The sequence below is a fragment of the Rousettus aegyptiacus genome, unplaced genomic scaffold (genome assembly GCF_014176215.1).
Source record: "Rousettus aegyptiacus isolate mRouAeg1 unplaced genomic scaffold, mRouAeg1.p scaffold_m13_p_1, whole genome shotgun sequence".
Classification (NCBI taxonomy): domain Eukaryota; kingdom Metazoa; phylum Chordata; class Mammalia; order Chiroptera; family Pteropodidae; genus Rousettus; species Rousettus aegyptiacus.
In genome coordinates this window covers 84,542,521-84,686,699 of record NW_023416284.1, presented here as the reverse complement: position 1 = coordinate 84,686,699, position 144,179 = coordinate 84,542,521, and the positions used below count along the sequence as shown (strand labels likewise).

General features: G+C 36.0%; 1 protein-coding gene and 1 pseudogene across 2 annotated transcripts; both read right to left on the bottom strand.

Moving 5' to 3' along the window:
- Nucleotides 1-34,248: 34,248 nt before the first annotated feature.
- On the bottom strand, nucleotides 34,249-34,367 carry LOC118605407 (annotated as a pseudogene).
- Nucleotides 34,368-47,936: 13,569 nt separating this feature from the next.
- On the bottom strand, nucleotides 47,937-125,603 carry MYLK4 (myosin light chain kinase family member 4). Of its 2 annotated transcripts, XM_016156491.2 has the most exons (12): nucleotides 125,393-125,603; nucleotides 85,018-85,021; nucleotides 66,349-66,420; nucleotides 62,731-62,836; nucleotides 59,982-60,075; nucleotides 59,794-59,903; nucleotides 58,725-58,866; nucleotides 55,869-55,939; nucleotides 54,967-55,095; nucleotides 54,170-54,322; nucleotides 51,426-51,513; nucleotides 47,937-48,007 (listed from the first exon to the last, which is right to left on the bottom strand). In XM_016156491.2, the coding sequence occupies exons 1-12, from the start codon at nucleotides 125,567-125,569 to the stop codon at nucleotides 47,963-47,965; spliced, it is 1,191 nt and encodes a 396-aa protein (XP_016011977.1). In that variant the 5' UTR covers nucleotides 125,570-125,603; the 3' UTR covers nucleotides 47,937-47,962. The 2 variants fall into 2 exon arrangements, with proteins under 2 accessions (XP_016011977.1, XP_016011987.1); XM_016156501.2 differs by lacking the exon at nucleotides 85,018-85,021 and having other exon boundaries at nucleotides 47,963-48,007; nucleotides 51,435-51,513; nucleotides 66,349-66,427; nucleotides 125,393-125,566.
- Nucleotides 125,604-144,179: the final 18,576 nt, after the last annotated feature.

Below are 144,179 nucleotides of genomic sequence, written 5' to 3'. Positions count from 1 at the left end.
GAAATATTCCATTGTATATATGTACCACAGCTTCTTTAGCCAGTCATCTATTGTAGGACACTTCAGTTGCTTCCATGTCCTGGCCACTGTGAATAATGCTGCTATGAACATCAGTGTGCAAATATCTTGTCAGACATGGGTTTTCAAGCCTTTGGGGTAAATATCCAGTAGAGAGATTGTTGGATCATATGGTAGATCAATTTTTAGTTTTTTAAGGAACCTCCACACTGCATTCCATAGTGACTATACCAATTTTCAGTTCCACTAGCAGTATATGAGGGTTCCTTTTTCTCCACAAACTCTCCAACACTTATTACTTGTCCTGTTGATAACAGTTACTCTAACATCAGATAGTATTCATTGTGGTTTTGATTTGAATTTCCCTAATAGACAGTGATGTAGAGCAGCTTTTCGTATGTTTATTGGCCATTTGTAATTCTTCTTAGAAGAATTGGATCATTTGTTTTTTTGTTATTATTGAGTCATATGAGTTCTTTGTATATTTTGGATATTAGGCCCTTGTCGGAGGTGTTGCTTGCAAATATACTTTCCCATTCATATGGTTGCCTCTTTACTTTGTTGACAGTTTCTTTTTCTGAGCAGAAGCTTTTTAGTTTGACATAATCCCATTCATTTATTTTGGCTCTTACTTTCCTTGCCTTTGAGGTCAATTTCATAAAATCGTCTTTAGGTCTAAGGTCCTTGAGTTTCGTTCTTATATTTTCATCTATGCATTTTATTGTTTCAGATCTTATATTCAGGATCTTAATCCATTTTGAGTTAATTTTGGTGTGTGGTGATAGACAGCAGTCTAGTTTCATTCTTTTGTAGGTGGTTCTCCAGTTTTCCCAGCACCATTTATTGAAGAGGCTTTCATTTCTCCACTGTATGTTTTTGGCTCTTTTGTCAGAAATTATTTGCCCATATAAATATGGAATCTCGATTCTGTTCCACTGGTCCAAGTATCTGTTCTTCTGCCAATACCATGCCATTTTGATTATTGTCACTTTATAGTATAATCTGAAGTTTGGCAGAGTGATACCTCCAGCCTCGTTCTTTTTTCTCAGGATGGCTTTGGTGATTCGGGGGATCTTTTGTGCTTCCATACAAATCTGATGATTTTTTGTGCTATTTCTTTAAGAATGCCGATGGGATTTTGATAGAGATTGCATTAAATCTGTATAATGCTTTAGGTAATGTGGTCATTTGAAATATGTTGATTCTTCCAATCCAAAAACATGGAATATCTTTCTGTTTCTTTGTATCTTCTTCGATTTCTGTTAATAGGGTCTTATAGTTTTCACTATATATGTCCTTCACATGTTCCCTTAGATTTATTCCTAGTTATTTTATTCTTTTTGTTGTAATTGCAAAAAGAATTATTTTTTCACTTCTTTTTCTGACAATTCATTAATAGAGTAAAGGAATGCTATAGGTTTTTGAACATTGATTTTGTATCCAGAAACTTTACTGTATTTGCTTATTGTTTCTAGTAGTGTTCTTGTGGAGTCTTTAGGGTTTTCTATATAGAGAATCATGTCATCCGCAAATAGAGATAGTTTGACTTCATTTTCTTTTTGATTGCCTATTATCATTTCTATTGCCTGATTGCACTTGCTATTCAGTGTTATATTGAATGACAGTGGCAAGAGTGGACAGCCTTGTCTTGTTTGTGATCTTCGAGAAAAGGTTTTTAGTTTTTCATCATTCAGTGTAATGTCGGTTGAGGTTTTGTCATATATGGCCTTTATTATGTTCAGGTATTTTTCTTCTATATCAATTTTGTTAAATGTATTGGTCATAAATGGATGCTGTATATTATTAAAGGTTTTTTCTGTATCTATTGATATGATCATGTGATTCTTATTCTTTATTTTGCTGTGTGCTGTATCATATTAACTGATTTGCATATGTTGAACCATCCCTGTGCCGGTGGAATGAAGCCAAATTGATCATGACGTATAATAGTTTTAATATGTTGTTGTATTCATTCGCTAGTATCTTAGTTAGGATGTTTCTATCTGTGTTCATGAGAGATATTGGTCTGTAATTTTCTTTTTTGTGTTGTTCTTTACCAGGTTTTGGTATCAGGATAATATTGGCCTCATAAAATAAGTTAGGAAAAATTGCCTACTCTTTGATTTTCTGAAAGATTTTGAGGAGAATAGGTATTAAATCTTCTCTGAATGTTTGATCGAATTCACTGGTGAAGCCATCTGGTCTTGGATTTCTACTTTTGGTAGGTTTTTTATGACTGTTTCAATTTCCATACTGCTGATTGGTCTATTTAGATTTTTCAGTTCTTGATTCAGTTTAGGAAAGTTGCATATTTCTAAGTACTTGTGCATTTCTTTTAGGTTATTAAATTTGGTGTTACATGCTTTTTTATAGTATTCTTGTATGATCCTTTGTATTTCTGTGGTGTCTGTTGTAATTTCTCCTCTTTCATTCCTGATTTTTCTTATTTGTGTCCTTTCTCTTTTTTTCTTTAGTGAGTGTAGCCAGAGTTTTTGTCAATTTTGTTAAATTTCTCAATAAATCAGCTCTTTGTTGCATTTTTTTTCTATTTTTTTTTTTTTTTTGCTTTTAATTTCATTTATTTCAGCTCTCATTTTGATTATGTCTTCCCTTCTGCTGATTTTAGGCTTAATTTGTTCTTTCTTTTCTAGTTTTTTAAGATGAAATGTTAGGCTGTTTATTTGAGCTCAGTCTTATAATGATAATAACTTTCTTCTTATTACCACTTTTACTGTGACCCAAAAGTTTTGATATGTTGTCCTATCATTATCATTCGTTTCTATGTATCTCTTGATTTCTCTTCTTATTTTTTCTCTGACCTAGTCATCTTCAATAGCATGTTGTTTAATCTCTATATATTTGTGGTTCTTTCTACTTTCTTTTTATAGTTGATCTCCTGCTTCAAAGCATTATGATCAGAGAATATTGTTGGTATGACTTCAATCCTCTTATATTTGTTAAGGCTATCTTTGTGTACTAGTATGTAGTCAATCCTTGAGAATGTTACATGTGCACTAGAGTAGTATGTATAAACTGCAGTTTTGGGATGAAAGGTTCGGTAAATGTCAATTATGCCCAGTTGGTCTAACGCATCATTTAAGGATGTTATTTATTGATTTTCTGTTTTGATGATCTGCCCATATTCTATAGTGGGGTATTTTGGTCCCCCACTGTGTTTTGGTCTCTTTTACCCTTTAGTTCCATTAGTACTTGCTTTATATATTTTGGGGCTCCCTGATTGGAAGCATAGATATTAATAAGTGTTATGTCTTCTTGGTGCATAATTCCCTTTATCAGTATCTTTTTTTACCTTTTTTATTTTGAAATCTATTTAGTCCAATATTAATACCACTACTCCTGCTTTTCTGAGTACCATTTGCTTGAAATATCTTTTTCCACCCTTTCACTTTTAGTCTACGATTATCTTTGAAACTGAGATGTGTCTCCTGGAGGTAGCATATGGTCAGGTTTTGTTTTTTGATCCAATCTGCAACTTTGTGCCTTTTTATTGGTGAGTTCAGTCCATTTACATTTAGGATAATTATTGAAATATGTAGTTTTCCTATAGCCAGTTTATCTTTTGCTTTCTGGTTGCTTGGTGTTTTCATTGCTTCCTTGTCCTTGTGTTTCTGTGTGCATGTTTTTGTGTGTGTGTTTTCTGTGGATTTTCCCTCTGGTCTTTCTTGTTTTATCTTATATATTTCAGTTTTGAATCTTTTGAATGTGGTTAACATTATGAATTCCCCTTTGCAAATTTGGATCTTCGAATCCTCCTTTTTTCCTGTCATTGTTGTCTCAATTTGTCCCCATGCATGCTGAATGTTCATTACTATCTTGCTATAGCAAATCTCTTTTTATTGTTTAAGCTTATAATGCCCTGTTTTTAGTAAGGGTTGTACTCCTCTGCCTCTATCTGCCTGCTAGTTGCCTTACTCATAGTTATATTTTTTTTTTGTCATTTTGTCTTAGGCGATCTGACCCCTTTCTTTATTTCCTGTAATACAGGCCTCGTAGTGGAGAATTCCCTCAATTTTTCTATGTCTAGAAAGGTCTTCATTTCTTTTTCATATCTTTGTTAGATACATTATTCTTGGCTGGTAGTTATATTCATTTAATAGTTTGAATATTTGATTCCACTTTTTTTTTTTTTTTTTTTTTTGGCTTATAAGGTTTGTGCTGAGAAGTCTGATGATAATCTAATGGATTTTCCTTTATAGGTTACTATCTTTTCTTCCCTGGCTGCCCTGAGAATTCTGTCTTTGTCATTGATTTTTGATAATTTTAATACAATGTCTCTTGGTGAAGGCGTTTATGGGTTGAGATAATTGATTGTTCTGTTAACTCCTTGAATTTCAGGCTCCAGCTCATTCCTTAGATTTGGGAAATTTTCACCAACTATTTGTCTGAAAATGCTTTCTAATCCCTATTCCTTTTCCTCCCCTTTGAGAATGCCTATTATTATTATGTTTCCTCTCCTGATGGTATCAGCTAGTTCTTGTATTTCTCTTTCATTGTTTTTCATTCTTTGGTTTCTTTCTTCTTCCTTCTGATTTATTTCTAGATTTCTGTTGATATTATTGATTCTTTTCTTTATTTGGTCAACTCTATTTCCCAAGCTTGCTATTTCATTTTTCATCTCTTTTAGTGTGTTCTTCATCTCCAGAAGTTCTATTCAGTTCTTTTAAAGGGTTTCAATCTCATTGCTAAACAACTCATTCTGCTGATCTAGTTGCTTTTTCAATTCCTGGAACGATTGATATAAATTATTTTGGATCTCACTGAGTTTTTTCAGAAGTACCATCCTTAATTCTTTGTCACTTAAGTTACATATTTCTGTCTTTAAGTTTATTTTCTGGAGATTTTTCTCTTTCTTTCTGAGCTGCCTTGTCACTTTGATTGTTCATGGTGTTTAATGGACTATTTACCTACCTGGGCATTAATGGAAGTGTATTTTGCTATTTTTTCCAGAAAGATTTATTATATAAAGGTCTCTCTTTAGCCTGTTGCAAAGTAGGCATTCTTCTTTTGGTTTCCAGTAGGTGGTGTCTAAGCCTCTTGGATCCCTGCTTTATATAATCTTAATAATGTCTTTTTTCTTATAAATATATTCAATCTCATTCGCTACCCTCAGTCTCAGTCCCTGTCCCTTTTAGCGACAGTTTCAATAGCATATGCTCAGATTCTCTTGGAGTTTCGCAATGTTCAGTCTTGGAGGATAGGAGTGCTCTGTGTTGGGGGATGGGGGCTGCGACTTAGCCTCACATTTTGCAACTGCAGGCTGGTAATGATCAGCTGTTGCTTCTCTGCCATCTTCTCTTCTCTGCTTTCTGCCTTGATTCCTGGGCACTGCTGTTCAGTGGAGCATACAGCTCTTTCAGGCAGGGCTGTTCAAGGAACCAGCTACGCCTTCTCCTCTCCCCCTCTTCTTGCAGGGAGCTCCAGCTGCCAGAGGCAGCTTCTTTGTTTCTCCCAGTCTACCGTCCAACTCTGGTGATTCTGACCTCTGGTAGCTCTTATTTGCAGATCCTTCATTGAGACTTGCTTGTGTGCAGATTAGGTGTTTTTTGCTGAGTTTTAGATGTTTGGCTTATTGTTGTTTCAAGGGGAGAAATTGGGGACATCTCTCACTCTTCCATGTTTCTGATGTCATTCTTGAAACTTATTGGATTTGGTTAACCAATTTTGCCATAATAATAATAATAATAATAATAATAATAAAACGTGTAGTAGGCAAATTTCTAAGATGGCTTAAGATGTCCATTGCCTGGTGTAGAGACACTTTCTCCCAGTCATTCAATTGAAGACTATCGAGGTATTGCTGTGAAGGGGATTTATAGATGTAATTAAGTTCCCAAATCAGTGACTTTAAAATAGTGAGATCCAGTAGACCTGAGTTAATAATATGAACTCTTTAATCTACATGCTCTTCTTTCTCTTCGTAGTATTTCTATTAGAAAGTTACGCCCCTATGATCTGTATCACACAACAAAAATCACAAATGTCACTAAGATATACTATATGTTTTGAGATGAGGAAATTGATGTCAAATGGTATTTTCAACTAGCTAGTAAGGATTTTGCCTCTATAGGAGGATTCAATGTACATTGCTGACTTGTAGATGACAGGCCACATAACAAGGAACACAGATGACCTCTAAGAGCTGAGAGCAGCCTCCAGCTGATAACTAACAGAGAACCTAAGGCCTCAGTCCTACAACTACAAAACAAAACAAAACAAAACAAAAAAAACCTAAATTCTGTCAACTGTGAGCATGAGCTTGAAAACAGATTTTTTTTTTCTTTATGGAATTTCCAGACTAGAACACAGATGGGCCAACATCTTGGCTTAAGCCTTTACCTAAGCGGAGAATGTATCTGGGTCATGCTGGAATTCTGGTTTAAGGAAACTGAACATAAAAAATGTATGTTACTTTAAACCATTCAATTTTTGTTAATTAGTTATTCTGTAATAGAAAAACATAAAACCACTTTTATATCTTTCTACATTTATCTTTCTCATTCTATTTCACCTACTCTCATTCTCTCTGATGCACAGAGTTAAAAGGTAAATTAGACAAGTGAGGAATTTTATCTGTCTAGGTCTACAAAAAGAGGACCCTTTATATGTTTAAAAATTGAAATAATATTTCTACAACAAGAATTTGGCAGTCAAGTGTTTGTATCTAAAGAAAAAGTAAGACAGCTTGTCTATTGCATAAAATGTAGCTAGGTCCTTCAGAGAGATATGGTCAGCTACCACCATGACACCTGGCAGCTCTCAGGTTCTCAAAGCCAAGACAAGGGCAAGATGAGCAAGGCACTCACGTCAGCTGCAAAATTTAAGAAGTGCCAAAAAACTCAATTATTAAAATAAATGACATTTTTATTTGTGATGAAACACACAGCATAAAATTTACCATACAACCATCACCACCATCCATCTCCAGAACATTTTCCATCTTGCAATAAACAATAACTTATTGGATATACAACATTTTATCAATATATTTTTATTAGATTTTATTTAATAAAAACACTTTATTATATTTAATAGACTCTAAAAAGATCAGTTTTAAGTTCACAGGAAAATTAAGAGGTGGGTACAGAGATTTTTCATATGCCCCATGCCCCCACACACGCACAGCCTCTACCATTATTAACACCCCACCGGTGGTACAATTAGTATACTCGATGAACCTGTATTGATACATTATCACCCAAAGGCCATAGTTTACATTGCAGTCTACTATTGGTGTTGTACAATTTGTGTGTCTGGACAAATGTATAATGGCATGTATCTGTCATTATAGTATCATACAGAGTATTTTCACTGTCCTAAAAATTCTCTGTGCTCCACCTTTTCATCTCTTCCTCCCCTCTAACCTCTGGCAATCCATTCATCTTTTTACTGTCTCCACCATTTTGCTTTTTCTAGGGTGCCGAAATCATACAGTATATATTCTTTACAGACTGGCTTTTTTCACTTAGTAATACGCATTAAGTTTCCTAATGCAATGTTTTTTGAAAATCAAAATTAATGCAAAAAAAAAAACTGAATAAACAAAATATCAGAATTTAAAGACCAGATTAGTGTTAGTGGCCATACCATCTATCTTCACACTTTAACTCATTCTGCAATCTGATCACGTAACAGATTGTGTCCTCTAATAAAACTGAAACATTTTCCTTTGACCATTTCCTGCCAGAATTTTTGCTTACGTTGAGGAGATCATCTAAGAGAATTAGTAAGTCAGCCATGGCCGACTGGAAATAGAGTCTGGCAGCTGCGCAGACCCTGCCCATGTCTGGGCTTTCCTGTCTGTCCTTCCCCCTCCCATGTAGGACATTTCTGGGAAGTTCATAGGTGGTGGGTGGTGTCGATTACAGCTGAGACATTAGTTCAGATTATGCAAATAAGTAAGAGGAATGGAGAATCAGCATGGGGCATATGTCCTTGGCTTCCAACACAAGCTCCCATCACTGTTTCCAGGGCTTTTACTGGCATGACTTCAAAATAACTTTTTTCTGAATTTCAGGGGAAAAAAATGCTTTCAGTGATGAGAGAATTACTCTATGATTCGGGAAAGGCAAAATCTGGTCCTTTCCGAAGCTTGTTCTTCTTGCCAACTCTCTCCACCTCCAGAGGGCGCTGTGAGATTGAGATGGAGTGGCTGCAGGCAGGCAAGACGCTCGCCATCCTGTCCTTTAATAGGGAACTCTGGCATGAGCCTCTCTCCTACCTGGGGAGGCAGCCATGAGCCTAGCGACACTGAGCAGTGTGTGATTCACTGGGACAACACATCCCCAGGAGTCAGAGAGCTCATCGCAGTGAATGGAAAGAAAAGCTGAAATTCCTTCTGAGCTTGGTCCAGGCAGGATGTCAGAATGTACCTTTTCTAATATTCCTCTGATGGAAGATGGTTTCTAAGTTTCTCAGATGCCAAGAAGTGACTTGGCCACTGTTGATTTCTGAGAGTGTGGGATCTGTGGGTGAAGCAGAAAATGTTCCAAGTCTGATAGCAATTGTTGTAGAGATGGAGGAGAAACTTAGGGGTTAGAGTTGGGCAGGACCAGGGAAAGATACCAGCCTTAAAGCTAACTGAAGGCTCTTCCGGATATAGTTTCCTTCTCAGGGCTGCCTGGCTCCTTGCAAAGCATTTAGATGCCATCCAATGCTCTTTCCTCCTCAAGAGATAGGAAAGCGACCCATTCTGCTCCTAGGAGAGAAGGGAGTGTTCTGGGATAGATCAGAGAAAACTCATGAGCTCACAGGAAAGACGCTCTTCCTGCTTTCTTATGTTTATTCTCCTTCGTCTATTATGAATATGCCAGTTTTAAAGGGAATATAGAGACTTTTCATGGTTAATCTCCTGGAAATTGCTCTCAGCTTCTAGAGCAGTGGCTACTTTAATTTCAAGGATCTTAAAAGTAATGGCTGAAAACCTTGCTTCTCTTTACAACTTTTATGAACCTTAACACTGAGAGAACAAAATCCACATCCTCCTCTAGGGCCGTAAGTTACTTTAGGAAGTTCCTCAGAGGTAACTTCTCTGTAGCAAAGGAAGAAAGACTGCTAAGGCCAAATCCCTGTCCTCGGGCACTTTCACTTGGGCGCCACACACTGACCACCACACCTGCCATGGAGAGAATTCATTTTAGGATATCACTGATGAGAAACTAAGCTCTCCGAGAATGTTAGGCATTTTCAAAGTATAACAGCCCCTGCCTTCCTCATTCTGCCCCACTGACCCTGGAGAGCTAGATTTCAAAGAATTGAAGGTGGTGTGTGGAGTGTGGGAGTTGAAGGGACAAGAATGCTTTGTGAATGAAATCAGGGCAGACTGTGCATTTGTCCCCAATTGTTTAAGACTTCCTTTTAAGAAATGGAATGTTTTGTCATGCATTTTACTAGCCTGTGCGAGACGAAGTTAAAAGTGAATGCTGGGACATTTATTGTTATTTTCTCAATTATGGTTATTCTGAGATTCTCAGGACAAATCCAACTGTCTCTTCCTTGGAAGAGAGAGAAGGCGTCAGGTACCTATGATGGCCAATACAGCAACCCCACTCCCTCATGAAATACCAAGTGACTCCATGTGACCCTGTCTCACAGGTGTAGCAGGCATCCCGCTCCGTTCGCCATGCTTCCTCTCCTCTGTGCTCTCAGCCAGGAGTGGTAAGAAAGGAGACTCTATTTCCCCTTTGATGCACATGTAACGTGAGATTTAGAAAGGTTAGGAAATGTCCCTCAGTAGTCAGACTTCAGCCCACATTCCCTGATGGCAGATTTCCATATCAGGGAATGGTGCAGCGAGAATGGACCACATGCCATCTTGTGGGACCTTGAGGGGGTTTGTTGAATGAAGGACCTGAGATCCTCTGGTCTCTGTCTAATGTCTGGCAGAGGCAGAGCCTTCTTTCTTGTTCTCCTGATCTTGCCAAATGGCTTAGGGCTAGGGTGAAGGTCCAAAGGGGCTGCAAAGTTAGACCTCTCTGACAAGGTAAATTTTTTCAGGGTGAAAACTCACTCTGGGACTGCCCAGAAGGCAGCTGTGGTGGTCGTTCCTCTTAGAAATCTTACCCATGATGAAGTATGTAATGCACAGAATATGGCACCATGTGCCTTTTTGTTTAAAACAAAAAGAGCAAAAACAAATTTCTGTTCTAAACTGTCTATTTCATTCACATTGGGCTTTTCTGAAAAAGTCTCCAAAAGAGCATTCTCCTCACCACCTAAATTATTTATGTTCTTGATTGTGAATTGCAAAGAAAAGAAGCAAATAAGAGAAGGAAAGAGGAAACATTTCAGACTGTACAGGTGTGTTTTTAGTTCATCCTTTTTAACAGGGAAATTCCTACAAAAACAAACAAAACAACGTGCAAGTAAAAATGCAGCCTCAACTGTTGTATATTTATTCTACATTTGTCACAATTTGTCTTACTGTTTGATATGTCTTTGCTACATCCTGAGCCTTAATTGTGATTTTCTTTTGTCTGTTAGATTTTCTATCCTTTTGAAGTTAAGAAATAATAGTTGTTTCTTTCAAGCATCTTTGGTTGAGACTTTTCTTTATAAGAGTCAGAGCAGGAAGAGGTCATTTAGCTTATCTTGCTCACTTCCTAAAATCCAAACAAGTTCTCAGAAGACCACACATCACACCCTATTGATTCAGCAAGTGTCCGTGCATTTGGACAGGAGATTTTAGAACTATTTCAACTTTATAAAAACTGTTAAAACTGGTTTGAAAAGATTCTAAAGATTTTGAGAAATAACAGGAAATTCGAGACTAAAATCGGTACAGTTATTTCCTTGCTAAGTAAATGATTCAGAAGAATCCTTTCTTTCCTCAGAGAATTTCATCCCAGTTGGCCACCCAAAGCCTCCAAGTAGACTGATAGCTCATAATTTCAAACTCTTGTCCTGATTCTGTTTACTCAGTGAGTGGAGAAGGTCTACCTAGTCTTGTAGCTTCCTAGTCCTGAGTGAGAAACTAACTCTGAGATTTGCATGTGATGGAAATGAGTTTTGAATGAATATACTTGCCTCCATCAAATAATATCTATTTAAGACTCACTAACAGAACATTAGTGTCCTCACTATATAGAAAACACACACACACACACACACACACACACACGCACGCACAAGAATTCCAGTGCAATCTTCCCAACTCATTTCCACTGTCCCCGGCCCCCCGCCCCCCCCCCCAAAAAAAAAAGGTTTGGAGCGCTCTGCTTTAAAAAAACAGTTACAGGGCTGACCAGAGATCAGTACAAATCAACTAAGTTTCTAAACACAGCACTATCTCTTGGTCAATAATCTATTCCCCTCTTTACAGTATTCCTTCCATTTTAATGTGGAAAAATGAAAATGTCAAGTAAAATATATAGCTAAGGACCAGGCAGCAGGAAATAGGTGCTATCCAACCTTCTCTCTTGACATGCAGGAACTCCTTAGAATGTACCTGGTGTGGTCTTGGGAACATGATAGTGTGGGTTCGTGTGAGGGAGCTCTTAATGCCACTGCCATTAAGGCTACAATTCCCTCTAAATGGTCCTGTCTCTGAATAAAAGCAGTTACTCCCAGGGGCCTGCAAGGGTTGCTCATGTTCAGAGCTTGCCACAAGGAATCTGTTCATTGTTATCAATGCAGACAGTAAATGTACTCATCCATCATCTCTGGCTGTTCATGTGGAAGCCCTAAGCCAACACTCATCAGAGAAGACAGGCTGGGCTCAGGCCAGAGAATGAGCCCAGTCTTAAAATGTGGGCTTTTTTTTTTTTTTTAAGTTTCATTATCACACCACAAGATTTGAACTCATATTTCATTGTCAAGGTTAAAAATAAAAGCCAGTCCCTGAAAGTCACGACATTTGATTCTTTCTATTAGAACATGATGCTTACTATTTTTCGAACTAATTCTGGTGACATCATATATATCAAACTTCCTTGATAAAGGAGAGACTATTCATGAGTGAATCATCAAGGTAGCTTTTGCTTATTCTTTTACGCAGCACATTTTTAGTTTTAATCTTAATCATTTTTGTTATGATTTATTTCCAGAAATATATTACAAACTTCCCAGTTCTCTTAATAACCACTTTTTCGTGTGTGGTAAAATATACATAACATAAAATTTACCATTCTTATCATTATTAAGTTTACGGTTCATCTTAAAATGCACAGTATAAATGGCATTAGATACCTTCATATTGTATTGTTGTGCAACCATCACCACGACCCATAAAAACCAATTGTTTTGAATGTAAATGAAGGCTTTAATGGCTCAGTGTTGTCATTGTAAACATCCAGCAACATGTTGTGTTCCTGGGACAAATGAAGTGTTTGTGGCTGTTTATTCCATATATTAGATGGCCTTGAGTTACTAAGGTCTTGAGATCTTGAGATAGAGGTTTTTTGTTTGGTCGGTTGGTTGGTTTTATTGCTCTTGTTTTTGTTGTTGTTCTTTGTCTTCTCTCATCAGAGTATAAGCAATTGTTTTCCTCTGCCTTCAGTATATTTGCCCATGACATCCACTCTTTCCTAATCTGCTATGGGGAAAGCCAACAATTGAACTTGTAAAAATGTGCTAAATTACAAGTCCAGGCACTGAAGATTTCCCATGAGTAAGGGTTAAAAAATATCTTCTGAATGGACCTCATGATGTGCATATTTTCTGTGCTTTGTAAGACATTTTTGCTTCTTTTTGGTTCTTGACTTTTTCTTGGATTGTAGTGATTGGCATGTATCTGACCTGTAAATAAGGGAAGACTCTTATTCTTGTGACTATTGATTGCCTGAAGCTCTCCTTAACATCAAAAGGCAAAATGCAATAATAACATCTGGTAGCCTAGTCCCCATTGTGAAAGCAAAAGAAAAAGTTCAATTAAAGAGATAGAAAAATTTAAGCCAAACTCTCTTTTTAGGTTAGTATCATTTCCTGCCATAGAAATAAAAGACAGATTCTTTCTATATTTGCTCTCAATTTGTCTTGAGTGAAATTATTCCTCCTAAACACAGCAGGAAGAGAAATAAACCTTGGCGAAACCTAAAACTGTAGAGCAACCAGAAAGAAAGCAATGAATAGGTAAATCAGGTGGGGAGGTGGTGTTTTCTAACACCTCTCCATTTTCTGCTTCAGTACTTGGGTGGATGAATAAGTATTTTCTGCAACCGGTACTTTATTTTTGGTGTTTTAAGTCAGTGTTTCTCAAGTGGGAATGCTTTTGCCCCCATGGGACATTAGGAAATTTTTATTTTCACAACTGAGGAGAGGATGCTCATGGCATATAGTGAGTAGAGGACAGGGAGAGTGCTAAATACCTTCCAACGCACAGGCCAGCTTCCCTGCATCTAATTATTCAGCTTCAAAGTCAATAGTGTTGAGGTTGAGAAAGCCTGAAGTAAGCAGTCCAGAGGATAATGGAAGGAAGAGAAGGATGCCAAAGAGGGGGCAGAGAAGAAAGTAGTGACCATAAGTAGGTCACATAAATGCTACATGTTTTATGAAATGTTTGTGGGAAAGATTTCCTGAAAATGAATTTTCGAAGCTAGAGGATTATTGCTTATTTGTGTTTGATCCTACAAAATATAGATGACCCTGTTAAGGAGTTGAGGCTGCAAGGGCGAGCTGACCTGAGCACTCAGAGAATTGTAATTGTATCCATTTTTAAGAGGAGAGGGTAGAAGTTACCTCAGGTCTGGAAAAAGGACCAGATTCAACTTAATCAATGTGATTTTTAGAAGAAACCCAATTAGTCAATAATAATTAAAGAAATGTTCAAGCTCCACATAATCAAGGAAATGCAAGTTAAGAAATTGGAGTGCTCCCTTTTACCCTTCAAATAAACACATTTTAAAAGTATGACAATATCAACTGTTGCTCTTTGTACTTCTATACTGTTTTAAATATTTCACAAAAAGTAAATGTATTTTTTGTGTACCAAAACAATCATAATTTTTATTTAAAGAATCAAATTCATTTCACAAATATAAAATGCCAGGCATGACCCATTACATTTATATTGTGGTCCATTAATGTTCATAACGCTTGGTCTGAAAAACACTCCCTAGAGGAAGCTGCACAAGGAAACTTGCATGAGAATGTGATTTTAAAAGTTGTGTTATGTGATGGTTAATATTCTATGTCAGCTTGGCTAGGCCACGGTAACCAGATATTTGGTCAAACACTATACTGGATGTTCTATGAAGGTATTTTGTGGATGGGATTAGCATTTAATCAGTAGTCTTTGAATAAAACAGATGACTCTCCATAACATGGGTGGGCCTCATCTAATCAGTTGAAGGCTTTAAGAAAAAGACTGACCTCCTCCGAGGAACAGGAAATCCTGCCATCCTTTGAACTTGAACTGCAGTTCTTCTCTGGGTCTCCAGCCTACTGGCCTACACTTCATATTTTGGACTTGCCAGCCTCTATAATTATGTGAGTCAATTCCTTATAATAACTTTAGATAGGCCATAGATGATAGATGATAGATAGGTGATAGATAGATAGATAGATAGATAGATAGATAGATAGATAGATAGACAGACATTACTCTCTATCTCTACCTATATCTATGTAGATATAGGTAGAAATAGAGAGAATTACTTTACACACACACACACACACACACACACACACACCTTATTATTGGTTCTGTTTCTCTGGAGAACCCTGACTAACACTAACAAGTTTGTATGAAAAAAAAATTAAAGACAATTTTAATTACCAACATTACTGGAGCCAATAAATAAAATTACATATTCATATAATGAAATGCAAATATTTAGTAAAATGTATAATTAAGTTTATGTCTTTCCACTTAAATAGCTCTTGAAAACAAAATGTGGAATATACAAAATAGTCCTAAACAATGTATCAACAGATGCCACTTACATAAATTTAAAAAATATAACAGACTACTATGCTTTTATTTTGAAAATATGTATAGTAAAAATATAAAAACATGGACTGAAGGATACATATCAAATTAATCAGAGTTGTGGTCCCTGAGAAAGGGGTGAAGGAATGCAGGGAATGCAAAGAAGAAATGGGACCAAGAAGGGACACAAAGAAGGCTTTCGTTTTATCAGTAATATTTGTTATTGGAGGCATATATGACAAGATGTTAACATTTGTTCCTTCTAGATGGTGGTTGCAGTGGGTTGAATTGTGTCCCTCTCCCAAATATATCCACAGGGAACCCAAGAATGTGACATTATTTGGAAAGAGAGTCTTTGCAGTTGTAATTGAGCTAAGGATCTCAAGATCCTGGATTGGAGTAGTCCCTAAAGTTAATGACAAGTTTTTACCATCATAGACTATAATTCTACTTCTAAAATTCTGAAACAATTATCCAAAAATATCTTGATCTATTTGAGAGAGAATGAAGACATCATGCAAAAGCATGAAGATAACCTCTGGTTTGCACAGTGGCACCCAACTAGTTCTTTTCCTTCTTGAGGTGGTACAAGACCTCTAATTTTGCAATTAGAATATGGTCTTAAAAACTTCCCACTTGCCCTCTGGAACCTCTCTTACTCGCCTTGACAGTCCTGGAAGCCATGTGCTCTAGATGGCGGAACTACAGGATAGAAGTGGCCTGGATCCCTGTTCGCCTTTGAGAAAAGAGCTTCCTTGACAGCTGGCTAACCTGGACTTTGATAAGCAAGAACTTTTACTGAGTTAATGAGACCATGAGGTTTCTTTGTTTCCACAGCATGACCCTTTTTCCTGACTAACACAAGCCCCAGAAGTAGCTGTCTCATTATTTAATCATTTGACCTCATTGAACATCAGCATTTACAGAGCATGCCATCAAAATTCTTCATTAATTATTATGGCTCAGTCAGTTCTTCTTAGGATTATTTTGATGCATAGTAAACATGCATCGAAATCAATTTACAGTCTGTTCCATTGGGATTTCACAAATACCATTTCATAGCCAATAGTTTACCTCTCTCATCTGACTCAGAAAAATATATTGAAATTAGAACACTTTTTGCAGGACAATAAAAACAAAGCAGCTTTCACAGATTGTGCTATATGCCAAATATGGTTAAGCCATATTTGAGTTCTGACCAGCACAGGTTTATTTTCACACACTTTAGGAAGTAGGTTATGTGCTGATACAAGATGTGCATGTGTGCATGTGTGCATGTGTTTGTTTATTATGAATTAAGCCTCACTCAGTCTTAAGTCTTCCTGGACAAAAGTGGGCATTTTTCTATAGATTTCTCTCACACAAAACATCTCACATGTGATGGACTTGTGACATAAGGATTCGGCAAAGTGTTGTGATGCAGAGGACATCACAGGTTTGAGAGACCTAGGTTCAAATCCTCACACTTACCAGCAGTGTATGTTTGAGCAACTTAGGGAACTTCTCAATTTTCTCGCAGAGAAAATGGGCTAATAGGCTCGCCTTGTGGTATTTTTCATCAGTATTGAAAGTCCTTAACAGAGAGCCTGGTTAGTCTTGAGTCCAGGTTGCGTGGTAGCTCTTGCTATATTCGACATACCATAGGAAAATTCCCAAAGGTCTATTACCTCACAGAATCGAGGAAGAATGAAATGGATGTGGGTGCCATCTCCACGACCACATCCTTGGAATCTTGCCCCCTAGCGGCAGAAAGTGCAATGTTCCCCAGCTTGGCCGCTGATCAAGTAGACTTCCTGAAGGCAGAGAAATTAGAACCAAGCCTTAATGAAGTGGAGAAGCAAACACCAGGGGACAGGCTGAGGAAACTGCAGCCAGGAAGACACTTTCCTTCGCAGAGACCAGACACCCGCCCAGTTAAGCAAATCCGAAGACCAAAATACCAGCTGCTTTGGCTCAATTGAATGTGTTGTGACCACTCTTCAAGTAGAAAACACTTGGGTATTGAGAAGCTTGTTTTGAAATTCATGCAGAAGAAAGATGTCTTAAAGGCTATTTGTTAAAGTGTTCTTGGTTATCCTTGCATAGTGGTTTTTGAGGTAATTTTTCAAAATTATGTATTTTAAATTTATTTTACAAAGCAGTAAAGCCATTTTTGATAAGAAAAATAAAGGGAAAATGGTGAGAAGAGTGAAATAGACTGGCTTCTGAGTCAGAGATCTGACTTCAAATCCCAGCTTCACCACTAACAGCTGTGACCTTAAGTAAGTCACATTATTACTGAGAGCCTGTTTCCACATCATGGAATGGGGACAAGGGTATTTACCTCTTAGGATTATTTGAGGCTTAAACTGAATAACTTATGATATGCAGAACATCTAGAATAGTCTTGGGAAGAAGTAACAATTTTGAAAAAACAAAAGTTAACACTCTAAAACAACTCGTTGGGGAAAGCCATTTTACAAGGAAGGTGTTGACTTTACTGGAGACCGACCATCCCCTTGATCACAGTTTACCCCCAGGAACATCAGAGATGGGGAATATTCTACCTCACTTCTGATGCCTCCAAGATACTGGCAGGGGGAGGAATTGGGTGTGGGGAGAGGACTGTGAAAGACACAGCTCTGGAAACCAGATGATGTCTGTATCTGCCCATTCAGATTTTCACTCACAGGCAAACTGAGATTCAGCCCCCAGAGAAGGTATTTGAAGCCCCAACAACTCTGCAGACCCTGTCCATGCGACCCCACCCCTACACATCTCACCCAGCAAGGCTCCTAGCCAGAGGTGGCAGTAACTCAAACCCATCTCCATTTTAACTTGGCACCCAGAGCTTTTGGCTGGATCACACAAATGTGTGACAAAAATCAGCTATAGTGGCCTTCTCTGCCAAGGTTCATTGTTGACTACCGAGACTAGCAAAAGCCAAAGACAGGAATGTGGGCTCACCTCTACAGTGGGCATCATCTCATTGCTCTTTATTTCCTATTCTTCTTCCACTTTCAATTTGTTGCCAACCATCTTTCCAAAGGTTGGCAGGTTAGCTATAGGCAAATCCCCTCGTCCAGCTTTTCTGTCGTTTCTATCTTTAGTTTAGATTTCTTGTGAGGGCTCATGAATAACTTCATCATCAAATCCTTCCAGATCTTCCTCCCATCCTTCCTCTGCTAGCAAAGAATCTGACCTGGCTGCCTTGGGGATGAGGGGGATTCTGGACCTCCATCTTCCCATCTCCCTCCTCCAGGGGCCACAATCTTTCTCTCCCTGTTTTAATCCTATTTTTGGTGTAAGAAATGCCCAAAACTGTAGATAGTTTTTATGAGTTTATTTGAACCAAACTGACAGCACATGCCAGAGAGCAAGATCTCAAATGCCCTGCAGAATAACAGTTTTGCAGTTTCTCTTATGCATTTGAAATCAAGGAGAGAACATAAGGAAGATTACATGAAGCTAAGAGAAAGCAAGGCAGAGTTTGGATTACAGGATAGTTAAGATTATTTAGTTTCTTGGTCTTAGAAAGAGAAATCTGAAAAGAGGCATTTCAAAGGTGTGTTAACCTAGATGCACAGAAACAATGGACAGACCTTGCTTAAGGCAAAAATAAAGCTTTTACTAAAGAAATTATATTGATGGGGCATGACTACCTACCATGACCTACCCAGTTGGGAATTTATGATCCAATCACCCTGTGATGTTATTTTCCACAGAACCTCTTTTTTTGTCCACACTATGCGCACTATTTTACCACTACATGAACATGCTATTGTTCTATTGTGACATCAACGATTCTTGGGGACTTTTCCCAGAGCTTGAAATTTTATATCAGATAGGAATTTTCTATCTAAAGCAGAATGACTATTCAGTTTTTTTAAATAATAGTAAAAATAACAATAAACTAAAAAAGAAGGTACTCTAAAGATATTTAGCCTATGGCAAACATGTTGAAAGAACAATTTTTCTTATTCATAATCTGCCCCCTTTCCTTAACCAAATGTGCATGCTGTCATGGTTTCAATGAAAATTGTGGCCTTCCTCCAAGGCTTGTTGCAACAGGCTCCTGAATGTGTGCTTCAACAAGTTCTCCTCCCTGTCCCTTTGGATGTGACTCCTTAAATCTCCTTCTACTCCAGCAGACAGAAGGAATCTCAAGGCTTTTAAAGATAAACCAGAGGAGACCCTTTTGGCCCAGTTTCTTTACAGCAGGCCTGGGCCACTACCCACTCCACTCTGCAACAGCCAGAAGTACATACGGGCCACCAAGCTTTGAATTCCTCTTCTCCTCTCAGTTCAAGCTCACAAGAACACTTGTGGGAGAAAAGCGAATGTCCTTTTGAGGCTCTTTGTGGACATGCACACTCACATCTCTGGACACATAGTCATCTCATTTTTCTTCAGAGGCCAGCTAAGTACAGCAAGGGGATGTGGCATCTTAGAGCCTTGGGACTTCATTCCAGCTCTTGTATACATTGCATGCACCATGTAACCTTGAACATCAGACCTTCAGTTTCTTCATCTGTAAAAAGGCAAAGACGATGTCTACTTTGCTAGGTTGTTGGGAAAATTGCTTAACATAAAATAGGTACTGCGGCAGCATGTTTGATGAACCAGGAGACCTAGAATAAACTTAGCATGTGCATAGGCTGTGCTGGAAATAGGCATATGCTCCAGTTTGTGCTTCTGAACTTGCCAATTCTCATAGCTTCCCTTGGACTCCAAAAGCTGTGTCATTTTTATCGAGCTTCTTTATTTTTATTATTATGCCATCAGCATACTCCCCTCAGAATTGCCCCCATTAATGGCTTAACCCCCTTTCAAGGTCCAGTACATCGTATTTATAATTTCTTTCAGCTGTCATTAAAAAGGCTCCATCTGTAACCTCCACCCTGTTCTGTAGTGCTGTCTCAGGACTCAGTGGTTCCCAGGCTCCCCAGGTCCTGCTCAGGGCTTCAACTTGCATCAGTTCCCCAAACAATGAGAGTACATCCTGCTCCCTGCCAACTGAGCTGGGCCCTTCCTGAGCCAGTCACAGTGCTGGACTGAGAATAAGGACTGATTTGAGCCAAGCAGGTCTTAGCTGGGAATATTTAGCTTGCTAACGTCCAAAGTTGGTCTTCCCTCTGTCTTTTATGGGAATAAATTCATGCCTGCGCCCCACTGGATAAAGTTATTTTCCCTGCTTGCTAAAGACATGTGTAGTCCTGTTGCTGACCCCTGCTGACCCTAGTGGGTGCCTTCCCCACCAGGGCCCCTCTGTCAGCAGATTTCTTTCCAGATGTCCACCTGCGTTGTTCCATCAGACCACCTTACTGATTTGCAGGGTTTGTTCTCCTTGCTCGTTAATGCTTCTGCAAGCTTTCTCTGAAACATCTGGGGGTGGGGAATCTATGGAGAAATGGCGCTTTATAAATCAAAAAATAATAATGGAGTGTACTCTAAGCACTGGAGGGTGGAAATCGTTCGTCATCCCTACAGGGCGCGGGAGCAGCAGGACGCTGTTAGTAAATGACAATACTGCCATCTGGTGGCCAACCTCGGCTAGAACCCAGATAGTGCTGGCATTCTGGAGCAGGCAGCTTTGGGTTTCTATACAACTCATACATGTTTTCCCAATCCCATAGAAACCATAATCAAGCAATGGAAAGGATTCCCCAGGATGCATTAAGTTCGCGAAGAAGTATAGTAGAAAAATCCCATCTTTTAGCGTTTGAATTTTTTTCTTTTTTTTGTCCCCACACAGTAAGCCAAATTTCTGATTAGTTTAGAGCTCACCAAAGAAGCCTAGACTTTTTAGGGCATTTTATAACGTTGCTTTTTATAAATAGAATATTTAAGCCATTGCTATCTTTGTTACTGAGGGTTACTGTTGACCAAAAATATTTGTGAAATTCTCTGAAAGGAATGAACATTTGTGCTTCTTTCGCATTAAGTAAAAATGCCAGTTTTTATGATTAATTATTCAGACTATGAACTTTATATATAAATTCTGAATTTAAATTCTCTGTAAGCCAGGAACCTGGCTTCTGCACTCATCCACAAACCCCATGAGAACAACGTGCTTAAAGTTGAAAATATAATCCAAACTTACTGATGTCTGTTTTTAACAGGGCATTTCATTAAAGTTTCAACCACTCATTGTAAACTCCAGTCTAGACTAAGGAAAAAGTTGTAGCCTACTTGGAAATTGGGGTGGAGTGTTGTAGTCCAAAAAGGCATATTCCTTTTGGTATTTTCCACTCCCTGGCTGTGTAATCTATTTATTTATTCTTAACTGGAAGAATCCTAGTGTTCCACCTTTTACCCCATTATTGCCTGGAAGATTAATAAGATGGATTTTTATAAAGCACTTTGGACTTCTTTCAAGGGAACAGCTTTATGAAAGGTATCTTTAATAAAGTAGAAAAATAAGCACATTTTTACATATGATATTCCAAAGCAGGAAGTACTCTGAACATTATGGATCAAATATACCCCAAATTATATTGATCCGAGCTTAAGGAAACATAAAAGTGACTTTGCACATTTATTTTCTGATGATTAAGTGCCTGATGAATATAAATAGTGGCCTGAAGAGAGTGATGTTTTCTAATGGAGTTAAAAGTATCACAGAAAAAGTACAATTGACCCTTGAACAACATAGGTTTGAACTGAGTGGGTTCACTTATATGTGGATTCTTTTCGATTAATATTTTAAATGTATTTTCCCTACCTTATGATTTTAATAATATTTTTCCTCTAGCTTACTTTATTATAAGAATAGAGTATATAATGCATATAACATATAAAATATGTATTAATGGACCATTTATGTTATCAGTAAGGCTTCCAGTCAACAGTAGGCTGTTAGTAGGTAAGATTTTGTGGAGTCAAAAGTAGTGCACGAATTTTCAACTGATGGGGGGGGTCAGAACCCCTAACCTCTATATTGTTCAAGGGTCAACAGTAAAACCCAGCTATAAAACCCAGTGCAAAAAGAAATATGCAAGGGCCCAAACTGTGTTATGCAAACTGGATGCTATTCTAATCTTGGATCCTGGCGAATGATGATGAGAGGATTCACTATATGAAGAGAAAGACCAGTTGTCAAAATCGGAGGTTGGAGTAACCCATAAAGTGTATGCACTTAATAACAAAGGTCCCCCAAATGAGGAGGGAAATTATCTCCTCCACGTCCAAAGCTCATTTTTCATTGGTTTTAGAGCTGCCTTCTTTTTTTTTTTAATTGTGCTAAAATACACACCAACATAAAATTTAACATCTTAACCATTTTTAAGTGTTTGGTTCGGTGGTATTAAGTGCGTTCACATTGTTGCGCTAAACTCTTTCACCTTGCAAAACTGAAACTTTATCTCATTAAACACTAACTCCTTATTCTCCCTTCCCCTAGTGCCTGGTAATCACCATTCTACTTTCTATCTCTATGGTAATTTGACTACTCTAGGTACCTCAGATAAGTGGAGTTTACGGTATTTGTCCTTTTGTGATTAGTTTATCTCAGTGAGAATAATGTCCTCAGGATTCATCTATGTGTCAAAATCTTCTTTTTTAAGACTGAATAATATTCTATTGTATGTATACACCACATTTTGTTTATCCATTTGTGTATTGATGGACATTTGAGTCGCTTCTGCCTCTTGGCTATTGTGAATAATTCTGCCATATATGCATGGATGTACAAATACATCCTTGAGTCCTTGCTTTCGATTCTTTGGGGTATATACCCAGAAATTGAAATGGTGGATCATATAGTAATTCCATGTTTAATTTTTTGAGGACCGCCATACTATTTTCCATAACCACTGTACCACTTTATATTCCCACCAACAGTGCAAAGTTCCAATTTTTCCTTGTCAATGCTTATTTTCTGTTTCATAAATAGTTTTTTGTAGAAAGGTGATTTTTTTTCCCAAAAAAATCTCAGAAAAGAAAGTAACTTAGTGGATGTAGTTAGTCAAGGTCTACTCAGTACAGACTTGTGGCGGGGCCCACCTTCTCCAGGGTATCTCCATTTCTCTTGCTTACCTTCCTTCCCACTTCCTCAGCCCCTCTACCACCACTTAAAAGTACATTGTGAGTTGGGAACCTTGGATGCCATGTGATCCAGTGTCTGGGTGGCATCTGGAGGGAAGCAGCTGCCAGCCTGGACCTCACAGATACCTTTTATAACTCCGATACCTTAAATTCATCAGCATCCTGGTCCAGGGTCCAGTGGCTGCCTGGTTCAGTAGGGTTGTGTGCTGACGTGCATCCACAGAGTGGTTTTCAAGGGAGCTGAGAGAAAGGGAGGGACCCCAAATTATAAGGAAACAAAACCCTGATAGACAAAAATGACCAAGTGGGAAGCTGCTGTGGCCCTGACCAGGTCTGGGAATGAATTGGAATGGAAAGTTATCTAAATATAGTCTGTGTATAGCCTATATCTGACTTTCTCAGGCACTATTTATATAAAAGTTGGTGAGTATAGCACAATTGTTCTACACTGGTCATTTTTTAACTCTGGCTTTTTATTTGCACTTGGAATGATTTTACCGTAGGTAACAGAGAATTATAACTTCAGACTCTTGCTGTGGTTTGAAGATATGCACAGTTTTCTATGAAATTTATCTGCCTGTTTGGTGTTTGCATACTTAAAACAAGATAAAAATAATCTGAAAAGATCACACTTTTTTTCACATCTCAACACTCATCTTGCTGAAAAGCATATAGTAACTCTTCAGTTGTGCAAAGAGTTTCAAACATAAACCTCAAAGTGCAGTAAATGGGAATACTGGGAGGCCGAAGATCCCGTAGTCATGGGAACTGTCTTCTTAGGAACAGTGTGGAATTCCAGCTGTGGTTAGAGCTTCCCATCTGAAAACCAGAAGAGCGGGCCAAGGAAAAAACAAACGAATGAAAGAAAAAACACCTGAGTAATAAACTGAGTAATGTTACTCAGGGAAAAAAAAACAACAACAACAAAAAAACAAAAATCAAGTTGCCATCTTTCTCATACATAGAGTCATTTCCTCAGATTCTATGATCCTGAGATTTCTGTTTTTATTCCCATTGCTTCTCCCACTGAGTGGTCCTCAACTTTGCTATATATGAGAATCACCTGGAGAGATTTCTGAGAACACAATGCCCAGGCTGCACCCCAGATGATCAAGTCGGAGTTGCTTGGGGTGGACCCCAGCAGCAGATATGTTGGTGCAGGAGGAAACCACAGCAATAAGACATTCATAAGAAATAATGTATCAAAAATTCTTTGATTCAATGCAATGAGCAGTTGACCTCTGAGAGAGCTGAGGTATTTTGGGCAGTTTGAAAGTAAAGCAAAGCACAAATACATAAACAAAGAAGCAAAACCAGATCTGAGCATAGTCTTGTGAACCCCCTTTTTACCAAAATAATTTTCTCCTCCTCCTCATTAAATATGTTCTCAATGTACAAATTTAATTAATTTACCCCAGGGAGTAAATGACCACAGAGAACCAAAGTGATGCTTTTCCTTGGAGTACTTGAACTTGACCCCTCCTCCCTATGGCCCTCAACACATGCATGCCCACATACCCACATGCACACACAGCACACATGCACAGTTGCACACACATGCACTAATCATATGAATCTCCATCTCTCTTAAGTTTTAGATAAGTCATTTTTACCTTTTAAAAGCCTTTTTCACTTTCCCTAAGTATAGTTATTTTCCAGGGCCCAACTCCTACAGTTTTAAAATTACGTCTATGACTTCCTTTAATTTTGGAGAATGTCATTTTTAAAATACACAGAGAAATAGACAAATCCATAGAAATAACAAACATGGGAGGTCATAGAATCAAGCAAGCTAAACAATCTGGAACCATGCCTCTAATTCTTCTAATCACCTTTTTTTTAGGTGCTTTGGACATTATCCTACCTCTGTCTTCTGACTGTGTACACCAGTGGCTGGCCCAGGAAGCCTGAAAACTTCAGGTCTCTGCTTTAATTCTTAAGAGTAAAATTTATACACTTCATCCAACTCCATCCTTCCCAACACTAGTCCCTAATTTCTGCAGGGCTCACTAGGCTCCCTTTTTGAGTTTAAAGACTGACTCTACCAGGGAAGAAAGCATTTTGAACACCAATGAATAGGGAAGGGAGAATTGAGTGACATGGGGTCTTTCCACCTGCTCCCCAAGATGTGGGAGATAAATGGAAGGCTTCCTTCTTGCAAACCCCAAGTGAGCCAAATTGATGGAGGGGAACAATTCACAGAAAAATAACTTTCAGCACTTGCTAATTAAGCATGTCAAATGCCATTGATTAAATCTGGTAGAAATGGTTAGAGGTTCAACAGCTTAAAAGAACAAAATATTTGGCAGTGTTGAATAGCTGACTAGTTTTGACGTTAATGTCAAAATATGACAAAATATTAATGCCAAAATGTGCCACTAGCCTGTCACACCAATATATCTGCAAGCCCTTAAAGAACAATTTTTCCAACCACTTGGGAGCATGTGGCCTAGTGGAGAATACACTGACATAGGAAGCCTCGACCTCAATTGCTCCAGAAGTAATTTAGATCAGTCATTTAGCCACTATTGTCCTCAGATTCTCATCTGCAAATTAGTGGTAATGACATCTACCTTAGGGTTGAGGCATCCCCCAAGAATATTTTAGCATATTGCTGAAGAGCAATCATATCTGGACAATAAGCACACAAAAATGTGCTCAACATTATTATTCACCATAGAAATGCAAATGTAAATCACCCCGAGATAGCACTTTGCTTCCACTAGAACTGGAAAGTAACCAAGGTTGATTGCACTACATGTTAGTGAGACTGTGTGCAGCTGAGCTCTTATAAATTACTGGTTGTAAAACAAAATGGTAGAACTATGTGGCAGTATGGTACACATGTACTTACATATGGGCCAGCAATCCCATGCCCAGAAATTTATCCAAGAGAAATAAATCATATGTCCACGGAAAGACTCAAATGCCTATATTCATAGCAGCATTATTCAGATAACAAGAACTGGAACAACTCAAATGCCCTTCGGATGCTAAGGAAATAAACGAAATCTGGAATATCCATAGGATGAAAACCATTGAGCAATAGAAAGGAACAAATTTGTAACACAAGCAGTAACATGGATGGAGTTCATAAATGGCATACTGTTTCATTCTATTTATATGAATGTCCAAAAAAGACAAAACTATAATGACATAAAGGTAATCAATAGTGGCCAAGGATTGGGGATCAAGAGGAGGAATTAACTGCAGAGGAACACAAGGATGTTTTTAGGATGATGCCAATGTTCCAAGTCTTGATTTTGGTGATGGCTCCTGTGTAAAATCACCAAAGTTCATCACACTTTGCTCTACAGTATGTATAAAGTATACAGCGTGTGCACTTAAAATGCCTGAATTTCATTATATGTAAATAATGCTTAAATAAAGCTAGAAAAAATTTAAAGCTCCCGTGTAACTCTGTTTTAACACTGTCATTATGGCCTTATCCTTGATACAGACAGTATTTGCTGAGTCTCACTCATGTTCAGCATCGCCCATTTATGAGGCACTTGACTAAGTTGAAGGATTAACCTCAGCCCAGCTCCATCAACTCCATGCTTTCTAAAAGGGCTGACTGTTTCTTCTTTCGCTGGCCAGAGGAGCACAGCAATCTAAGAATCTTTTGTTCTCAGGAGGAGGATAAAACAATGCAGGAGCAAAGTCTCCTGCTCTTTGGGACAGAGGTTGGAAAACAGAGACTGGTGGCAGAGAGGCTTTCTGGTGTCTCTCGCTGATCTCAGGAAACCCTGACCACTACCTGGGAGACATCGTGCAGGCTAAGAAAAAGGAAAGGGTCTTGAGTAAGAAAGAGCCCTGGATGAGATCTTAAATCTAATGCAGGAACATGCAGCAGAGAAAACCGTTCATAGGAAGCAGCATTCATGCTGCCATTGTGTTCAAAATAAATATAAGGCCATTCATACATATAGCCAGGTGAGGTGTTTATACAAATAAATTGACCTTCCTTTTTCCCTTTGTTGAATGGTGGAGAATTACCTGAAGTAACCTAGCCAACTGGTCATTTTGTTTGCTTCTGGACCCAACCTCAAGAATGTTGGGGTGTTGTCTGTTTTTGTTTGAGCTATTCTGAAAGCAGAGCCTGAGACATAAATTTGGATGCAGGTAATTTATGGAAAGTAACCCCCCCAGGAAGTAGAGTGAGGGATGAAGAGAGGAAGAGCAAAAGGGAAGAAAAGTTTAGTAAGACTGTTATTGGGCTGGTTCTTGCCATGGGAAACTGAGCTCAGCTCCACTGAGATCTCCAGAGGAACTGGGAAGGATGCACCTTGCCGTCCTCAATCCAGCAGACAGGAAGCTGATATTTATTATTGACTCTCAACTCCAATGAGTTGAGGGTCCCCAAGGGCATTTGCTCCAGAGCCATGCATACCCAGGCAAAGTTGCTTTCTGTGGCTTAGGAAGAAGTCCTGCAGATGGAAAGCAAGGAGCAGCTGGGGCACACATTTACATGGGCTTGGAACTGCCCACTGTAGCTGCACTGAACTCAGGTGGATTGAGGGGTGTAGTGCTGGCTGCAGGTCAGTGTACAAAAGAGGGCAGCTGATAGTGACAATCCTCTGACCAATGAGAACACAAACCCATCATTCCTTGAGAGGCTAAAGGAACAGGGCAGACATTCCACTCTGTGAGATGCTAGTGGTGCCCCCTCAGTGCTGCTCAGAAGCAAGAAGATATATTGAAGAGCTTTCCAAGTTGTCATTGGCCTTCTGATCCTGTGACCTTGTAATGTTATGGGTCTCCCTAACTCTGGAAGAACTGGAGGTGCGAGATTGTTACCACATGGGGCTCATCCTAAGAATTAGACTAAGCTATTGCACAAGCAAACATGTGGAGTAGGTTTAATGGTTTCACTTTAATGGTATCCCCATTCCTCCAAGGCAAGCAGGGGCACACTTCCTGCCCTGTGTGTTGCACCTGCAACAAGGCCACAGATCTAAATGAAAGACAAGATGCTTTGGGGATAATGTGATACCCTAGCTTTATTCCTGGGGTAGGTGGACAGATTATGCATGTGTGTAATAAGAGCTCCAGGAGCGACCAAACACTTGCTAAATGGCCCAGGGAATTATTTGTGCTTTTTGAAGTTTTCCTTGGAGACAAGGGATGATCAGTAGACTTCTGCCATTTTTGAAATATCAGCTGAATATGCCTATCCCTTTCTATGGAGGTCACTCCACCATGGAGCTTTGAGGAAATGGCTCTAATTCTCCAAGAAGCTCACATCCTGGAACAAAACTCTTGTTCTCCCAAAGGAGAAGAACCAAACCCTCAAGCAGCTCATAGAGGGGAAATCAGAAGGCAAGAGGAGGGATTTCAGATGAGTTCTTAATAATGAAAATATTTTATTAACAATGGTGTTTCCCTGTATCACAAATTTCTAGGACCTGGCTAAATTCTTTGGGTAACTGTGAGGCCAGACTATCCCCAGAGTATATTTGACACTCAATCAATAGATAGATAGATAGATAGATAGATAGATAGATAGATAGATAGATAAATGGATGGATAGATAGATAGATAAATGGATGGATAGATAGATAGATAAATAGATAGATAAATAAATAAATAAAATTTTAAAAAACTGCACTAATTCAAACAGTTCCAGAATAGCTGAGAAGCAAACTTAACACTAGAAGTGAAAGTAAAAAGTAATGGAGTGCTTTCATTTTTAATTAACAGATCGATTTTAAAACAGATATGATGATAATAGCATCTAATAAGTTAAGCTCACAGACATGTTTGCAATGAATCTGGTAATAGGCTTTGACCTAGCCAAAGACAAAGACTGGGATATTGGATTATTTTAAACATGTTTCTTTGTCTTTCACTTAGGTTTGTGGTCTTTCAAGGAAGGCACTACAAGGCAGTGTGCAGGAAACCATGCATTGTGTGTGTGTGTGTGTGTGTGTGTGTGTGTGTGTGTGTGAGAGAGAGAGAGAGAGAGAGAGAGAGAGAGAGAGAGAGAGAGAGAGAGAGAGAGAATGAGAGAAATTATAGAGAATAGAAAATAATACCAGTGAACATAGGCATAATGAAAGTTTCTTTATAATGCCACAAGTACTGCCTAGATGTTGGCTACTTTTATGATCACAGCTACTATTGCTGCAATCATATGTGTCAAAGGAGCATCTCCTTAGTAACCTATAAGTCAAAGATGCATTTTTCACAATGGAGAGAATTTCAAAGTTTCTCAAAAGGGCTCTTTCACATTGTTGTTCCCCTTCCCATTGGTTTGGGTCCATCTTCACCAGGTCAGCACCCATATAGTCAAGATATGTCTGTGAACAGACATTGGAGGCATTGTAGTAGAGTGTTTCATCGAGGACCTAAGGGTAAACCTCAACTTAGCCACATTTTAACTGAATGACCTTCAACACATTATCTAGCTGTAGAAGACTCAGTTACTTAATATGGAAAATCGATGTTATAGCAGGACACACCACTTCAAACAGATTACTGTGGAGATTAAATTAGATAACAAGGGTAAATCTCTAAGCATACTGTCAGGTACAAAATATCTGCTCAATTAATGGTGATAGCTATATACGTTGTATGCCAGATGACTTTTCATGCACATAAGCACCAATGCTTAAATACCTCCTTGATTTGTTTCTGCCTTAGAGTCAGTCTGCTTCTTTGGGTAGAACACTGAAACTTTGTTTTAATATGGTACACGAGAGCATAAAATTCAGTAACACTAACTTTCCTTGCATTATACCCAAGGGAGCATAGAAAAGAAGGAGTTGATGCAGTTTTGCCTGCAAAAATATCCAAAGGAATTGATGTCATATGCAGCACTATCGGGAGACTGCTGGGTATTTTATTTTATGATGCAAGCTGGGTAACCTCCCACTTGTATCATAAACTTCCTTGAAGTTATAGTTAAAGCAGTATTTTGGGAAATTATTAGCACTAAATGCCTAGATTAGAAAAGAAGAAATATTTCAAACCAATGACCTAAGTTAGTTCCCTTCTTAAGAAATTTTTTTTAAAAAAGAGCAAACTCAAACCAAAAAGAAAAAAGGAAATAATAAAGATAAGAACAGAAATTAATAACACAGAAGATAGAATATTAATAGGAAAAAAACAATGAAACAAAAGCTATATTTTTGAGAAGATTAATAAAGTCGATAATCTTCAAGTTAGATTGATGAGGAAAAAAGAGACAAGATACAAGTCAGAAATGAGAGAGGTGACATCATCACAGATTCTACAGATAGTTAAAGGATCATAAAGAGTATTAGCAATAACTTTATGCCAATAAACTTAGACAAAATAGACAAATTCTGTGAAAGACATTAACTACCAACATTATCTCAAAAAGAAATACATACTCTATATCTATAACAAAATTTGAACTTTTAGTTAAAAATCTTTTCACAAAGAAAACTTTAGGCAAGATAGCTTGCCTGGTAAATTCCCACCATATGTTTAAAGAAGTAATATCAATTCTACACAAACTCTTGCACATAACTGAAAGGAGGAAATACTAGCCAGTTCATTCTAGAAAGCCAGCATTGCCCTGAAGCCAAAAAAACATTATAACACTACAGAATGATATCTCAAAACATAGATGTAAACATTTTAAATAAAGTTTTACTAAATTGATTCTAAGAATATACTAAAAGATGATAAATCACAACCAAGTTGGGTTTAGCCAGGAATGTATGGGTGGTTTCATTTTGAAAATCAATTAATACAATTTACATATTTATAATTAAAAAATTGAAAGTCATATTATCATATAAATGCATGAAAAAAGTACTTAATGAAATCCAATTATCATTTTTGATGAAAACTCTTAGAAAACTCAGACTAGAAGAAAACTTTTTAACTTTATAAAGGGCATCTGTGAAGAACTTACAGCTAACATTACATTTAATGTTGAAACATTGATTGCTAAGATCAGGAACAAGATTAAGTTTTCTGTTCTCACCACTTTTATGCAATATTATACTAGAGGTTCTGGCTGGTACAATAGATAAAAAGAGAAATAAAAGGCATCCAGATGGACAGGAAGAATTAAGTTGTCTTTATTTGCAGATGACATAATTATCTATGCAGAAATTCAGTGAAATACACAAAAATCTATGAGAATTGTTGATATCAGTAAATTCATTTGATATGGGATTAATATGCAAAATCGATTTTATAATAGCAATAAACAATCAAAAATTAATAATTTTTAAATATTATGATAGTGGAAAAATATGAAATACCTAGTGATAAAATCTGACAGAAAGAGTGAAAGGCTTGAACATAAAAAACTACAAAACACTGATGAGAGATGTTTAAAAAGATCTAATTAAATACATAAATATGCTATGTTCATATGTCAGAAGACACAGTCTTTTGGGGAGGTTAAATCTCTCCAAATTAATTACAGGTTCAAAGCAATTTTAATAAAACTCCAAGCAACTTTCTTTGCAGAAACTGACAAACTTACTCAAAAATTTGTATGGAAATGTCAAGAATACAAAATAGCCAAAACAATTTGAAAAAGAAAGAAAAGACATGTAATACCTAATTTTATGACACTATAAAACTTCAGTAATCAAAACAATGTTTGTCTTAGCATCAAAATAGACAAATAGATCAATGAAAGAAAATAGAGAGTCCAGACTACATATACACGTTCAACTGGTTTTAGACAAAGGCACAAAGTCAGTGTAATGCAGAAAGGGTTTTTTTTCTCCAACAAATAATGTTGAAACAATTGAATAGCCGTAGACCAACAAGTCTTTGATCCAGACCTTGTACCATATGCAAAACTTAACCAAAAGTATTATGAACCTAAATGTAAATAACAAGACTTCTGGAAAAAAAACATAGGATAAAATCTTTGTGACTTTGGGTCAAACAAAAATATCTTAGAAATGGCAATAAAAACATGATCCATTAAAAAACAAGTTGATGAATTGAACTTCAAAAGATTAAAAAACATAAACACACAAAAAGATATTCAAATTAAATAGTTATTAGAAAATTTGAATTAAAATGATGAGCTATCCCTACACATCTATTAGAATAGTAAAATTAAAGGGACTAACCATACCAAATGTTGAGATGTAGAGGAACTGGTGAAAATGCCAAATGTCACAACTAATGTGAAAAACAGTTTGGTAATTTCTTAAGAAGTTAAATATTTACTCACCATATGATCTAGCCATTCCACTCCGAGGTATTTCAAAACAAAAAATGAAAGCATATTTTCATACAAAGGTTTATAGATAAATGCTAATAGTAGCTTTGTTATAGTCAAAATTTAAACACAATGTAAATGACCAAAAACAGATCAATGCATAAAAAGGTGGTGTCCCCATAAAATGGATCAGTGCTCAGTGATATAAATAAATGAACTAATGATATACATGGATGAATCTATTGATCTAACATGAATGAATCTAAAAATAACTGTTGCATAAAAAAAAGCCAGACCAAAAAATGAGTACATACTATTTAATTCCATTTATATGAAATTCTGGAAAATGAAAATGAATTAGTGTTAGATCTGTTAGAAAACAAATCAGTATCTATAATGGAATGTGGGAGGGATCTAGAAGGGCAGAAAAGAGGCATAGGGAAATTTTGGAGAGTGATATCTAAGTTCATTATCTTGATTGTAGTGATGGTTTTAATGGGTATATACACATATTAAAACTTATTAAATCGTACACTTTAAGTTCGTGCCATTTATTTTATGTCAATTATATCTCAATAAAGTCACTAAAATTATGAGTATATTAACCATTTTCTATATGAATTGCCTTTACACACATTTTCAATGGAGAATATATATATATATAAACTCATTTTCAATTTTATCTTGTTTATATTTATTAAAGCATAATTTTATGTCTATTGAGTCTAATAATGAAAAATTAGAGCTTATATTTTAAATATTCTCTTTTTCTGTTTCATTTTATGAGTAAATAATTTTTCATTGTAATTCACAAAAGTATCAATTTGAAGTGGTTCGAAAATTAAAATCAAAAAACTTCAAAATCTAGATTTTCTCGCTATCGATTGAGAAAACCTGCTCTAATCTCATTCCTATTATTCAGGATTGGGTCACATGGTCATGCCCTAGCTAAAACAGAATCTGGGATGGAAAGAGAAACAACCAACTCCCATCACATCTGAGATCACAATGTCAAAATGATTGTGAGCCAGAGTGGTGGAGTAAGGATCTCTGAATATACACTGGCGGTGGGGCGGGGGCGGAGTGGGGAGCGGAGAGAAGAACACTGACAAAAATTGTAAAAATCAATATTTTCAGATCTCTGGAAATTAATCAAAGACTTGCAACAATCCAAGAAATAGTTCTTCAAGAATTGCTAAATATTATAAATACTTAGTCAGGTTTGCAGTATTTTAACTTGCTCTATTTTCATTTCCTCCTCTCCAGCTCGGTGGTAGTTTTGAAAACCATGAGCTTAGCAGTCAGGAGATTGGACACACTAGGTTTGAACTTCCACAAAAAGTTTTATTTTGAGAGCGTTGTCACTATTAGATCTATCTGTCAGCTTCCTGAGACATCCTCATTTTTAGGGCTTGTTGTTTGACCTGACTCATAACCCATTCAGCTGGGAAAGCCCTATCCCCAGGGCATTCGTCAAAAACAACCAACAGCAATTATTTACCATCTCAGCTGCCTGAAGCAATGTTACCAGTTAGGGCAAACAGGAGGCTGGCCAAAAACTTAAAAGAAAGATCTAGAGAATGAGATGTTCATAGGGTTTTGAAAACCACTGACATATTGCAGGGGATCTAGAAAACCATGCACATGTGCAGGGCTCTGACATAAGAAGTTAGGAAAGAACTGAGAAAACTCTAATCTCTCAAAGTCTCCAGTATGGCTGACCTTGAGGCTCTGTGCAAGCAGAAAGTGAAAGTGATGGCCAAGTCAAAACTGCCTTTCACTGAAGATGTACTTCAACACACAAAGAGCCCTTCAGCAAAAGGTGGGATACTTATTGTTTAAGGCATTTACAAAAATCACTGTCTAATCATTAAGAGACCGCTAAGGTAATGAACAGAGACTTAAGTGGTTACATGTAACAGAAATTATAGACTTTACAAAATCCAATAAAGTGACTAAACAGACATTATCATCATTTTAACAACAAAACAGCAACAACAATAAACCTTCAGGAGGGAGGAATCTGATTTCTATAGTAACTGTATTACATTATTTACTATTTATTATTTAGGTGAGGCAACCCTTGGTTGACCTCACAGATTGCAAGGAACTTGTCAGCTTACAATCTCTTATTTATTTACTTATTTATTTTTAATGCCTACATCGCCTGGTCTTCCTAAGTGACCTCCCATCCAAATACTAACCAGGCCCAACCCTGCTTAGCTTTCGAGATCAGACAGGATCGAGCTTGTTTAGGGTAGCATGGCCGCGGACTACATTACATTATTTGAAATGCACTATTTTCAACAAAAAATTATGAGACATTAAAAGAAAAAAGAAATATGGGTCATAAAAGGGAACCAGAGTAATCAACAGAAATTGTTCATGAAGAAGCCAAATTTGAGGACTTATTAGAAAGACTTTTAAATAGCTATTGTAAATTTATTCAAAGAACTAAAGGTAACTATGTGGAAACTATGTCCAAAGTATTAAAGGAACATATAGAAATAATGTCTCGTTAAATAGAGAATAGCAATGAAAATCTAAACATTATTTTAAAAAAATAGCAATTCCGAAGTTGAAAAGTAATTATAACAGAAGTAAAAATTTCACTAGAAGAGCTCAACAGCAGATTTCAATTTGTAAAAGAAAGAATTAGTAAACTTCATAATAGATTAATTGAGATTATATTGTCTGAGGAACAAAAGGAAAACAATAAAGAAAAATAAACAGCCTCAGAAACCTATGGGATACCATCAAGCATCTCATCATATGCTCAAGGAGAGCCCTGGAGGGGGATGAGAGACAGAGAGAGACAAAAGAAGTGTATGTGTGGGGAATATTTGAAGAAATAATGGCTAAAAACTTCCCACTTCCCAAATTTGATAGAAAACATCAAGATGCTCAACAGACTCCAAATAAAATAAACCTAAAGAGGTCTATACCTAGAAATATCATAATCGAACTACCAAAAGACAAAGACAAAGGATCTTAACAGCAGCAAAAGAAAATGACTCAACGTGTACAAGGGACCTTCAATAAGGTTGACTACTTCTTGTTAGGATTGGGTCACGTGGGAGCAGTGGAATGACATATTCAAAGTGTTGAAGGAAAGACTGTAAGCCAAGAATTCTGTATCTCGTGAACTATACTTTAAAAATAAAGGGAAAGTAATAAAATAAAATAATTTAAAGAAAAGAAAGCATTTTAAGATAAACAAAAATTAAGAGAAATAATAAAGGTAATTCATTTGTATGGCAATCATACCTCGGCAAAGTGGTTTTAATAATAATAATAATAATAATAACAACAACAACAACAACAGCAGCAGCAGCAGCAACAGCAGCAACAACAACAATCCTGCAGAGAGAAATAAAAGGGGACCAGACAGTAATTCAAGTCCATATGAATAAATAAAGAGCACTAGTACAGGTACATAGGTAAATATAATGTCTTCTATCTGATTTTAAAAACAAATGCATGAAGGAATAATTATAAAACTATGTTGATGGGCTGATAATATATAAAGATGCTATTTTATGATAATAAAAGCAAAAAGGAGGGGGTAGAAATAGAGTTATTTTGTAGCAAAGTTTTACATGTTATTGAAATTATTTGGTATTAATACCAATAATAAATGGTTTTGATTTAAGATGTTAATTGTAATTTCCAGGAATACCTCTAAGAAAATAACTCAAAAATACAGTAAAAGAAACAATGAGAGAATTAAAAAGGTACCCTGATAAACATTGTTTAATACAAAATAAAACAATAATAGAGGAATAGAATAACAAAAAATATGACATACAAAACATGGCCAAGCGACAGATGTAAATTTTACTTTACCAATAATTACATTAACTACAACTGGATTCATTATTCCAATTAAAAGGCAAGTATTGGTAGAATTAATTTAAAAAATTATCTAACTGTATGTTGTCTACATAACTTTGGATTCAAAGTCAGTTTGCATGAAAAAAGGTATACCACACAAACAGTAACCAAAAGAGAGCTGGAGTAGCTAGCTGTGCTAATATCAGATAATATAAACTTTAAGAAAATAATTGTTACTAACAACAAAGACACTTTTAAATGATAAAAGAATTAATTCATCAAGAAGACAAAAATTATAAACATCTATGTGCCTAATAACAGAGCTCCCAAATATAGGAAACAAAAACTTACAGAATTGAAGGATGAAACAGACATTCACAATAATAGTTTGAGAGTATAGTACCCCACTTTTGATAATGAATAGAATAGAAAGCAGAAGATCAATATGGACACAGAAGAACTGAAGAACACTATGAAGCAACTACACCTAACAAACATCTATAGAGCACTCAGCCCAAAAATAGCAGCATATAAATTCTTCTTAAATGCACCTGAAACATTCTCCAGGATAGACCATATGTTAGGCTATAAAATAAACCTCCATAAATTTATAAGGAGTAAAATTATAGAAAGTAAGTTCTCTGTAACAGTATCAAATTGGACATCAATAACACAAAGAAACTTGGGAAACTCACAAATACATAAAAATTCAGCAACACACTCCTAAATAACCAATGAGTCAAAGAAGAAATTACGAGGGAAATTAGAAAATACTTTGAGTTAAATTAAAGTGCAAACACAACACATCCACCATCATGGAAGTAATCTGAGTTACATCTATTTAATTGCACTATTATATCTCAAAACCACTTTAGAACTTTTCAAGAATAACTTTTAAGTTATCCATTGTAGTTTTAAAAACATCTTTAATGACAACTGTTCTTTAAATTTAAAAGTTTTATGTAATTTTTGAAAAGAGAAGTCATTTGGAGCCACATTAGTGAATAAGGTGGGTGGTGAGGCTAACTGATACCATTGTTGGCCTAAAGACAAGGCAGTAGTTAAAGAAATAATACTGATTTGCAAAACAGAACGGTGGGCACTTCCTGAAGAATTCCGAACGTGTGAAGTAAAGGAAATGTGATTGAAATAAATTCATAGCTGTAGAGAATGACTGTTTTGAGTATAACAGTTACTCAAATGTATAGGGTTTAGGCATATTTCTAAAGTATCCTCAATATCTCACTAATTACTTTATATATCTCATTGTTTCCAGGTGGTTTATATGCCTCTATTACAATAAGAGACATTGGAAATGGTGAGTAGGCAAGAACTGGCCTAGGGGCTTGGTCCGTTGGGTCAAGTTTATGTTAACAAAATGAATTTCTACTTGATCTTAATTCAATTTTTTTCATCATTTTAATAACAAACCATCTGTTCATAAGTCTAGGGATGTATGTGTATGTGCATACATAAGAAAGCTCAACCTAAAGCAAAAGGACTGCTGAGAGAGACAGGAGGAAAATGAAAACTATTGCTGTGATAGTGACCAAAACTGTGGAATCTGACTTAAGGGAAGTTAGCAAAAGATAGGCTTGGCAGAGTAGCAAAATTCATGTTTTACCTTGGAAAGCTGTGAACTATAGCATATGAGCAAAGCTGCTAAGTTAATTACAGAATGATAAGATTTGAGACAAATAGATTTTCAATAAAAATTTTTTAAAAAATTATTTTTAAAGCATTTATATAAATAGGTCATACATTTTCTTTTGAAACCTTAGGAAAACATGATTTTTTGAAATTTAAAGTTTGATTTTATTAAACATATGGGTAGGTTTTCAATTATTCAGAATATTAAAATTAATTTGAAAATAATTAAAATTCAGAAAAACCTCACGTGTGAGTCCAAGTTCTGGCTAATGTTAACATAGTATAAAATTGCTAAGAAAATTTACAGTGAACAGGTGTGTGAAGTAATTGAGAAGAAAAAAATTTCAGACATTAATTAGCAAGAATTATGAATATCCTTGTTGGATTGCTTTCTCTCAAGTTGACATATTTTAAGCATATGTATAGGGGAAATATTTTTTTAATTATAGACACACATGGAAAATAAAATCTTATGTATAATATTCTATACTTTTGCCATTAATCACTTGATGAGACATGAAAGAAAAACCAAAAAAAAAAAAAAAAAAGAGTCTAAACCAAAAAAATATATATGATTCTACATATTTTTGGAAGTTTATTCAATAAATTTTGTTAATAGTATTGAAATGTTCTCATTCCAAATCCAGCGAAATAAGGATTTTTGCATTCAAAGAGTATCTCTGTTGAAACTTGGAGAGAAAAAATAATAATTATGCCAAAAATAAGACCCCAAGATTTGTACTCAAGGAGCTTACAGAAGGAGGGAAGCAAGAACCCCCCCCCCAAAAAAAATCCATAAATTTAGAAAATAATGTGACAAGTATTATGAGAAATATATAGAGGATGTCACAAGGACATAAAGACTTTGCCTTCTATTGAGAAGAATAGTGGTATTTGGGTACTCATTAGGTAGACAATATTAACAGAAAAGATTTCAGATAGAAATAAGAGGATGTAAAAAGCTTCAGAATTATAAACAAGACTTTCTTACAGTGCTGTCAGAAAATGTAGAGCACTGTCATAATGAAAACCTAAAAGGAGGGAGAAGCTTTGGAAATAGCTGTGGGGAGAAGCTGGGGAACATATTAATGAGAGCCTGAAAGGCCTTGAAGAACGTTTCATAAAATCCTAATGACCTTTGAAGAGGATGTAAGAGCTTGAAAGAAAGTGAAGAAAACATTATTTGATGGTGGAGAAAAATGATCTTTGTTATACAGAGTTAGAAAGTTTAGTGATGCTGTCACCTGCAATATTGGGGAAAATAGAAAACTTACATGACAAACTTGTGGTCTAGCTAAGGAGATTTCCACAGACTTGAAAGTGCTTCCTAGAGAGGAGTAGAATGCCAAACACCTGGAATGTCACTGGGCTTGCACAACAGTTTGTAAAACTGTGGTTGTACCTGAACCTGGCTGAATTTCTTTATACAAAATACCACCAAATATTCAGGTTATGGGAAAGAAGACTATTGCTTCACTTACTTCTACCTATTGGAAAATGGTAATAACTCAGAAGCTCTTGATAGTTGTGATGAGTAAATTTTCTTAAGTCTGTCTGAGCATGAAGAATGAGGCTGACTAGGCAGTGAGGATTCTCTGCACTCCCACGTGACTGTGTGACTTTGCAAATAGCGTTACAGCAATGGGGATTCCAGGAAGTGCTACATTGCTGGTACCTAAAGGGCTGGCCTCTTGAGGGAAGACAAGAAGCAGCATCCTTGGCTTGGCAAGCTGTTATTGGGGTAGACTGGAGCAGCAGCAGTTGGTGTTCTGCCAGAAGAGGTCACTCTTTCCACCACGCTGGTCCCTAAACTTGTGCTAGAATATTTTGGAAGTCTCTAGAAATAGTTGGATGAGCTTTGACGGGGCTCAGAGGCCCTAAGCTCTGCAGTTTAGGCCACAAGCTAGCTAAATACAGATTAGTACTTTCTATGAGACCTATTTGTACCCAAAGCGGTGTCTGAGGAACATAGATTACAAACTCTTGGGGGAACCCTATGCGAGTTGTGGTAGAAATAAATTACTGGGGAGAAGCATCAAGAACCACTTATCTTCCTAATGGGTCTGGATCTGGGGTGGGCAGGGTCCCCTTTCAGAGCAGGGAGTGCTCAGGGGAAGGGATGAAGTGGGTTTCAGTCCCCTCCCTTTGTGGGGGTGGTGAGGGAGACCTCCCCACTGTACTCTCTCCCAGGAGAGGGTAAAGAGAAGGCCCAGGGAAGAAAAGAACTGATTCTTATCTCTGCGTTCCAGACTAACATTAAGAATCTGGGAAGGGAAGAGCTATCCATTGGGATCTACTTTGTGCCAACATTGGAAGGTAAAAGAAATCTGTTTCTCTGCTCATAACATTTCTGACACCAAATTTGTGGGGTTTTATTTCTTGTATTAAACAATTTTGACACTAAGTACTTAAAGTTAGCAGAGACTCCGGAAGTGAAAGGCTCAGTACCTCAAGACTGTTCCCACTTTGAACACTAATCACAAATGGTGGGTTCCCAGGTTATCCACACTTCTGTCTGACTTGACTACAGCCCCCATCTAAGCCTTGATAGTTTGCTGTAATGGCTCACAGAACTCAGGGAAAAACTTGGCTTACTATTACTAGTTTATTATAAAAGGTATAATAAAAAATACAAATGAACAGTCAGATTAAAAGGTACTTAGGGAGAGGTCCTGGAAGGGGCCCAAGCACAGGAACTTCCTGTCTCTATTGAACTGGGGTAAGCCATCCTCCCAGCACAAAGATGTGTTCCTGTTTACCAACCCTCTAATCACATGGTTGGTTCTTCAGGCAACCAGCCCTCTTCTTCCAAGAGTCATTTTAGTGGTATAAACTCAGGTATGGTTGAAAGTGGCTGATTATGGATAATAACAGATGTTCCTCTCGCCCCTCTCACTTAGGAAATTTCAAGGTTTTCAGGAACTTTGTGCCAAGAACCAGGGACAAAGACCAATATATAGTTCTTACTATATCACAGTCTCAGAAAGGATTGCCGAGACGTTTAAGTGGGAAAAGGCTTGAGTTTGAAAGAGAGACTGGATGGCTTCGCATGAGGACAAAAAAGCTCCACTTCTGCCTGCAACTGAGATAATAGAAAATTCAGTGGGATGTCCTAAGCCAGGTTGGGGTGCGAGATTTTTTTGAGGCTAAGAGAGTCAGTCACTGCTGAGCTAAAATGTGAGTATTAACATGGACCCAGATGTCATCCTCAGATACGTGGCAAGCCTTGCAGCTTGCCACAGACACAACAGTGTTTCCAGCCAAGATGCTGGCCCAAGAAAGCAATGTGGCAGTTGATGACTGGGCAACCACTTTATTCTGAAGTTTTTTAGTAGTAGATTTTCTGAAGCAAACACTTTAGGGTCTGAGGAATATTCACTAAGGTACATTAAAGGGACTGAACTGATGTTAATGGCCTAAATAATTTATCAAACACTGTTCTGGCACTATATACTTTTTATATATCTCAGTTAATATTTTTATATTAATAGAAAAAAATGTGTATCAACATTATAATTTCCATGTGTTCATTTGAAGGAATTCCCCTCCCCCCCACCATCGGACTAGCCAATATTCTGTGGATGGTTTTGTAGCTTATATAAGTGAAAAGTCACTCTTTTAAGGTATCTTGAGTTCTTAATGTCACAGTATTTAACATGTCAGAATTTTTCATAAAGGAGTTTCTACTGCATTTTCCAAGTCCACCTCTTTGAATAATTTAGCCCATTAACCAATGGATAAATAAGGTCCATCTTTGTTCTTCATTATAAATCATATATATGACTGTTAAATATCTTTATAGGGCAAAGAAAAACAGCTGAATAAAATATGTTCAGATATATATATATATATGCAATCACCACATTATGAATCCATTTTTATTTATTATTTACACAGATACACCTCATCAAAAGGACTCACTGAGTTGAGATGACTACAAAATACATATAAGTCCACATATGAGTACTCAGGTATCAGATGTTTCTGCTCTTTTGAATAAGTAATAGTTGAGTCATAAGCCTTCATGGAAGGTGAAACTGCTCATACATATTAAGACCACTTATGGAAAACATACCAAACTAAAATTAAGCTAGGAAAAATATATAGAACTTCCAGTATGAGAAACTATTGACTCACACTATGCAAGGAAATAGTCTTAATCTAGAAATTGAACATCTAATAAGTTTCCTTTAGGACAGAAAACAATTTGCCTTTCAAAAATATACTTTCCATCCAAAGAAAGCTTTTAGGGTAGCATCATGGTGCATGAGAAGATGGTCTTTGACTCTAACTTAAGAAAAATGAAAGTAAATAAAGATAATATTAAGAAGAGCAAAACCAAAGTCAGGAGCATCATGGCTAGGAAGAATTGAGACACAGTGGTGATGCTCTCTCTACTCGCGATGGAATTGCCAAGGAACAGAGAGCCAAACTGAGTCTTCCAACCACATCCACGGAGGTGCCCTGTGTCTCTGTCTCATCACAGTTTCACAAATGAATATTCTAAATGAAGTTCCCTCAACAGAGCAATAGTCCAAACTGAGCAAGATCTTGTACGCATACTGGCTCCCCTTGCCTAATACTGTGGTAGGGTAGTAGGGTGGAAGAGCCAGAAAAGGAATGAAGAGCAAGGCCCTCATTTCCATTATATCAAATGTATATTTTGATTCTAAAACAACAACAAAAAAATGTTTGCTATATTAATTTCCATAAAAATGGTGAAAATATATGTATTCACACATCTTTCAAAGCACATTCACATTGAAGTATGTCACAACAATGGCAGGATGCCTATTTACATTTTTTGAGGGAAGAAAGCAAAATAAAGTTGTCAAATAAAAAAACTGAAAACAAACCTATGGTACTCAAAAAATGAAAATTACCCAATTTCAGCCTAAAAATCTTTCCCCCAAGCTAGTTCAGGTGAGAATCCATTACAGAGGTTTTTGTGCTATAAATTGAGGCATGAGCCCTTTTCTCCATGATTTTTAAATAGCAATGGATTCTGGGTAAGTGTTGGTAAGTGTGGGCATGTTTTTTCTTAATACTTTGTGAGGTTTATTTCTCTCCAGACAGTGGGAAGTGCCACATCAGTGTTTAATTTTCTCCATTTACTAAAGAAATGGCAACTGCCTAATGCAAGGGAGCGAAGCCATATAATGTCTGTGAAGAGGGTGGAGGATAAATACAGGCCCTCAAATCCTAACGACTTCTTGGAAAAATCGATCTCAATAGCCCCAGTCTAGCTGACTCGGCTTCTCTGGGTGCATACTGGTTGACTCCTCTGCTGTGCAAATCCCTCTTTCCCATCAGACCAGAAAGCTAACAAGTTAGGGCTCTTGCTAGAGCAGCCACACATGGGCATGGAGGGAGGAGACAGGATGAGCAAGAGACTGAAATTCTCCCTTCTCACATAACTTCAGACTGTAATAATCAACTCTGCGATGTAAACTATTCTCAGCTCTCATATAAAAGGCACCCCACTGGCACGGGGCTGCCTCCCATCCAAATGTGGAAATTTAACTACAAATTCAAAGGAGATCCAGTTTCAAAGTAGAGTCTCCTTTTTAAATCTCTTGTTTAAAAAATCATACCCATTAACTGCGAGGTCATCAGTGGATCAATTTGTCAAAGAAATAATTTATCTGGCCTAAACTGTCTCTTCCATGTGCGGCAGGGCCTTGGGAAAGTTTATCTGCCAACATGAGTCAGAATAGGTGCTAGATGCAAACTACACATCATGCAAAATACCTAAGCTCTATCTGGTAGAAAACGCACACCACAGGACAAAACGTCTCTCGTGAGGGCTTTCAAATTAGACCCTTGTGTCTTATTTAGCATTTGAGTGAATGCCAGCTCTCTGTGATCTGAGTATTAATGCATGCACTGCCTTGTATTTTTCCAGACTCAATGAATACCATTAGCTAAAGATAGCACAGTAATATAACACTTCAGTCACAGGACTTCTTTTTTTTTTTTTTTTAAGAAAACTAAATTAAACATTTTAAGCATAGTCACATAACAGGAACAAGAGAAACCAACCTTGGATAAATGCATAGGCCAAAGGAAAAAAGAAATGCATCAAAATATAAAGCAAAGCCTAGAAAAAAAGTCAGTTTTATAGCTAGCATGACCACTAAATTGGCATATGGCCTTAACTAAATTAAACATTTCTCCTGTCTCTACTTCCTCTTTACCTTATACATGAGAATAAGGACATTGCACAGATAGTTATTTATGGATGGGCTTTAGGATTTACTTAGTGGATATAAGAAATAATGGAGAAAAACCACTGCAAGTTAAAACTGCCCTCACTAATATACTAAGTTATTCTTATTTCATTTCATTGCTTTTGTAACAACAAAAACTTAGAATGACTTACAGCTCAAAATGAAGACATTATTTTAGCTGATTTCTACAGAGCAGTTATTTGCAAATGAAAAATGTGAGGAAAACTTAAAAAGCCAAATAGTGAGCTTGGTGTTGGATGTGTAATAGGAGTTATGTGTGGCTTTGCATTGTCTCTTCTTCATAAAAAACCACACACTCTTCACTCTTTAGAGGCCTTGTGCCTTTCTGTGTCATGTACAGCAGGGCTCATTTCCCTTATTAAATATATGTAATAAAGTGGTACAGGAACTCAGGAATAAGAGAAGCTTCCAGCTGGAAATCATGTCTAAAAAGTGAGCAGAAGTATTCCCCTCACCTTTGATTTCTGAATGCTTTCTTCACTACCGCTGAGTCGCGTGAGACTCAGCATAGGTAAGATCATGGGTCTTCAGAAATGTTTGAGTTTACTTGAGTACCATTTCCCAAGTCACTTCAACATTGGAGGAACAACACTATCCATCCATAGGATGCATGAGACCCATCTCTTCTTCTTGGCAAGTACAGCATAAGAACAGCTCTTGTGACTGTCAATATTATTCCAAAGTTTTTAATTTTAAAGACTAACCATAAACAGAAACTTCTTGCACCACCTCTCCAATCCAGCATGTTTCACAAAGATTAATGTTCAATCAGAAGAGAGTAGGGAGTGCATTGTGAAAATGTATGTCATTCATTTGAAAGCAGAATCAGTTACTTGGTATGTGCTTGGAGGAAAGTGCAGAATAAGTGGTAGGTAGACGACTATCTGATGCTCCTTGCCTCAGAGTTTCAAGAAAGGCTTATGTTCCAGAAAGCAAATTATTTTTCAGTTGCATTCACATGATTTCAGACCAAATCAAAATAATAAAATCTGAGAAACTAAGTGTTCAGGGGTGCACCAGACTTAGAATTTTTCTAGCAACACAATCACCCCTTTGAAAGGCATAGTTTAATGACTAGAAGCAGTTTTCTCCCTCTACATTCATCCTCCAGGTTTTAAAATAAATCTCCAGTATGATTATGCTAGTAAACAATAACAGAAATAATGCATCCCTTGTCCCAGTGACTAAAATCAAAAACTAAAAAACTCAAGATGGCAGGGAAACATCTCTCCAAGTATACACTACCATGGGTGTGGGGAAGTGAGGGAAGGGGTGTGGGGCTTGCCTGTTCCCCCAGGACCAAAACACAGGGAGTTCCCCTGGGGCAAGGTTCTCTGAGTTCAAGTGTGGTGGCCCCCACCTCCCCAAGACATCATAGGAGTCAAGGCATCAGAACTGCTGATTTTTCCAAAACTCTTCTCAAACCAGCAGCAACCCCAGCAGTTTTCCTGCAAAGCAAACAAAATATGACTCTTGTTAATTCAATAGGGCTTTTAAAATTGTAATTAGTTGGTTGTGCCCCTTAGAAAAACCACACATAATTTTTTTTATAATGTATGTGAGAGGAAAAAAAGAAACTCCTTGAAGGATTCCAAATGCTTCCCAGAGTGGGTTTTTTTTTTCAGTTTATGCAAGATATTTTAGTATTATTTGCAATATTGAAGGACAAGGCCTCTTTGTTTCATCTGAAGCATAGCCAAATCCCGAAGCTGTTGCCACCCCTCCATTTTGTCAGCTTGACCCCAGCATCAAAGTGAAACTGCAGGTCTCGCGTGGAAATACTTGCATTTGCTTTTAGACCACATCTGACCTGGGCCCGCACACCATTTGCTGCCCTACATCATTCCCATGGATCTGAGGAGGTATCCTAAATTTATATCTCACAGGCTGGCAAAAGATGCAATGGAAACACAAAACAAAACGCTATCATTTTTAGAGTAATTTTTAGACGGTTTCCTCAACACATCAAAAAACCTCTAACAAATTGCAGGAGATTTATATGCCGCAATGTACATTGTGGATTATGCCTTATTTATAGGGCCTGGAAGTCGTATTTTTTCCACAGAAATAATATTCAACCACCAGATTTCTAAAATCAATATTATCTCAAAGTTGGTTTTACTCATAATATATCTTGCCTACAACCCCATCTCCCTGTGGCAGGAAATATTGTGAAGAATGATTTTTTAAAAACATTCTTCTCAAATGAGGCTGCTCCCAGAATTAATATCTTAAGCTTGCATTTTAATTTTTTTTAAAAAAAAGTAAGAAAATAAACTAAAAAACATCCACATTGTGTGTATCTGCAACAATTCTCCCCAGCCTGTGGTGAGACCAAGGTGAATTTCTGTGGCCAGATAGAGCTGAGGGACCCAAGAAAGGAAGGCAGGCAGCCCCAGTGACCATCAGGAGGCAGATCTGACCAAGTTTAGAGAGAAGTCTAATCAAGCTAATTCAACAAGGATGGTACCTAACTGCATCAGTGTGACAAGATCAGATGCTTCTGTTTTTGTCCTCTGTACAAATGTCACTGCTTGGGTTGCCACAACCTTCTATGGCATTGCTGTGGAAGAATTCTGTCACCTCCTACCAGCTATTGCTTCCTTAATCTTCTCCAACAGGGTCTGACTTTCAATGCAACTTCCTGCCGCCCAGTGAATTCATTCTCATCATGCCTCAAAAGTGATTCCAGTGTTTATGATGGAAAGGTAGTTTGTGCCAAATCCTCAAGGTTCATGGTAGCTGGGGAAGGAGTTGGAAAGGAGACAGAAGGAACAACACAGACCGACTGCCTGTAGACTGGCACTCACAACTCACAGAGCAGGTCAAACTTCACCTCAGTGAGCACTCCAACCCAGGACTGGGAACACGGAGAGTCTTTCTTTCAGTACATTATCATAATGCACAAGACTATCTCCTACTTTTCCCAAAACTTTAGTGTCCTTGCTATTATTGACAAATAAGAATAGTCTTTGTGAGTAGAAAGCACAAGCCTTCCTGCTGACTTTTCATAGATCTCTAGATAAGTGATAGACTTAAAAGTTAGTGACCCTTACACCAGAGGCCAAATGTCTTTCTAACACTGGTTCATGACTTTTATTATGATTTATTGATTTATTTCTACTTGATCTCATTCAACAAAAGATTCAAGGCAGCTTACAAGGATATAAATAGTCAAATAGACCAACAAAAACCTCAGGATCAAGAAATAAAAATTAGAAGTTTGAGACCAGTGGGCAGCAAGAATGCAGGTTTACATAAATCATAAATCCTATGTAGTTGTTAAAATTGAGCTGCAAAAATGGCCATGGACTTACTGCCCAAGATTAGGGAGCTATCTTGCTGGAGGGTGAATGGCCCCCCAACAAGGATATAAATGTTGGATTTTCTAAAAGTCCTCTAAAATAAGTACAGTTTCTTGGGTTCCTCCTTTAGAGCATGAAGTTGGCTAGCTTATTGATATAATAGAAGATATTCTTGTGTAAAACTATCTCTTAAAAATTCTAACAAAATTCTAAGCAGGGTAGAGGTTTTGTATGAAGTAGGACCTTGAGGTCCAAGACTTGACCAAGAGCAGGAAGTAGCTCAGGGGAAAAAAAAAAGAGGGCTTTGGATTCAGAGATACCTAAGAGAATCATACTCTACCATTGACTAGCAGTAAGGCTTCAGGTGATTTATTTAGTCTCTGAGTCTCTGAGACTTGGTTTCCCTATCTATACAAAAAAAAAAAAAAAAAAGATATTACTTCCTCTAATCCAACACGATTGTTGTAAGGACTACCAGAGACAGTTTCTGTTCAGTTACTGGGACCTCTTGAGCACCTACTATGTGCTAGACCCTGGTCTAAGGGCTTTGCTTGAGTTATCTCACTCAAAAGCTTAGGAAGTAAAACTATTCCTCAGCCCACAAATCTGGAAACTAAAGATTCTCTACCAGAAAATAGCCGAGCCAGGGTGCAAGTACAGCAGTCTGATTTTAGGGCCCTCCCCCTCAGCCAAAACACTGCCCCACTTCCCACATAGTTAGTGCAACAAACATTGAATTTCTTTCTTGATCCTTTCTTTTAAGACTTACACCAACACCTCTTTAGGAAAAGACCAGAGACTGACCTTTCAAATGGGTGCCTTCCGTAGACTATTTGGTCACAAGGTCCTGACCATCAGAGCAGCAATCCTTCTTCTAGGAAAACCAGAAGACATTTTGGGAAGGATTAGAACTTTTTTATCAGTTCCTGACTTATGAAAATACTTGAGTCAATAACTTGCTACTGAGTAGAAAATATTCTTCAAGAGAAGTTCTTGAAGCCTAATTGCCGATGATAGGAACACTGACCTGCCTTAAGAGTCCAGCTTAGACATGCTCCCCACTCTCCTCTAGCACACTTGTCATTACTACCTTTCCCCTCAGAGTCAGGCACCTAATGACACTTAAATATTACATATGGGTGTTTTGTAAAACTTCCTTTGACATAATTCACTTAGACAAAGCACAAGAATCAAGACTGAAACTGGGGCTGCAGTAACTACAAAGATGAGCCAGATACAGAAACTGCTTCTTCCAAAGTTTTTAAATCTAGTACACAAGAGTTATTTAAGTGCCACAAGTGAGGTTCAAGAAGACAGGGAAAGCACCTCCAGTTTGGGGACTGAGAAGAGCCATCTTAAAGGAGTTGCATTTAAAATAGGTCTTAGACAATCTTTATGATTTGGGCTAATCTGGAAGAAGTAGTGGAGACAAGACTAAAAATCAACATTGGGATGTATTGGAGCAGGCCTGGACTGCTGGAGGGGTTTGGTGTGGACAATGAGGGACACTTGAAGACTGTTTGATCAAAGTAATATGATCAGTTATAATTAAAGAAATTAGAGAAGAGTCGATAGAGGTTAAATATCAGCTTGTAAGTTATTTTATTAGTGCAGTAAATTGAAAGAAGGGCATGAGCTAAGGGAGTAGTGCTGGAAATGAGAAGAAAAGGTAGAAGCCTTATTAGCTCTGGGAGAAAAGAAACCTCGTCACATTTGTTTAGTTTCCCTTCCTTCAGCCTCAAAGCATTTATTAAATCTGTGATAGGTGCTTGCAGGGTTCTAATAGATTTGTAGTTTTGGAATGCTTTGTTCTACACCAGCTGAGAGCAGTGTCTAATGAAAGATAGACTGTGTGTGAATGGTTGGGGTCATAGGAAAAGCTGAGAACCGCAGTATGTCACCTTGAGCTTAATATAGAAGGCAGAGAACTTCAGGACCTTAATTTTTAAGAAAAGAATATTTGAAAATTAAGTGACTAAATAGAAGCATGCTAAGTGGTTAAGAAGCAGTAAGTGCTTTTAAGCATGAAGCAATTAAAAGAGATAAATAAAAGTTTATGAATGACAAAAATAGAATTAAGATTTAAATAGTAAATAGTTTTGGATAAAAGTTAAATTTTCAATATAAAATTAAATTATCATTTTAAAGAACATATCAAAACCAAGACTTTTTCAAAAATAAATTTTCTGGAAAAATATAGTTTCAATATTTCATTGAAAAATAAAACATACTAAGCTAGAATATTGGCTTTCAATAATACCAAAACTATATGGCATGTGAATCATTCTGGAAACATCATCAGGTCCCCTTTGACCAGCAGCCCTTTATGCAGCAGGATAGCAGAGTGGTGAAGCTCTAACCAAACTCCAGAGCCTGCCAGCCTGGTCTGGGTTGCTGGCTCCATCACTTATTCCTCATGAGATCTTGTACAAGTACTTAACCCTTGTCCTCAGTTTCCTCATCTATATAATGAGAATAATAATGGTGCTTATTTCAGAGGATTGGTATGAGGATTAAATGAGTTAATATCTGTACAGTAGTCAGAACAGTGCCTAGAACAGTGTCAAATAATTATATCTTTCATGGTAACTAACAAGATATACACAATACTTTTTTTTAAAATCCTCACCATTCTTGAAACATTTATTTACCTTAGGTGCTGGTAGTTGGATAGAATAACAGAAAGGTAATTTTTGTTGTTGTTATATGGTTGTTAAAATATTTTTAAACATTTTCTAAACTGTATAATTTCATTAATTATCTGCTGTGGTTTCTATATTGTCCTACATGTAAAAGTGTATTTAGGTACCAATAAGCTTGGATAAAAATACATTGGTGGAAAACTGACCCAAAATAGGTTGGTAACCCTAATAAGCAGTTTATGTAGTCTGGGTTAGGTACTGACTAGGTAATAAGTCTATTTTTACTTGACATCAGTACCAATTATCAAGGAAAGGTATATTCAGACACAAATAAAACTTAGTACGGATGCTGAATTTAGAAGCAAAGTTAATTTCAATAAAAACTGAATGTGGAAAATATGAGTGCCTGAAAGCAAAGTCATTCCAAGGTTTACTGGTCAGTGGAAAAGCTCCATTCCAAAACCCCAGAGAATGGGCAGGATGAGGATTAGAGACAGAGGAAATAAAAGTGTACCAAACTCACTTTCTACATCCATGCTTGACAGAGACCATCTTGACTGATGCTCATGTAAGACCAACTCTCAATAACACCTGAAGGCATAGATTGTTTCTATATATATCTTGCCCAGTTGAACATTCTAAATGTGTAGTAAAGTTGCTTATATGTTGTACGTCTACTTCTGTGTCTTTTGTATAATCAACAGTGATTTGGATGGAGATAATCTAGAGAAGGTTATTGTGGTAATAATTCAGGTGAATGGGTCCCAAGATAACCATGAGGATGGAGAAGATGGACAGATTCCAGAAGTAATTAGGGAAAATAATGTGCAAAACTTGGAAATAAATTAAACGTGAAATGCGGTAGAGGGGCAAGTTGAGGGAGAAAGGAAACAAAGAAGATGTCATGAGGTCTGGTTTAGCAATCAAGTGGTTTGTTCTGGTAGCATGGTTGAGAATGAGGTGAGGTTGTTGGGGAGATGAGTTTAGTTTAGGAATGAGAAGATTCAAGTGGAAATGTCCAATACACAAGCGGATATATGTATCTGAAGTTTAGGAAAGAAATCTGTGCTGAAGGGACAGATGTGGAAGTCATAATATAAATGATAATTAAGGCAATGAGAGTAGTTACGGAATTTATTGTAAGCAGTTATTGCAGAGTGTGGGCTCAATTATTCTTGACAAACACATCAGTCATGTTCATTTAGTCTCTAGAAAGAGTATCCTTCACATATACATATATTAATATCAGGATCAACCCGAGTGTTATGGTTTTTGGTGCACAGAGCAGACTAACCCAGGTAAGCATAGAAGTTAGAATTCTAAATTCTGTTTTAAAGGGACATAATGTACATTAGCATACATTCTCCCAAACTTTATATGTTTATATATTTAGGCTATATGCTTAAGTATGTGTGCACAGTACAGTTTATAATGGATATAATGATTTAATAATAAATATGATAACATAAATTAACATTTATTTTAAAAATACAAACTGCTCAATGGAAGTATTTTAAATAATTTAATACTAGCACAAGATTTGAAGGTTGTGAGAAAAGGAATAAGAAAGAACCTCATCTAAGCCTAAGACACCTCTAGCATCTGATCATCAAAAGACTGAAGCCAACTAGAAGAGGAAAAACAAAGAGCCTTCATTACCTGTGCATTAAGTCTGGAGTGGAGCTTGTGGTCTGACAACCAAGGGTGTTTGAGAGCTTCACTTGCACTTATTCTCCAACTAAAAGGAAATTCAGAAGGTTATTAGTGGAAACACACCAAACGAAGCCTGCATCTGCCATTCAGCCTCAGATCTGGCCACTGCCTTTGGAAGACCAGATACCAAATGTCAAATTCACAGTCAATTCCACCTTCTCTGGAATAGTTATCAGTGTTGTGTGGGTTACCATCTAATCCAACTAGAGTAACAACATGACTAAGACAAAGAAAGGCAAAAATTTCAAAATTTTTGTTAGGAACCGAACATTTACTTTCAAATATATGTAACCATTCATGATGTAATGTCTAAATTGAACTTCTATCAGTCAATTGAAGAATAAATGTATGTTTATTATTATAAGAACAAAATGCTACAAGGATTTTGATGATTGTAAAAGTGATATATGTATTAAAAATGTTAAAAAAATGTATTACTAACTTTTGAATTAAGATGTTTTGAAGAGTTAGATAGAGAAATACATGGAAAGTTAATATAAGTATTGAGAGAGAGTATTTTTATTCTATGATAGTGGTATTTGGCATTGGCCTTAGTTTAATCAAGTATTGACTTAAATACTGAGCCAGTTGTCATTTCACCCAAGTGTGCATTTGCTGCTTCTTAGATATTAATGGAACCCTCAGACTGAAGGAGTAGGCAAGACATGGGGGCTAGAGTTCAATGGCCTGGCTCTGAATCTGCCCTGAGGATCTGTGTGACTGCTTCACTGTTCTCAGCCTCAATGTCCTCATCTGTAAAATAGTGGTGATAATATCCACATGCGACAGGATATTCAGACAATTAAATCGGATAACACAAAGTATACAACAGCTCCTTGAATAATGTCATTTTGTTTAATGTCATTTTCTTATAATGCTGATGAGAAAAATATTGATTCCAGCCAAGGCCATTCTCTGTATGGAGTGTGCACTCTTCCCATGTCTGCGTAAGTTTCCTCTGGGGACTCCAGTTTCCTCCCACATCCAAGAAATGTACACCTGAGGTAAACTGGTGTGTCTAAATTGTTCCAACCTTGTGAGTGTGGCTGTATGTGAGTGGCCCTGAAATGGAAGGGCAGGTCCCACCTGTGCCCTGAGCTGCTGGGGTGGGCTGTGGCCACCCTCAACCTTGGACTGGAATAAGTGGGATGGAAAATCATTCATTACCCTGTTTGTTTTATTAGTCTTTGTTAATGTAAGTATAGCTCACCTTTATTTTTGGTACTTTGGGTTATTATCTAGAAGTTTGGTGATGTTTTTGTGACCAGAAATATACCATTTTATTTATATCAATTAGTCTGTAGTAAAACTGGTTTCATTATACATCCTTTTGTTTAAAGTTGCAGCTTCCAAGAACTTATCAATAACATTAAGTAAAGACCTAATGTTTCTGTAAAATAGATTCTCAGTAAATGTTTATTTCTCATCCACCAAAGATTTGATAGAGTTGACATTTTCCATTTGTTCACTGCCTGGAATTCAGTATTGTATAAATAAAAATAATAGTAACATCAGCTGTGTGCCTTTCCATTAAAGATAAAACCGATGTCTGTTTATTGCCCTTTCTCTCTTTTGGCCTTTGTCAATATACTCTATTTTTTGCATTAACCATATTATATCTTTTTAAAAATACTTATCTTTTTTATTAGATCGTGAGTTACCTAAAGGCAGGGATGGGCTTTTTACATCTATTCTTAATGTCCAAAACACATTTTCTAGTGAATCATAGATAATTAGTCAATTGCTTAAGGAAAAGAACTTCCTGTGTGTTGGGCACTGCACCAGACCCATTACCCTTGTTATTTCTTTACCATTCCATTCAATTGCACCCCACCGAATATTGTTTCATGGTCATATTTATTAATAACTTAAAAGCCACAAAGATAATAAAACAATAAAGCAAGTATTGTTGGCCTGAGAGTCTTAAATACCATCTACTATAATATGTTTTAGATGTAACACCATCTGAAACTGTGTGTTTGACAGATTAATGGCAATGTCCTTACCCTATATTTCAACATCAATCTTCTTTATCCACCAAATTTTGAATTATGTGGTTTTAGCATGATAGAAATTAGGCCATGTAATATATAACAGTTAAGTGCATGGCCTTGGGGAAGGTCAGCTTGCATGTGAATATAAATTCTACCATTTATTAGCTGTATCATCTTGGGCAAACTGCTTGAAGTCTCATCCATAAAATAGTAATGATAATTTCCATTTTATGGAATTGGGTGGGGGTTGAAAGAGAAAATGTCTATAAAGCACTTGGCATAGTCTAGCCCATTGTAAGTTCTAAAATAAAATGATAGTTAAATGTTCAGTTACATAGAGCTATATATGTACTTTGTAGATGTGAAAGGCATCATGGAAATAACTCATCTCAAACCCTTCAAAGGGTGAGTCCACCGAGGCCCAGCAAGAGTCCCTAATTGCCAGAGCCTTATTGCAAAAGGCAAAAGGTAGGAAGTTTTTGCAGCCCCATTCACAAAAACAGTCCCAGATGTCAGTAAACTGAGTCAAGAGCATCAGATTCATCCTATTTAGAATTTTGTGCATGCATCAGAGACTTCACTAAAGGAATTCAGTTGTTATCTGACAGGAGTTCTGATAACTCTGGTAATATACTGCTTCACTAAATATCCCTACTTTTCCTAGAGCCCAGAAAGAACTTGGTTTACCTCTTCTCTTTAATCAGAAGCTTGGAGATGAATTCCTTGGCCTCCTCTGAGATGTCCTTCAACTCTTCCTCCTCTAAGTCCCACCTGCAGGCCAGGATGTTATTCAGGGTCTCAGCATCATTATCGCCCAGGAAAGGGGACAAACCACTAAGTCTATAAGACACATGGTCCAGAGTGAGTATTTTTTTAAACAGCTTCACACCTTTTACAGACAGGTTTCTTTTTCAGTTGTCATTTAAAACTGAAAGAATGCAAATAAACTAATAATTAAACATAATTTTATAAAAATTTTCACAATGAAAGAGATGTTTACCTCCCCCACCCCAACTCCTAATTAAACAACTGCAACAATGAAGGCAGCATCTACACTTGAATATGAATCGCAAAGACTAGTACAACTTCCTTTTAAAGCATTTACAGCTAGTAAAGTCGGTCATACACTCAGATGGCAAACACCAGGAGTATTGCCTCTAGGGAGTAAGACCAACATTAGTCATTTAGAAGATTAGGACACAAGGATTTTTTTGTTTGTTTTTTTGTTTGTTTGTTTTATTTTTAAGGCATTGAGTGGTGTCCTAGGAGTTAAAGTGATTAGTGAAGAAGGCATACATTTACTTTTTCAGATGATGTGCAGGGAAAGAATCTATTGCTTTTACCCATAGGATTCACCAAAGCCTAGAAAGTATGGTGTTATTCTTGACAGACCTAAATCAGGGCTTTTATTCAAAATAACAAAATTTCTTAGAATATGCATTACAACTGAAAATAAGTGTCAGAGAGACTGGAGATCTGCTTACAGCATATAGGTAATTACCCCTACACTCCACATGTCAGTGGGAAAGGAAACAAAATCATAGTTCACAACTTCAGGGGCAAGAAACTCTGGGGTTCCAAAGTTCACCTTCAGCTTCTCTCTGGGTTTGTATCTGAAATTTAGGAGACAAGTGAAGGGATAGAGAGCGTCAATTAAAAATCATGGAAATTGGAAAAATGCAGTCTACAAGACAAAATAACTTCAGCCGTGCAGCAAATTTAAAATAAATAGACTTTAAAGGAAATGACATATTTAAGACAAAGTGTTAAACACTTGTGAAGAAGTTGTGGGAATTTTAAGTCATAATTCATACAGTAAAAACTTATTAATCTAAAAACAGTGAGGAAAGATGCTCAGAATAATTAGAACACCTGAATTATAGTATATGACAAAAGAAAAACTGGCACAATCCTTGACATATAGTGGAATAAGCCCATACTAATAACTAAATAAAATGCAATAATTGACAACATCTATTTTATATTCATCATTAATATGTTCTTTGTTTTTTTAAGAACCTTATATGTGCCAGAACCCTTTGTAATCTTGTTTACGCTATTAATTTTTTAAAAATAAATCTCCATACAGGTAGAACAAACATAAAAGATTAAGACAAACTCTTACAAATTTTAATTTATGTTTTCAAATTTAATAACTTCACTGGATTAGGTTTTAATGTTTCATAATTTTTCTTGCATGCACTATGGAAACTTCTAAATATTCAAATCCCTAAGTCAGCGATGTAAAGTTGAAACGTAATTTTTGTTAAGTCAAATCTAAATGAGGGTATGAAACCAAGGGGTATATCAGATTTATCTGTGAAAAGAAACAACATCCATTATGCTCCCTAACTCCATTCATACACCTATGTCTAAATAGGCATACCTTCTGGCCAATCCAAAATCAATAATTTTTATTTGCTTAGAATCTCGACTCACACACAGGATATTCTCAGGCTGCCAGGAGAAAGAGACACATTAGCAATGAAAACAACCATCATTCACTCAAATTGTCCTTGAACCACAACTAAAAATACAATGATGCTCAAGGAAAACATATCAGGCCTTTCACTTTGGGGTTGGTTTGTCTGTGTGGGTATTTTCTCCTTTAATTATGTGGTAGATGAGGTTATGGGTACCATGCCAACCTTGCATTATTCTTCCTGTTCCTTTCCCTGGTTCTGCAGTTTACCATGATGTGTAAATTCAGGCAGAGGCTTCCTCGAGGAAAGAAAAGGAGGTTGCTTCAGTACTTTCTAAATGTACTAAGGGAGGCTGTCTCAAACTTGACCTCTGCCCTCTCAAAAAAATTATTAAGTATGAATTTCCCTTTCTTGGAGGAATATTTTACCCAAGGATTTATGAGTTTGAAGAGAAATGGCCTGATTCATTTAAACAGCCTCACTGACTATGCAATATTATGTGAACACTACTGACCTCCAGATTTTCCTTTGTGCTTAGTCTACGGGAAAGTCAAAAGGGGGCTTTCCCTGCTGTTCATTCTTCATTCTCTGCAACTCCAAAGTTTTGCTGAGTGTGGTCTCAATGACTAAACCCTGGACTATGTGTTCCCTTGGAGCTTGACCCCAGTAAGACATTGCTTAGCCAATCTGACAGTTTTGTGGTGAAGAGGGGAAAATGTAGACAGTAGCACTGCAACTTAGTGTTTATAAAATGTCTTACAAGTGTACTTACATCTGTTAGGACAGAAACACTGAGGTCAGAGAAAAAGATATTTGAATTCAAGTTAAGGTTATTCTTAAAAGAGAAAATTTTCAACAAATTGTCTGAAATTCTCAAGCTCTAATCCTGACTCTACCCTGAGAACTGGGGGGGGGGGGGGGGGGCGGCACATACGCTGAGTTGTCATATCTCCAGGATTCCATATCCCATTCCTTTAGGTGAGATCCTGGCTGTCTATCCACCCCCCCCACCCCACCCCCAAACACACACATATACCTGCCTGGGTAGAGAAGAGGTTCAAATGAGATCAGAAACTCAGAAACACTTTATAAAATGGCATAGTATCTCTTTATCAATATTCAATAGTCCATTTGATTGGGCATAATATCTGGAAGCTGTTTTCTAAAATATCTTTAAAACAAATATCTATGAGTAAAAACTATTTATAGAGAAGTGGGTGCTATATAAGAAAATTTGGTTTCATGCTTAAATAACTAATCAATCATGTATAAAGCTGTTCAGCTGTCAAAGAATACTATTCATAAAAAAATTTGCAGAATGTAAAGAAGCAGCTTTAAGGACACTTCAAAAAGTTATTTTTTTCTATTATGAAATTAAAGCATTTATTGAATAAGATTTGTAAAACAGAAAAATATAGAGGAGGCTATTTTTAAGTCACCTATAATCTCCTTTACATAGTGACAAGTACTCTTAATAATTTCGGCCTTTTTCCTTCCAAATATCTTTCTTAAAAAGATGACTGGTCCTTAACGACCCATTCAGCTGTTGCCTTTATTATTATCTTTACATACAAGCCATAACTAAAATTACCCTTTGAGAGTCCTCAACAAACATTATGAAGCCACATATGGAATTGTCTGACTTATGATAAGTCAGGTCCTAATTCCAGTTGCCAATCGAATTTCTTTAGGAATATCTGTAGAACATCTACACTCAATGAAATGCTCCATGAAAATATGCATTATCAAATTCAGTTAATAGCCAAGAGCTTTGTTAATGATTTCTAACCTCTGGCTTTGCCATTTTATAGGCTACTTCCTCCTGCCCTGTGAATGCAAGAGGCAATGCACATAAATCAAGACAGTGAGGGAAGCCAAGTTATAAGAAAAGAGACTCATGGAAAACTATTTAAGGAAGTTACATTTATTTAGCTCTATAATACCTGCTGACTTGCAATAGTTGGCATTTTATATAGAATATTTTATCTCACTGCCATGCTGTGCAATCAAGGAAATGAGAATATTATTGAGCCACGCAAGAAGATGCACTTCATGATTTTTAGCCCCAATATTAGAGCTGGTCAAAGTTGGGTCTTTCATTGGTTGTAACAAGGTACAGTACAATCCTAGGAGCTTCATAATGGGAGAGAGATCAAAGGGAAAGTCATAGATAAAAGAAGAAAGGAAAGTGTCTTGGCTCCCTGCTGCTAACAAAAGTTTTCCACCAATTCCAGTGTGGTGTCTGGCCCCACTCCTACCACCCTTTTCTGCTCCTTGGCACTTTATTGCTGCTCTGCTGGCTGCTCTGCCTCTCATTCTGCCATAGGTTTCTCCTCAGTACTCCAGCATGTCTATAGAAAAACAAATCCCTAAAGTCCAGAGCTTCCTGAAAGAATATCAAAAGAATGCTCAAGACTCTTGGAAAGCTGGAAAGTTTCTCTACTATTTTAGGTATTTTGAGTTAGCTAAAATGTTCCCTCCTACTCTTATCCTAATAATGACATGACACAACAAAAATATCATGGTGGTGGTGATGGTGGTTTAAATTCTAAACTTTTAGGGAAACCATCTCCCACGTGGATTCCTTTCACACAGGCAAGTTAAAAGAATCTGAATAGTAGTCCTTAAAGAAGGAGATGTGCAAATATTAGGGAGTGACAGAAGTTGGGAATGGGGAATGAGGTTAAGAATCTAGATTTTTATTAATTCCTGAATATGTACCTAGTGACAGCATCAATTTCCTGAGGTGGTGTACAGTATCTGACAGGGTCATCTGATCCCCATGAGGAAGGAAGGTTGGAATATAAAGCATGCTCTACCTTCAGGTCCAAATGAAGAATATACATCTGATGCATGTGTCGTATTCCCTCACATATCTGTTTGATGAAGAGGATAGTATCAAACTCAGTGAGATTGTAGTTGTCATCAATGATCCTGTCAAACAGCTCACCCCCATCCACACTGCAGAGAGAAGAAGAATGAAGTCTTTAGTCATGATTTCTGAATGAACATATTTTTCTTAAAGCAGCTTGGCATTTAAGCTCCTCTAACTCAGAAGTGTGCACATGGTTCTTTATCTTTTCTATCTCAGTTAGATAAATTTAGATTGAAGTCCCTTGTTTTAACTACCATAAATTTCACAAAAAGAAAGCCTCAAACTCTCTTTCATCCAGTGGCTACAGCTCTGGAGAGAGAACACATCTGCCATTTTCTAACATATAGGAAAGATAAAGAGGACTCCAAGAAAGCAGGGAGGGGAATTCCAAACAGCAAGTAAGCATTACACAGTCTCTTTAGATTAACTTTAGTGATAAAGTGTTTCTATGTGGCTGATGCTAGATATTTAGTGTTTGAAATTCCTTATTGAAAAATGATAAACAAAACCCAAAGTAAGGAAAAAATGAACTAAATCACAATACTGATTCAGTGTTATCCACTACTCACTTTCTAACTAACCACATTAAGTTTTTACAAAGGTGATTTTAAATGGAAGTTTCTTATCTCTAATTATTGAGTTCAACATGACCTTTGTATTGGTGATTAGCTTGAAAGCAAAATGTAGTTCAAAAATCACTTTTCTCCAGGTTGACCAGAATAATATTTAAACTAGATTTTTGACAGTATAGTTTAAATATAAAGCTAGATTTAGGTTGTCATTCTACTTCTTATTAATAAAATCATATGGAGAGATGTCTATTTCTAAGTAATTTCCTTTCTGAAACTGATAAGATTGTCTCATACGTGCAAGTCATAATCAGTGGTACACTGGATCTAGCAACTTCTGAGGCAGAGCAAAGCTACCCTCCATGGTCATGGATGGTGCAGGACTCTCCGACTGTGTGTGCACAGCCTTGGCAGGGAGAAGAGGGGGCAGGAGGGAACACATACTACTCCATAACCAGGATAATGTCATTCTTAGACTCAAAAGCATCGTAGAGCTGAATGAGGTTCACATGATCCAGCTGGTTCATGACGGTGATCTCGTTCTTCACCTCATCCTAAGAAGAAGGTAAAATGCTTAAATAAGTGAAGACAACAGCAGGGAGAGATCCACATTGCAAAGCCACAGCCTTTACCTTATCCTTTGTGCCTCTGGTCTTAATGATCTTGGCCGCCAGCTTCAGACCTGTTGCTTTTTCTTCACATTTGTGAACCTGGCCAAAGCGCCCCCTACCAAAGAAGAGGACGAGGGGCAGCATGAGCGTCTGTCCCCACCAGGACCCAGCTTCAGCCACTGCCAAATGGATGGGGAAGCTGCCCCAAGGCATTTCTCTTTTTGAGTTTGAATGTGCAAACCTCTTAGTGCATCTACTGTAGCTAATAAACTTCTACAACAGTGGCAAGGTGTGGTCTGTGGGTCACTGGCATTGGAATCACCTGAAGGGTTATAAGCAATACATGTTTCCTGGCTCTACCCCAGCTCTACTGAGACAGGAATCTGGAGTGAGGCCCCAGAACTGGCATGTTACAACATTCCTTGTGTAATTCATATGTGCTTTAAAATCTGAGAACCTCTGTTATAGAAAAAATAAAAGCATTCTGAATACATATGAATGTAATAAGTGAGGCTTTGCAAGCATGTGAACAATATAGGTTGTGAATCAGGCACATCAAATTATTTTTGGAAACTGCATATAAATAAATAAAAAGTAATGACAATATTGCATATAGACACATATAATCAAAAACATATTACATAATCATCTGTGAGCTTTCTGACACTTTAGCTTAGACATAAATTTATATATACTTTGTAAGACAGCTTCTGACAAATGTAATCACACACACAGCTGCAGCCTCATGAACAATTTTTAAATTTGACTTGCTTGCCTTGACTTCTGATTTAGTAAAATAGATAGAACGCAGGTGCCTGCCTGTGCGATGGCAGCTATCATGGCAGGAGAGACAGGGAAGCTTCCCTAACAACACTGTGCACCTAAGGCCACCACACTGCTAAAGGACTGCAGAGGTGAGGGTCTTGGCAACAGCCAACAGAGGCAGGTGGTGACTTTCACCACATCCCATTCAACTCAGCTACACATCCTGGGCAGAAGCAGATGAGTCCCATAAACATAGCTAAGTGATGACTTCAATTCAAACCACCATTCCAGGTGTAATCTCTTTACTGGAGCACGTGAAGACCTCATATGTGGCTGCTAATTAAGAAAATGTTTTTTTCTCTTAATTAGCAAAGGCCCCCAGAACTGCCTGAGCCCAGCAGAAGTGCCACATCACTGTTTAACTTCAGGACAACCTCAACTAATTTATTTTGTAAGTGCCTTGAATAATTAGGCTACCTCCCACTGTTTCTACTGGTCCGCCATACTGATAACCTCATGCTAATTGAATATGTTGAGTAAGGGTGATAAATAGCCTAGAGGCCATAGACTGGGAGATGAATCCCAGGTAAATTCAGGGGCCTGCCACTATGGGCAAGTTTTTCAAGATCCAATGATCCCAGACATGTTGCAGTATCTCTGCCAAAAGTGAAAAATAATTTGCTGTGTCTGAAATCTCTTTTTACTAAAAAGTAGGTATACCAGTTGATGATCTCTTTGAATTTTGGGGCAACAACATACATTTGATTATGTCTCTCTAACTTATTTACTGAGTGAATTATGGCTGCCAATTTTGAATGGAGCCCAGACGGGGGATAACTAGCAGCTGGTCCAGACTGCAGTACGACCAAGAAGATCCAATGCTGCCCAAAGGGGCAGAAAGGAAGTTTTTAAGGCATCATTGACAGGCCTTCACCTGAAACACAGCTTAAACCCCGGGGATTGTTTCAAAGCCTCTTCTGCCAATAATTCCTTTCCTTTAGAGAAAGAGTTGCTGCTTGTCACTGAATCCCTGAAAATCTAAATAAGCTGCTGCAGGCAGTAATACTTCAGGCTCCCATGGTACCTATTCATGTTTCAGAATTCCCATTTCTCCCTCAGCCCATCCTCAGAGTCTCAAGGGGAATTCTCCACGATCAGCCCGCTAAAAAGAAAAAAGTTCAGGTGATTCCGTGTGGCAGAGGGCAAAAGAAATATGGAAAGGGAAGAGGAAGAAGGGACTTTACAAATATCAACCACAACCCTAATTGCCAGTTTCAGAACCATGCATTACAGTAGCTATAGGTGTTTTCCAATGTATTATTAAGTAAATTTTGTATATATTTGGATAAATTTTCTGCTTTCCTCTTCCTATTTTATGTAGGTATGTTGATGGTAGTAAACTTTATAATTTAGGCTTTAAATTTAATTTAATTTAAATTAAATTAAATAGATACCATAGGGAAATTATGACTGAAGTAGAAGAGAAAGGAGTATCCCCAGTAATGATTTCCTGACGGACTTTACTCTTCCTTCTTCAGGGAGAGATTGTGCATTTTGATGTTCTTCAAATACATTTTTCAGTGAAGAAAATAATTGATTGAAATGGATAATAATAATCCATATAATGACAACATAAATGGAAAAACCAAACATGCAGCAAGAAATACACAATGTTGACTCATTTCTACATTTTTTTCTCAATTTTCAAGTTTTGGACAGCTTCTAAACCTTCCGGGTTTAGACACACACTGGGTTTCTCTCACTTTCAGACATTACAAATGTGAAGTAAAACATAATAAATGCAGAGTTTAGTCGCTGTCACCACTTCAACCTTTCTAGCATCAATGATGATTTTCAGAAATCTTTAAAATCTCTTAAAATGTTTGTTTGTGATGTTTCTGATTTTCAGGTCCAGAGTGGCAAATATTTATGAAATCTTCAGGATCTGTCTCTTTGCAAGGTCTCTTCTTTTGTTGAAATTGTGTTAAAATTGAGCATTACTTACCCTCCTAAAATTTCTGTTCTGCTCACAGTATAAAAACTGTTGACTGCTGTTTGTTTGGCTATCACAATTCGGTGATTAAATGGGGCAGGAGGAGCCAGGACATCATCTAGAAGGTGAGAAGGAAAGAAAAGCCATCTGTTAAGCAGACAAAACTCTTTATGACACCAGGCATTTTTGGCTCACAGTGAAAATTTGTTCATTTAATAATAAAATACAAGTTATCTATTTTATTCCTAATGATCCATGGAATATAAATTTTCATTTCATATTATGACCTGTGATTTATGGAGATGACACCTGACATGCTTGAGAAAAAAATGTTATGACCACTGAACTATGGTTCATATCATCTTCAGGACAACTTTTGACAAATGTCAAAAAGTTAAAAATTTCCAACCTTAATACAATCCAAATAGGTTATACCTCTAAGCTTGAGGCCATTTAAATTCAAACATGAGAAATTTTGTTCCATTTTTTCCAAAGCACCACAGATATATAGTCCATTATTTTAATAAAGCAGAGAAAAAAAATGAAAAGTTTCTTCATGTTATTGAAATGCTCAATATTATTATATATCACTTTTCATAATATTTTAGCCTTTACTTCAGACATATTTAAGGCACAGATAAATTTTTCCTGGCTAGAAATAAAATGCCCAGTAAAACTAGCTAAGTATATATGCCACAGCTCTCAGATTTCTTCCATTTTCTACCTTCTATCCTAAATGTTTAAATTCTAGTCCACCTCAGGATCAGTTCTAAAACACATAATTACTCAAGAATATACTTCCAGTGTTCTTTTTATTTTTCTATGATTACTGCTGTTAAAAATCTGCTTTCCATGGACCTATTTATTTCCCCATTTATTCATTATTTAAGCACCTACTACATGCACTTTCTTACATATATACAAGAGTGAGTAGATAATAACTTTGCTTTTGAAAATTTACATTTATTCAAAAAAACAAAAAAATATTTATTCAACATATAGTTCTTGAAGACTCATGTTAGGCACTCTGCCAACTATCAATATTTTTTCTTAATTCAGATAATATAAATCTTTGGGAATTTGATTTGATATGGACATTCACCTTGCATGCCATAAATATACAGAAAAATAAAGAAGTCATGAAAGAATTTTCTTGGTGCCTTTCATCTTTTCATATCCCTCCCCTCACCAAAAAAAGTGATTGAGTTACCTATACAAATGGCATCAATGCAGCATTATGTCTCCTTCAGGCTATTAAGCTAAATGAAATTTAGTTGGAAACGCTTGTTGAAAGGTTAAGAAGCTTTAAATGGCTGAAACAAAAGCCATTTCCTACCCAATGGAGTCACCAGATCTTGCTGTTTGGAGGTTTTAATTCTAGTGGACTCCAGGAGTTGGCCTTATAAGCTCCCATAGACTTGTCTGGTTTCTTCTGTCCTTCTCAGTGTGTGTGCTTCACCTGTACCCGCTATATCTATTCTGCTATTTTTGTTGTCCTCTGTGATAAAGTAGTCCTCTGCCTCTTTCTGCTTACTACTGCCAGCATGCTCTATTTGTTCAGCATTCTAGAAAATATGTCCTATTGCTGCTGAGTTTCCCAGGACTCTTGTTGTGGAAATAAATGGCTTTTACGCTGCTCATATACCTGGAAAATCAAATTCAGCTATAGCTCTCAAAGTTTCAGGGAGAAAATTTTCAGGTGGTCAAATTTCTTAGAACTAAAGCTTCCTGAAAATGGTATTTTTGGTGGAGGGACCTAAGCTTTGTAACAGAGAGTTGGCAATATCAGTATTTGGGAATAAAATGGAGCAGAATGTTTCCCCATCAGATCTAAGCACCAAGTTGACAGCTGTAGGTAACTAGGATCCCCAAGAATATTCCCAGTGACCTCACTGCAACCCAATTATTTCATTGACCCTTAACAAAAACAGTCATTTCATGGATACCTAACTTAATCTTCATTTTTGCAATTCCTTTCCTTATAAAAGAGAAAAATGACTAAATTAAAGCATAATAAAAGAAGCAATAATCTCTCCAACTATTAATAGCAGTAAGAGTAAACCTTTATTGGTGAAAGGATTGACCTAATTTCAGTTTTTCAGCAGCTCCAGACCTTACCAAGCACATATTTACAGTGATGGACTTTCTTAGTAAATGTTGACATTTATGTTCTTGATTGGGTTTCAAATAATTAAAAAATGAAATCAGAATTATATCTTAAATCTCTAAAAGAAGACCATAGATGTTTGGATAATTTCTGTTCTAAATAGATTCTGTAGCTCATCATAACATAGAGTAATTAAGTTTAATAGGCTGCGTAATTAACTGAATTTATAAGTGAAACTTTGCAGTTGAGGAAGAATCATTCAATAATCTACTTATTACTCAATCTTCACACTATTTTGGGGAAAAATAGACAATTTATCATGTATAATGAGCTAGATAAACTTTTTAAGAATTAAGTTTTTAACTTACAAATAAATCTGATCATTATTTAATTCTTAATCTTAGGAAGGGTGTGCTCTATGTTGTTAAAAATAAGAAATTTTTATTTTATCTTTAAAAATACTGATTGATGTTAGTCTAATAATTATTATTTTTGTTTTTCAGTTAGTAGGTGACTTAGAAAACAAGAAAATGCCTGAAAACATCACAGGCATTAAGAAAAAACAGATGGCAAGAAAAATCTACACAAGTGAGAAACTGGTTTCTAAACCCTTGTTTTAAAACTCACTTCAGTTATCCTTTGACAGAGCCTTAAATTGCGATGGCACATAGATTTACAAAAAAATATCAGTTATAGATGTATAATGCTTTAACCCCTACCTTTCATAAAACTGATTAGCATTGTTTTATCAACATTTTGCTTATTATTTGAACACTTGTCTAGCACTGTTTCATTTACAAATTGATTATCCCCTTTTTTCTCAGGTTCTCTTTTACTAGTATCTTCCTTAGATCGAAGCCTGTTTTTCTCTCCTTTGAACGCTGGACATTCATTCTATTCACAGTGGTTTGCTTATTACCTCCAGCACTACTGTTTTCTTGTCTATTCAGTCTCTCAGTGCATGAAATATTTTTTCCATCTGCATTCTTTCTTGGCTTTATGGACTTCTTTAGAGCAAAATCTTCTACCTCATCTTATGGTCTTTCTGTATGAAATGTGACAAAACTTCTCTGAACTAGAGAGGCATTGATCTTCTCAGCATTTTTCTTGTTGACTTTATTAACCTTTTCTTCCTCAGAGGAAGGCTAGTTCTTTGGGGGAAGATCTCTCTAAAAGCCATCATGGGACATGAAACATTATAATGGTGAATATATGCGATCAGTATAATTTTGGCTTCACGTAATGGCATCTCGATTCAGGTTTGTCTTTATTAGCAGATATAACCTTTTGAAAAGCAAAGTAGAAGTGAACATGACCAACTGACTGACAATTGGATTCCCAAAGATTTTCTAGTTTGTGACTAGTAGGACCCAAAGCCAATCAAATAAAAGTATTCAAACAATACTTCCCCTGATATGGGACTTTATAAATATATAACTTCCTCTAAATAAGAACAACAACAACAGAACTTTTATAGCAGAGCTTTCTTTATTTATAAATATCTAGTCTTCTAAATATGTTACCTGTGAGGGCCGTAGTCCTTTTGCCTTTGACAGGTGCCATTTCCTTCAGGTTGGGGTGTGACCACATCTTCTCTTTAGCCTGTAGATACACAATTGAGTAATTGAGGCTACATAGTATGTCAGGGTTTCTCAACCTCAAGAGTACTGACACTGGAGCTGGATAATTCTTTGTTGTGGGGAATGTCATGAGCATTATAGGATGTTTAGCAGCATCTCTGTCCTCTACCCATGCAAAGAGTACTCTCCCTCCCAGTTGTAACATTCAATGTCTTCAGAAATTGCTAATTTTCCCTTCGGAGTGAAATCACTTCAGACTGAGAACCATATATAATATGATTCAAATGCAGAAAAAAAAAATAGTACTTAGAGGGCGGAGCAGTCTGAATTAATGAAACCCTATATAGACTATAGTATTAGAAGACAAATGAACTAACTCACTATACGAAAAGAAATTCTGTAAAACTCTAGTCCTGTTTGTAGGTCAATCTTCATGAGTAGATTAAAGGATTTTGATACTATGTAAGTCACTCTTGACCTTTGTTTATATTGCCTTGATAAGGTTCACATATAAATCAAATAAAAATGAGAGAACATATGTGAATGGATTTTGTAAACCAGAAAGTAGGAGACTAAAGTAAGCATTTATAAATGGAACTTTTACATTGCTTAGAACAGATGGCCCTTTTCCTAAGCAGATAAACATTCTTCTCCATCTTAGCTTCTCTGAATTAGTTTAGCAAAATCCTTTTAAATACCACATTAAAGGTAAACATTAACCCAATTCCCCCAGATTATCACAAATGCATTATAAATTAATGAAATCGTATGGATATCCAAAGAATCAGTCTTTTTTCTTTGGAAAGGGAGTAAAATTTGCATTGGTGTGACTTGAAAGCATGAAGTGCCATGGAAGTGCAGCTCACAGATATCAAGATAAATTGCAAATGTGCTTTTAAACAATCCAAAGCGCAGCTCCATAGGTTCAGAGCATTTCCATTTTTTGGACAGGGACCTTGAATCACAGAGGCATGTTTAGTAAATCTGTTAAAAAACAAAATGAGAGATTACAGCCTCAGGGACTGTAATTTTTTTTTTCAAGTGAAAGTACAAGGCTGATATATACATACTTTTCCTTCTGCAGGGAAAGATTCCTTCTGCTTCCTCAGGCAAAGCCAGTTGCTGCCTCATTTATGCTTGTACAACACTCTGCACATACCCCAAACCTGCTATCCCTTGCAACATTTTGTTAAACATTTTTTTTCCTTTTTACCTCAAATGAGCAAAAAGACTTGCTCATCTTTGAATTCCTGGTGCTTATGTCAGAGACTAGGACATAATGATAATGATGATGGTGATACTGATGACAATGATGATGTGGTGGCTAACATTTACCAATCACTGACTATATACCAGGCACTTTTCTAAGTATGTTACTTTATTAACTCAGTTGCTCCTCATAACAACCTTTTGGAATAGGTACTATTAACTCCATTTTATAATGAAGTTTGGTGATTTCCCAAGGATACATGGTTCAGAAATAGTAAAACCAAGATTTAAACTCAGTTGCCTACTTCAGTCTGTGCTCTTAACTACTTACACTGTACTGTCACTCTGAAAAAAGAAATAGAAAATTACAGCCAAGGTAGATTGTTGATACTTATTAAATATCTACCAGACAACCAATACTACTAGAGATAAGAAAGAAGATTAAGAGAAAACAAGTTAATAGAGTGCAGAAATAAATATTCATTGATTAAAAATTAGAATTACCATGGAAGGCAGGAGAGAAAGAAAGAGAAAAATTAAGTCTACTTTTGAAAGTATATATCCAAATTAGTTAAATAAGAGAGTTTAACAAGTTGCTTTTAAGATAATTTGTTACTTTGTCTTTCAAAGCTTCTCTTTTGAAATGAAAACTCCTTGTGGATAGGCATTGTGCTTCTACATTTATTCAGAATGGTGTGAACACAATGCTAAAAGCATAGGTAGACTTAATAATAAAAACTGTTTATGTTTCAGTCAATTTTAATCCATCAAAATATATAAAATTGAGAATTTGATTATAAGACTGTGGAGAGATGATAGATCAGCACTGGCCTCTAAGGTCATCTGAAATGTTGGTGGCAAATGTCCACAAACTGGGCCAACATTCTTTGGGTACAGCAATCTGATTTGAGCAACAGAAGTTATTGATCCTGAGGAGTATAAGAAACCAGCTTCCAAATGAGGCTGTTTTTTTCTTCGCCAATCACATGTCACATATATTTTACCATTTAAATAACGTAAGGTCTTTATTCATTGCCATGGGCTATTATATTTTCATTTCGCTATGTAATACTGACATCTAGAGGAACTTTGAACTGAGGAGATTCCAAAATATGGAAGTCCTATTTCTCCTTTTCTGTTTCTGGACAACTTCAAAATGAAGAGTTTTTACTTTGTGTTTCCAAGTTATGTATGGAAGTTGCTGAAACAGAAAGCACAAGTCCCTGAACATATCTTGTTAGTTTTCAAAAACTGAACTTGTTTTTTACTGATTAATTAAAGAGAACAAGACTATGCTGTTAAGCATGATGTTCCTATAAGGATTATTATCACCCTCTGTTAATTAATAAAAATAATGTCAGACATTGTTTCCTCTGCTAAATTCACACCAACGACTGAGACCAGAAGGAGGGCCTCAGTTCTCTAAATTCACTCATTATTTATTTGCTTAGTAAATACTGATATATTTGCATATGGATGGGATTCCTTTTGTAACCTTTTCCCCATTCCTTTTATAATAATATATCAGTGCATTTAGAATGACATAGAGAAGAAAGGGAACTTGGCCCAAATGCCCAAGTATTCAAAACACAGTTCTGCTCCCTGCCCTCTGTCCTCAGTGGGGCATATGTACCCAGAGAGTGTCCAAAGTCGTCTTCAGGGAGCGGGAAAGGAATGATAGAACTGTTCTCTACGCCTCAGTTCCCCCAGCACCACACAGTAGGTCAGGGTCCTAAAAGTGCTTGATGAACCCATATGCAATGGAGAGAAGAAGTGCTTTCAGAACTGGTGCTCTCATCATGAGACCATTCTTTCATCAGACTGCATTATGGAAAAGTCAGACTATCCTGCCACCGTTGGAAATGCATCCCTGTTACTGACTCTCATATTCTTTGTATCACTTAACTGGTATTAAGTGATATCCACAGCTCTTCATTTGGGAATTATAGTTGCTACAGAAAGTTGTTTTCTTCACATCACAATGAGACATGACTAGAGTAACAACATATCCTGAGTGGAGGGCTTTTCATATTACTGCTTATAGAGATGTCAAGATGAACACTTCTTGGTGATTTTAACCTAATTCCTAGAAGTATATAAACAAAAGTATAACACTTTAAAATGACTTTGTTAATTTTTGATTAGGTTTCTCATAGGGGAGAGGAAAAAATAGAGCCTAAAAGAATTCAAAGAGAGAAATTTTCAGAAAACAAATATCAAAACTACATTTCTTTGCATAGAAGATAATTTTAGAGATCACTTGCAAAATAAATCTTTTCTCTTCATCAGGTTTACCTGAAAACCATGAGTCGTGGCATACTTTTGGTTTCTTGAGATTCTGTCACCAGAATAACACCTAAAGGACTTCAAAAACTGTGCAGCGAGGTTACTAAGAAAGTGTCATGGGGTACATGTTCATGTTAACCAATTTCATGTGCAGGTATAAATAGGATTATAGCTCCTAGATGTTCATTTGATTAAAATGTCTTACTTAGTAAAATTCCTCTTTTATGCTATACAAGACCAAACTTTGGAATGTTTTCACATGAAGTTTACAGTGGTTTTCATCACCTAATAAAACTGATTTCTTCCCACTGCAGACAGTTCCATAAGCATTCATTTCACATGGTGTTTTCAGTATGCTTTTTAATCTTTATGTTAGGTTCACTTTTATCACTCCATCTTTTGTCTCCTGCTCCAAGCAGTCACCTTTCGATTCAGCCTCTCCTTGCAGGCTGGCTAATGGAGGTGACATATGCTGGCAGAGGCTCATGGGAGCTCAGTGTTTCCTAAGGTGAGGTGATGTGTGGTCCTGTTGGTTGTAAGACAAGTTCAGAGATCTGAACTTAGATTCACTAAGCAAAATATTTAACCTCCAAATGGTTTACCTTTCCAAATCTTCCCCTGTACACAAATTCCACAAGCACACACACAAAATGGCTTTTAAAAGCTATCTCTGAAAAGCTGTGAGAAGCTGCAAAGCTATTAAAAAGTCTCTGAATTTGGAGTGTGTAATACAAACTCTGTAGCTATAAAATAATCAGTTATGACTATCCCCAAATATTTAGTTGTCTAGTCCCTTCTACCCAATAAGTAGGTCTGAGAAAAGCACCCAACAGCATCCCCTGGGGGTTTGTTAGAGACACACTTTCGGCCCCTCCCTGCCCCCTACCCACCCAAAGCTGAATCTGCATTCTAACCAGTCCCCAGGGTTCTCATGCACAATAGAATTTGAGAAGTATTGGCCTAGATAACATACTTGATGACTTGTTGTGAAGAGCTATTTCACAAAATATCTGTCACAGCCTAATGTATTTATTTAAATCTTGCCTCCATCCACCAAGAGTTAATGTCATACTTAGGTAAACTCAGAGGGAGGACAGTAGAGGGAGAAGCAAGGAGCCAAGACAATGCTCAGCTAGTCTGGATGTCAGCTAGCCTTGAGAAGAGTAGCCAGAGGAAGTCCAGAGCTGTATAGAATATTAGTGAGCTTTGCAAAATGTCCAGAATCTTGACACCAACCCAGTAGTCCTGGCAGGGACTCAGAAGAAAATGCAAGACATGACATTATGTGCCTAGAATTTTCCACTAATCTCTGGGTTTACAGAATGCCTGAATTCAGGTCTCAAAGAAAAGCAACATTAAGATGTAAAGGTTCTATTATGGACTGAATGTTTGTGGCCCTCCAAAATTGATATATCGAAGTCCTAATTTCCTATATGATGGTATTAGGAGGTGAGGCCTTTGGGAAGTAATTAGGTTTAGATAAAGTGGAGTCCTAGGATGAGATGAGTGTCTTTATAAGAAGAGAAAGAGGGAGAAGGAGTATGGAGTCACATACATATGGGTGCACTTTCTCTCCCTGCCACTTTCTTTTCTCCCTCTCCCTCTCCCCCTTCTCTCTCTCTCTCTCTCTCTCTCTCTCTCTCTCTCAGTTCACATTAGAACAGAACCATGCTGGCACCCTGATCTTGGACATCCAGTCTTCAGAATTGTGAGAAATAAATGTTCGTTGTGTAAGCTGCCCAGTCTATGATATTTTGTTACAGCAGCACAAACTAAGAAAAGTGTAATGAAAACTGGGCCAACAGTAAGTTCTAGGGAATTAGAAATATATTCTGATCAACTCCAAAATGCAAAGAACACAGGATTATAAACTCAAGTGCTATAACTTGATTACTATAAAGGTGACTACCAACTTTAAAAGGAACCAAAGTATTTTAAAACAAAAAAAAAGTCTTTTGAAACAAAATTTTGAAGTACACCAATAGCACATGCCCTCTAATACCACCTAGTTGTCTGTATTTTTATTTCTAAGATATAATTAAACTCTCAATTAATGTAGAACATAAATACCTTACTAAACTCTGTGTTTTCTCTCATTGTCTTTTGTTTTATTGTGTACATACAGGTAAATATTCAGCCAGTACACTGATACTGTATCAATTATTAAAATAGGAAAATACTTCCATACTTGTTGGTAAATAGCAGATGTCCTAAGATGTCTGGGAGCCCCACTTCTAACTCCTGACCAAGCCACCCTGCCTATACTCAGGACCTTCACAAGATCCAGTAACTAGAGAGTCAATATTTAGCATAGCAATGACCCTATTCCAACCTAGTTCAATCTGATAGGCATGTGACTATGGAATCTTAGTTACTAAATGCAGTACTGCACCAACGAACATGAATATACTGTGAATGCGTTGGTCTGCAATAGTAGGCTCTTGGTCATATAATTTTTGATATTTGATTAAAAGCTTCTTATTTTTAGTTATGCTAACTCTGCAAGTTAATTATCAGCAGGAAATTGGGAAGTGTGCCTTGACAAAGAGAGAATAATGGCCAATGAGTGAAAAGAAGGTAGGGCAGTTACTACCAATGACTTTGCCTACCACAGACCTTGGAACAGTGGTCCTGAATTTTAACCTGCCCCAGAGATTTTTAACCAGTAGGCCCAAGTTAGAACCCAAGAACATTTTTCACAAGGTCTATAAGTGCTTCTGACATAAGTAAAGATCATACTTTGACAAAACGTATGGAATTCTTACTCATTATTAAATATCATACTCGAGAAGGTTTTTCTTTGTAAATTCTTTCTTGAAACACCCTTCCCCATTCTTACGCCAAAAGAGGAGTCGATTTTTCTTCCACCTTTCTTGTCCATACATTTGTCATGTATTTATTATATTGTGTTGAAATTATTTTTTTTTGCATGTCTAACACTTCCTAGACAAACTTGATTGATTGATTGATTGATTGATTGACTGATTCATAAGTGAGGAGAGGCTAATGCCAGGTAGTATTTACCAAGCATCTCATCCACCTGTATAAAATATTTTCTTAAGTGTTGCCATAGTGTGCCCTTTATTATATCCTCCTTAATTATCAGGTTTTGATACCTAGCTCCTGTGGCACTGAGAAGTTCTAACTTCCATGTAACACATTTTTTTGGCCCTTACCCTTGAAAAATCTCATTCTTCTTAGATGTTTTAGTAATTCAAATGATTGTGTCACCATTAAAATCGGAGATTCTTTCCTCAATATAGGTAATTAAAGTAAATTAGCATTTGACCACCTTCTCAATATATCTTATTATATATAAAATCCATTATTCATATTTCTACATTGATCATAACTTCTTAACCCATTAGCATAGAGTGACACTTAATATATACTTTTGATGATGGAAAATGAGAAGAGGTTTGAGTTAGGTTTTCCTGCTGTCACATTTTATTTCATTATGATTATGGAACTTAATTTTGCCAGAAGGCAAGAACAAACAGTAGCTGTATCCTTTAAAACTGTCTGATTAAACTTTTTTGGACATCATCTAACCCAACTCTAAAATAAGTGCTAAATAAATGCTTTTGCATTTTATTATTAAACTTCTTTACAATATTTCCAATGGTAGCTAGTCTAATTATACATCACATTCATTATTCTAATGTTCATGCCACAGAATCTAGAAGATATATAAGTGTTTTGTATTCCCAGTTACACAATTTACCACAAAAGAACACAATATTCTAAAGGTTCAAATAAGACAAAGAAATAGAAAACTTTCTAAATCATAAAATCCGCTGTGAATTTGAAGAGACTTTAAAGAGCATGTAACCCAAACAGCTAAACTGGATGAGATTCTATCCAATTTTAACTAATTATAGGAGATTTTAATAATGTTTAAAATGTTTCTTCTAAAAAGGATGGCTATTGAAAATACTGGTGATTTTTTTTATATACTCATCCTTAAAAGTGTAATAAGATATTGTGGCATATAGTCTCAATCTTTATTTTCTCTCATTAGACATCTACCCACCACAATATATTTTTCAAATGTACAAGTAGTTTTCAACATGTCATTTGTTATTATACACCAGTTTTCTATCATGTATGGTAGACAACTATAGATTAATTTTGGTTAGGTAATGGTGTAAACATCGAATTGCTATAATATGGAGTACATAGGTTAAGCAAACTTAAAGTGGCTATTTTTGTTTAAAGAAAAACAAATCCTTCTCAAATAAGACAAAATAATGAACAGGATTAAGAAAACTTTGTTAGCATCTGCAGTATCTAAAGTGACTCTTTAACCTTAGGCTACATAGCACCTGAGAAGAGGTGGGGCTGGCATACTTTCTTGGCTTGTGGAGGGCCCCACTTGTAATTCTATGGGAGAGGAGAAAGCAATGCCATACATGTCATGCATTTCCATAGGACGCAAAAAATAATGCAGACTTGCTCTTCTACCTTCCAGGAGATCGATTGCTAAACTACACCCTGAGTAGCAATAAATAAAATGCCTGCAATGTGGGTATTCCAAGAACAGAATTAAAGTCTGTTTTCAGTTAAGAACCTCATAAAACTGTGCTCCATCTGTGTTTACTACATGCAGCTGCACCTCTCTCAAAGTGCTTAATGAACTTTTTCTTTTTTGTGAATGCAGACTTACATTCAAAAGCAAACACCTTAAGTAAATATCATGAGCAAAGTACTTGTATAAAGCAACATAGGCCAATATATGTTTGCTCTTCCTCTGTTAAATGAGAAGTACTACATACTTCATACTCACATGCTAAGCTATTTCATCGAATTCCAGTAAATAACTCTAAACTGTGAAATGAAAATTGCTGAAGAAAAAAATAAAAGTAACTTTTTCCAACTACTCTGGTCATATCTCATTATTTTCAAGTATTAAAATTTAGGCAATAGGCTAAATATACTTGAATTTCACATTTAATGAGATCAGTTCAATTTGGCATTTAATAATCACTGTAAAATGTTCATTTTGATTTAATTTAGTTATAAGCAATATACTTTCAAACTGACCTCATTATTGGTGGAGTACATTTACACAAATATATAACTTACTATAGCAACATCAGTCAAATCTGAAATTGAAAAGTTCTTCATGTGCTATTACTTTGCTGTTGTTCATTTTCTATTCACTCCCACAAAATTAATCATATTGGCAACAACTGTTCCTATCTAATAGCAAAGTAGTGTTATTCAAAAAAAGTTCAGTTTCCAGGTAAATGTTATTAAAAAAAAAGTGTTAAGTACATTTTATAAATCCTACTTTTAGAATCACCTCAAAAATTTTTTCTGCTAAAAGTTGTTATGATAAATATCAAAGTCAATTACAGTTTTTCTTTTGGATTTTAATGAAAATTAACCAGATGAGGATTATAACTCCTATGAAATATCCACATTCTATAAAATGGGACTCCAGCTGCAAAAAATTCCTCAACTAGAAATCCTAAAATCTGTATTTTTTCAAGTGATTAAATATCTAAGGCTAGTTTATTATATAATATAGAATATATTCTTAATGAAATAGCATACCACTCATACACATTTTATAATCACATTTTTATTAAATATTGCTCCCATCAACACTAATTTAACCAAATTCATGCATGCAGAGTATATAATCTTTCCCCAGATGATCTAATACCATCATTAAAATTTAAAAATATAAATTTTAATAGAATTTATCTCAACTTTATATCTAAATATACTTCCCATAAACAATGTTTTATTTTAATAATTAACTTATTACAATGTTTCCTCACTAAATTCAAGTTCTAATCAAAAACACCAGCTCAGGGATCAAGAAGTACAAATTGCCAGATATAAAAATAGTCTCAGGGATATGAAATACAGCATAGGGAATATAGTCAATAGTACTTTAATAACTATGTATTGTGTCAGATGGGTATATACCTCACTTTGTAAGGTATACAAATGTCTAATCACTATGTTGTACACCTGAAAATAATATAATGTTGTATGTCAACTGTAATTGGAAAATAAAATTTTTTTAAAAACACCAGCTTCAAAATAGAAGTTGAAAAGTTGACAGTGACTCTATTAAAATACCTATGCTTAGAAATAATAGAAATGTGTGCTAATGAGTGATATCGTTTGATGAAAACTCCATTTTTAAAAAATTGCCTTTAAGCATTGTGTTTTACATTCTCCTTCAATAGTTTTATAAATCATTTTTCAGAGGATACCAAAAGTCGACCTTTACTTATCAAAATTTAACTTCACGAATTTGCAATATAATGTAGCCATCACTGTCATGAATTTTGGCTGTGGGAAAAAAAAAATCATGACTTTCTCACCTTTCCATTTCCTCTGCTAACAAACAGGAAAAAATTATCCAGTCTCAAAATACATATTTACTTTGACTTAAGCCATTAGTCTCATTAGTCTTAGGTGACCCAGGAGTAAACCGACTACTCTTAATAGGCTTAGGGATTCTGTCAGCTCTCAGGTTCTTACAAGGGTTGTTGTTTTGTTTATCCTGAGGACTATATGTTCCAGTCCACCTAATCCTTTGGCTTATTACTTTGTACTCCAACTCATAACTAAAATTTCTGGTATCCTCCCTACATGGTTTCCTCAATACAGAAGTCTTATATTGTAGGAAGACACAGGTACATCTTCTGTCTTCAACACCTTAGTATATTTTCCTGCACAGCTCAATATCCTTAAAAACATTGTCTAGTTTCTTTCTAAATTAGCATCTCTAATATAGCACTTCAAAAAACATCTAAAAACTTTGGCCTTCTTCAGCCAGACACTTATCAGATTTCAGACGGTCACCATTCTCTTAGAATATCCTTTGATTTCTTCAGCTTAGACCGTATCCCATTAGTGGTATTCATTATTTATGCATAATCAGAAACTGATAGCTGTGTGACCTTTCTTCCTACTTTAGCCACAATAATACTTTATCAGTCTTCTCTAATACTTGTGAATTCAACATCTATGAATTTTGAGTCAAGATTTATTCCTCTTGGAGAGCTCACCAACACTTTCAACTAAACTCTATACAAATGAATTCAAAATTCTGTCTTTATGCCCATAATCCCAATGATTAGTAGATTTTAAGATTTGGTTATGCTATAATAATTTTGAATTCTATATATCTAAAATAAAGCTTAACATCTTCCATTCCGCATTGGTTTGCCTTTTCCTTATTCTCAATTCTGTCAATAGTGCTATAACACTTGTGTCTTATTTGTAGATCAGCCAGTGAAGCATGGAGGCCCACTCAGAGCAAGACAGAGTCAGACCTAGGCCTGGCACTAGTTCATAAGGAAGCTTACCCATGTTAGGCCATGGCAAGCAACACTGTTTAGACAGGTGAATGGCACCAAGAATTCAACAAGTAAACGCAGCTAAACAAATGGGAATGCAAAGAAACGTTGCTCTGAATTCCAATCAAGAAGATTAAATTTTGACAGGTCTGCCCATGGTTATTAAGGCCCTACATACTGAGCTCAGGTCTGAAGATGCAGCTCCAGTCTCTAGAAGACAGTCTGACAAGTTCTAGATCTAGACTCGGTTCTCAAACGCACAACCAAAGCTTAAATGAGGCTCAGCAGAGCCTAGTCCTAATTTCTGGGGGCATCTTTGGGATGTGGGTACATTCTAGGTGTGGGGACTTGCCTAGGAGACCCATTATGAGAATTCACAGTTCCCATAGGGGTGAGCTATATAGCCATGAACTATGTAGAGGCTAGGATCACCTTAAGTTTTATACAATGGCTTAAGGTACTGAAAGGATCCCAGTGCTTTGCAGAGACACTTGGTTTCCCTCAAAATTCTAATAAGGAGAAATTTCTTAAATAAAAGGTCCCCTGTTTAAGGAAGTACAGAGATCATGCCTGCCTGCATCAACTACTTCACACAATTACTTCACACCAACCCTGTAGGTCCACAGCTCACTGAGGTTGGCCTGCAGGAAGGTAAAGTGCAAGATACCTTGGAAAGGAGATGACACTTATACTTGGAAGTCATGGAAACAGGGTTCAAAATCAAAATACGCATTATAAGACAGCAACTCTCAACCCTATCTGCATAACAGAATCACCTGGAGAGCCTTGGAAAAATACCAGCGTCCCATTATGACTGATTATATACAGATCTCTGGAGTGGGGCTTACATTCTGGTATTTTCTAAAGGCTTAGAGTAGTCAGAATCCACAAATGAAAACATTAAACACCCAGTCAAATTTAAATTTCAGATAAACAACAAATAATCTTTTAGTAAAAGTATGGCTCATACAATATGAGGGACATACTTACACTAAAAAAAAAAAATCATTTATTGTTTTTTTGAAATTCCATTTTAACTGGTACTCTATGTATTTTTTCTGGCAACCTTTGTGACTCTAATGGGTTGGGAAAAATTCCTCTGGGTTAGTCCACTGAGGTACTATCCCTCCAATTTGCTAAGTTTGTCTTAAGTGGAAAGTGAGCTCTGTTGCCCCAGTCAGGGTTCCTCTTTCAGATATGGTTAACTAGGGTTTAGTTCACCAAACTTTAATAGTGTGTGTTGAAGATGTGCGAGGATTTGACAACAAAGAAAATATTGCTCTGTCTTCAAGGAACTAATTGTCCAAAGGTGAAATAAAATAAAACCTTCCATACTTAAACATACATTTTATTAAAATGAGAAGTAATTTTTTTAAACTACTTATTTAAATAGTAATTGACCATGTTGATATTTCCGTTTATAAAGGAAAGTCGTTTGAAGCAAGACTTACAGAAATAAAACCTCTTTAAATGGAAGTATCTAAATACATTCTCAGAAAATTAACAACTTTTAAATACTGGTTCAATGCTTCCCTCATCTATAGGCTTTCTGGCACTGAAAGCCACTTCCAGTTTTGAATGATGCTTTGCTACTGCAGGCTGCTTTCAACTTTGGTGTTAGAAGCTCTTAAGCCATGTGATTCCATAGGAGACTCAAAGCACCCTTTTTAGTACTCTTTAAAGTAGGTGTTTAAAATGTTGAACAGGATGAGACTGAGGGAGAAAGGGCTGAGTCACAGCTGGTATTTTATAGTATCATAAAATATTTGTTACTAATAATGTTGAAGGTACAGAAATCTTCAAGCCTTTCATTTTCCAAATCAGAATGGTAAGTTTATTCTCATTATAATCTCTCTTGCACTAACTCATCTCTAGGTGTGTTTTCTTAAGTGGAAAAGACAAGGTGGACGTGTCGTCAGTCTGCTGAACTGTGCATAACTCTGCATACAACCGTGGACATTGGTCTAGGATGGAAACAGTCACCCTCCGTGTGTGCGACACAGAAAATGAGCTGCAACCTACCACTCCAGGTTTATATCAATTCATTAACTACCATGTACTGAGTATGGCCCTTTAATTAATCACAATTTCACCAGACTCATCTGTTATCCAGTTTACATGTCTCTGAATTTCCCACAAGACATGGTAAGAAACTTAATTGCAGTAATTCATCTAAATCACGGCATTCTCACATCAGCTAGTTTAGTAACCCAGGAGAAAAGGAGATAAGATGAGTTTAGAATGACGTTTTCTTGATAAATGCTAGTTACAAATTTTTCTTAGTGCTTTTGAGGTGTTAGCAACCGCCTAACTTGACCCACAGTTTTCCAAATTTTCTCATTCAATTCTTTTGCCTGTGGCTCAGTAAAGAGGAAATGAGAATAGTCCTTTTTTTTTTTTTTTTTTTTCAAATTTTGCTTTAGTGTGACAGTGGGGAAAAAATTTCTGGTTATCCTGCATGAGCACTTCTGTGGGGTGTCAGCCCCATGGAATAACCATGACTGTGCGTGAATGAGCCTTAACAGGGTGGTATTACCCGAGACGCTATGAAATACAGAGGTGGTTTGGAAAGGCAGTGGAGATAGGCAGTTAATATATAACACTATCCACTAATTAAAAACTATGTTTCAGTAATGTTGGATATTTTGGTTCAAAAAAGTAAGGCAAACTTTAAGGTATATAATTTTAAAGTAGGCTCTCAGGATTTCATTCCAAAGAGCAAGATACAAATGATAATTGTTTTTCATAGTAACTAAAGCTCTTCCCCTCAATCGTAAGATCCTCAATAAAGGGTGCATATTTATATCTTTAAGGGATCATCTCCATCAAAACCAGTTTTTAGTCTATGGTTAGGATGCTGGGTTCTAATTCTGTTTCTGCTAACCAGCTGTTCCCTTGAGGTCGGCATTTCACATCCCAAGAACTATGTTTCCCTCTCAAATGGGCTTACTTTCCACTAGTTCCAAAGATAACTGTGAGCTAAGATACAGTTACACATGTGGAGGCGTTTTGGAAAAAGAAAAGCGATAAAAAAACTAACTCAATTTAGTCTTCCTCAAACAAGCATTTTCAAGTGTCTGCACAAATAGTGTCTGCTCTGAATCCTCCTTCTACTGCCAAAAGAGACGGTTCTCTGTGTCTCTGAATCAAGTCTATCACCACAGTTGAAATAGGAGTGTTCATGCATGACCTTGACATTTGGAAGAGAACTCTCCCTTTTACATAAGAGTTGGCAAGACTCTGTCAGTGCTATTATGTTACAGAGGGGGTGTTCCCCACCCTGAGAATCAGGACAGGATTTAATTGTCAGGAATTCCCTGGGTAGGTAGGTCACTGAGGAACTGCATGGACAGGTGATATAGGGTTTCCCAGGCAGCACATTGTAAAGGTTGTATCCCATATTTAGGCCCAAGCATAGGCTGGAAAGTGTGCTTTGAGCTACCATTCAGCAAAAATTTTGCTTTTATTATTCCTCTTCAAAACACATATAAGTCATGGCTACTTCCACCCAAACTCAGAATTAAGAATAATTTTTCTCAAGTGAAAAATAATAAGAGCCAAAACCACAAAGAGATACCACCTCGCACCCATCAGATGGCTACTATAAAAAAAAAATTAAAACTAAAAAAAATAAGGATTTTGGTGAGGATGTGGAGAAACTGGAAGCCTTGTGCACTTTGGTGGAAATGTAAAATGGTACAGTCACTGTGAAAATCAGTGGTTTCTCAAAAAATTAAACATAGAATTACCATATGATCCAGCAATCCCACTTCTGAGTATATACTCAAAAGAATTAAAGGCAAGAACTCAAAGATATTTTTGTACACTTGTGTTCATAGTAGCATTATTCGCAATAGGCAAAAGGTAGAAACAACCCAAGTGTCTACTGACAGATGAATTGATAATCTGGAATATACATACAATGATGGAATATTATTCAGCCTTTAAAAGGAAGGGAATTATGTCACATGCTACAGCATTGATGAACCTTGAGGACATTATGCTGAGTGCAAAAAGCTAGTCACAAAAAGACAAATATTGTATGATTCTACTTATATAAGGTACCTAGAGTGGTCAAATTCATAGAGACAGAAGTTGAAGAATGATTAACAGGGACTGGAGAAAAAGGGATGAGGAGTTAGTGATTAATAGGTACAGAGTTTCAGTATTGCAAGATAAAAAAGTTCTTTTGTGATGGATGGTAGTGATGGTTACACAACGATGTGAATGTCAAAAAACTGTACATTTAAAAATTATTAAAATGGTAAATTTTATGTTTTGTATATTTTATCACAATTTTTTAAAATAATAAAAGCTAATTTTTATGTTTCACTTTTTGGAAACTTTCTGAGAAGAAAGTAGGCTGACCTAGACAATTGTGAGCAGAGAAAAGTGCATGTTAATGTTTCCCTGCTGCATTAAAGGCCTGAGCACAGATTTTATTCACCAAGGAAGTAAAGAAGTACATCCCTAAAGAGAATCTGAATCAAAGTTTCTGCTGACTTCCAAGAATGAGCTAGTCATGCTTCAAGTGTTTGGTCTGTGGATAAGAATCAAAATCATGGACAAATATGTTCTTCTCAGGTTCATCTTTGCAGAAATTCTTGCTCTTTCCATTTCTGAAAGGACGTTTTTGTACCATATGGAAAATGAAGGTGTTTTCCCTGCCAGAGGAGATGAAATATTTGCACAGTAGAAGAACTCAGAACACATGTGAAACTAAAGTCCCTTGGAAAACCCAAAATTTATAGAACCTTTTCTCTGCTAGCCAAGAGTCCACGGTTTGTTATGCACCCCCACCACCCAGGCTCCCAAGACTACTGCTGCCATGGATTTTAGAGCCTTTATCTCTACTCAAAGATCTCTGCTCCCCAATATCTATTTAAAAAACAAAAACAAACAAACAAAAACACTCCAGTGAGTACTTTTTTGTAAATGCAGAATAACAGAAACAAAAGAATTCTGAGTGAGCACCATTGACTAGCACGTTGGTTAAGATAGATAATTACCTCTTTCCTTACTTCTCTTCCTCTTCCCCAAAAGATTGAGGTTACTACCATGTTGCTAGAACATTTTAACAATTGGATTTGGGACTATGATCAATAATTTTAAATGATCAACAATTTTTAATAATTTTCAAGATATCATAGTTAATCGAAATACCATGAATCATTTTTTTTTATTTTTTATAAGTTAAAAACAACCCTGTATGTACTGGCAAGTAACAAAGTTTGTTTAAGTGTGATCCTTTTTGGATAAATCCTCTAAAGCGTATGCATATATGCTGGTATATGCATAATAACTTATAGAAGAAATCACAAAAAGGGATTGACATTGTATGCTATGGAGAGAGAAACATGAATTGGAAACATAGATTAACTTCTCTTCATTTCAGAGTTTTCTGTACAGTTTGAATTTGTTATCCCATGCTAGTATGTCTATATACATATTCATTCATTCAGGATAAAATGCCAGATATGCTCAGAGGAATAAGACAGAGCAAAGCCTGTGACAGAAAATTTCTTAAAATCTAGTAAAGAAAATTTATAAGTACATTATTAAAATAATTATATTTACTGTAATTGTTTAAGAACCTGGGTTCAAATGCTGACTTGGCCATTTTCTAGCTTTGTGATCTTGGGCAAGCAACTTAACATTTTTGTGCCTTAATTTTCATCTGTAAAATGAGGATAATGCTAGTTCCTTCCTTATGGAGTTTTTCTAAGCATTAAATGAATGAACGTATGTAAAGCACTTAAAACAAGGCCTGGCACATAGGAAGCTCTAAATAAACAATCGATGTTATTATAGTAAAGATACAAGAAAGGTATTACACAAGCATAAGAAAAAGAGGGATTTCTGGGTACTGGATTATTAAAGCTTTAACTGGAGATGCTACTTGAGCCAGATCTTCAAAGAGAAATAGGTTTTTGCCAGGTGAATAGGAGGAAATAGACATTTTGAGAAAAGAGAAAAGCATCAGAAAAGGCAAGGAGATATAAATGCCTGGACAACAGCCCAAAACAGGCAATGTGAACTCCTGAACTTTCCTTCCAGGAGCGTCTCAAGAAAATGAAAAAGAAAGAGCAACCTTGTTCATTTTTAAAGTCCAGTACGTAATGTGTGTAAAGTCTGACCCTTCGTATGGCATTTCAGACTCACTTGTTAAATTACTTTTTTATAGTCTTCTTGGTAGAAGTTCACACCTGATCAAACATCTGTAAATGAGCTTGTATAAAAAAAAAAAATGAAAATCCTGAAATATAAAGCAGATATACCTACAAAGACCTCCAGAGCACAGACATGCAGTATGGAACAAGACTCACATCTCTCACAATCCAATTTACACCTGCTTCTGAGGTTCAGTTATTTACAATATGAAGTATGATATTGGGAAATGACTTTATGATGCATCCATAAGCATCCAAATTTTCCAGGCTGTCCCAAAATTTGAGTTTAGACAGTTACCTTGGTTTCTTCAACTTAAAGTCACATTGGGGAAGCACCTATGTGTTTGAGACTTTGCACTAAGAGGCTTTTTCAAACCTCATTTCAACCAATTTTCACAAGAAACGTATGGATAGACATTATTATTTCCTTCTTCTAGGGGGAAAACTGAGTTCCTGAGAAGTTAAGCAATTCACCTAAGTTCCTGACCAATAGTTTAGGATTTGTATCCATGTCTTCTAACTCCACTTTCAGTATTCTTTTCACTGTTACATGCTATCTCCTCTGTTAGAAATGCCTTAAACTTAGCACTCTAGATGTCAGTATCATGGAACCATAGAGTGTTAGAGACATAAGAAACCTGAATATCTAGCCCTGTGGTCTCCAAGCCATACACTGAGAACTTCCTCATTACGCATTATTCCAGATGCAACCCCAGCATTGTCTATAGACTGACCATGTCATAGATTATCAAAGTAATAGTAAAAAGAAACAAACCAACAACACTTCTATGAACCAGAAGGCTGAGGCACAATTTCCCCCAGGTTTTATAATAGTCCCCGAAACTGTGAAAAGAAGGCCACTATTTCGCAGGTAAAATTATGAATTTGAAAGCAATTAAATACAGTCATTTCTCATTAGCTACAGAATTGAATGTGTCAAATAGTTTAGTATTAACTGACTGTGAAAATGCATGGCATTTTATTGGCCTTGAATTTTTTGCCTGTGCTTAATGATTTATTAATTATAAATGCCATGTATTTCACAGTTTGTCTTTCTCTTATTTTCATTACGGTGAGCCCTCAACATTTCCAAGTTCAAGTAGATGAGAAGTCTGTAAAACAAATTTATGGAATTTATTCAAAAGGAAGCACAAATTTTATTCTAGTTCTGTTAACTCAGTAGTAACAAATTAAGAGCTAATAATGTATGGTTCAAGTACATATCATATAAACAAGCAGCATTTGTAATCCAAAGAATGTTTGTCTTTCTACATATAACTTTTAATTTATATCCTTAAATATTTTCTCTCTTACCCAGAGTACCAACCTACAATCTTGTTTACACTATTTTTTTTTAATTGAATCCTCTCCCTGCCAAGTAGAACAAAGGTTAATCTTAACCAAGTCCATTATTATTCATCATAACTTAGTAAACTAATTACAAATTAGTAAAGTTTGACTACATGAGGTTTTACACTGTAACTCGCTAGGATGCCAGTGGCTCATATTTAAAGAAAATTTCAATTATTTTTATGCTAGTAGCCCATTTTTGAATAAATAAAGTGAAGTCAAAACTATTGCTGTTATTTGTATATGTCAATAGAACACTTTAAGTTCAAAACTCGCCTCCACAAAGTATCCTTTCCTGCTTACTCTTACTCCACACTCTGCTCCTTCTTTAAATACCATTAAAATGACAGTAAAGGAACTTTTGAAATGGCCAATACACAACACACACATGGAGTCAAAAAAGAAAAAAGAAAAAGCAAGAGAAGAGACAACAGTAATAGAATTTTGGAAGCTGGAGACACATGGATAGGTAGTAATCAACTAGGCATAACCAAAAAATCTGTATATTAAGACAAGAGAGAATATTGAGAAACAACTTGAATCATCCCACAAAACCCTCATAACCTCACCTGGAATGCTTCAAAAAGTACTGATCCCTATATCCTATTCCCAGAGATTATGGTTTAATTGGTCTAGTGTGTGGCCTGGATGTTAAAATTTTAAATTTGCTAGGTGGTTCTAATATGTAGGCAGTATTCGGGACCTCAGTCTTAACTGAAGAACAGAAACTTAAACTAATGAAACAAAACAAGTTGGAGAAAACAGAGATTATGCAGACAAAATAAACCTTGTTTAAAAACTCATGAAAAATTGATCACAAAGAAAAAAGAATTTTAAAAATGAGGGTAGCCTAATGCACTTTTGGGATATCAAGCAAACCAACATTCGCATCATTGGAGTACCAGAAAGAGAAGAGAAAGAGAAAGGGATTGAGAACATATTTGAAGAAATAATGACTGAAAACCTTCTTAACTTGGCAAAGGAAATACACATACAAGTCTAGGAAGCTCAGAGAGTTCCAAACAAGATGAACTCAAAGAGGCCCACACAAAGTCACAACATAATTAGAATTCCAAAGGTTAAAGACAAAGAGGGAATCTTAAAAGCAGCAAGAGAAAAGCAGTTAGTTACCTATAATGGTGCTCCCATAAGACTATCAGCTGATTTCTCAACAGAAACTTTTCAGGCCAGAAGGGATTGGCAGGAAACACTCAAAGTAATGAAAAGGAAGCACCTACAATCAAGACTACTCTATCTAGCATGATTATCATTTAAAAGCAAGAGACAGATAAAGAGCTTCCCAGACAAGAAAAAGCTAAAGGAATTCGTCACCACCAAACCAGTATTGTAAGAACTGTTAAAAAGACTTCTTGAAGAAGAAGAAAGAGAAGGGAAAAAGAACATAAATATAAATAATAAAAGGTCAATACCTATGTACCTATCAATAATCACTTTAAATGTAAATGGATTAAATCCCCCAATCACAAGACATAAGGTAGCTGAGTGGATATAAAACAGAACTCATACATATGTTGTCTACAAGAGACCCACTTCGGATAGAAAGACACACACTGACTAAAAGTAAAGAAATGGAAAAAAATATTTCATGAGAATAAAAACAACGAAAAAGCTGGGGTAGCAATACTTATATCAAACAAAATAGTCTTTAAAATAAAAATTATAATAAGAGACAAAGAAAGATATCATAATGATGATATTTCATATTTTATAAAAGAACCAATCAAACAAGAAGGTATAACTCTTGTAAACATTTATGTACCCAACATAGGAGTACTTAAATATATAAACACTGACAGACGTAAAAGGAGAGGTTGACAGTAACACAGTCAAAGTAGAGAACTTTAACACCCCATTGACATCAAGGGATAGATCTTCCAGACAGAAAATCAACAAGAAATGGTGGCCTTAAATGATACATTAGACCAGATGGGTTTAAGTGGTATTTTTAGAGCATTTCATCCCAAAGCAGCAGAATATACATTCTTTTCAAGTGTATACAAAACATTTTTCAAGATAGACCACCTGTTAGACCACAAAACAAATCTCAATAATTCAAAAGATTAAAATCATATCAAGCATCTTCTCCTACCACAATGGTATAAAACTAAAAATTAATTACAAGAAGCTAAAAAACATATGGAGGCTGAATAACATCTTTCTAAAAAATGAATAGGTTAACAGTGAGATCAAGGAAGAAATTGAAAGATACCTTTAGACGAATAAAAACAAAAACACAACAACCCTAAATCTAAGGGACAGAGCAAAAGCGACCTTAAGAGAGGAATTCACATCAATACAGAAATATCTCAAGAAACAAACAAAAAAAAATCTCAAATAAACAATTTAGCCCTACATGTAAAGAAACTAGAAAAAATAAAAACAGTAAAAAAAGCCTAAAGTGAGCAGAAGGAAGACCAAAGAAGAAATAAATAAAATAGAGTCTAAAAAAATACAAATTTTAATGAAACCGAAAGCTGGTTCTTTGAAAGAATAAACAAATTGATAAATCTTCAACTAGACTCATCAAGAAAAAAAAGAGTGGACCCAAATAATAAAATCAGAAGTAAAAGAGGATAAATGACAAATGACTCCACAGAAATACAAAAGATTATAAGAAAATACTATGAACAATTATATGCCAACAGATTGGACATACACTCTTCCAAGACTGAATCAAGATGAAACAGAAAATCTAAATAGACCAATTATCACCAACAAAACTGACTCGGTAATCAAAAAACTTCTAAAAAACAAAAGTCCTGGACTGGATGGCTTCATAGGTGAATTTTATCAAATATTCAAAGAAGAAATAACACCTATTCTTCTTAAACTATTCCAAAAAAGTCAAGAAAAGCCTTCTAAGCTCTTCTATGAGGCCACCATTATCCTGATCCCAAAGCCAGACAAAGACATTACCAAAAAAAAAAAAAAAATTCTCAACAAAATAATAGCAAACTAAATTTAGCAATATATTAAAAAGACCATACACCATGATCAAGTGGTTATACCTGGGTTTCAAGGTTGGTTCGATATCTGCAAAACAATTAACATGACACACCATATAAACAAAATGAAGGATAAGAATCATATGATCATATTAGTAGATTCAGGAAAAGTGTTTGACAAAATCCAGCATTTATTTATTATAAAAACTCTGAGCAAAGTGAGAATAGAGGGAACATACCTCAACATAATAAAGGCCATGTATAACAAACCCACAGCTAACCTCATATTCAATGGGGAAAAGCTAAAAGCATTTTCATTAAGACCAGGAACAAGACAGAATGTCCACTTTAACCACTTTCATTCAACATAACATTGGAAATCCTAGACACAGCAATTAGTCAAGGAGGAGAAATAAAAAATGTCCAAATTGGAAAAGAAGATGTAAAACCATCATTATTTGCAGATGACATGATACTACATAGAGAGAATCCTAAAGGTTCCACCAAAAAAATTATTAGTATTGATAAATGAATTCAGTAAAGTAGCAATATACAAAATTAATATTAATAAATCAATTGCATTTTTATACACCAATAACAAACTATCAGAAAGAGAAATTAAGAAAATAATTTTATTCACAATTACATCAAAATGTAAAGTACCTAGGAACAAATTTAACCAAGAAAATAAAACACTTGTATTTTAAAAATTATAAGACACTGAAGAAAGAAATTAAAGAAGATACAAATGAGTGGAAGCATATATTGTGCTAAAATTGTTAAAATGTCCATAGTACCCAAAGCGATCTATGGATTTAATGCAATCCCTATCAAAATACCAATGGCATTTTCCACAGAACCAGAAAAAAACAATTCTAAAACTTATATGGGACCTCCAAAGACCCCAAACAGCCACAGCAATCTTGGGGACAAAGAACAAAATTGATATCTAACTATACTATAAGTCTATAGTAATCAAAACAGCATGGTATTGGCATAGAAACAGGCGCATAGATTAATTGAACAGAATAGAGAGTTCAGAAATAAATCCACACTTATATGGTCAATTAATCTATGACAAAGAAGCAAGACTATACAATGGAGGTAAAGACAGTCTCTTGGAAAACTGAACAGATACATGCAAAAAAAAAAAAAAAATGAAACTAGATCACCTTCTTACCCCATATACAAGAATAAACTCAAATGGGTTAAAGACTTAAACGTAAGACCCCAAACTATAAAACTATTAGGAGAAAATATAGGCAGTAAATGCTCTGACATTGCTCTCAGTAACATTTTTTTCTGATTGATTTCCTTGGGCAAGAGAAACAAATAAAATAATAAACAAATGGGACTAGAGTGTTTTAGCACAGTGAAAGAATCTATCAACAAAATGAAAAGACAACATGCTGAATGGGAGAAAATATTAGCCAAGAATACATCTGGTAGGGGTTAATATTCAAAACTTATTTAAAAATAACTTATATAACTCAACGTCAAAAAAAAAAATCCAATTAAAAAATGAGTAGAGGACCTGAAGAGACATTTCTCCAAAGAAGACATACAGATGGTCAATAGTCATATGAAATGATGCTTAACGTCACTATCATCAGACAAACGCAAATTAAAACTACAATGAGATATCACCTCACATCTGTCAGAATGGCTATCATCAGTAAATTAATAAACAAATGCTGGCAAAGATGTGGAGAAAGGAAATCCTCATGCACTGTGGATGGGATTGCAAATTGGTACAGCCACCATGGAAAACAAGATGTAGTTTCCTCAAAAATTAAAAATAGAACTACCTTATGACCCAGCAATTCCATTTCTTGATATTTACCAAAAGAAATCAAAAACCTTAATTCAAAAAGATAGCAAAAAGATAGTGCATGCCCCTACGTTCATGGAAGCATTATTTAAAATAGCCAAGATATGGAAGCTACCCAAGTGCCCATCAATATAAATAATTGACTAAAGAAAAGGTGGTACATACATACAATGGAAAATTACTCAGCCATAAAAAAGAATGAAATCTTACATCTGAGACAACATGAGTGGACCTAGAGGGTATTATGCTACGTGAAATAATTTGGAGAAAAACAAATACCATATGATCTCACTTATATGTGGAATCTAAGAACAGATAAACAAGCAAAACAGAAATAGACTTATAGATACATATGGCTGCCAAATGGGAGGAGAGTTGAGGAGCTGGGTAAAAAAGAATTAAGAAATACAAATTGCTAATTACAAAATAGTCAAGGGGATGTAAAATACACCATAGAAAATATAGTTAACAATATTGTAATAACTATGTATAGTGCCAAGTGGGTACTAAACTAATCAGGAAGATCACTTCACAAATTATGTAAATATCTAAGCACTACTCTGTACACCTGAAACTAATATACAATAGTATTGAATGTCAACCGTAATTGAAAAATTAAAAAATTTAAAAATTAAATTAAAAATAAAAGAATTTCTTACCATTAAAAAACTCACCAATATCCTCAGAGAACTAAGAAAATGTATTATATCAGTGTACAAGAATAGGATAATGGGTTTTATATAAAAGAAACTCTTAGAGAATAACAAAGAGTTCTTAGAAATTAAGAGTATGATAGTAGGTTCAAAAAACCCAACAATTTAAAGAAAGCTTCCACAATAGAATAAAGAAGCCTCCCTAAAAACAGAGCAACCAGATATAGAAGATAAAAATAGAAGCAAAAAGATAAGAAATTTAGACTAGACTAGGATTTCCAACAAATAATAGGAGTTCCAGAACAAGAGAAAATAAAATTGTTGAAGAAAGTTTCCCAGACCAAAAGATAGGAGAGTGCAGCAAATGTCCTGCACAGTGGATGAAACATCTGTACAAGGTATATTATCATGAAATTTCAGAGAACTGAGGACAAATAGAGGGTCCAGAAGTTGCTAGAGGAAAAAAAAAAAAGTATGTCACATACAAAGGATCAGGATTCTGAATTTATTTGGACTTCTCAATAGTGACATGAAAGCCAGAAGACAATGGCACAATACTTTTCTAATTCTGAAAAGAAATTATTTCCAACCTAGAATTATACAGCCAGATAAACTATTATTCAAGAACATGTGTAAAATAAAGACATTTTCAGACGTGAAAGGTCTCAAAAGTGTTCCATTTCTTCATGATTTCTCAGGAAACTGTTGGAAAATATATTCCATTTAAACAATGGAGTAAAACAAAAAAGAAAAGCATAGGATATCCAGAGGAAACCCAGCATAGGAGACAGATCTCTCCAGACTGATGGTGGGTAGAAATCCTAGGATATCAGCTGTGTTTCAGGCTTAAAGAGCAATCACTATAGAGAGGAATAAACTTCACATTGATCAGACATCTCTGGGAATATTTTCTCCAAGAAGATAAAGTTGGTAGGATAGTTAATATATCTGAAGGTATGTAGAAAAGATTTAGATGATTAGTAGATAGTTGGGTTTTGATTTAAGTAATTTAAGCAAGTTTTGTTTGTTTGTTTGTTTGTTTGAATCATGGCAAGCAGTAACTCCAGAGAAAGGAAAGGCTGAGTAAGAAATAAAAATTCACAAAAGTGCTTTACAAACTGTCTGAGGCACAAACAGAATTTTTGGAAGAACTCTAATTGAAACACTGGATTTTTATTTAATCAAAAATTATAATATAACTATTTTAGGAGAATTGGGACAAGAGGCAGGATGTAAAACTCAGGATATAAAAGAATCAGCTAAGTGCCTGGCCATGCCACACTGAATATGTCCGATCTTGTCTGATCTCAGAAGCTAAGCAGGGTTGGGCCTGGTTAGTATTTGGATGGGCGACCACTTAGGAAAACCAGGTGGTGTAGGTGTTAAAAAAAAAAAAAATCAGCTAAAACAAATGAAAACATTTAACTCTGATAAGGAGGAAATGGGGTCAAAAGGAGTAGAGACTGTTATTTCTCACCAAAAGCTTTGTAGAACTTTATGACTCTTTAAATTATGTGACTGTATAATGAGTATGACAAATTTTGTGAAAAATATAAAGATTTTTATGTAAAATATTCCATATGTTTATGCATTAATTGTTTTAATTGTGAGTTTATTAATTGACTGCCCTAATTTTTAGCATGACAATTTGAAATCTTGTTACAGCACCTTAATAATTCACTTTTACACTTAATAATTCACATTTTAGTAGTACTCCAGCTTCTCATATTTTCACTTTTTTAATCAAAAAATAAAAGCTCTGTGAGCTCTAATAATTATTAAAATGATTAAGTACAATTTTAAATGTAACTTTACCCATCCCTGTGGAGCATCAGAAAAAGTTTTTATTTTAAGCTTAAAATTGAAACAAAGTTGCTCAAGCAATTCAGCATTCAAATATTTGGAAGTACAAAAGATGCAGAAGTCTGTCAAAAAAACTAGGTGACTGCCCTCATACAGGGCTACCTCGAGGCTCTCTAGGCCTCACTGGCACCCCAGGGTCTGCTTTGCTCTTTCATTTAGAGTCAATTTTCCATATTTTCTCTTCACTTGTGGCCCAGTCAGAGCACCTCATAAAATTATGGTTTTGGCTTTTACCATCTTCAATAAGAGGTCAAGTGGAAGTGGTTGGGCTGTGAATGACTCTGGCTCTAGGTATCCCTAGTTAGGCAGATGCTCATCATTAGGTTGTTAGCACTCATAAGAGCCTCACTATTTCTGGAATGAGACAACCTGATTGTTTTCTGCACAAAATTATTTTGCCTGTTTTTGAGACTCTTTACACCGACTCTAAGATTGGTCATTTTTTAAATGACCTTGTCCTCCTTCAGTCCCTCTGTAGCCAAGAATGGCATTTCTCCTCCTCACTCAGCACCTGTATGGATAAGCTACACACATAAAGGAGGTTCCAGCAGCTGCTTAGTCATCACCAAGACCCACGGCTCCTGATGTCCCTGCCTCTAAGGGTCTGGCAGGGGCTTGCTTTAGATAGGAGTGTGTGAAGGAAAAACAATGGAGATCCCAGAGGGATCAGATCTGTAGAAGCTATGAAAGGGGTCCTCCGACTTAGATCCAGCTGAAAAGCCAAGCCCTAACTCAAACAGAAAGGCATTGTTTGTCACCCTGTGCTGAATAATGAAAGTATGAAGGGTCAGTGAGTGAGAGCTATAGGAAAAATAGTGAAGAAAACAATAAGCTTTTTTTTTTTTTTTTTTTTTGCCTAAGTAAAAATCACTCTGTAGAAATTCATCCTTTAGACTTTTACTGTCAGTTGCTAAATAGGCTAAAACATGTGTCCCTAAAGCTCATTATTTTACTGGATATCTTGAGGGGATCTGTTCCATCATGATGGGATGAACAGGTAGAGCACAACCTGGGCTATCTAACTTTCTAAGCACTGTAGGTAGCACAGCACCATATAAATGAAAATTAATAAATGTTTTCAGTGATGATAAAGAACATCTGACAGAGATAACCTTATGGAAATTCTCATATTCTATTAACTTGAGAGCCATAATTTTCCAAGTTAAAGCTCATAAAGCAAACAACTCAAGCTTACTAAAACTATATGTAATTAAGAATGTGTTGTATAGCTAAGCAGGGTATTGGACTTAACATGTTTTAAATTAATTCTTGATAAGCAGAGCATTTCTAAAAATAACCTCATGTGTCCTAGGGGAATATACACCAGATTTCAACATACATCAGGATTCAATATCTTTTTAAAAATCAAAGAATACTATAGTTTCAAGGGGCATGTGAGTGCATCTCATTCAAACTCCTTTTATGATATTTATGACAAATGGTTGGTTGTCCAGCTTTGAACTTATGACTACATGAGCCCGTTCCAATATAGAATGACCTCAGTATTTGGAATGTTTGTTCTTATTTATCAAGGCTAGTACTTCTGGTTTCATCTCTAAGACACTGACTTTGAGGAGTTTACCAAGGATTAAGGAGCGGCTGATGCCACTGAGCAGTCTTTTGGCTGACTTTTCTCATTATCAGTTGCATGCATTACCAAAAGTCTATGGAATTAAAGGACACTAAAACATTTCTAAAAATGCTAGGAAATAATCAAAACTTCCAATGTATTTAGGAAATGTATACTGCTTGTGAAACTCCCAGAAAGATGCTGAGACTCTGTAACTGCAGAATTGCAAAACAAACAAAAAAAAAAGGTAAAATGTTTCAAGTTATAGACACAAATAATAAAAAGTAGAGAAAATGTAGTAGGTGAGAGGAAGAAAAGAGGTCTGAGCACACAAAGCCTAGCCATTTTCCCAGGAAACGGTTTTATGTTTTGAGACTGTAGGTGAGTGGTTTGTGCGGAACCAGATCTCAGAGTAAGATGTCTCCTTAAGTAAATCTCATCCTTAATATGGTCTCCTTCCAGCCATTGAAAAAATTACTCACTCCAACTTGGAGAAGACAAAAGCCATGTTCAGAGTTGGTAGGCCATTGCTAGAGATGAGAAAGCACAGTGAAAGGTAGGAATGGCTTAAAGAAAGCCCAGAGCAAGAAGCCCCCAAATCTTTGTCTTAGTTAACATATAATTAACCAAATTATAACTCGGGCTAAAACAAATTTCTATGTAAATATCTTAAAGCTGGATTATTACCTTATAACTGGAAAGACCAATTTTGTGATATATATTTTTTGGGATCATAAATACATACGAGAGCATAGATGCAAGAAGAAGATGGGTAGAACTCCAAGAACATGAAGAATTTGCTTTTTTTCTGGTCTCTGTTGATCTTCACAAATCTTAAAGAACTAGCTCCTTTAACTAAATCGAAGTCAAAGGCTGCTTTCTTTGAAACAAAATAGAACCACTGTTCTGTCTCAAACACAGAATGTATGGATGCTACTCTAAGATTCTGGCCACAAGGAAGGAGCAAGAAAGCAAGGCCTTCCAGTGAATGCCCCAGAAGGCTTTCAGGGTAAAAATAGACATTAAGAAGGAAAAGGGGCTGCCCTTCAGTTTGGGGAAGGGGCACTAGAAAGCTTTCCCCCCAGAGTCTCAAGGGTACAACCTCCCCCATAAGTGGGCAAGAAAGCCCCCCAAAGATGGCTATGGTTTCACAGAAAACAAAAGTCAGTATTTCCAAAATTTTAGAAAGCCTAAGAATCACTGAGGGCTGTACTTAAACATAAGGATCAAACATTTGATGTTATAGATCTGGAGTAGGGCTCAGAAATCAAATAAACAGTAACGTGGTTGGTTCATCTATGATTATGATTATGATTATGATTGTGATTATTACTTATTGAGGTCTTACAATGGCCTAGTATTATCCTTATTTAATCTACCTCAACCTTATAAGTGCTCATTTATTTTCCATTCTACACACAAGTAAACTATAGCATAGAAGGTTAAGTAATGAGTCCAAGGTCACTTAGGTAGTAAGTAGCGGAGCTGTCTCAATTTTTAAAGGTGACCCAGGTATCACCAGTTTGAAAAATAAAGTCCCAACAAGTGGCATCAGACATTGAGTAGCAATACAGTGGTACAGTGAAACATTACTGTAGAATGGGAGTTGGCACCTCTCCTTTGTGGAGGGACCAGTGTTATATGTCTTTTGTTTAACTTACCATGTATTGTTTGAAGAAAGAGCTTTTTAAAAAAAGTTTGATACTGCCCTACCTTCAGGAGATTCAAATTCTTTTATCAGATTCTTGGTGGCCTTGAACTTATATACCTTTGCATCCTCAAATTCTGCTATTTCCCTTTTTACCTGATTATTGGGCCCTGCTCACCAGTGTGCTTTCTTCTATATGTAACTTTCCAGACTGTCCTGCCACCCTACTGGCTCCCTCCTTTCTCTCATGCCTGGTTAGACTGGGACTCTAGCTGAGGCTGAGGCTGGGAACCAACTGAGGGTCCACAGAATACATTTCTCTTCTATCTGGTTATTACAGTGACCAAAAGTCCTCTGTACCTGACAGGCTTCTCTTCACCAATATGGAAATCCAGTAAATTCACAACTGCTTTTTGTTGCTTTTCAAATCAATCCATCAAATCACCACCTGCAATCAGACTCTGGCTTCCCCCATCTGCTTATGCCCAGTCCCAAGAAGAGGGAGCTGAAAAACATTAACAGCACCCACAGGTGCCAGGTCTCTGCAGCTCTGCCTTCTGTTGCTGCTTCCACACTGGGCTATTGCAGTGTCCAGCACTACAGTGACGTCTTTGCGGGTCCTATCAGTGTGTTCAAGCAAGACTGTGATACAGTCCAACTGCACTCACACTTGGGTTCCCGAGGTTCCAACACTTGAGCTCACAGCTGCGGTCACAAAACACCTCATGTGCAGTAATGGATAGGCCATGCCCTGTTTCTGTGCAAATAAAAATACAAGACACCCAAAGAAATCTGAACTTCGGATAAGCAGCAAGTAACTTTTTGGTATAAGGAGGTCCCAAATATTACATGGACATATTTATACTAAAAATAATACATCATTTGTCTGCAATTCAGATTTCACTGAGGGTCCTGAACTTTAGTTGGCAACCCTCCACTGGCTCCTACCTGTAGCCATGGGCCACACTCCCTCAAGAATAGACTCTCTTTAGGCCTCTTGAGATACTTTTCAGACTGTAGACTTCAGTTCATCATATGAGTTTTAACAACTTTGAACCTCACTGGGGAGACAGTGAAGGCGTCATTTTGTTTCTTTTTGGAGGCTCCCTCTCAGGAGTATTTTTCAATGTTTACACATCAAGACAATTTGGAAAAGAGTTTTTGACAAACTACAAAGGACTGTGTTAAAACCTGTCATGGAAGCAGAGGTTTCTGTGATATTTTTCACTTACATAACCCAGAAGGATCACACAAGCAATTTCTCCTAGCAGGACCACTGAGCCGAAGGCAACTTTTTACCTCCATCTAGACTGAAACTCAGTTGGCAGTCTTCAAATGCTAGCTTTTCTCCTCCCTTAACGCACTGCCTTCCTGGGAAATCCACCATTTTTCTTTCACGAATGCACTATTTGAAGTTGTCTGAATAAACTATCAGTGGTTCAACAGGAATAAATGGACAGCTAGCTAAGAATAAAGTTTCGTAGTTCTGCATTTCAGCAAGACTTCCACATTTGGTGTGTGGTTCACACACTGAGCAAAGCTGCCCTTTCAAGAGGTGAATGAGCTGAAAGGCAGTTGTGCTCTGTGGGCTAAGTCCAAGGGAAGAATGACTTTTTCTTCTCTCATGAGCATTGTCTACTGGCCAAGAAGTCATCCTACAGAGCATTTAGGAGGATGTCCCATAAGTCCACTGTCCTAGAGAAAGCATCTTTTAAATTTTTGCACAAAGGTTCTTTGCTAGCTTGTAGTGATCTTCTAATTCTAGAAGAGTTGTCCAGGTAGGGGAAGAAAGGATAGGAAAACAGAGGTAGGAGTCAAGTCTCAAAAAAATAATTTTTTTAGCTGCAGCACTGAATAAAGGACTCTAAATAGCCACTAGAGCAGGTCTTTATGTGGTTAAAAGCTTTGGCATTTACTTAAGAGGCTAAGTTTTCAGGCCACATTCTCTTACTCAGCACTTTTAATCAAAATAATCAGTCTAGTGTCTGAGGGGGAAGAGGGAATGAATAGGGCAGTGTAAGAATTCGTTATTACTAATGAAATATTTTAAAATCTAGAACAGGGATGGCCTGTACCATTTAGTACTGAGAAGGCACTTACAATGCCCCCTACACCCTTTTTTTTATTTGCAAAAGGAAAAAAATAGAATTTATGCACCTTAAAAAAATATAAAGTGAAAAATTATTCATTAGCACAGCAAAAACTTATTTCCAGGAAACAGATTCTAAAAGAAAATTCTTGATGTCCTGAGGTTAAAATCAGGAGGTGTCATGACTTTGAAAGTGAATGATGAAAGAGCCACTGTGTCCAGGTGCAGTTCAGGCTTGCCTCATTTCATCTCTTAAGGGAGGCTGGTTAAAACTCTGGTTGTGGTCCAAAAATATCCTGGCAGTTTGTATCCTGAATTAAAATTTATAAACCACGAAAGACCTTTTCTTACAGAAAAGTTAATTCAGGCCCCCCCCAAAAAAATGTATTTAAAATGAGTCATCAGAAGTGGTTATATGGAAAACTAGAGGTAAGTAATGCTTTTTACTATGCTAAAATATACTAAAAATATAGTGATAGTAATTTCAGGGGAAAAAAAAGGGATATGGCACTAAGTATAATTTCATTCCTAAAAAGTCCCAGGAATGAGCCCTGGGACTGCCAGAATTAATTTTTAGGGGTGACAAAATAAAAGTAGGAATATTAGCAGGAAATCAGACCTGTCAAAGGGATGGAAACAGGTATCTCTGTATCTCTGCTCTGGGGCCAACTAAGAGATGCCACTCTCTCTGGATTCTAGCCAGGCAAATCTGAAAAGGCATGCAGCCACCAAGCCACAGCCCCGGGCTGCTCTCCCCCGTCTCTCCGTGCCTTGCCTCCTCCCTTTACTCCCCTGCTGACTGAACATTTATTGAGTTAGTGCCTCCTCTCTGCTGCTCTGGCTCTATTCTTGCTCTTCTTTCATGTGCAAACTGAACCCACTTGTTCAAAGAGGTCTTCCTTAATCTCTACAGATCAGGTTAAAAAGAAAAAAAAACTTGCATCTATTCTGCTCTTACCCTTTAGCATCCCTTTTAATTGCCTGACTTCTCTGTAAGATTGTGGAGGGAGGGGGATACTGCTTCTTTTATTCACCACTGTATTCAAATTCTCCCACCCACCCACCCATTGAGAGCTCAATGAATACTGGTAAAATGAAGAAATGCCAGACTCTGTAATTCCAGTTTCATATTCTGATTTTATCTTTTATGCTAAAGGAGCTTAGAGATTAGACTCCAAAATTAGAGTTTTAAGAGGATTGATAAAGAAGAGAAAGTGGCAGCAAGGAGAAGGTAAACACTAAAATAGATGGTCATAACATTATCCCTTCTACAAAATGGTAAGGTTATTGACAGGCAATCTGGCTGATAGTCTGTGGGATGACTTCCTTTCTGCATACACCTAAGTGAATATAAAGAAAGCCCTAAAGAGCATCCTCTGCAGGTATGTCCCGAGAAGTCAGCATGGACCAGGTTGCTGGCTGCACTTGGAGAATTATAATCCCCAGGAATCACTCAGTTTACCCAGTCTTGCTTTCTTCCTGATTTATATAATCAGACATTTCAACCTCAACTAAATGAAAAGCTTCTAGAGTAACAATAGCAATAATTTAATAACAATGGTAGCTACTGTTTATTGAGGGCTCGCTTTGTACCAGGTATAGTGCTAAGCATTTTATATACAGTTTCTATGTATTCTGCACAGCAGCTCATCTGACAGCAATACTATTAATCCCACTTTTCAAATATCTATTAGGAAAACTACAGGAATTGATATAGGTCCAACAGCTAATCATGATGGATGCTGAAAATTCAATTTGTTTGGCCATGTCTATAGATCCTACCAAATATCTGGGCACTTGGGAAGCATTTAATAAATCCTTTCTACTTGGCCTGAGAAGAACAGTACAAGTCCTTATATTTCTGGTCACAGTAGTTCCCGCCTTGGTCCACATGTAAAGTCTGAGTTGTCTAAGCTGGACTCTGGTCTTGTCAGAGTTTTTTGGCCAGCTCCTCAGTGACCCTGAGAAAGTTGTGCTGTGCCAGGCTGTGCTGAGTGAACCCTGAAACCTCTGGAGTCTAGAGAGGGTATAGGATCAACATTCTGGGAGGTTAGCTGAGTCTTCTGCTAATGCCATAAAACTGAAATTCAAGAAGGTTTTGTAAGAATGGCCAAAGGGACTGAACTGGTGCTTCATTTCTGCTGAGAGTGACCTCATATTGCAGAAAGTTTGGGCTTCATGCCACCTACTCTTGGCTGTTCCTCTCAAACATTTTTTCACGTACAACTTTCTTTGACCCTCTGTCTCTGTCTATTTGTGGATATGGTTAGAGCTAACAACACTAGGGTAGGATTTCATTCTGTGTTACAAATAGATTCAAGGAAGGTTTACTTTTTAAATAATTATTCAGAGACAGGTCCTTCTACCTGCTTGCACATTCTGCAAAAGGATTCTCAGTTCGATTCTTCATTAAACCTTTATATTACGTCCTTCTTCTTCTAAAATTATTTTAATCTATTGGTTTTATCCTGCATGAATCCCCTTTGGCTACCTCAACTATACATCATATCTCTTCTACAAAACCATGAAAGAAGCCAACCTTCTCTTGGAGAAAGGTTTCTGACCCTAGTGAGCATAAGGGAACCAAATTTTTAATCCCACAAGACATTTCATGTTTTGGTCTTGATGGAACTGATGCAAAGATAGCAGAGTTATGGCAGAAATTGAAAACACATAAAAATGATAGTTCCTACCATTTTCCATGAATTCATGATTTGTAGAGATCAAGAGACCTCAGAGATGAAACAAGCAATAGGAGAGACAATAAACTTAATATCAGCTGATTCATATAGTATTGACTCAGAACAAAGAATCACCTAATATGTGTGTGTTATTATCAGACTTATTGTATAGATAAGGAAACTCAAGAGGGCAAAAGACTAACTTAACCATAGAGTAGGGTTAATGAGTACTCATCCTCTAAAGAGGGCAAATTTTTCAGACCACATCAAAGTATGACCCAGCAAGCTCCATAAACAACATACCCAAAGGGCAGACCTAGCAAGCACCAGAGCCCCACTAAAGCAAATCCTGATTCGTGGGTTCAGCCCTTGCACAACAGTTTGTGCATTGTAGTCATAGCCATTTCTCACAGCCAGTAATTCCTAGAGACAATCATTCAACATGACATCACAACAGCAATTGGGCTCAATTACAACAAACAGACACACAACCCACACAAGAGATGCCCCTAGAGCGCCTGGCTAAGGTTACCAGAGAGACTGTGCCCCTGGGCCCCAGAGGACACCTACTATGTAAGGCCACTCTGCTGAGACCAAGCAAGTAGCATATTTACATAACACATAGAAACAAACATAGAGAGTCAGCCAAAATGAGCAGAAAAAACAAACAAACAAGCAAACAAACAAAAAACATGTCCCAAATAAAAGACCAGGAACTAAACAAAATGGAGACAAGCAAGTTACCGGATGCAGAATTCAAGACACTGTTTATTCAAATGCTCAATGAATTTAGGGGAAGAATAGATTATCTCAATGAGAATGTCAGCAAAGAGATAAGTAACATAAAAATAGAGACAGAAAATATAAAAAGCAGGTAGAAATGAAGAATACAGTAACTGAAAAAATTCATTAGAGGGAATCAACAATAGATTAGATGAAGCAGGGGATTAAAACAGCAATTTGGAAGACAAGGTAATGGAAAACACTCAAGAAAAAAAAAATTTTTAATGAAGATAGTTTAAGGGGCCTTAGGGAAAACATCAAAAGCACCAAGATTTGCATCATAGGGGTACTAGAGAAGAAAAAAAGAGCAAAGATTTGAAAAACTATTTGAAGAAATGATGATGGAAAACTTCTCTAACTTGGTGAAGGAAACAGACATTCAAGTTCAGAAAGTGCAGAGAGTTTTAAACAAGTTGAGCCCAAAGAGGCCCACACCAAGACAAATCACAATTAAAATGCTAAAGGTTAAAGACAAACAGGGAATCTTAAAACAGCAAGAGGAAAGCAGTTACTTACCTGCAAGAGAACTCCCATAACACTGTCAACCAATTTCTCAACAGAAACTTTGCATGCCAGAAGGGATTACCATGAAATAGTCAAAGTGGTAAAAAGCAAAGACCTATGACCAAAATTACTCTACTTAGCAAAGTATTCATTTAAAATTGAAGGAGCAATAAAGAGCTTTCCAGACAAGAAAAAGCTAAATGAGTTCAATATCCCCAAACCAGTATCACAAAGTATATTAAAGAGAATTCTTTAAGAAAAAGAAAAAAATAAAAAATATAAATAATAAAATATCAACAACATACCTATTAATAATTACTTTATTATGTAAATGGATTAAATACTCTAACCAAAAGACATAGGGTGGCTGAATGGTTAAGAAAACAGGACCCATACATATACTTGCCACAAGAGAGCCATTTCAGATCAAAAGACACAAGCAGGCTGAAAGTAAAGGGATGGGGAAACATATTTCACGTAAATGAAAACAAAAGAAAAAGAAAAATGGAGAGTAGCATTACATATCTCAGATAAAATAGACTTTAAAACAAAAGTTACAAGAGACAAAGAAGACATTTCATAATGATAAAGAGATCAATTGAACAAGAGAAAATAAACCTTGTAAATAAACATAGCAGTACCTAAATATATAAAGCAAATATTGATGGGCATGAAGGGAGCAATTGACAATAATATGGTAATAATAGGGAACTTTAACACCCCATTGACTTCAATGGATATGTCATCCAGACAGTAAATCAAAAAGAAAACAGCAACCTTAAATAAGGCATTAGACCAGATGGATTTAATTGATTGTTTTAGAACATTATACCCAATGCAGCAGAATATACATCCTTTTCAAGTGAACATAGAATATTTTATAAGATAGGCCATGTCAGTCCACAAAACAAGTCTAAATAAATTCAAGAAGATTGAAATCATATAAAGCATCTTATCCAAGAAGATTGAAATCATATAAAGCATCTTATCCAATCACAATGATATGGAATTAGAAATCAATTATAAGAAGAAAACTAAAAAACACACAAATACATGGAGGTTAAATAACATGCCACTAAACAATAAATGGATTAACAAAGAGAAATCAAGGTACTTTGACTCAAATTCAAATGAGAATATAACAACCCCAAATCTATGTGACACAGGAAAAGCACTCTTAAGAGGGAAATTCATAGCAATATAAGCCTACTCCAAGAAAAAAATCTCAAATAAAGAATCTAATCTTATACATAATGGAACTAGAAAAGAAGAATAAACAAAGCCCAAAGCGAGAAGAAAGGAAAATTTAAAAATCATAGTAGAAATAAACAAAATGGAGTCTAAAAAACAACATAAAAGAGTTTAAAAAATAAGTGTTGATTTTTTGAAAAGATAAACAGTCAATAAACCATTAACCAGATTCATCAAGAAAAAAAGAGAGAAGATGTAAATAAATAAAATCAGAAATGAAAGGGAATAAGTGACAACTGACACCACAGAAATACAAAGAATTATAAAGATACACAATGAATAATTATATGCCAACAACCTGGAAGAAATGGATAAAGTCCTGGAAACATACAATCTCCTAAGACTGAATCAAGAAGAAACAAAATCTAAACAGACTGATAATCACTAATGAAATCAAATCACTAATCAAAAATCTATCAACAAACAAAGGTCTTGGACTTGATGTCTCCATTGGTGAATTTTACCAAATATTCAAAGAATTAACACCAATCCTTCTAAAACTGTTCCAAAATATTCAAGAGGAAGGAAACTGCCAAGCTCATTTTATGAGGCCAGCATTACCCTGATGCCAAAACCAGACAAAGGCATTCCAAAAATAAAATGACAGTCCAATATCCCTAATAAACATAGAGACAAAAATACTCAACAAAATATTAGCAAACTGAATTCAGCAATACATCAAAACTATCATACATCATCAAGTGGGATTTATTACTGAGATGCAAGTTTGGTTTAATATCCACAAATAAATTAACATGATACACCACATAAACAAAATCAAGAATAAAAATCATTTGGTCATAGCAATAGATTCAGAAAAAGCATTTGAAAAATGCTAGGCCATATATAACAAACACATGGCTAATATATGCACTGGTGAAAAGCTAAAAACTTTTCCTTAAGATTAGAAATAAGACGAAGATACCTAGTCTTACAACTTTTATTCGACATAGTACTGGAAGGCCCAGTCAGAGTGATTAGGCAAGAAAAAGAAATAAAAGGCATCCAAAAAAGAAAGGAAGATGTAAAACGGTCACTTTTTGCAGATGATATAAATAATACATAGAAAACCCTAAACACTTCATCAAAAAACTGTTAGAACTAATAAATGAATTAAATAAAGTTGCAGGATATAAAATTAATATACTAAATCTTTTGGACTTATCTGAAGAAATACAAACACTATTTGAAAAGATATATGCATCCCTTTGTTCACTGCAGCATTATTTACAATAGCCAAGATATGGAAGCAACCTAAGTGCCCATTGATAGATGATTGGATAAGGAAGAGGTGTTACATGTATACAATGTAACACCTCTTTGTACATGTATACAATGGTACTCAGCCATAAAAAAAAAATCTTACTGTTTGCAACGACATGGATGGACATAGAGGGTATCATGCTAGGTAAAATAGTTGGACAGAGAAAGGAGAATACCATATGATTTCACTTTCATGTAGAATCTAAAGAACAAAATAAATGAACGAACAAAACAGAAACAGACTCATTGATACAGAGAACAAACTGATGTTTGCCAGATAGAATAGGGGTTCAGGGCTAGGGGAAAAAAAGTAAAGTGATTAGAGAGTAGAAATTGGTAGTTACAAAACAGTTCCAGGGATGTAAAATACAGCTTAGAAAATATAGTAAATAATATTGTAATAACTCTGCATAGTACCAGGTAGGTACTAGATTATAAGGTAGATCACTTTGTAAATTATATAAATATCTAATCACTATGCTGTATAGCTGAAGCTAATATAACATAATGTTGAATGTCAACTGTAACTAAAATATAAAAGTGTTTAAAAAAATAATTATAATAATATAAGAAAATGTTTTGCATTTATATATACTAAAAACAAATTATTAAAAAGAGAAATTAAGAAACAATTCCATTTACAATTGCATCAAAAGAATAAAATACCTAAGAATAAATTTCACCAAGAAGGTAAAAGACTTTACCCTAATAACTAACTATAAGATATTGATAAAAGAAATTGAAGAAGACACAAATAAATGGTAATATATTGTATTCCCACAAATTGAAAGAATTAATATTGTTAAAATTAATATTACCCAAAGCTAAATATAGATTCAATGCAAACTTTTCAAAATTTCAATCACAGTTTTCACAGAACTAGATTGAACAATTCTAAAGTTTATATGGAACTACAGAAAACCCAGAATAGCCGAGCAATCCTGAGAAAGAAAAATAAAGTTCGAAGTATCATGCGCACTACCTGATGAACTATACTACAAGGCTACAGTACTCAAAACAGCATGTTATTGGCATAAAAATCAACACGTTGATCAATGGAACAAAATACAGAGCCCAGAAATAAACCTATGCCTATATAGTTAACCTATGACAAAGAAGACAAGAATATACAATGGAGGTAAAGACATTGTATAATAATAAATGATATTAACAAAACCAGACAGGCATGTACAAAAGAATAAAACTGGGTCACTTTCTTAAACCATATATAAGAAAACTCAAAACTGATTAAAGACTTAAATGTAAGACCCGAAACCATAAATCCTTTAGAAGTAAACATAGGCAATAAACTCTTTGACATCATTCTTGGTAATTTTCTTTTTTAATATATCTCCTGGGGGCAAAGGCAACAAAAGAAAAAATGAACAAATGAGATTATATCAAACTAAAGTGTTTTTGCACAGCAAAGGAACCCATCAACAAAATAAAAAGATAACATATTGTATGAAATAAGATATTCACCAATGATACATTCAATAAGGGATTAATACCCAAAATATAAAAGGAACTCCTACAATTTAACAATGATAAAACAAACTATCCAATTAAAAAATGGGCACAGGCCTTGAATACAAATTTTTCCAAAGAGGACATACAGATAGCCAATACACATGTGAAAAAATGCTCAACATTACTAATTATCAGGGAAATGTAAGTTAAACCACAATGAGATACCACCTCACACTTGTCAGAATGGCTATTATTAATAAATCAACAAACAGTAAGTGTTAGAGAGGATGTCGAGTAAAGGGAACCCTCCCGCACTGTTGACGGGATTGCAAATTTGTGCAGCCACTATGGAAAACAGTTTTGTAGTTCCTGAAGATATTAAAAATAGGACTACCAGATAACCAACAATTCCACTTCTAGATATTTATCCGAATAAATCCAAAACACTAATTTAAAAGACATATGCACCCCTATGTTCATTGTAACATGATTTACAATAGACAAGATAGGGAAGCAACCTAAGTGTTCTTTAATAGATGAATTGATAAAGCAGATGTGGTACGAGATACAATGGAATATCACTCAATCTTAAAAAAATGGAATCTTATCATTTGCAACAACATGGATGGACACAGAGAGTAATACGCCGGACAGTAGGAAGACAAATGTTATATGATTTCACTTATATGTGGAATCTAAAAAACAAGATAAACAAAACAGAAACAGACTCACAGATACAGAGAACATTTTGATGGTTTCCAGATAGGAGGGTATTGGAGGAATGGATAAAAAAGGGGGAAAGATTAAAATGTACAAATTAGCAGCTATAGTTATGAGAATATAAATCACAGCATAGGGGATATAATCAATAATATTGTGATAACTATATACTTCAGATGGGTACTAGAGTTATTGGGGTAATATGTGGAATCTAAAAACAAAATAAGACTGGCTTCTGATCAAGTGGTAGTGTTGATAAACACTGTACTCTCCTCCTCCTATGTCTCTGTCAAAATCACAACTACATTATAGAACAACCACACTTCAGAAACACCTAAGAATAACTAGACCAAACTCTTATAACTAAGGATATAAAGAAGCCACATGGAGACTGGTAGTTGCCAAACAGGTTAGTCCCACACCCAAGTGTGGCGGTTAAGAATCAAGAAGGATATATTTGCTGTTGAGGTCCCCCTAGAGGAGTGAGGTTCCCAGCTCCACACTGGGTTCCCTAGCATGGAGCACCAGTGCCAGGAAGAGGAGTCCCCACAACAGCTGGCTGTGAAAATCAGCAGGGACTCAGTCTGGGTGAGACAAAAGAGCTGCTGTAGACCCAAATATATTTTAAAGGGTCTGTACACAGACTCACTCACTCACAAACACTAGCTCTAAACTACAGAGAAGTGACTACAGCTCCCAAAACACCAGGAACATACAAGAAGAAACTAAATTGTCCGGCTTTAGGGCAAGGGCAAGAGGCACAGCTCTCTCTCTGAGACTAAAGTATCTACAGGTGCCATTGTTCCTTTGCTGAACCCTCCTCCCACACAGTATGCAAATGCACGTGGGCACTAAATCCGAGTCTCCATTAATCTGGCTAACACCCCTCTCACCTCACCCTGGTTATTCTCTGAAACCTCACCCCACCTGACTTGTGCACACTGGCCAAACCTGTTTTTGCAGCTGTTCCTCACAAGCGCCAGCCTCTGCCAGCATTGCAGATTTTTCTAAAGTTTCTGAAAGGTCCACAAACCCCAAACAAGCAGTGACTGACCTTGGCATGGCCTGCACCTCTTGCTAAGTGTCCCTCAGCTTAACACTAGCAGCAGCAAGCCTATTATTTCCAGATGTCTCCAAGCCCAGCACAGGTAGCTACCAACTACGAATCACTTTGTAGCTCCTACCAGATGCCCCTGGCTGGACACAGGCAACAGCTGAGCTTGTCTTACCCCAGACCCCTCCCACGATACCCCAGAACCAATAAACTTAGTGATTGGCTTCAAACCATACCAGAATACCACTCAATTAGCCCCACAAGTGGCATACGCAAAGGGTGGACTAGTAAGAACCAGAGCCCCACTAAAATGAATCCTGCCTTGTGATGTCAGCCCCCACACAAAAGTTTGTCCATTGTAGTCACAGCCAGTCCTCACAGCCAGTCTGCCTGAGGGTCGCTCCCTCCCACTAATATACTAACAGCAATCAAGGCTCAACTACAACAGTAGACCACACACGGTCCCAACAAGGAACACGCCTGGAGCATCTGGCTCAGGTGAACAGGAAAATTGCACCACTGGGCCCCACAAGGCTCCTACTACATGAGACCATTCTGCCAAGACTCAGACACATAGCAGATCTACCTAATACATAGAAACAAACACAGAGAAGCAGCCAAAATGAGGAGACAAAGAAACATGTCCCAAATGAAAAAACAGGACAAAACTCCAGCAAGACAACAAAATGGAGGCAAGCAATCTATCAGATGCAGAGTACAAAACACTGGCTATAAATATGATCAATGAACTAAAGAGAAGAATAGATTATCTCAGTGAGATTTTCAGCGAAGAGTTAGGAAACATAAAAATAAAGCCAGAAAAGATAAAAAAATGAAGAATACAATAACTGTAATAAAGAATGTGTTAAATGGAATCAACAGCAGATTAGATGAAGCAGAGAATCAAATGAGCAATTTGGAAAACAAGGTAGTGGAAAACATCCAATCAAAACAACAAAAAGAATAAAGAATTTAAAAAATGAAGATAGTTTAAGGGGTCTCTGGGACAACATCAAGCATGCCAACATTCCCATCATAGGGGTACCCAAAGGAGAAAAGAGAGAGCAAGAGACTGAAAAAATCTATTTGAAGAAATAATGACAGAAAACTTTCCTAATCTGGTGAAGGAAATAGACATACAAGTCCAGAAAGTGCAAAATCCCAAACAAGATGAACCCAAAATGGCCTACACCAAGACAAATCATATTTAAATGTCGAAGATTAAAAACAAAGAGAGAATCTTGAAAACAAGGAAACAGTTACCTAACCTTCAAGGGAGCTCCGTGAAGATTGTCAGCTGATTCATCAGCAGAAACTTTGCAGACCAGAAGGTATTGCCATGAAATATTCAGTGATGAAAAGCAAAGACCTACGACCAAGATCACCCTACCCAGCAAAGCTATCATTTAAAATAGAAGAGAGATAAAATGTTTCCAAGACAAAAAAAAGCTAAAGGAGTTCATCACCACCAAACCAGTACTACAAAAAATGTTAAAGGGACTTCTCTAAGAAGAAGAAAAAAAATTAAAAATATTAATAAAAAATATTACAAAGAAAAAAATTCTGACTGACAAATACATAATAAAAGCAGTGGATCAACTAACACTAAAACTAGTACAAAGGTTGAAAAACAAAAGGAGGAAGATCATGTGTAATTATAACAACAAATTAAGGGATACAAATAAACACACACACAAAAGAAGTAAAAAATAATAACAAAAACATAAACGTAGAGGGGCTGAGTCGAAGTGGTAGTGATTCTAGAATGTGTTGAAGTGTAAGCAATCATTAACTTAAAATAGACTGTTATAAATATAATTTGGTATATATGAAGCTCATCATAATCAAAAACCGAAAATCTACAAGAGATATAAAAAAATAGAGAAAGGAACACTATAGAGAGTCATCAACATACAAGAGAAGAGAGCAAGAGAATAAGAAACAGAGAAATACAACAATCAAGAAACAATAAATCGGCAATAACTACATACATATCAATAGTTATTTTAAATGAAAATAAATTAAATACTCCAATAAACAGATGAAGTAATATTTAAATGTCACAGAATCACATACAAAGTCAAGATCATTTATCTAATAGGTAAAGAAGTGGAATATTACTAAGACATAAACAATGAAATCTTACCATTTGTAACAATGTGGGTGGACCTAGAGGATATTATGCTTAGCGAAATAAGTTGGAGAAAGACAAATGCCATATGATTTCATTTATATGTGGAATCTAAAAAACAAAATTAAAAAAAAACAGAAACAAACTCATAGATATATAAATGCTATATAAATATCTAACTACTATGTTGTATACCTGAAATTAATATAATATTGATATCCACAGTAATTAAAAAATAAAAATGAAATAAAATAATAAAATAAAAGCTATCACACCCCATCCCAAAATAAACAAAATAAACGAAATAGAAACAAACTCCTACACAGAGGACATTTTGACTGTTGCCAGATTGGAGGGGGTTTGGAAGGCTGTGTGAAAAGGTGAAGGGATTAAGAGGTACAAATTGGCAGTTACAAAATAGTCATAGGGATGTAAAGTACAGCATAGGGAAGGTAGTCAATAATATTGGACTATGTATATTTCACATGGGTACTAGACTTATCAGGGAGATCACTTCATAAGTCACATAAATGTCAAATCGCTATGTTGTATACCTCAAACTAATATAATATTGTATGTCAACTGTAATTGAAAAAAATTTTTAATTAATCCCCTGGAGAATTATTAAAAACATATTTCTAAGCTCCACTCATGGAGATTCTGCTTCCATAGTTTTGGGGGGTGCCTAATGACCTAATGATCTGTATACTCACCAAGCACCCCGAGTGATTCTCATCTTCAAGAGAGTTTGAGAAATGCTGCCTTAGAACAGTGGTTCTCATCCCAGATAAATATCAGAATCACATACGAAGTCAAGATCATTTATCTAATGTGAGTGGCAAAGCCCAGATGGGCTCGCAACATCCAGATGCCAGTGATTTTTTCACTTGACCCTGGGAGTTGCTGAACCAAAAGCCATCCTTAAACCAGCAAGGGTAGAATGCAATAAATTCAGCCGCTCCACTCCACATATGCTCATGATCACATGCTAGAATGCACCTGCAGGCAGTAGTAATTCAGCTACAAGATAGATTCCCAAAGATTATTTCTTTACTCAGCACATATGTGGCTTTCAAGTAAACTACCTGCTGCTTTGCTGATGACAAGGGCAGACCAAGGAATATCCATGATGCAGCATCTCATCAAAGGCCATCACCTTTCAAATGGGTGAGGATCTCAATGTCTAGACCCATCTCTGAGAGAACCAGTGTAACCTTTGCAGGGAAGACAGACCATGCCTGGCTCTTCACATGTTTTCTCAGCCCAGTTTATCTAACTGGCCATTGTACAGGTTTCATATTTTGTCTGCCTGGGAAATCTAATGAAAGAACTAAATTTAGACATATTTATTTTACCAAAAAAAAATGTGCTCTTAAAATGTTCAAGAAAGCATATTGCCTGGTTCCCAAGGAACAGCCTGAGAGATCCCTAAGACACACACACACACAACACACACACACACACACACACACACACACACACATTCTGAATGTGTGTATGTATGTAATATACAAATGTACTTAAGTAAACATCATCACTACTGAGGTAGTGAATGTTCATTTTTCTTTCGGCAATTTTTTTATAGTAAACTTTAATTGATTCTTCATGTTCAACTGCAGAAGGTAATGAACATTCTAGTGCTCTCAAATCTTAATGTGCACATTAATCATTCAGGGACCTATGAAAACGAGATTCCTATTCAGTAGGTCTGGGTGGGACCAGGGAAAGCCAACAAGTCATGAACCACACTTAAAGTAATAAGATTCTGGTTTGTGACACATAAAATAGCAACTTTGAAAGACTAGAACATATAAAAGAAACAAATATATAAAAACTGTTCTCAGAGACCAGGCAAATTAGAGTAGATGATAGAGGCTTTGTACATCTCCTCTTGCGATCACACCAAAGTTGTGATGGAAACGCGGAGCAAACAGCAAGCAGAGCTACCTGGGGTCTGGATGAACAGAAGCCCTAAAACTAGGGAGAGGAATAGGAAATCACCCTGCAATGGGAGGAGGTAGGGGGAAATAGGAGAAGGCAGAGACATAAGGATGCCAGGTCTGAGCAGCTGAGGGGGACAGAGGCTATGGCAGCTGCAGCTAGCAGCTGCAGACATTCTTTTTAAAGAGGCCATGTCCATGACCAGACTTTAGCGGTGATGGACTCGCTCACTCTGAACACCAGTACCAAGTTGGCTGCTCAGGGAGCACCAGGTACCTACAGGGGACATTGAGTTGTTGGAGTGAGTGCCAGAGATGAGGCTTTCTCCCAGGCACTGATAGTATCCATTGTTCTGCTGCTGAGACCTCTCCCCCCACCCCTCACCCTAAGCATGCAGAGCAGCTCTGCCACAGCTGAGGTGTCATCAAACTGGATAACAGAGGTCGCTCCACCCAGAGGATTCCCTAAAACTCTGCCTCTCCCAACTTGTGGCCTTAACTAAGCCAAGTCCAATAGTGTCTTTAGCATGTGCTGTGCCCCTTGCTGATTAGCTTCAAGCCACACACTGATGGCACCTGACCTCGGTTTCTGGTGTGGCCTCTTGAGGCAGCTATAAACATAGCATCTGTGCATTGCTTGTTGAGTCTTAACAGGTGGCCCTGTAGGGGCACAGGCTGGGGCTAAACTTGGCCTGCAGCTGAACCCCTCTCAGGACTGTGCCACTGGACACCTACTACACAAAGCCACACTAATAAGACCAGGAGACTTAGGAGCTTTGTACATAAAAACAGACACAGAAAAGCAGCCGAAATGTGAAGACAAAGAAGCAGTTCCCCTATGAAAGAACAGAACAGAGCTCTAAAAAAAATAGTCAAACAATCTATCAGATGCAGAGTTCGAAACACTGGTTATAAGGATGCTCAGTGAACTTAGAGGAAAAGCAGATGAATTCAGTGAGAATTTTAACAAAGTGATAAAAAGTATAAAAATGGAAATGGAAATTATAAAAGAGAACCAGTCAGAAATGAAGAATATATTATCTGAGATGAAGAGTACATTAGAGGGAATCAACAAAGTGCATGAAGTAAAAGACCGAATAAGTGATATAGAGAATGGGGTAGCAGAGGACACCCAATCAGAATGGTAACAAGAAAAAAGAATCCAAAAACATGAAAATAATTTAAGAAGCCTATGGGACACAATTAAATGTAAAAACAACCACATCATAGGGGTATCTGAAGGAGGAAAGAGAGCAAGACATCGAAAACCTATTTGAAGAAAAAGTAATGGAAAACTTTCCTAATCTGGGGAGGAAAATAGACAAACAACCCTAGGAAACTCAGAGAGTCCCAAGAAAGAGGAACCCAAAGAGGGCCACAACACATCATAATTCAAATGCCAAAGGTTAAATACAAAGAGAAAATCTTAAAAAGCAGCAAGAGAAAAGCAGTTAGTTATCTACAAGGGAGCACCCATAAGACTGGTAACTGATATCTCAAAAGAAACTATGCAGGACAGAAGGGCTTGGCACAAAATATTCAAAGTGGGAAATACCCAAGATATTCAACCAAGATTACTTTATTCAGCAAAGCTATCATTTAGAGTAAAAGGATAGACAAGAAGAAGCTAAAGAAGTTCATCATCACCAAGCCAGAATTACAGGAAATGTTGGAGGGACTTCTTTAAGAAGAAAAAACATGTATCAGAAACAGGAATAAAGAATGGTAACAACTACATTCCTATCAATAAGTACCTTAAGTGGAAAAGAATTAAGTGCTCCAACCAAAGATAGAGTGGCTGAAAGGATAAGAAAACAAGACCCCTACATATGAAAAGGAAGAAGATGAAAAAAGATATTGCTTTGATAGACCTAGAGTGTATTTAAGTCAGACAGAGAAAAATAAACACTATATGATTTCACTTATATGCAGAATCTAAGAAATAAAAAGGACAAACTAATCAAAAACAGACTCACAAATATAATGAACAATTTAGTTATGGACAGAAGGGAGGGGAGTTTGGGAGGCTGAGAGAATAGGATGAAGGGTTAAAGAAGTACAGATTAGTAGCTCATGGATGGTCTCGGGGATGGGGAGCACAGCATAAGAAACGCAATTACCATTAATTAATACACTGGCTGGTTGGAGGGTCAAGGGAGGGAGAGGGCAATTGTGGGGGGATCATTTTACTTACTATGTAGATGTCTAACCAATGTACTGTATACTTGAAACTAATTAAAAATTTTTTTAAAAATTTTAAAAGGCATAGAGCAGAAAAGAGAATGAGGAAACATGTAGTAAAATGTAAAAATATGGGAACAGAAATCGAATTTGTGGGCGACATCTCTGTGCCAGGCACCAAGCCACTTGCTAACAGATTAGCTAATTCAGTCTTCCCAACTATCCCACAGGATTGGCATTTTACATCATTTTGATGAATCCAGGACTGAGACTTGGGTTAAATAACCCAAGGTCATTTAAGGTCACACAACTGGAAAGGAGTCCCATGGGAATTTGAATCTGGGTCTGTTTGATACCAAGGTCAATAATCAGTTCTTCGTAAACCAGCATTCCCCAAGATACATCTTAAGGCACCCTGAAATCTGACTGTGAGTCAACAAACAGAAGACTTCGGTGGTCAAATAAATTTTGAAAGCTCTTCGGATAAATAAGAATGTAATAATGTTTTAGATATGAAGTTAACATTTATTTAATGCTTCTCATGTGCCTGGTTAAAAACAGTTTTGTTGTCATTGTTTTAACATGAGAACCTCTTGGAGCCTTTAGTATGTTAAAGTGCATTGAAACTTTCCAATGTTACACGTTGGAGAATAATATTGATACTCCCACATAAGATGATGTTGATCATACAAACATATAATATTAAAATAGAATAATTGGAAATAAATTGATAGGCTTTAATTATAAGTCATTATCATTATCCTCTGGTGGACAAGCTTAAAAGTTAGGCATTATGCTTGATAACTTTCCATTTCTTTGTTTATCTCCAGTTAATTTTATTAGAATAGTGGGTGGCCTGAGCTTGGGACCAGGTTTGGTCCTTAGGGAACAATGACAGAAAGTTGGGAGGGGAAAAATACAGATTCCTCTGTGGTATCTAACAGCTATGTAAAGTAGGTCAGACTGTTCACCATTTGAAATCTGAAGAGACAAAGTCTCTGGACAGGAAAGAAAGAGAATATCTCCTGTTCTCTTTGTTATATTGGTGATAGTAATTGTTGTAATAGGTGAGTTTATAAATCTTTGTAAACTGTATCAGTACCAGGCTTGAACTGACCATCGCATATTGGGTAACGCATTCAATGAAATAATAGTCCCTGCCTTCTCGCATGTTCTGTTAAGTCCATGTGGCTAATTCCTTCTGTATACCATATAATTTGGTCCCACCATTAAGCATTTGGTTAATCTTTTCATTTTTCAAGTCATGTTCCCATTATCATCCTGGATGATGGATTGAATGGAGTGTCTTTTCTCCTCTTGAGAGAAGATTATTCATCTGTGTACATATCCTTGGGTGACAGTGGGAGAAATACTGACCTATTTTGCCATCATTCCAGTGGGAATGAAAAGGAATGGTGGAAGAAACCTTTCAAGCTGCATACAAAATTTGGTGTCTGATAGGATGTGCCAAGGGTAGGGGGGTCAATTGTGCAGGACAGTGAGGTGTCAAGGTCACCAAGGTTTTCAGCCTGGGTGGGAAGACATTAAAGGAGAAAAGTCCTTCAGGAAACTAGATCTGTGGGGCTCACAGCAGGATAGAGATAGGCCACAAAAAAGATGCTCAGCATAGTGTAAAGGCATAACTGCCATTAACAGTAAAACTTACTGTTCTGTTTTTAAAGCACTTTTTTCATGCCAAGCACTATGTTAACTGCTTTATACAACAACACTGTGAGGTTGGTATTATTAACCCCAGATGACGAAATAGGATAAGAGAGGCCAGATAATATGCTCAGTGTCATAAAAGTAGTGAGAGGCAGAAATGAAATTCAATCTTGTGGTCTTACATTAAACTATGTCACATAGTAAAAAATGTCTCACATTGTAACTTTTCATTATTAGGTAAAACATGTGTGCACAAACCTGAAAAACTACTGAGTAAAACTATAAAAAACTAAACAAGATAACCTTTGGATTATCCATCTTCCTGATCTATCTTTAGTGAAAATTCAATTCCATTCAATAGTCAAAGATATAATTATGATTAATAAAGTACAGAAAATATGGAAACTTGTGCATCATGTAACAAAAAAAAATGTCAGACAAACGACGTTTAGTTTATAATTTTCCAATCTCATTACATGTTTGAAATAATCATTAGTTCCAATGTATTCTTCCTGTGTTCATGAACTACGGCTGAGAATGGCCTGACTGCTGCCACGGAACTAAGATTTCAACAAGTAGAAGAATTAGCCTCAAGTGCTCCGACTTCACTGCCCCTCTACAGTAACTTTTGCAACTTCTCCCCACTGGAGGTCACTGTTACATCACAGTTTCAGAGATGAGCATCAATTTGCCCTGAAAAAGGAACTAGACCATGTTATCTGTCCAGTCTGGCTGTGTAGAAATCTTTGTGCCCAGATTCTGTATTAATTACTCAATAAATAATTGAACAAATAACCAAAACAATCATCAAATGTGAACTGTAATTAAGATAATGTGAAGATAATACAAATTGTCCTTAGAAAATTCATAGAGATAATTTGTTTTCAAATACCAATTAATTTTTAAAAATAAGTCCTAGTCAAATTTTCTATGAATAAACAAATAACCTGTTTCATGTGTTAGGTAAGCTAATTCATTCAGAAAGAAATATCATGGAATATATTTGCATAACTTTGGGCAAGTTTCTGACCTCACTATGCCTCAGTTAACTTATCTATAAATGGAGGTGGTAATTATACCAAATTCATAGAGCCATTGTGAGGATTAACTGAGATGCTATATGAAAAGTGTTTATCATAGTACCTGGAACACAATAAACCCAACATAAATGTTAGCAACTATTATTATTATCCATACAGCCCAGCAGGGTAGTGCCTACAAGGTTTAAATGAGTTCATGTTTGTAAAGTGCTTAGCACAGGGCCTGGCACACAGTGAGGACAATTTACATGTTTAATAAATAAGTAAATAACCTAAGTTAAAAGCATAAATAGGCAAAAGGCAAACATAGCCTTAAGGATGTAGAAACATCTATATTATCATCAATTCAACATGCTCATTCTAGAAGGTTGGGAAGAAATGAGACCTAACACTTGTCATTATCCATTTTCAAGTGTTTAAATAACTAGAGACTGCCAAGTAGTCTAAGGGAAGACTCTAAAATAATTACATCTCTATAATATGTTGAGCTACAGACTGAAAGGAAAGAATAATTTGCCCAAATATGTATCCTGTGTTTGTCTTTTAAATAAATGATCTTATTTCATCAGATTCTGCCTCTTTTTGAGACCATCAGTGACCGTCAGTAAATGAAACTTCTTGCATCATCTTTGAGTTTCAGATATCTGCCCTCCAAGCCACAGTTGTATTTGGCAACAATCATGGGAGAAGCCCAGCAGATCCAACACTGTCTTTCATGCAGTAAGGGACTCAGTAATTCTTTATTGAGAAAATTAATATAGAATCTAGGTACAAAGATTTAAATGAGTATTTAGACTTTGATATAGGCTGCTTAAATACATTTATGTTCCTGCTTCATCCAGTAGATTCTTAAAGAAAACAGGTTCTTTAAAAAGAAAAACTAGAACTTTGAGTGTCTGAAGGTGAAAAAATGCTGATTACTAACACATTTTGGTGCCATTTATTTTGTGTTGAGGTGCTGGCAGTTTTACCCACAATTGCCTGTTCTTCATCAGTGCAAATATCGAGGCAGTGAAAAGACAAAAATATTAGAATTATTTTAAAAATAGTTTTGACCTTACAGATCTCTGGAAGAGTCTTATGGTCCCTCAGGACATCCAGGGACCTCACTTTGAGAACTGCTGGTCTAGTGGATGATGTCCCAGTGAAAGTGCCAGACAATGTAGATTCATCATGTGTCCCCCATGCCTGTTCCAGCCTCTCTCAGGCAATTTGGGAAAACACCAAACGCTGCTAGGAGCTTTCTAAAGGTTTAGGCTGGAGTGGACAATGAGCACTTTCTGAGGCCACGTCACAAGGCTCTCTGAAGCTCTCTCCAGAGAACAGAAGGGGGTTGAGGGACTCAGGGGAGAGCCTTTGCCAGATTCTGGGAGATTTAGAAGCTCCAAATAACATCTTCACCTCCTGTTGTTTCCTCCTCTCTTATCCTCCAGGTGTTCTTGGGAGCTCAAACCCCATTTAAAATCTAAAAGCATCCTGAAAACTAAATATATACTAGACTCAAAGATATCCAAGCTGGACATGGGCCTCTTAACTGACAGATGCTCTGGAACAGGCCCAAGGTAATAGAACAATGCTCACCAGAGTTTAATTATTCTGCCCTATCAGAACTCTGCAGTTGAAATTCCAGGGATATACCAAATACAATGGAGCAAAAACCGCACTTAGAATTGTATGGCTAGAAATAAGAAAATGTTATTATAAAACATTTACATTGCACAGAGATAGAGTCCTTTCTCAAGAACACACACACACGCGCGCACACACACACACACACACACAAATACATTATGAATTAAAATTTTGTCTTTATAATTCATTTCTGTACTTACCACTTATTTTAAGTTCTGATAAGCTCTAAACTGTATAAAAAAGTATAAGAGCAAGAAGACTTTACATTCTTGTTTACTGCTCACATTTGGAATGCAAATACTAGAAGCTAAAGGTCACCTAGACAAATTCCCCTTATTTTCAGTCTGGCCCCTGACTTTTTTTTAGATTTCCTGACACCTAGCAGTAAACCTAGGCCTTCTCAGCTCCCAGACTGAGGCCCTGTGAGAATTGTTTTTAAAGAAGAAGACAGAGATATTAGAAAGTTAAGAAGTAGGACACTTGTCATTATCCATTTTCAAGTGTTTAAATAACTAGAGACTGCCAACTGCCAAGGCAAGAGGCCAGCAGGGCTGGCTGGTGATCAGCCATCCTGAGAGGTGAGCTGACTGACCCAGAGCCTGCTCCATTCACTGGTATGATACACCCACATGGGAGAAGGCCAACAGGGAACCATGACAGTGACCATACAAAATGCTTCCCAACCACTCTGTGAAAAAGGCTGGCTTTGACAAAACAAAATGTGGAAAGAGAAACATAAGAGATATGGTTGAAAGATAATTCTGATTTTAGGAAAGGATATAGTCCTGTGATGTCATGAATCTTGGGCAAGACAATTTTACCTCTCTTGTACTTTGAGTTCTCCCTTCAAAGAAGGATTTGGTGAGTTGACCTCCAAGATTCCACTAGAGCTGTGCTTCTAATGACCTTAATCTTTGAGTCACAATCTATATGCTACAGTACAAGCCTTCAATATCCATTTGATAGAGAAATGCTATAATACCCTGCACTCATCAGAATCTCTGAGTAGATAAAGAAATGAGCCATGGATTATACTGTAAATTTGTGCTGGTATCCAAATAAACACTTATAATTTTTACACAATCAACAGACTAGCAAATCAAATACTTTTCCCTAATTAAAAGTTGTAAATAAGGTTGAAGTGCTGCCTGGGACCCCCATGAGAACCAGCATTCACCCATATGTAACTGAAAATTCCAGGAGGTTAGTCACCCCACCAGACAGCCCTTGACCAGTGGGAATGTCACCCAATGGATCAGCGCCCCCTTCAGTACTACAGGTGAACAGTCCTGAGGTTACCACTGGCAATAGTCAGCTTGACAATGTGACCTTGTTGAAGCTTCTCACTCTCCAGGCCCCCGTCCCTATTCCCTGAAGTCATTTCCCAAAACAAACCACCTACACACATGTTCCTGTCTCAGCTCTGCTTTCTGATGGGACATCAGAAGCAACAATATGGAAAACATGAATCCAGGCACTTAAGAAGCACTAAATAAATTTTACTTGTTATTGATATTCTATGTATCTGCTATTTAGAGGGAAAACTTCGGGTCTCTCTTCTCTCCACTGCAGTCTGCTTATCACCAGTTTCTCTGGTCTTTGTTATTGTCATTACATGGCAAGCAGAAAATGAGAAATGGAGTTGAAACTGCCAAATGGCAGAGGGCAAAGACCTGAAAATAGCTTCCTGAGTCCAGGTGTCTATAAGCCGATGTGAAATCTTCATTTTTAAGGCTTTGGGGTTATTAACAAACAAATTATTTTTAAAGTTTATGTGTATGTATTATTGTATATTTGAAAACTTAGAGTCAGCACATCAAAACCATGATTTTACTGTTTTTGCTTTTGTTAATATTTTTAAATGACTTGATATATGAAAATACTAATACAGATAAAAGTAGTATGCAGATGTAGCAAAATTATAAAAGTGGCATGTGAAAAATTGAAGCCTGGGAAACATTAATAGATAAACATGCTTTTTATAATCATAATGTCTAGGTAAGTGGAAAAGAACATAGTTTGGTTAATTATAACGAGAAATTTCATTAACAAGTGTGTTACACATTTTTTTACTTGGGAACACAGACTTAATTTGTAATATTTATATTTTATACTACATTGCTTTAACTTTTAGAGAGGAAAAATAAGGTATATTTTTCATATAACCCCATATAACAAAGGACTATCAGAATTTTATTTGGAGAATCTAAAATGATGCAAACATAAATATGACTCATTGTGTAGTTGGTACAGAACACCTAGAACTACATGGACAGTTATCTGTACCTAGTGTGCTGGAAAAATCTTTCAACTGTTTCGTGTTCTGAATGGATACAGAGCACATTAACATCATAAATAGGATTCTCTGATGCCCTTAAAAAAGACTGTTCCTAAAACTGCTTTTTTATAAAAAATGTCTAAGCCCACATTTCTGAATAATCATTAGCAATGGGAAAAAGTAAGAGGATATATCATAGAATCTGATTTAAGAGGCATTTTCTTTACAGTAAAAAATTGCAGAAACTCTTTTAAATACACAAAAACAACACTCTTAATTGACCTTTTCATTGAGAAATACTATGAGGGCTACATTCTCATAGCTTGGGTGAATAACTTATTTTTTTCCCCCTTTGTAAGATTAAAACCCTCATGGTATTTCCCATAGATAATAGATTAAACAGCCAAAAATGATGAATGTTTGGGCAACAGTGACCAAATCTGAAAATGTAGACCTAACTGTGATACTACATCAGACCTAAAGAAACTTATAATGTTATATAATGTCATATTTTAAAAAGTCTGTTTCTGTCTATCCATCTTTCTCCCATCTCTTTTACCTTGTCCTCAAGTAAGATAGATCAGATGATAAATCATTTGAAGATTTGGCAATTCCTCTGAAAGAGAACTTAACAGTTGCAGAAATATTTACTGTGTCAGAGTCCACTGGAAAGGCTTGGGACCATTAGAATAATCTGATTCCCAGAGCTCTCAGTCCTCTGAACACCACCAAGATGATGAGTTGGTGGTTTCTTTTCGAATGAGATATTTAACAAGAAATGTAAGGCATTTATATAAAAGCATAGGGATATATTGCCCAACTCCACTGGAGAAAAATTTTTTAACTGTAAATCATGCATTCTCAATGGTGATGACATCACACACAAGGGGATGAAAATTTATTCTTTGGGAGAAGTGACAAAAATCTTTTAATGTATAAAGCACAGATATACTTTTAATCATAAACAGAAATACCATCTATCTGTAGTATTAATATTTCTTAGGAGGTGTTTAACTGGGACAAGGATAAGGAAGCAAAAGTCTCTGGAACTAGAATAGGTGATAATGGAAAAAAGTTGAGGAACATCACTATAAATCCACTTCCTACAGGAACAATGATTTAGACTGTTTTCTGTAATATTTCCAAACTGTCTTATATTGTTTTAAAAATAATTTAATCTATGTTAATTGATAAAAGAATTAAATATGTGGAAAGAGATGTTTTCCCAGATACAAATCCCCTCTCTTGAGAAGTGCTAAAATCCATAGAATCTGAATCATTTTTCTTCATTCAGAAATCTACTATTTTTCTGGCTGAATTCTATTCTGGCATAGCTATGATATCAAGTAAAAGGCATTATCAGGCAATGGTTCAAAAGAAAAAGCATAGAAGGCTGTGCTAGATAGCTTTCTCAGAAGAGATGATTGCTGTTCGGATGCTATTTTGCCATAGATTTCTTAATAAGGGGAAAGGAAGTTTTGCCCTCATGTTATTTTATTTTTATAATTAAGTCATATAAGAAGTAAGAGAATGAAGACACGTTGACATTATTTTTAACTCTCGCAAACAAAAATAGATCACCAACTTTAATATACATCAAGAATGGCTGTTTTGAGGTTCCCCCAAAAGTTGGTGCAAGTGTTTTAAATGTTGAAATGTGCTACATGCCTCTATTATAGCTCAACCTCTTCTAAGACAGTAATCTTAGGGAAGGATTAAGACAGGCATGCATTTCATCTCCTTTGGCAAGCACCACTCCCTGGTGGGAAAAATTCAAATAGAACAGTAAAATGAATCTGACTTAGTTAAAAGTGGTGTTACTACCTGTGTGTCCTCAAGAGCAGGAGCCTGTCTGTGACCTCCCCGTGTCATCATGGACTGGAACACACGCCAGAGTAAGGAAGATGAGATGAGGCACACACTACCTACAATCCAAATGTCTTTTCTTCTAAGATATAAATCCATACTTTGCTTATGCACTCCTTCCCTCCCTTGATCTAGCACAAGCATGTTTCCAAGTATATGCTTGTTACATGCTCTGTTCTGAGGAGTAGGTGTTGCCAGATTGCAGAGGGTTCTTGTAGGATCTTGTGAGAGATGTTTCCAGTTACACGATCTACAGATAATCTGCCTCTTTAAAAGGAAAGATATGATAGTCGATGTGACAGATCTGAAACAGGTGCAAGGTCAGAGAGAGACCTGCAGGCAACCATTGACACCAACGCAAGTGTGTTTACCCCTGGTTCAAGGAAGGATGATTAGCACAACTGAAACTGCCATTTGCCTTGATTTCTCTGCCACCAACAGGCAGCTTTCTCCTGCCCCAATGGGTAAGGAGAAAAGAGGCAAGCTTGGATAATCTTGGGCATAAAGAGTAGAAATATATATATAGCAGATGGGAGAAGGCAGAGGGTAGCAAACAGAATCAAATAGGAGAATGGGATTCTGGTTGCCTGAGAAAACTATCTGGCTCTTTTGTCTTTCATTAAGTGGAGCGGGAGTTGGGGGTGGGGCAGTTAAACAGTAAGTTAGATCTGAGGGAAATGCAGAATAAGGGCTATTCATATAGAAAATAGAGAATTAACAAAAGAAGAAATCCTTTTGGTTGTACAAAAGTAATACTAATTATAGTCATGAGAGTTATTTATGAATTCATGGTTTATATACAGTAGCTATTAACCTCATCACTCATATGTAGCAGATTAATTTATTTTAGGTTTTATTTGATTTCAACAGCATATTATGTAAGATTAGAACTAGTTTTTTATAGCATATCTGCTAAAAGCTTTTAAAATTTACATTACTTAGGTGAATTTGAACACCCTTTAAATATACTACAATGAGAAAAGTCACAAGAAAACAAGATAAAAAAAATAACCAAAACATGCTAGAAAAGTAGAATATGCGGCATTTAATAAATTCAACAAAAAACAAAGTAGAAAGAAAGAAGACAGCTAAAAATAAATCCAGTGAAGGAAAAATAAATTAAATAGAAAAACCTGATTAAGAGCAGGAAAAGAAAAATAATCTGAGCTTTTCCAAACCATGTTAACAAATATGTTGTTAAATTTATAGATAATTTTCCCTGCTGGGACTAGAGAGTAAAGACTTTTATATAAAGAATTGCACTTCAAGTGTTCAAAACAAAGCTTACATGTTGCTGTCTGAAAACCAGAGTAAAGTCATTTCAGGGCACTACAGTGAAGATTTCTACTATGATTGGCAGTGCTATTTTTCTTAAAGATAGAAGGATAAAAGAGAAGAAGAGTAAGTGGAAAAAATGATGGCCTTTTTCTTATAATCCTTGGAGAGAAAAGAGTGATATTTACTGTGGCCTCAGCAGAATGTGGAGACATCAATCTAGCTCTGTCTACATACTTGAAGACATCTGAGCTGCTGGAATGCCCCGACCCCTTGCCAAAGCCTGCTGGCTACCCTGACACCCACTTATTGGGCAAGTAAGAGCCTCGAGCATGGTGGCCCTAGCAGCCACAGAAAGGAGAAGAGCTCTGCGCTTCCCATTCGTGTGCCCATCCCATTCTTGTGCACCATGAGGCAAGAGAGAGACAGGTAAATTTATTGCTGGCATCTCTGGGCCCATGGCCATTTACAAAAAAGAAACTGAATGGGACATATGGAGTTACTAGTCATTCCTTCCCACCTTCCACACTGCATTGACTGCAGAATCAAAGTCAGGAGGCCCAGGTTACACAAAAGATATCAGACTAATTGAGTAGGATGTTCTTTTAGGGTTTCTGAGGAATGACATTATCAGTTTTTTCCTCAAAAATATTCTAAAATATTTAACTAACAAATTATGTGATTTCTAATATTCTGGAACAGTTAACCACAAAAACAATTCTTCCTAAAAATGTTTCTTTTTCAGCTTAGCACCATTTCAACTCTTTAAAAATATCGCCTACTTATAAAAATTATATCTAAAAATTACATCACAGAACCCACAGAAAAACAGTACTGGAAAAATAATTAAATTTATATAAACTATACAGATAGTTGGTTATTTCAAAATTATACAAAACTATTTTGTCTTCTTTGTCCTATAGAAAGTAATAAACAGAAAAAGAAATCCTGTTTGTTTGTATTGTAAACAGCCCTAATGAAGAACTCCTTCAAATCTGGTTGAAATTTTGCCTGTGAAAATTTCTCTTGGTGTATACTAAACAAGACACTGACTCATAAAGTGGAGATCTCAAAAAAATCTAAGTTTCAAACTAATTCATTTCTTCTCTCCAGTACACTTTATCATTCTTTATTCACTTACAGTTAAAGACTCCTCTGCCTTTTATACCTAACAGCTCTATTCATTGTCTGTTGTATATTAAAAATGCCCTATCTGAATAGCACTTTTCAGAACAGTAACTGGACAAAAAAAAAAAAAAAAAAGATGTTTCTCAAACCTATCTAATAAGAATCAGTTGCTCTAATAAAAACGATAACTCCTAGCCCTCAACGAGAATGCAGAATTCACTTAGATTGATCTGTTCTTTCCACAAACATTTTTGGTGTCTAATGTGTGCTGGTTACTAGGAAAGCAACTGAGAATGCAGAGAGTGATATGACATCCTGACCTTGAAGAATGATACTAGAGGAATGTAAACACATTTAAAACAATTGCATGTGCTAGACTAAAGCCCTGGGCAAAATGTTAAGAGGCCCATGCTGGGCCAGGAAGTGTACTTCTATGGATCTTATCACTGAGAATTGACTAAGCTAAGGCAGTTGGGAGAGATTGCTGCTGGCTAACATTTATTGAATGCTTAACATGGTAACATAATATGCTAAGTGCTTTTTATACATTGTCAGCTTGATTTTCACAACAGCTATAGTCCCATTTTCCAAATGAGGCAGCTCCTTGGTTGAGTTTAGTGACTTGCCAAAGATCAAACAGCCATAATTTAGATCATCCAATTAAGACACTGGCATGTCATTTAATAAGGCTTGCTTATCCCTGTCTCTGACGATCACTGTCAACATCCCTGCCACCTACCCTGTGAGGAGCTTAAGGTCTTGAGAAAATTTAAAACCTATTCTGCAAAGCAATTGTATCCCTCACAGAGCTTCTCAGAATTTCATGCCCAATCCCATACTTTTAAATGATCCTTCTTAATAAATATGTTTCCATAAATTTACTTTCATAACTTCAAAGCCATAACCACAATGTTGCCATAGTCTCCAGGTAAAGATGCATACTCAAAGGCATTCTAATTACCAAACTCAATTGTATAATTTACAATGCATAATCCTCAGTAAGATAAATTAATGTTTGGCTATTCGAAAATTCTGTAATTCTACCCACAAGTGACGAAATAAAATTTGAAAAGGGTCTGACAAATGGCTATCTTTGTTGATGCATGTAAGAAAAGATAAGGTAGAATAAATACTTTCCAGGAAACTAAATTAGCATATAAATTACCTCGTTCTTTTCAGATCTTGACTCCTGTTCACTAGAACTTTCTTCCAGAAAACATTTCACTTTCTCGACCTTGTCCGCGCACTGAAAAAAGGCCATTTTCTCCAGATGGTTACTGTTGTAATACGGGTTGATTTCTTCCAGCCTCTTCACTTTTAACATCTTGGTTGTGAGTCCCATTAAGTTACTACCTGGAGTGGAGTCTTCATCTCCCTCTGTCCTTGATTTCTAAATCAAGATGCAATCATGACTTTCGATTGCATCTTCCTCTTTACTGTAAAGAAAAAAAACAAAGTTCTCATCATTTACACATTTGACTTTTTGGGAAAATGACTGGTGAGAATTTTGGAGTCTCTTTTATTTAAATTGGAAAGAGGATTCAAAATAAGGAAGAGAAAGTTTCAAATGCTGGAACTTTAACAGGAAAAAGGTTTTCCCCCATTTTTCCTACAAAAGGGAACAGTAAGAAGCAACTTTAAGTTTCATTGGGCAACTAAATATTTCCCTCACTGCATAAAATAAGATTTTTGTCAAATTGCCATTTTAAATACAGAATTGGGATTGTAGGTTTTGCTCCTGCCATCCCCAGTAGGAAGGGCTTCCTGCATAAAGGGTCTTTAATGCTTCCCCTGGGAATTTTGCCCTCCTCTGGGGAATAGTCTCCACCAAACGAGTCATTTCCAGAGAATTTCTCTGCCTACATCTTAAAATATTTGGTGTTTATTTTTTAAAAAAATTGTTTCCTTACAGCCTTCTCACATAGATATGATACCCAGATAGCTTTCTTTTCATCTTCATTAGCAGCTCAGTACCAAGGAGTGCATTCAAATCCTTGTGCTCTTCTTGAAATACTTCCCTTTCAAATTAGTTAATACACATACTATTGTTCCAATACTAGAGATCTACATATACATATGTATCTACACATCACTTGTTTATATGGCCAGATGTGGGGGGTAATTTAAATTTGTAGCAGGTTTTCACCGCCAACTCCTGAGGCCCCCTGCTGGAGATTTTCTGAAAATTGCTTCTTCCAGCTTTTTCTTAATTTTAAATCATCTGTAATTATCTCCACAAAACTTTATCTTTTACTTCTCAATTCATATAGTAAAAATAATACCTTGAGCTCCAAATTATTTAAAATAGAACGCTCTACAAAATTCCACTTAGCCATATAAAGTGCTTACATTCAAACACACAAAAATGTAAATAGAACCAACCAGAGTACTATAAGATAAATTACAGGCCATTATTAGCATTCTTACAAATTGCCCTAGAAAAAAGCATTGCTGAAATAAGGAGAGAAATGCATGAATATTTCTAAGGCAAACTATGACTAAAATATCACATGTAATTGCAGGTGCTACTGAAGTTGTATCAAAAAGCCACACACACACACACACACACACACACACACACACACACAAAATAACATTGAAGAAAAATTTTAGGTCCAAGATATAATAATTTTAAAAGAAAAATTAAATTTTAAGCTCTGCCTGGCATTCAGTACAACTTGTTATTTAAGGCAACATAGACAGAAAGAGGTCTGGGAGGGTATAACAATTTTTTAAAATAGAGTAATTACCATTTATGGAGGACATCCTAGAGTTTTGACCACTCCAAGTGTAGAGTATAAGTTCCGGCAGGTAAAGGGAAATTTTTCGGAGTTCAAAATGACTACATGTTTTTCTGGTATAAGTATTTACTCTCAGTCAGTCTAAGTCTTCTGAGAAAACAAGTCCCCACTATGAAAGGAAGTATCCTCTCAAATGCCACTTTGAGCCCCTGTTTAAACTAATATGGTCCTTGATCTCATGTTGCTCAGCTGTTGCCTTCTTAGTCAGATGGGGAAGAATATTAATTTTAGACACCAGGCTTTTCAAAGCCAGTGGCTCCATTTCAGAGGTCAGGTAAGGAAAGGAATTGGGAGCAGTGGATGAAATAACACCTTCACCTTTTCCTCTCATCAGTGTAGCAACACTCAGAATTACAAAGCTGCATTTGTCTTTGGCGATCATATGCCTGGCTATTCCGCCCCTTTCATACTCACAGTTATATAAGTGTTCATTCCCAGCTGAGAGGATCCTGGGTGACGGAACTCCACAGCCACCTTATATTTTGAACATAACCAATTAGAACATGAGAGATGTTTCGAAAGCACTTAGCAAGTTTTAATTTTCTCAATCTTTAAAATTACTTGTAACATCTCCTACTGTTTATGGCTCTAGGGAAAGGTCAAAGGCACAGGCATGCAGGGAGTTACAAAGAATAATGAATTTTCATAAACTCTCTTTACAAGCAAGATTGTCCCTTTTCCATCACAGGCCAATAAAAGAAAATCCAGGAGAACAATCCAATTACCTAGTTCTAACAGTAGCATATTCCTAGATTTATTTAAATGGCATAAAACCTAATTACTTAGAAAATAGAACTGTTAAAATAGACAATTCTACAATTCTTGAAGGCCCCAGGCAATTTTCCCCTATTCTCTGGAGCCTTAGCTGATCCCTCCACTCCCCACCCTAACACCAACTTTTAATGTTCTCTTATTTAAAAAAAAAAAAAATCTTATTTTTAATGCAGATTAATGATGTATCCTATATAAAATAAAAACATATGTTTCTATTTGGATGACATATAAAGAATTATAGCAAAATCTTTAAAAAGCAGTTTTGGGATTTTTCTAGAATTAGAGAACTTTGTTCTTCAGTAAGAACAAGTAAGCAAAACTATATATTTGTTACAAATAAATTATTCAACAAAATTGTTATGAAAAGACTGAACTGTTTTGAGGTTACCAATTTTTCTTAGAATAATAAAATGTGAAGTAGTGCTAATAAGGTGACAAATCCATCCTCACACCCCCATGGAAAGAATACAATGTGTACAGCCATCTGCCGATTTAACCATACCCTCTACCCAGACCATCCAAACAACAAAATCAGACTTTCCATGCCATCAGCTCCAGCAAACCAACCATAGGCTCCAGTGAGCAAGAAAACAGCAGAATCCATTCCTTTGCTTTTTATTCTTAATATTTTTTAGAGTATTTTTATATCTAACAGAAGAGGTGAAAAGTGAAAAGATAGCACAGAGAGTACCTTTTTATGCCTACACCCAAATTTCTTATTTTTGACATTTTATGTTGATAATGGTACACTTATCATAATTAATGAACCAATCCTGATACAATATTATTATTAACTAAACTTCATATTTTATTTAGGTTTTATGTTTTTCCCTTATGTTTCTATTCTGCTCCAGAATCCTCTCCAGGATTTCACATTCCATTTAAAATCAATAGGATTTGTAAAGGATTGGATATGCATACAAAAGAAAACAGGTAAACAAAGATGACTTTAAATTTTACCCTGTGCTCTTGAAGGAGAGAATTGACATTAACTAAGATGAAAAAGGCCATGGGAGCAGCAAATTTGAGGGAAAAGGTCAGGAGCTCAGTTTTTGACAAGTTCCTTAGTCATTTAAGTTGAATGTTATAGAGAGAGAAATCTGGACTTTAGGGGTGAGTTCCAGGTTGTAGACATAAATTTAGAAGTCATCACATATAGATAGTTTCATGCACAATATATATTCAAGAAATATTTGTTTATTAATTACTACAGAGAAGATCTTTAATTATGTCTATTTCTCCTTAAAGAAGAATCAACTAAAAGAATTCACACTACTTGTCTTCTAGAATTAGATCACAGTAATTCAGTTCTATTATGTCATACTACTTCCAGCTTCCAGTGGTGCAGAGCACAAGAAGCTTAGTACAATACTTGACTCCCCCTCCCCCAAAAAAATCCAAAGTAATGCATACATACTCATTATGGTCTAACCACCTAGCCTCAGCACCCTTAGTCCATACTCATAAAATATTTAGAATGTCTTAAAGAAGCTCTTATGTGTGGAAAAATTCACAGTGAGACTAGGAGCAGGCCCATGATACCTTCCCCAGATTTCACTGATATTTTGGAGTTAAAGATCTTTTAAAAAGAAAAAAAAATACTATCCTCAGGAAAATAGCATTCCACAGAACCATGGAAATTGGGATACTTTTCAAGGGACATTTCCATTAACTAGCAGAAACTGTGCTGTCAAGGGAACTACACAAAATTATACGCTGCCAATGACTGTATACTGCTGGCATTTAAACCAGGCTGGATAATGCTAGTAGTTTCTATTTGTATACAGCATTCTGAATGTTTCCAGAACAACAGGTCCTTGCAAAAGTGGAGCAAGCACAAAAACTAAAGTATAAATAAAAGACATATCCCTACTATCCACATAACTATTAAATTTTCCTCTTTTCAAAAAGCACTACTGAGTAAGACCCGTAAAAGCAAAATGGATAAATCACACTCCATTAAAATTCAAAACATTTTCTCTTTGAAAGACACTATAGGAAAATGAAAAGACAAGTTACAGACTTAAAGAAAATACTGTCAAATCACATACTTGATAAAGGATTTGTATCCTGAATCTACAACAAACTTTTACAAATCAACATGATGAAAATCCAATTTTAAAAATGGACAAAAGATTTGAAAGCTATCTCACCAAAGAGGATATACAAATGCATTGATTAATAAGCACATAAAAAAATGCCCTAAATCAATCACTAGGGAGATGTGGATTAAAATCACAATGAAATAGCATTTCATACTTACTAGAAGACCTATAATAATAAAAAAAAAAGACAGACAAAAGCAAATGTTAGTGAAGATGTGGAGTAACTTGAAACCTCATCATACATTTGGTGATGCAAAATGTAAAACAGTACAGCTGTTTTGGAAAACAATTTGGCAGGTTTTTTAAAAAAAATTTATTTCTCATGTAACCTAGCAATTTTTCTCCTAGGTATCTACCCAAGAGAAATGAATTCATATGAACACACAAAACCTTGCACAGCAAGAGCCAAAAACTGGAAATAACATAAACGTCCATCAATTGGTTTGGCGAATAAAAAAAGACAATGTGATATATCCATTCAAATGGAATACTACTTAACAATAAAAAATAATGAAGTACTGATTCCTGCTTGGAATCAATATTCTTGAATTAAAAGAAACATTTTGCTAGTGAAAAAAGCCAGAAACAAAGACCACATTCTGAAAAGTTCTATTTGTATGAAATGTCCAGAAAAGGCAAATCTATAGACCCAGATTAGTCTGTGGCTGAAACCAGAAATAGGGATTAATTGTAAACAAAATCTTATTGGGATCATGAAAATGTTCAAAAACTGTACTGTTGTGATGATTATGCAACTCATTAAGTTTCTTAAAACATTGCTAAACTGTACATTTAAGATGGGTAAATTTTATAATATGTAAATCATACTTCGATAAAGTAATTTAAAAAAGAAACCCCAATAATACCCTTAATAAAGAGTATACATATTAAAAGAAGAAAAGAAAACACTTCAAAATGGTTTGTGGCCAGCTGTTCCAGATGAGGAAGGCTAGATTCCAAGGGAACGTAAATCATACCCACACTTGTTGGGTCACCTGGGGCCAAAGAAAAAGAAGAGGGAATTGTGAGTGGGAAAGAGTTAAGACTCTCACTCATTTTTTCTGCTGGTATTAATACTACATAATGTATAATGACATAATTAATAGAAAAATGAATGGTAATTTAAAACTAACTTCTATCTATTTTCTCCGATATATGATACTTTGAGCAAGGAGGATGGTGATGTTACAGAATGCCCAGCCATGTTCACAACTTAGTTTGATATTAGACCTTTAAAATTTCCAAATTCCAGTAAGTAAGCAGATAAATTGTGTGGAATAAAAAATGAAAAGAAAATAAGAGGGTTAAAAAAACTAGATAAAAATATAGATGGGGCCATTGAAAATTAATCTTCGAAATATTAAATAATATTTTAGCTCATTACTTCTATGTTTGTACAACTTGTTTATTTAATTATAACCTTTTTTACTTTCTTGTAAATACATGTCACTGAGTTAATATACTGTTTAGAAAACAGCACACATGATATTCATTGGGAACAAAATACATTGTACAAATATTATTCATAAATTCATAAATAAATTTCCAAAGCTCATATGACCTCCATGTATTTTTTGTTAAATTTTTTTCTTTCCACTGATTTATTTTTTAAACTTAAAACCTACAGAGAATTAGCAAGAATAATACAATGAATATCTATACACCCTAATATAGATTCACCGAATGTTAATGTTTTCCATATTTTCTGTCATTACTTTCTGACGGTAAGTTATAGATCTCATAAAACTTTATCTCTAAACACATTAGCATATGTCTCCTGAGAACAAAGACTTTCTCACATAACAGGATTTAATCAGAAATCACATAACATATTTAGTTGTAATATATTTTTAGTCTCATTTTATCTATTCAGGGAACAATTATCTTTTTTTTTTTTTTTTTTTTTTTTTACCCTTTATGACATTTTTGGAGACTCTGGACCAATTTCTTCACAAAAAATTGCCTTATTGTTTCTTCATGTTTGGAACCAGTTAAACTGTTAGACATGAAAAACACCTAAGTAATAGTATATCTTTCTCAGAATTTCATAATAAGTGATACATGATATAGCTTGTATCATGATAAGTCATGTTAAATTTGGTGATCTGACTAAGGTGGTGTCTGACAGATTTCTTTAATGTGAAGTTATCTTTTTTCTTTTTGTAATTAATAAGTAACTTATGAGAATTTACTGGTATCCTGTTTATCCTGTTCCCCAATAATCAATTATACTATGATTTTAGCATCCATTCTTGCCTGAATAAATTATTACCACAGTGACTGTCAAATGTTGATTTTCTAATTCTATTATTTCTTCTACATGTATCAGCTGACGTTTTTCTGTAAAGAAAAGCTCTCCACCCCCAACTTGCTCCCCCTCTCTTTTTTAGTATCAGTATGAATTCATGAACTTTTTAAAATGAATATAAATTACTTATATTATTCATTCTGATACTATAATTGTTCCAGATTTAGTCAATGAGAGCACCTTTAAGCTAGCTCCTGTGTACTTTTGCCATATTATTATTTTTTCAGTACTTTCTGACTTTGTGGCATAAGATATTCCAATCTCATCTTGTACTTTTCCTGTCCTAATTCCAGAATCTGCAATTTCTCAAAGGATCACCGGTTCCTTTTAGAGAAGAATAGTATTTAGAAATCAAGACCAAGGCAATGAGAGTGTTCTTTGTTACTAGGGTGTCATTTTTTAAATAGTCACTTCAGCAGACAGAACTAGAAAATATAACTTTTTAAAAATCATGAGTTCATACTTATATATTTCTAATTCCAACCCAAACCATAGGATTCTTTCTGCCTTTTCCTCCATTCTATATACATTCCTTCCTCTCAGTAATTATTTAGCCTGAAAATAACAGAACAAAATAAAATACGATGAAAAAGTCATCCTACCGTTGTTACTCTCTATTCTAAACAATTAGGGAAAATCCAAGAGTATTCATGTCCATTTTTTAAAAATTCCATTCTGCATCATGAATCATCACTTTTTAGTTTTTGGAATTAGAGGAAGAGTATATTAATGTTTACATTCTTGGAAATGCTTTTTTATTTTCTAGTTTGAAAGTGAATTTTAGGAGATAGAATAAGCTTATGATGGTAACAAGGCATGAAATTACAGAAGTGCAAAGTCCAACCCATGCATTTCTGACCTAATGTTGGTCTGCTTTTTCCAGGAGAGTATAAAGTTCAGGAGAGAAATTTTCCGTGGGGAAAAATACTACAGTAGGGAGGGTATTTAGAGGCTGATTGGTAGATGGCTAACATTTTCAGGAATGTTATTTCCTATTAAAGATAAAAGTTGTGTTTTAGGTAGAAAGTAAATTTGGCTATTATGTAATAGTTTATAATAAGTTGTTAGGTTTTATACTATGGATTCAAAAATATTGATATTTGGGAGTACAAAAGGACCATGGTAGCTGATAAATGGTAAAATGGTATTATAAGTCCCAACTCTTGTATGAGAAACATTTTCACTTTAAATAAAGCCTGAGAGAGCATAGCCTGATGGACACTCTAATATACTCCTGGTTGGCATGTAAATTGCTCTAATCTTTATGGAAGGCAATTTGGCCATGCCTTTTGACCTCAAAATTTCATTTCTAAGAATTTCCCCCTCACACAAAATAAGGTTTTATACGATATATTATCTTTGAGGATATCCATGATGACACTATTTAGTATATTTTAAACGTTAAAATAGAATATAAGTACAAGTTGGTGAATAGATATGATATAATAGATAAGAAAAAATATTATGCTTCTATTAAGTCATGTGTAGAAGAGTATTTAACAACACAAGAATATAATGAACATGATGGAGGAAAGGGGCAAATATAGAATAGTATATGCAGTAAGATCCCTATTTTGACTAAAAAAAGACACACTATTAATATATAGATGAATGATAATACAAATAGATATCTAGTTAGAAAAATAGATAAGATTGCTACACCAAATATTACTGATGGTTATCTCTAAAGTAAGAATAGGAATTATAATTTGTGTTTATCCATTTTCTAAAATAAATATGTATTTCCTTTGTTTACCTGAAAAAAAAATTGTCATTAAAATAAATTGATAAGAGCCAAATAAAGAGACTAGCCTAGTTGAAAAACCATAGGCATTAGAGACAAATAGTTTTGGCTTTTATTTGAAATTTACTAGCTGTGTAAACTCAGAACAGTTACTCAGTCTTGCTGAGCCTCAGTTTTTTTCATCTATCAAATGAAGATAATAACATTTACCTTATAGGATCATTGAGATGTAAGACATGAGATTTAAATGGCCAGTGCATAAAAGGAACTTGATAAATGGCAGATTCTATGGTTATTATTGGTAATATAATTGTTATTAATGTTACCAAATGTCATTTAAAAAGTTAAAGGTTATCAGCTAAAAAATTTAGAGCCTAAATTCTAAAGGGGAAAAAATATTCCTCAATATCTCAGTTTTTGTAAGGCAATGTGCAAGATCACTTACTGTCACTGTATGTTAGGGCACCCCTAGCCTATGACTGAAAAATGAAGTTACATTAATTTAAAATATTTTTTATTTCATTGGAAATTTATAAAAAGAAAGTACATAAAACTGTATGGACAGTTTAATAAATAATTGAAGTATACAGCCATTAAACCACCCCCAGGTCAAGAACTAGAATATTGCTAGAACCCTCAAATCTCCATTCCTTTGTCCTCTCCCTTGGATTAAGCTCTAATGTGATTTTTTTAATACTAATTTCCTTGGTTTTGTTCAAGATGGCAGAGTAAGTAAATGCAGTATTTGCCTCCTCTCATGACCACATTAAAATTACAAATAAACTACAAAACAACCATTATTGAGAATCACCTGAAGTCTAGCTGAAAAGAAGTCCTATAATGAAGGATATATATAAGAAGCCACATAGAGACTGATAAGAGGGACAGAGATGCAGAATAAGCTGGTTCCACATCCACATGTGGTGGATAAAAATCATGGGGGACATCTCAGCTGCAGAGGTCTCTCTGAGGATGAGAGGTCCCAGCCCCACACCAGGCTTTTCAGTTCCAGGTCTGGGAAGAGAAGTCCCCATAACATCTGGCTATAAAAACCATCAAAGGTACTAGTTGAATGAGACTGGAGAGGAGAGGGGAGCTGGAGTCCCAGTCGTTCCTCTTAATGGCCCCACACGTGGGTTACTCACTGATGGACTCACTGAAACTGAGCTCCAGCCCTGGGGTAACAGATTGAAAGATGCCAGGGACATATGGGGAGGAGCTGAATTGTCTGGCTTCAGGGCAAGGGTGGGAGGTCTAGGAGTGCTGGCAGAAGCCATTGTTCCTTTGCTGAGCCCTCTGATCATCCAGCCTGCACACTCAGGCTGCTACCATATCTGAGTCTCCATCAACCTGGCTAACACTGTTCACCTCATGGTGATTCCCTGAGACCCCATCCCATCTAACTTGTGAGTCTACCTAAGCCACTTCCAGTGGCTTTTCCATACAAATGGCCCATCTTGGTTCATGCTGTAGACATTCCTAAAATCTTTCAAAGGTTCACAAAATGAAAAAAATCAGCATCTGGCCTCTGCATGTCCCACATCTCTTAGGCAGCCCCACACCCTGCACTAGTGGCTGCTGATGTCAGTTCACAGCTTAGTCACTCTCAGGCACCTCCAAGCCCAGCATGAAGTGGAAAACATCTGTAGATCACTTCGTAGCTCATACCAGGCAGGGCACAGGCAGTGGCCAACATTGGCCTGAAACAGTTCCTCCCAAGAGGCGTAAAACCAAAGTATCCTGCAGCCAACTTCAGACCACAACAGGGCATCACCTAACCACCTCCACAAACAACATGCCCAAAAGGCAGACTTGCCAGGCACTAGAGCCCTGCTAAACTGAATCCTGCTCCACAGGGTCAGCCCCTGCACAACACCTCCACTGTAGTCATAGCCTGTCCTCACAATCACTCATCCTGAGGGTCAATCTCTCCTATTGACATGCTAACAACAATCAAGGCTAAACTACGATAAGGGGACACACACAACCTACCTAAGGAGCACACTTGGAGCACTCAGCTCAGGTGACTAGGGAGACTGCACCACTGGGCCCCACAAGATACCTACAACATAAGGACATTCTACTAAGACTGGGAGACATAGCAATACTACCTAACACATGAAAACAAACACAGCAGCAAGGTAGCTAAAATGGGGAGACAAAAAATATGTCCCACGTGAAAGAACAGAGCAAAGCTCCAGGAAAAAAAAAAAAAAAACTAAACTAAATGGAGCCAAGCACTCTACCAGATGTAAAGTTCAAAATATTGGTTATAAGGATGCTCGATGATCTCAGTGAGAACTTCAACAAACATCTAGGAAACATAAAAATAAAGATAGAAAGCACAAAAGAACCATTCAGAAATGAAGACTGCAATAACTGAAAAAAATAACATGTTAAAAGAAATCAATACTAGATTAATCAAACAGAGGTTTAAATCATGAATTTAGAAGAGAAAGTAGCAGAATACACTCAATCAGAGCAGTAACGAGTAAAAAAAAAATCCAAAAAAAGGAGCATAGTTTACAGGGTTTCTGGGATAACATTAAGCATGCCAACATTTGCATCATTGGGGTACTAGAAAGAGAAGAAAGCACAAAGAATTGAAAACCTATTTGAAGAAATAATAATGGAACTTCTCTAAATCGCCAAAGGAATTAGATGAACAAGCCAAGAAGAAACAGAGTCCCAAACAAGGTGAATCTAAAGAGACCCAAACCAAGACACATCATAATTAAAATGCCAAAGTTTAAGACAAATAGAGAATCTTAAAAGCAGCAAGATAAATGCATTTAGTTACCTACAAGGGGGCTCCCATAAGACTCAGCTGAATTCTTAACAAAAACTTAGCAGCCCAGAAGTGATTGACACAAAATATTCAAAGAGATGAAAAGCAAATACCTACAATCAAGATTACTTTACCCAACAAATGTATCATTTAGATTCATAAAAGAGTTAAAGAGCTTCCCAGACTCCCCTCACCCCCCCCCCAAAAAAGCTAAAGGAGTTCATCATCATCAAACTATGTTAAAAGAAATGTTTAAGGGACTCCTTTAATAATAAGAAGAAAACAAGATCAAAAATATGAATTAGAAATAGCAATAACTACATACTTATCAACAATTACTTTAAATGTAAATGGATGAAATGTTCCAATCAAAAGACATAGGGTAGTGAATGGATAAGAAAAATAAGACTCTTAAATATACTACCCACTAGAGATTCACTTGAGATTGAAAGACACACACTGACTAAAAAAGATATTTTATGAAAATGGAAATAAAAAAGAAAGTGTGGTAGCAATACTTACACCAATACTTTAAAACAAGCAATACTTTAAAACAAATGCTATAGCAAGAGACAAAGAAGGACGCAATAATTCCACTTCTGGGTATTCATCTGAAGAAACCCAAAACACTACTTCAAAAGGACATGTGCATCCTTATGTTTATTGCAAAATTATTTACAATAGCCAAGATATGGTGGCAACCTGGGTATCCATCAATAGATGAATGAATAAAGAAGAAGTGGTACATATATACAATGGAATATTAGTTGTCTGTAAAAAAAGAATAAAATTTTGCCATTTGCAACAACACATTTGGACCTAGAGGGTATTTTTCTGAGTAGAGTAAGTCAAACAGAAGAGTCAAATGCCATATGATTCTATTTATATGTGGAATCTAAAGAACAAACTAAACATGCAAAACAGAAACAAACTCATAGATACAGAGAATATTTTGTTGGTTGCCAGATAAGAGGGGAGTTGGAGGATGGGTAAAAAAGGGGAAGGAATTAAGAAATACAAATTGGTAGTTACAAAATAGTCACAGAGATGTAAAGTATAGAATAAAGAATAAAGAATAAAGAATAAAGTCAATAATATAGTATGTAAGGTGTTAAGTGGGTACTAGATTTATCAAGATAACTACTTTGTAAGTTATATAGATATCTAATCACTATGTTGTACACCTGAAACTAATGTAGTATTTTATCAACTGTAAATGAAAAATAAAAAATTATTTTTAAAAAATGAAGGTGAAATAAAGACAATCTCAGATAAATAATACTAATAATAATCTCTTTGATTTTCTTTGTAGTTTTACCACTTATATGTGCATTATAAATATATAGTTTTGTTTTCTAGTTTTAGATTTATGTGTAAATGTATTTATATTATTTATATTTTTTAGTCAAAATTGTCTTTGATTCATCATACTACTGTGACTAGTGGATGTCTTTGTTAGTTTTCATTATTTTACAATATTCCCTTGTATAAATATTACAAAATTTATTCATGTATTCTACTACCGATGGATAGTTTGTCTGTTTTCAATTTGGAGCTTCTATGAACATTATTGTGCATGCATAATAAACCTTTCAATGTATATACCAATATAGACTTCTACCAGCACTGTAAGAATTTTCCTGTTGTTCCATGTCTTTAACAATACTTCAAGTTTCACTAATCTAGTAGGTGTGCAATAACATATGATTTTTTATTTAAATTGCACTTCTTTGGGTACTAAAGTGTTGAAAACTTTCTCACATATATATGTCATTTGATCTTTACATTTTATTAAGGACATATTTTAGTTTTTGCTCATTTAAAAAAATTTTTTATCATTCTTCTTATTGCCATGTAAAATTTTTAAATATATTTTATTACTATTAATTTTAATTTAATTAACTTTGGAAATAACAATATTTTTATATGTCCTAAATACCCAGCTTGACAGTAATGATTGTTGCCATTGACATCTTCCTTTCTGTGTCTCGTGTTTTTTGTTTTTTTGTGGTGTCATATGATATACAGAAACTCTTCACTTTTTATGTAGTGAGATAAAATAATCTCTTCTTTCATGGTTAGTGCTTTTTGTGTCTTATTTAAGAAACTTTTACCCTCCTCTTCACCCTGAGTTCATAAAAACATTCTACAATGTTATTTCTAAAAAATATTGTTTGCCTTTCATATAAGGAGATGATTTTATTTATCATATCTAAAGCAGGGATCCAATTTTATTTTTTAACAGCATCATTTACTGAAAAGTCTATTCTTTTCTAATTTTCAGAGGTATTTCTGCCATATATCAAATATTCTTTTGTTTTCGAGCTGTCTATTCTGTTCTAATGTCTATTTGCTTAGCCCTATGCTAATATCATACCATGTTGATTTCTAATGTCTTTATACTAAGACTTCCTACCTGGTAGTACTAGTCTTTTCACCTGTTCTTCTTCAGGAGTGTCTTGGCTGTTCTTCGCGTATAAAAAATTATTTTAATCAACTTGCCTCATTACAGAAACACACATGGAGACACACACAGATATGTACAGACACACAGACACACACGCACACTCTCACACACACACACACACATACACACATCACCACTACTACCACCTGCAGGACATAGATCAAGATTGCAATGAATTTATAAATGAGCATGGAAAGAATTTACATCTTTATGCTACTGAGTGTTCTGATCTTCTTTACTTTCTCTCAGCAAGATTTTACAATTTTCTTTCTCTATAGAGATCTTTCACATCTTGTATTTATTCTCATGTACTTCATAGTTTTGATGCTGTTAATGTTTTGTTTTTAAATTTCATTTTATGTCTGTTCCTGTTTATGAGAATAATATTTAATGCTTTAATTGATCGTGCATGCTGAAAACTTGTTAAACTGTTATAAGTTCAAAAGTTTATCTGTACATGATTTTTATTTTCTGCATATATAATCATATAATTGAAAAGTAAAGATAGTTTTTATCTTCCTTCCCAATCCTTTTGTGTTTTATTTCGTTTTCTTCCCTTTCAGGCCCTCTAGTACAACGTTGACTAGAAACAGTGAGAACGCACATTCTGCTTCTGTTCTTGATTTCAGAAGAAAAACTTTTACTGTTTCACTATTAAGATTAATGTTTGCCAAAAACTCAAAGACACAGACAACAATAGAGAGGTTACTAGAATGAAGGGGGGCATGGTAGAAAAGGGTAAACGGGGTCAAATATACAATGATGGAAGGAGATCTGAATTTACGTGGTGAACACACAATGCAATATATAAATGATGTATTATAGAATTGTACACTTGAAACTGATATAATTTTATTAATTAATGTCACCCCAATAAATTTAATTTAAAAAGATCAATGTTTGCTCTAAGATTTCATCGATACTCATCATTTAAGAATGCTCCTTCCTTTTAATTCCTAGTTTCCTAAGAGTTTTAAAATCATAAATGGACATTAAATTTTATTAAATGCTTTTATTTTTTGCATTTTTTGAGATGACCAATTTTCTCTTTTAATCTGTTAATGTGATTAATTATATTATGGTGTTTTTAAAATATTTTATTGTTAATATTTTAGCATCTATGGTTATCAAGTGAGACTGGCCAACAATTTTATGTTTTTAAAAAATCTTTATTGAGCCTTCCTTCTGTTACATGCAATTAAGGTTACAAATTTATCTCTAAATATTGCCTTAGTCATATCTCATAAGTTTTGATATGTAATACTTTTGTATCATTTATTTTAAAGTATTTTCTTATTTGCATCTTAACTTATTCTCTAACCCATAGGTTATCCAGAATGTGTCCTCTAAAGAGGGTCTCCCTTGCCTTCTATCAAGCCCTGAGAGCTCTTCTTGGAAGTTCAGAACCTAATAGTCTGCAGCTTAAGGCTCCAGTCAGAGAACTGCAAAACCAGGCTTAAAATCCCCATGAGGCTGAGCCTGTGGGTACACTGCTCAGAGAGAGACATTTGTAACATTTTTGTCTCCCTACCTTTTCTCAGTGTCAAGGTGCCCTTCCCCATAGTCTCACTGGGGTAGTTGAAGTGGTTGGATTTGCTTCTGGGTCACTATTACCATCAGGGTGCTGCCTTTGAGGTGCCAGCTTGATGGAGGTCTATTAGTCCCTTCACCTTGAGGAACACCATCATTCTTGTTCCATGAGGCCACCCAAATTCAAGACTAGGACTGAAAAAATTGACAAAAGTCCTCAAAACAAAAGGATCCCTTTTGCCTCTTTGGATAGGGATTTCCCTTGAGATTTTTTTTCTGGTAGTTCCTTACTATTTTATTAGGTCTTTGATACTTTAAAAGAGATTTTTAAAAATATTTTATTCAGCATTTTTAATTGTTTTTAGCAGGAATGTTGATCTGAATTTTCCAGCTGCCATTATTAGAAACAGAAGACCCTCACATTAATTTTTTTAATTGAGACAAAATTTGCATACAATACAATTCTCAGATCTTAAATATACAATTTGATGGACTTTGAGAACCAACACACCAATCAGGATATAGAACATTTCCATTGTGCTCTCATTTTGTCAAGTCCCCATTCTCAGAGATATCTTTCTAATTTCTAATGCTACAGTCTCCCTAGCTTTGCCTATTCTTGAATGTTCTATCAGTGGAATCATAGTCTGTGCTCTTTTGTGTCTGGCTTCCTTCCTTCAACTTAATATTTATGAGAGTAATGTATGTTGCATATCAGCAGTTTTTCCATTTATACTACAGTGTAGCATTTCACTCTATGAATAGACCACAAACCCTTCCTCTACTGATTTACATTGTTTTCAGGTTTTGTGGGGAGATGGGGGGAATCTTTTATAACATTCTTCTAAAAGTCTTTTTGTAGACATATGTTTCATTTCTTTGGGGTAAACACCTTGGAGTGCACTTGCTGGATCCTTAGGTAGGTTGTGTTCAATTTTATAAGAAAACAATATTTTCAAAGTGTTTGTACCATTTTACACTTCCATCAGTAATATGTGAGAATTGCAGCTGCTCAATATCCTTGCCAACATTTGGTATTGTCAGTCATTTCAATTTTAGTCATTCTCATGGGCATGAAATGGGATCTCATGTTGTTGTTGTTGGTTTTTTAAAAATCTTATTCAGATAAAATTTACATAAGCAACTGCACCCATTTTAAGGGTATAGTTTAATGAGTTTTGATATATGTATACATCTGTGGAACCATATTTCTATCACTAACTCAAAAAATCTCTGATGCCCTGTCACCATCAATAATCTCCAATAATTTTTTTAAACCCTACCTAAACTATGAAAATGCTAGCCTGCTGCAGGATAATTAATAACATAGAAGGTAGCTTGTTATACAACAATAGATAACTGATGCAGACTCAGACAGACACAGACATAAGGCACAGCCTGGTACTCTGATCTCTCCAATTACTATTAACTTTGACTTTGGGGTAAATCATACCATAGCTCTTGAGGCAACAATAGACCACTTTATAATATAGTGTATTTTGAAACTTCTAATAGATACTTACAGACAGAGGCACATTACTCTATAGCCAAATTTTAGCAAATTTAAAACACTATCCTAATCCTAATATATATTTAGCTAACTTCCATTTTGGTATAACTATAGGTTTTCTTTAACAGACAATTGAGCTACTCAGGCTGTAATAGACACTTGCACTTTAAGTTACATAGATTTTAGGTTAGTTCCAATTTTCTACCATGTCCCAAATGAGTGAACACATCTAGAGGAAAATAAAGGAAGGATGGAAAGCAAACGAAAGAAACTATTACATTCCAGAGAATGATCAAAGAAATAGAATAACTATCTGATAACCTTCACTTTTCATCTGTCTTATATTTTTTTCTGGCTTTATTGAAATATAATAGACAATTAGTTGCTAGTATTTACATTATACAATTCAATGAGTTTTTTTCAATTATAGTTCCCATACAGTAATATGCCAGTTTCAATTGTACACCATAGTGATCAGTAATCCACATAACTCACAAAGCTATCACCCCACTAAATCTAGTATCCCTTTTCCCCTTAAATATTTATTACATTATTAACCATCTTCCTCATGCTACTCTCTACATCTTCATGTCTATTTTTCAACTATTCATTTGTATTTCTTAATTCCTTTGCCTTTTTTCACCGCCTCCCCCCTCCCATCTAGTAGCTCTCAAAATATTCTGTGTCTGAGTTTAATTCTGCTTTTGTCATTGTTGTCATTTATTTTGTTCTTTAGATTCCACATGTATATGAAATCATGCAATAAATATCTTTCTCTATCTGACCCATTTCATTCAGCACAATGCCTGTTAGGTCCATCAAGGCAATATCTTTTTCCATCTCCTTCCTTTTAGTCTGTGTCTGTCTTTTAATCTGAAGTGATTCTCTTGTAGGCAGCATATGTACGGGTCTTGTTTTCTTATCCATTCAGACACCCTATCCTTTGGTAGGAACACTTAATTATTTTCCATTTGAGGTACTTGTTGATAGAAATGTATTTGTTACCATTCTTTATTCCTGTTTTTGATACATGTTTTTCTTCTTAAAGAACTCCCTCCAACATTTCCTGTAATACTGGCTTAGTGATGATAAATTCCTTTAACTTATTTTTGTCTAGGAAGTTCTTTATCTGTCTTTTGACACTAAACGAAAGCTTTATGGATAAAATATTCTTGGTTGTAGATCCTGGGTTTTCATCATGTTGAATATTTTGTGCCAATGCCTCTGTCCTGCAAAGTTTTTTTGAGAAATCGGCTGACAGTTTTATGCGAGCTCCTTTGTAGGTAAGTAACTGCTTTTCTCTTGCTGCTTTTATGATTCTCTCTTTGTACTTAACCTTTGGCATTTGAATTATGATGTGTCTTGGTGTGGGCCTCTTTGGATTCCTCTTTCTTGGGACCCTGAGCTTCCTGGGGTTGTATGTCTTTCATTTACCAGGTGAAAGAAGTTTTCCATCATTATTTCTTCAAACAGTTCTTCAGTGTCTTGTTTTTCTTCGGGTACTCCTATAACATGCGTATTTTTACATTTAATTGTGTCACATAGTGCCTTTTTAAAATTATTATTATAGTCTTGGCTTCTTTTTTCTTGCCATTCAGATTGAGTGTCCTTGGCTTTCCTATCTTCTATATTGATGGTTCAATCCTCTTCTTTATACACTTTATTTATTCCCTATAATATACTCTTCATTTCAGATAATATGTTCTCCATTTCTGACTGGTTCCTTTTATAATTTCCTTTTCCATTTTTATGTTTTTATCTCCTTGTTAAAGTTCTCACCGAGTTCATCCACTCTTCCCCTAAGTTCATTGAGCATCTTTACAACCAGTATTTGAACTCTGCATCTGATAGATTGCTTGACTCCAAAGAAATATGTCCCACATAAAAGAATAGAGCAAAGCTCCAGAAAAAGAACTAAACAAAAT

Bases quoted from the DNA above. Each gene is read 5' to 3' on its own strand.
- MYLK4 (XM_016156491.2), bottom strand. From the start codon at position 125,569: ATGGGACTCACAACCAAGATGTTAAAAGTGAAGAGGCTGGAAGAAATC. The intron at 62,837-66,348 runs GTAACATATTTA...CTCACCTTCTAG, and splicing joins AAGGACTACGGCCCTCACAG to ATGATGTCCTGGCTCCTCCT. The intron at 55,940-58,724 runs GTAGAGCATGCT...TTCTCCTGGCAG, and splicing joins TTCTTCATTTGGACCTGAAG to CCTGAGAATATCCTGTGTGT.